Source organism: Oncorhynchus nerka, linkage group LG8, assembly GCF_034236695.1.
Source record: "Oncorhynchus nerka isolate Pitt River linkage group LG8, Oner_Uvic_2.0, whole genome shotgun sequence".
Classification (NCBI taxonomy): Eukaryota; Metazoa; Chordata; class Actinopteri; order Salmoniformes; family Salmonidae; genus Oncorhynchus; species Oncorhynchus nerka.
This window is the reverse complement of record NC_088403.1, coordinates 42,971,467-43,104,494: the sequence shown is the minus strand read 5'-3', so window position 1 is coordinate 43,104,494 and position 133,028 is coordinate 42,971,467. Positions and strand designations below refer to the sequence as shown.

The 133,028-nt window shown below is 43.0% G+C and overlaps 3 protein-coding genes and 1 long non-coding RNA gene across 4 annotated transcripts; 2 read left to right on the top strand and 2 right to left on the bottom strand.

Annotated features, from left to right (window-relative positions):
- The first annotated feature begins 31,157 nt into the window (after window positions 1-31,157).
- LOC115133837 (galactose-3-O-sulfotransferase 2-like) lies at window positions 31,158-53,459 on the top strand. The gene is made up of 6 exons (XM_029667312.2): window positions 31,158-31,258; window positions 39,653-39,803; window positions 39,921-40,067; window positions 43,383-43,503; window positions 43,801-44,003; window positions 45,775-53,459. The coding sequence occupies exons 1-6, from the start codon at window positions 31,179-31,181 to the stop codon at window positions 46,492-46,494; spliced, it is 1,422 nt and encodes a 473-aa protein (XP_029523172.2). The 5' UTR covers window positions 31,158-31,178; the 3' UTR covers window positions 46,495-53,459.
- Window positions 52,756-55,871, bottom strand: LOC135572927 (uncharacterized). The gene is made up of 2 exons (XR_010464553.1): window positions 54,722-55,871; window positions 52,756-54,170 (listed from the first exon to the last, which is right to left on the bottom strand). It is a non-coding gene; the product is annotated as an uncharacterized LOC135572927 (long non-coding RNA).
- A 10-nt stretch (window positions 55,872-55,881) lies between these two features.
- LOC115133326 (trafficking protein particle complex subunit 14-like) lies at window positions 55,882-84,231 on the top strand. The gene is made up of 11 exons (XM_029666444.2): window positions 55,882-56,373; window positions 57,596-57,691; window positions 58,051-58,180; window positions 58,463-58,549; window positions 64,279-64,399; window positions 64,829-64,976; window positions 65,263-65,324; window positions 75,748-75,920; window positions 77,898-78,034; window positions 78,157-78,356; window positions 81,061-84,231. The coding sequence occupies exons 1-11, from the start codon at window positions 55,882-55,884 to the stop codon at window positions 81,215-81,217; spliced, it is 1,803 nt and encodes a 600-aa protein (XP_029522304.1). The 3' UTR covers window positions 81,218-84,231.
- Window positions 84,232-84,652: 421 nt separating this feature from the next.
- zanl (zonadhesin, like) lies at window positions 84,653-121,927 on the bottom strand. The gene is made up of 52 exons (XM_029666443.2): window positions 121,751-121,927; window positions 119,297-119,322; window positions 118,206-118,352; window positions 117,360-117,625; window positions 116,901-116,985; window positions 115,755-115,910; window positions 115,327-115,497; window positions 114,956-115,053; window positions 114,545-114,623; window positions 113,644-114,402; window positions 113,140-113,330; window positions 112,401-112,530; window positions 111,577-111,821; window positions 109,669-109,817; window positions 109,294-109,422; window positions 109,014-109,152; window positions 108,694-108,835; window positions 108,094-108,293; window positions 107,761-107,899; window positions 107,451-107,567; window positions 106,949-107,073; window positions 106,662-106,807; window positions 105,894-106,037; window positions 105,550-105,657; window positions 104,642-104,811; window positions 102,772-102,974; window positions 102,287-102,428; window positions 101,623-101,870; window positions 101,292-101,469; window positions 100,912-101,020; window positions 100,543-100,637; window positions 99,903-100,079; window positions 98,642-98,844; window positions 98,220-98,364; window positions 97,443-97,540; window positions 97,182-97,325; window positions 96,476-96,640; window positions 93,634-93,761; window positions 92,933-93,204; window positions 92,307-92,515; window positions 91,836-91,980; window positions 91,386-91,633; window positions 91,068-91,197; window positions 90,656-90,857; window positions 90,022-90,183; window positions 89,686-89,816; window positions 88,372-88,574; window positions 88,099-88,234; window positions 87,815-87,961; window positions 87,149-87,242; window positions 86,893-86,933; window positions 84,653-85,144 (listed from the first exon to the last, which is right to left on the bottom strand). Exons 1-52 carry the CDS (start codon window positions 121,852-121,854, stop codon window positions 85,047-85,049), a joined length of 8,418 nt encoding a protein of 2,805 aa, XP_029522303.2. The 5' UTR covers window positions 121,855-121,927; the 3' UTR covers window positions 84,653-85,046.
- Window positions 121,928-133,028: the final 11,101 nt, after the last annotated feature.

The window sequence follows — 133,028 nt, the reverse complement described above, 5'->3', positions numbered from 1 at the left end:
TGAGTGTAAGGTTTTGCTAATTGTGGGAAAAGTACATTTTTTTGTGTAAGCAATCGTAAAAAACTGTAAGCACTCTATATTCATAATTGTGTAATGAAGGTTCAGTACATACCAACATATAGGTTGCCTATGGGCCTATCTGAAATCTTACAACCTGTCAAACAACAGCTCTCATGACTATCATAAAGACAATCAATCACAAATAGTTTACTAGTTCACTGGTGGGGACCAGGGTAAAGAAAGAAACACTTGAGGCATTCAGATCAGCCTTACAGATCTGAGTGATCATTATCTCTACCACATGGCACATTTTCCTCCTCCACAGATGCTTAATTGTGAGGGAGGGAAGGAGGAAAGGAGAAGGGTGGAAGGTCTGGGATGCAAACCAAATGGAACCCTATTCCCTATATATTGCACTATTTTTGACCAGAGCTCAATGGGGCCTGGTCAAAAGTAGTGCACTATAAAGGGAATAGGGTGCCATTTGGGATACAGGACCTGGGCAGCTGGTGTGTTGGGGCTTAGAGCCTAGGGGCCATTCTCTGCCAAGGACCAGCTACAGTTAAACGATTAGTGGCTTTAAAGCTAAATATATCTTCAGCCTCAGGACCTAAGGTCTTCCTTCCCTAAGCCAGATCTGGGTTCGAATAGTATTAGAAAGATAAAATAACTTTATCTGTGATTGAACTTGAAGGCACAAATGAAACCAATGGAATAGTCAACAAAAATCCTGAAGTGCAAACTCCAACCCTGGCAGAGTTGCCATTCCAGGAAAGATTTCAAATACTGTTTGAACACCTAAGCTTCCACTAGTGCACCCAATGGAGGATGGCTAAGACAGTAACTGTAGTGACCATAACTAGGCAGTCACTGTGAGTGACACCTCCGGCTGACACGATTGTGTGAACTAGATCATAATTTTGAGTTGAAGACACACGCATAGACACACACGCAAGAATGTCAACTCTGCCGAGTCATGTTTAAGTCTATCACTCGCTCTGTCTCTACGAGAAGTTCAGGGTCAATGTTAAGGGACCGCAATCAGATTGGTTGGTCATGTGCTTTGGGCTCTTGATGCGTTGTTATCCTACAATTTAATTTAGCTCCATTTAGCTACGTCTATTCTATTCTATTCTATTCTATTGTTATCTCCGTTATGAACAAGGGCCTTTCTTATCCACACTATAGGCCTAAGGAATCATAAGGAAAAACGTCTCCAAATGAACCCTCTAGTACTATAATGCCTCCAAATGAACCCTATAGTACTATACTGTCTACAAATGAATCCTACCTACACTACCCTGTCTGACTGCCATGCCAATGGGTCACTTGAGGAAATAGGTTAATGCTTTGTATGCTTAGTTTTCAGAAAATTCCCACATTTTCTGGAAATTGGAGGATTGGAGGATTTTTGGAATGTCTTCTTATTCCCTCCTGATTCCGGGAACCTCCTGATTCCAGGAATTGTCCAACCAGGATTTCTGTCAAATCTGGGAATAGGCCTTACCCAAGAAAAAAACTATGAACTTGATTCTGATAGCTCGATTACTTTACTTAAATAGTCTCGCTCTTAGCAAAAACCTGCATACTAAGATGCTTTCCTTCTAGTAACTGAGACCGTAACGTTATGACTATAACTACTGTTCCCTGAAGGAGGGAAACGAGGTACAACATACTAGGGTGTCGCACTCTCGCAAATGAAATGCCCCATGTTCCTGTAGGAACATAAGCACTGACAAGGAACCAGCCCTTTATCTTGGCACCAGAGCTCAAACGCTTGCCACTTTACACGCCTACAGCCCCCCCGCCCTTGCAGACTGAATAGTAGCAATAACGTTCGGAGTGTTGTAACTTTTAATGGGTTACAGAGTTAATGTTTACAGTTAATTAATTGAGCTGTGTCTAAAGATATTTTCTTTACAGTTAATTACAAATGTGATGGAGATTGAGAGAACAACATACATATTTATGTTGTATTGGTTGGTATTGGATTACACTATTGACTGCAAGTACCAGAATGCCTTGCAACAGGTAGTAGAAAAAAAAGGTGACAAGTGATTATCCTGACTTTCGCTAGCAACTTTGTTTTATTGTTTTGTAGAATCTAAAGTTGTTAAATGTAACGTGAACATGTATTATTACTAAAATAAGCTTTCATTTCACAACCCGACATCCCGAGTCTTTACTTTGAAGATAGTTATTCTATACGGAGGTAACCCTCTAGCCATCAGATTGGCCCTCTCAGGGGCCAGGCCCGCGCGTCAGCCGGCTCGTCATGCTCCCATGCCCTCATGCGGCTCGTCGGGCTCCCACGACCTCATGCGGCTCATCGGGCTCCCACGACCTCATGCGGCTCGTCGGGCTCCCACGCCCTCATGCGGCTCGTCAGGCTCCCACGCCTCAGCCGGCTCGTTGGGCTCCCACGCCTCCGGCGTTTTGTCGAAGATGGCTTGTTGTCAGGCTAAAAAAGCCTCACATTTGCCCCAATGACCACCAATTCTTCAACCCAGGTCAGCCTGTTGTGTGCTTTGGTGTGTGTGTGTATTCCCAAACAAGGTCCAGTTACACTCTGAGGGAGCTGATGTTGGTGGGATCTGAAGGATGATGGAGGCAACAGGGGAAAGAGCCTCAGATCCACAAAGTCTCTTCCATCAGGTGGCTGATGAGATATGTTGGCACGATTGCCATATTGCATCTCCATTCCAAAGCCCTCGCTTGGAAGTGTACTTTGCCAGACTGCCAAGAACCTTGCCCTCATCCAGGCCTAGGTGGCGAGACACGGTAGTGATGCCAGCATTCCTGGGGTCCAACATGTATGCTGGGCTTCAGGCAGAAGTCTTCACGCTTTTTGATGAGGAACTGCAGTTTCCTCTGCTTGGAGCAACAGTGAAATGGGCAGGGCAGTAAGGATTTCTTCTCTTTCATCTGCAAGCAGAGTCTGAACATCAGACAGGATGGCATTGTCTCCCTCAATCTGTGCAATGGCTACTGCTATAGGTTTCAGGAGTTTCAGGCTGCTTATCACTCTCTCCCAAAATACATCATCCAGGAGGATCCTCTTGATGGGGCGGTCCAAATCGGCAGACTGTGATATGGCCATTTCTTGGAGAGACTCCTTCCCCTCCAGCAGACTGTCAAACATGATGACAACACCACCCTGACGGGTGTTGCTGGGCAGCTTCAATGTAGTGCTCTTATTCTTCTCACTCTGCTTGGTGAGGTAGATTGCTGCTATAACTTGATGACCCATCACATTCCTAACTATTTCCTTGGTTATCTTGTAGTGTATCCATTGTTTTCAGTGCCATGATGTCCTTGAGGAGCAGATTTAATGCATGAGCAGCACAGTCAATGGGTGTGATGTGAGGGTAGGACTCCTCCACTTTAGACGAAGCAGCCTTCATGTTTGCAGCTTTGTCTGTCACCAGTGCAAATCCCTTCTGTGGTCCAAGGTCATTGATGACTGCCTTCAGCTCATCTGCAATGAAGAGACGGTGTGTCTGTTGTCCCTTGTGTCTGTGCTCTTGTAGAATACTGGTTGAGGGGTGGAGATGATGTAGTTAATTATTCCTTGCCCATGAATATTCGACCACCCATCAGAGATGATTGCAATACAGTCTGCTTTCTCTATGATTTGCTTGACCTTCACTTGAACTCTGTTGAACTCTGCATCCAGAAAATTAGTAGATTAAGCTGAAGGGGTGTATGCTGGGCAAAGAACATTCAGAAATCTCTTCCAATACACATTGCCTGTGAGCATCAGAGGTGAACAAGTTGCATACACAGCTCGAGAAAGACATTCATCTGCATTTCTCTGACTACATTCCTTCATTGAGTCAAAAAAACTCCTGATTCCAGGAGGACCATGAGCTGTTGCAATCGATAAGGTGTCTGATTCATCATTTTCACCTCGAATAGAAGTAGGAAGGACTTTTGTCAGAGGTTGCTTGTTGTGAGCGCTGAGGGGACTTGGCCAGATGATTCTGCATCTTTGTTGCATTCTTCACATTTGATTTGGCACAGTATTTGCAAATGTATACCACTTTTCCTTCTACATTAGCTGCAGTGAAAAGTCTCCACACATCAGTTAGTGCCCGTGGCATTTTCCTGTAAAGATTAGAAGATCATAAGTTAAAAAAATAAAAAAATACAATTCCATGTACAGATAAATAGTTAATCAGTTCGATTAAACAACTCCTTTGTATGACAAATGTTTTAAAATGAAACATGTATGGAAACAGGTGAATTAACACTCCTCAGTTAGCAGGCTCAAGCAAGCTAAAACCCACATGGTAGCAGAAATTGTTAACAAGTATGAAATGATTTAAACACACTTTGCTGTAGGCTACTATTTACTAGTTAACAAAAAATAATGTATGTCATATAAAATATCTTCACCCCACCCAGTATTGTAATTAAAAATAATCAGAAAGCATGTCGTTCTTGGCTCAGACAGTGTAGTAGTGTTAGCTCAATAGCATCTCATTAGTGTGCAAGATCTTGAGAATCAGCTGTACATGTGATGGAAGAGTGCACTGCATACGTGATGGAAGAATGTACTGTGCATGCAGAGGGTTGCAATACCATTGAATTGGGGATAGTTTAACTGAAATATACCACAAGACCTAGAATTGCCTGATGTGTATCCCACAAAAAAGGTCCACTCTTATAAGCTAACTCTTTTGATGAATTTAAGCAAAATTCCCCAAATTGACCAAAATTAACTTACCATGGAAACTTTCCGGAAAAATTCCAGAAATTTACCTGAAAGTTTCTGACCCCTTGCAACCCTAGTTACACCAGACATGGGGTGTGGATCTGAAAACCAGTCAGGTCCACTCTTATAAGCTAACTTTTTTGATGAATTTAAGCAAAATTCCCAAAATTGACCAAAATTAACCAGGGTTACAAAGGGTCGGAAACTTTCAGGTAAATTTCTGGAATTTTTCCGGAAAGTTTCCATGGGAAGTTAATGTTGGTAAATTTTGGGAATTTTGCTTAAATTCATCAAAAAAGTTAGCTTATAAGAGTGGACCTGACTGGTTTTCGGATCCACACCCCTACTTTTTTAAGGTATGTGTGATGAACAGATGCATATCTGTATTCCCAGTCATGTGAAATCTATAGATTAGGGCCTAATGAATTCATTTCAGTTGACTGATATCCTTATATGAATTGTAACTCAGTCAACATTAACAGGACAGAGAAATCAGACACATGGCGTGAGAAAAACCAAAACTTGTTTCTCACAAGCGAAGCAGGTTGTGAACTCTGCAAACAATGTTTCCACTCCGAATGAGAATGGTAAATTACTGTAATTAATAAATGAATAAACAGAAATTAAAGTAACCAAATGACAGGGATTAATGGTAAATGTCCTGTTTTACAAACGGTAGGCTACCACATGGATATTCATAAAAGTGCAAGGCCGACACTGTATAGCCTAGGCTACCATTCTACTTTGCGGGTATAGGAGGGCGGCTATTTCTTTTGTCTTGCCTAGGGCAGGACCGGGCCTGGTCAGCTTTAAATAGTCTATGAATTATGAAAAGATTCCATATAAAATTATACATGCCAGCTTGGAGAAGATTGGCACATTGTCCATTGATACAACATTAGTGCATTATAGGCCTCAGAGCCAAAACAACCTTGTCGACTGCTGTTGAATAATTAAAGACATATCCAACCTTTTTTAAAAGAAGACCAATTTATTGATTTACTAGCAAGCAATGAAAACCTGCATTGTATAAAAGAAAGTCCACACATCAAAGATATGTTTTACTGAAGTGCCATAGCCTATAGCGCTCTACACTCCCTGACATCTAGCGGATTCATAGTTGTGGGAAGTAGGGGTGCTGCGAGTGCTCTAGCACCCCCTGAAAATTCGTGGGAAAAAAATACTACTTCCCGCGGCTATGAGCGGATTAGCTGCTATAGCAACAAAGGACAGTTGGAAAGTAGAAAGTAGTTTAAAATACAGACAAAGTTAGCAAAACAATCGCTTATAATCATTAGGTCAAGTTTATCTATATGAAAATAAAGTTAATTAAAACATTTTTTTAAATCCTAGAATTAATGTAGGCGTATTTAAACGGTTTTGACGGTTATTTCAATTTCATGACGGTCTTCATCCATAACCGTCAGTTACACGGTTATTCAATTACCGTCACAGCCCTACCTTCCGTGAGACTGTATAGCCTGGGTGAACCCCGGGCCGTTATGGACACAGGGGGGCTCCGGCAATGGCTGACGTCGCACCCCATTTGGTTGTAACCAAACGTAGGGGCACTGACGTCACAGCAATGCTTTTGTGGCGGGTGGCGCACCGGTCGCTCAGACCCGCACCAAGTCCCCTCGCTCTGGGGGTTACCCGAGCCAAGTGCTCGGAGGCTGCTTCCTCATCGGAAGTGCCCGCAGGATGCTTTCTCCCTTCAACTCTAGGAATTAGTCGGCTGGCCCTCGCTACATATTCGTCGCCAAACCCACTGGCTCCAGGTCATCTACAAGTCCATGCTAGGTAAAGCTCCGCCTTATCTCAGTTCACTGGTCACGATGGCAACACCCATCCGTAGCACGCGCTCCAGCAGGTGTATCTCACTGATCATCCCTAAAGCCAACACCTCATTTGGCCGCCTTTCGTTCCAGTACTCTGCTGCCTGTGACTGGAACGAACTGCAAAAATCGCTGAAGTTGGAGACTTTTATCTCCCTCACCAACTTCAAACATCAGCTATCCGAGCAGCTAACCGATCGCTGCAGCTGTACATAGTCTATTGGTAAATAGCCCACCCATTTTCACCTACCTCATTCCCATACTGTTTTTATACTGTTTTTTTATTTATTTACTTTTCTGCTCTTTTGCACACCAATATCTCTACCTGTACATGACCATCTGATCTTTTATCACTCCAGTGTTAATCTGCAAAATTGTATTATTCGCCTACCTCCTCATGCCTTTTGCACACATTGTATATAGACCCCCCATTTTTTTTTCTCTACTGTGTTATTGACTTGTTAATTGTTTACTCCATGTGTAACTCTGTGTTGTCTGTTCACACTGCTATGCTTTATCTTGGCCAGGTCGCAGTTGCAAATGAGAACTTGTTCTCAACTAGCCTACCTGGTTAAATAAAGGTGAAAAAAAAACAAAAAAAAAAAAACATTGGAAATAGGAATGGGATTGCCATAATGCCAGGGGAAAGCTAGTAAGCTTAATTTGATGGACGTTGTGCATGCTAGCCAACATTAGCCATGATGAGGATTCTAGTCTAATCTAGGCTAGCTAGCCTCTTGAAAGTAGTACGGTCCGATTAGATCAAGAGAAAAATTGTGGTGTAGATATAGCCGTCGGACGAACAGTAGATGAGGCCCCCCCATTTTTCCCCTACATTTTAAAACGCACTTCCTGCAATTATACACAGTTTAACATGAATTATGACTCTCTGGGGGGGTATTTTGAAAACAATGCTGTTTGATAGCTCATCTCATGCTATTCTTTACATTTTTACATGAGGATAATTTTTTTCACAGTTTTAAAGCAAATTTTCTGCTACTCTACACATTTTGCCATGAGGATGACAGAAAATGTTGCAGTTTTTAAGTAGCTGTCCAGTGAAAATCTCATATTCTATTAACTCTATGACTCATCCTATAAAAACATGTTAAAACCCTCAAACTTGTATCTCAAATGCTTCCCTTTTCCTCATAGAGGATGGCCAATCAGCGGTCTACTCGCATGAATATTTTTAATGACCCGGTATACGCCCACACCGTTCTGTTGTTGGGGAACACCCACACCATTCCAACACAGACAAGCTACTTTTTAACATATTTAATGAAACATTTTTGGATGAAAATATTCAAAGAAATCTATTTCATAGAAATCTGGAAACACTGCACAGTTTCTTCAAAGGTCGACATTGGGAAAAAAATGCTAAATGAATGGCTTTAAACTGTATAACTGATCAATGCACCATCATAGGTCATTTAATGCTTAACCCCAAAAATGGATGAATAAGATATTTGTTACTGATCTCTACAGCTTCCATCCAAAAACTAATCCTGTGAAATGACGTCAACACATACTGGAGGAGTTACTGGTTAGCTACAAGTGGCTAGCTTAGCTAACAAACTAGCCAAGGCGGTCCAGGCGCATGACCAGAATGACACCTCAATGAACCACCAAAGGCACACCACATTTCTGTTTGAAAATGGAGAAAGAGGAGGAGTTGGACCGTTTTTGTTCCAAAAGTTGACCGTTAAAGCACATTTCCTGCAATTTTGCCATTGTGGTCATATGCTATCTGGGGGGCCCCCAAGCGACGTAACGCTAGCTACGTATACTAAACAAGAGAGCTACCCAAGCAATTCCACCGTTAGGAAGCCGGAATAGCTAGCAATTGCTAGCTCGACTCTGAGAGTTAGCCAACCTGGCTAGCATGCTATGCAGCGCTTGGTAGCTAGCATGGTCTTAAAAGTCTACGTAGGACTGGATCACTGAGGTGGGACCCGGACCCTTCTGGGAAGAGGCAAGCACAGGCGTTGGGGGGATACCCACAGAACCTGGTCGGGCTCTCTCTTTGAGTAGCCTCCCGTAACCAGCAACAGAGAGCACAGGAGCCGGGAGACATTCAACCCAACCAAGGTCCAAACGCATCTCTGCGTCCCACAACTCAAACTCGCTGAGGTACGGGCAACCGGGAGAGGAAGTTATTATCGGAAACACCAAGCTCCCTAGATAATGCTACCCTATAATCAATAGAACCTGCGCCACGGACTAGTAGGGGAACAGTGCCCACAGTCCCCTAGCCTCGCACATTAACCGATATGAGCGAGGGCAGCCTGATCATGCACCGAGCCGAGACATACTGGACAAGATATGTTAGCATCTTTTAATTCATTGGGACATGGTCGCGAACCCCAACCAGACTTGTTAGCCTTTGTCATTTCGGGCGAGTTAGACAATCTTACTTCTTGCTATAGCCAGGACAATTAATCCGAAGAATAACTAATTGTTTGTGATTAAGAAAGGTATGAGAACCATACAAACATCAGCACACAACGTCCAAGGGGTGAGCACACTCTACCACTAAGGGACAGCTTAGTTGGTTCAAAATCCAAAAGGCACTGAGCTAACTTTGTTGCAGGTGCATGCATGTTATGTTGTAAATGTGAACGTGAGTTAATGCCACCACTTCAGATTACTCTGATGTTTTTTCTTGCACTATACCCAATGATTTATGAAAAATTACTTGATAGGTCGACGTCCTCATTGTGGTTTTATAGACGTGTTTAATACGTTTTATGTACACACTTTATTAGTATACTTATGAATTGCACATGGTTATATTTGGTAACACTTGCCTATTTTCCCTCGACTCCAATCCCTTTCGTAGCATTGGACGGATGTGGGTGGGAGCAATGTCTACGTACGGGTGCATATTATAAACACTCACAAAAGCTCTTGTCGAAGTTCTTGAGGCCGATACATGAAGCTTAATAAAGAGCAGTGATACTATCAAGAGCAGTGTGCGGGTTTCTTCTTTTTTCACAGTTTAGTTGGTGCAACGTAAGACAGTCTCGTGTTCCAATTGTTTGTTTTAGTAGAGTGAATCCTTCTTGTTCATGTGTGCAGCAGTGAGTGCATACTTGCATGTGGCTGTGTACACATTGCTGACAGCACCCGTATACAATTACTGAACAGCAGCAGCAGGAAATAAGAGCCGTGGTCAGTTCCCCCAATGATTGAAATGAATCCTATTGAAGATAACCTTTTGGATAGCCTTGCTGTCCATCTCATTCGCACTGAAATGCATCCTCAACTCCGCAATACTCTCAGTACAACAAGGGCCCGTTCATCATGGTGCAAACGCTGCAGAATATCCAGATAGAAATGTATTGTATAGAACAGGGGCCATATCCACAAAGCCTCAGTGTAGAAAATTGCCCAGCTAGCACATAACGTTCTAAGAACCATATGTTTCTTAGTGCTTGGTGAGATTGTGGTTGTCCTATGGTTATTCTTCATGCAACCTTCCCACTACTTTCTGGGAATGGAGCAGGATAGTTGCTTGGCTTTGGAACATTCTCAGCACATTTAAGGAACTTGACAGAAACTATATTTTCTTGGTATTTCATTAGTTCAACAGAATGTTACCAAAAGTTCAAAAATGGTTACATTTCATTAACATTTTGGTAATGTTCTAGGAACATTCTCTAGGTGGTTTGACATTGGGAATATTCTCAAATAGTTATGTTGGAAGGTGAACCTTCACCCCATTCTGAGGTCCTGAGAGCTCTGGAGCAGGTTTTCATCAAGGATCTCTCTGTATTTTGCTCCGTTCATCTTTGCCTCGATCCTGAAGAGTATCCCAGTCCCTGGCGCTGGAAAACGTCCCCACAGCATGATGCTGCCACCACCATGCTTAACCTTAGGGATGGTGCCAGGTTTCCTCCAGACGTGACGCTTGTCATTCAGGCCAATGAGTTCAATCTGGGTTTCATCAGACCAGAGAATCTTGTTTCCCATGGTCTGAGAGTCTTTTGGTGCCTTTGGGCAAGCTCTAAGCGGGCTATCATTTGCCTTTTACTGAGGAGTGGACACACCTACTAATTCAAGGGTTTTTCTTTATTTTTACGATGTTCTACATTGTAAGACATCAAAACTATGAAGTAACACATATGGAATCATAACCGAAAAAGTGTTAAACAAATCAAAATATATTTCAATTTTGAGATTCTTCAAAGTAGCCACCCTTTGCTTTGATAACAGCTTTGCACACTCATGGCATTCTCTCAACCAGTTTCACTTGGAATGCTTTTCCAACAGTCTTGAAGGAGTTCCCACATATGCTGAGCACCTGTTGGCTGCTTTTCCTTCACTCTGCGGTCCATCTCAATTGGGTTGAGGTTGGGTGATTGTGGAGGCCAGGTCATCTGATGCATCACTCTCCTTCTTGGTCAAATATACTTTACACAGCCTGGAGGTGTGTTGGGTCATTGTCCTGTTGAAAAACAAATGATAGTTCCACTCAGCACAAACCAGATGGGATGGCGTATCGCTGCAGAATGCTGTGGTAGCCATGCTGGTTAAGTGTGCCTTGAATTCTAAATAAATCACAGACAGTGTCACCAGCAAAGCACCCCCACACCATCACACCTCCTCCTCCATGCTTCACAGTAGGAACAACACATGCAGAGATCATCCATTCACCTACTCTGCGTCTCACAGACACGGTAGTTGGAACAAAAAATCACAAATTTGGACACATCAGACCAAAGGACAGATTTCCACCGGTCTAATATCCATTGCTCGTGTTTATTGTCAGAAGCAAATCTCTTCTTCTTATTGGTGTCCTTCAACCATGAAGGCCTGATTCACGCAGTCTCCTTTGAACAGTTGATGTTGAGATGTGTCTGTTACTTGAACTCTGTGAAGCATTTATTTGGGCTGCAATTTCTGAGGTTGGTAACTCTAATGAACTTATCCTCTGCTACAGAGGTAACGCTGGGTCTTCCTTTCATCTCTCATGAGAGCCAGTTTCATCATAGCGCTTGATGGTTTTTCTGACTGCACTTGAAGAAACTCAAAGTTCTTGACATTGTCCTGATTGATTGACCTTCATGTCTTAAAGTAATGATGGACTGTAATTTCTCTTTGCTTATTTGAGCAGTTTTTTTTACTCCATAATACAGACTTGGTATTTTACCATATAGGGCTATCTTCTGTATACCATGTCACAATACATCTGATTGGCTCAAATGCATTAAGAAGGAAAGAAATTCCACAAATGAACGTTTAACAAGGCACACCTGTTAATTGAAATGCTTTCCAGGTTATTACCTCATGAAACTGGTTGCGAGAATGCCAAGCGTGTGCGGAGCTATTATCAAGTAAAAGGGTGGCTACTTTGAAGAATCTCAAATATAAATTATATTTTGATTTGTAATTTTTTGGGGGGGTTAGTACATGGTTCCATATGTGTTATTTCATATTTTTGATGCCTCCAATAGTATTCTACAATGTGGAAAATAGTAAAAAATAAAGAAAAACCCTGGAATGAGTAGGTGTGTCCAAACTTTTGACTGGTACTGTATGTAAATAAGGTATGTCTGTTTTTTAATTTTTTATATATTGGTAAACATTTCTAAAAACCTGTTTTCACTTCATCATTATGGGGTATTGTGTGTAGATTGCTCAGGAAATGTTTTTGTATAATTCATTTTAAAATAAGGCTGTAACGTAACAAAATGTGGAAAAAGTCAAGGGGTCTGAATACTCACTGTATATGAGTCTCACTGTCTTGTCTGTCATGTATGCCTACAATTATAGGGAATGCTATCTTCTGGTCTGGTCATTATATTTCTATCTGCAACATTCTGAATGTTTCACCCCAGGCCCTGGCTTGGAAGGTTCAAGGGTGCAACATTACAGGCTGTTCAGATAGAAATGTGTTTGAGTCTGCTGCTCTATGTGTTACATTTCTATATGCAATCTCTATTTTTTTCTAAGTGCAGTCAGACGTTTCACTCCAGGTCCTATATGGCCAGCCACCGAGCCACAGAGAGAAGACACCCTTCACTTGAAGTGATAACTGTCTGCTCTATTCATTATATTTCTATCTTTATTCTTCTGCAACGTTCTGAACATTTCAATTCCCCAATTACACCCCAGGCTCTGCTGAGACCTCTGTCGGAGAAAGTCTTCAAGTGTTAGAAGTCAGAACTGTTGGCTCTATTCATTATATTTCTCTGTGCAGTGTTCTGAATGTTTCCCCCCAGGCCCTGCACAGCCTGCACAGCTTGCCATGGCACGGAGACACACTTCACTAGAAGTGATAACGGCCTGCTGTAGCCTTCCCCTCCATTATCACATTCCATTGCTTCCCGTTGAACTCTGCAGCGGCGAATTAGCGCCAAATCCACTCTTTACTGCTACTGCTTGAACTGGAGGTTGTATCCTAAATATGCACCCTATTCCCTATGTAGTGGACTACCTTTGACCAGGGCCATAGGGCACATGTAGAAGTAGTGAACTTGTAAAAAGTAGTTAGACAAAGTTCTCTTGGAAGTTCAGCATTCGAAGTGAGTGACAGAGACCTTTTGACTTCAAATTAAATCTAATTTTATTGGTCACATACAGTTGAAGTCGGAAGTTTACATCTTAGCCAAATACATTTAAACTCAGTTTTTCACAATTCCTGACATTTAATCAGATGAAACATTCCCTGTCTTAGGTCAGTTAGGATCACCACCTTATTTTAAGAATGTGAAATGTCAGAATAATGGTAGAGAGAATGATTTATTTCAGCTTTTATTTCTTTCATAAAATTCCCAGTGGGTCAGAAGTTTATATATACTCAATTAGTATTTGGTAGCATTGCCTTTAAATTGTTTAACTTGGCTGAAATGTTTCGGGTAGCCTTCCACAAGCTTCCCACAATAAGTTGGTTGAATTTTGGCCCATTCCTCCTGACAGAGCTGGTGTAACTGAGTCAGGTTTGTAAGGTTTGTAGGCCTCCTTGCTCGCACACGCTTTAACAGTTCTGATCACACATTTTCTATTGGACTGAGGTAAGGGCTTTGTGAAGGCCACTCCAATACACCCCCCCCCCCCCCCCCCCCCCCCCCGTGCTTCATGGTTGGGATGGTGTTCTTCGGGTTGCAAGCCTTCCCCTTTCCCTCCAAACATAATGATGGTCATTATGGCCAAACAGTTATATTTTTGTTTCATCAGACCAGAGGACATTTCTCCAAAAAGTACAATCTTTGTGTTACGGTTTTCTTCCGTCGAAGGAGAGTCGGACCAAAATGCAGCGTGGTATTTTTGATACATGTTTAATGACGACGAAAAAACGAACAATACAAAAACAACAAACGTAACGTGAAAACCTATACAGCCTATCTGATGCAAACAAACAGAGACAGGAACAATCACCCACGAAACACTCAAAGAATATGGCTGCCTAAATATGGTTCCCAATCAGAGACAACGATAATCACCTGCCTCTGATTGAGAACCAATTCAGACAGCCATAGACTATGCTAGACAACCCTACTAAGCCACAATCCTAATGCCTACTAAAACCCCAATACAAAAACACACCACAAAATAAACCCATGTCACACCCTGCCCTAACCAAAATAATAAAGAAAACACAGAATACTAAGACCAGGGCGTGACACTTTGTATCCATGTGCAGTTGCAAACCGTAGTCTGGCTTTTTTTATGCCGGTTTTGGAGCAGTGGCTTCTTCCTTGCTGAGTAGCCTTTCAGGTTATGTCGATATAGGACTCGTTTTACTGTGGATATAGATACTTTTGTACCTGTTTCCTCCAGCATTTTCACAAGGTCCTTTGCTGTTGTTATGGGATTGATTGGCACTTTTCACACCAAAGTACATTAATCTCTAGGAGACAGAGTGCGTCTCCTTCCTGAGAGGTATGACGGCTGCGTGGTCCCATGGTGTTTATACTTGCATACTGTTGTTTGTATAGATGGACGTGGTACCTTCAAGCATTTGGAAATTGCTCCCAAGGATGAACCAGACTTGTGGAGGTCTACAATTGTTTTTCTGAGGTCTTGGCTGGTTTCTTTTGATTTTCCCATGATGTCAAGCAAAGAGGAACTGTGTTTGAAGTTAGGCCTTGAAATACATTCACAGGTACACCTCCAATTGACTCAAATGATGTCAGTTAGCCTATCAGAAGCTTCTAAAGCCATGATATCATTTTCTGGAATTTTCCAAGCTGTTTAAAGGCACAGTCAACTTAGTGTATGTAAACTTCTGACCCACTGGAATTGTGGTACCGTGAATTATAAGTTAAATAATCTGTCTGTAAACAATTGTTGGAAAAATGACTTGTGTCATGCACAAAGTAGATGTCCTGACCGACTTGCCAAACCTATAGTTTGTTAACAAGAAATTTGTGGAGTGGTTGAAAAAGGAGTTTTAATGGCTCCAACCTAAGTGTATGTTAACTTCTGACTTCAACTGTACAGTCGTGGACAAAAGTTTTGAGAATGACACAAATATTACTTTTCACAGTCTGCTGCCTCAGTTTGTATGATTGCAATTTGCATATAATCCAGAATGTTACTAAGTGTGATCAGATGAATTGCAATTAATTGCAAAGTCCCTCTTTTCCATGCAAATGAACTGAATCCCCCAAAAACATTTCCACTGTATTTCAGCCCTGCCACAAAAGGATCAGCTGACATCATGTCAGTGATTCTCTCGTTAACACAGGTGTGAGTGTTGACGAGGACAAGGCTGGAGATCACTCTGTCATACTGATTGAGTTCGAATAATAGATTGGATGCTTTGAAAGAAGGGTGGTGCTTGTAATCATTGTTCTTCCTCTGTCAATCATGGTTACCTGCAAGGAAACACGTGCCATCATCATTGCTTTGCACAAAAAGGGCTTCGCAGGCAAGGATATTGCTTCCGGTAAGATTGCACCTAAATCTACCATTTATCGGATCATCAAGAACTTCAAGGAGAGCGGTTCAATTGTTGTGAAGAAGGCTTCAGGGCGCTGAAGAAAGTCCAGCAAGCTTCAGGACCGTCTCCTAAAGTTGATTCAGCTGCGGGACCGGGGCACCACCAGTACAGAGCTTGCTCAGGAATGGCAGCAGGCAGGTGTGAGTGCATCTGTATGCACAGTGAGGCGAAGACTTTTGGAGGATGGCCTGGTGTCGAAGAAGGGCAGTAGAAGCCACTTCTCTCCAGGAAAAACATCAGGGACAGACTGCTTTTCTGCAAAAGGTACAGGGATTGGACCTCATGATGCCATCTATTTTGTGAACCAGCCCCTCCTGCAGCAAAGCACCTCCACAACATGATGCTGCCCCCCCTCGTTCTTCATGGTTGGGATGGTGTTCTTCGGACTGGGGTAAAGTCATTTTCTCTGATGAATTCCCTTTTCGATTGTTTGGGGCATCAGGAAATAAGCTTGTCCGGAGAAGACAAGGTGAGCGCTACCATCAGTCCTGTGTCATGCCAACAGTAAAGCATCCCGAAACCATTAACGTGTGCGGTTGCTTCTCAGCCAAGGGAGTGGGCTCATTCACAATTTTGCCTAAGAACACAGCCATGAATAAAGAATGGTACCAACACATCCTCCGAGAGCAACTTCTCCCAACCATCCAGGAACAGTTTGGTGACGAACAATGCCTATTTTCAGGATAACGTGGAACCTTGCCATAAGGCAAAAGTGATAAGTGGCTCGGGGAACAAAACATCGATATTTTGGGTCCATGGCCAGGAAACTCCCTAGACCTTAATCCCATTGAGAACTTGTGGTCAATCCTCAAGAGTCGGGTGGACAAACAAAACCCCACAAATTTTGACAAACTCCAAGCATTGATTATGCAAGAATGGACTGCCATCAGTCAGGATGTGGCCCAGAAATTAATTGACAGCATGCCAGGGCGGATTGCAGAGGTCTTGAAAAAGAAGGGTCAACACTGCAAATATGAACTCTTTGCATCAACTTTATGTAATTGTCAACAAAATCCTTTGACACTTATGAAATGCTTGTAATTATACTTCAGTATTCCATAGTAACATCTGACAAAAAATATCTAAAGACACTGAAGCAGCAAACTTTGTGGAAATTAATATTTGTGTCATTCTCAAAACTTTTGGCCACGACTGTACATACATGGTAAGCAGATGTTATTACGAGTGTAGCAAAATGCTTATGCTCGTAGATCCGACGGTGCAGCAGTATCTAACAGGTAATACCTAACAATTCACAACAAAACCTAATACACACAATCCTGTAAAGGAATGGGATGAGAGTACATAAGTATAAAATATATGGATGAGCAGTGACAGAGCGGCTAAGATGCAATAGACAGTACGGAATAGATAGTGAAGTATACAGTATACAGTATATACATATGAGATGAGTAATGCGAGATATGCAAACATTCTTAAAGTGACATCATTAAAGTCACTAGTGTTCCATTTATTAAAGTGACCAATGATATCAAGCCTGTAGGTAGGCAGCCGCCTCTCTGTGCTGTTTAACAATATGTTGGCCTTGAGATAGAAGGTGTTTTTCAATCTCTCTTTCCCGGGTCTGATGCACCTTGTACTGACCTCGCCTTCTGGGTGGAAGCGGGGTGAACAGGTAGTGGCTATTGTCCTTGATGATCTTTTTTGCCTTCCTGTGACATCGGGTGTTGTCGGTGTCCTGGAGGGCAGGTAGTTTGCCCCCCCCCCGGTGAAGCGTTGTGCAGACCGCACTACCCTCTGTCTGGAGAGCTCTGCGGTTGTGGGCGGTGCAGTTTCCGTACCAGGCGGTGATACAGCCCGACAGGATGCTCTCAATTGTACACCTGTAAAAGTTAGTGATAGTTTTCGGTGACAAGCCACATTTTTTCAGCCTCCTGGGGTTGAAGAGGTGCTGTTGCGCCTTCTTCACCACACTGTCTGTGTGCGTGGACCAATTTCAGTTTGTGGGTGATATGTACACAGAGGAACTTTCCACCTTCTCCACTGCTGTCCCGTCGATGTGGATAGGGGGGTGCTCCCTTTGCTGTTTCCTGAAGTCCACAATCATCTCTTTTGTTTTGCTGACATTGAGTGAGGTTATTTTCCTGACACCACACTCCGAGGGCCCTCAGGGGAAAAAATACCAGTTTATCTTATATAAGGCTGAAAGGACTAAATGTAATGGTCATTCTGCATTTGAGTACTGTAATTATAATACTGTACATTAGGTCCAATTTATTCTTTACCTTTACACATGATATTTCTTGGTCTTAGACTGAATGGATTGAAGGACTGAATGGAGCCTAATGCTCTTTGTGTTTTCAGTAATAGATAGCTACAATACAAATGCATATTATGTGCATGTGAACCCTTTGAGTAAGACTAAAGGGATCTGGACGTTGCCTAATGTTCATCATACATTTATACTGAACAAAAGTTAATGTAAGTGTTAGTCTCATGATTCACGAATTGAAGTAAAAGATCCCAGAAATGTTCCAAACAAACAACAGTTTATTTCGCTCAGATTTTGTGCACATATTCGTTTTTATCCCTGTTAGCAAGCATATCTCCTTTGCCAAGAAAATCCATTCACCTGACAGGTGTGGCAAATCAAGAAGCTGATTAATTAAACAGCATGATCATTACACAGGCACAGATGTCTCAAGTTTTGAGGGAGCATGCACTTGGCCTGCTGACGACAGGAATGTCCACCAGAGCCGTTGTCAGATAATTGAATGTACATTTCTCCATAAGCCGCCTCCAACGTCGTTTTAGAGAATTTGGCAGTAGTCCAACCGTCCTCACAACCGCAGCCACCCAAGACAGCTGATGAAGTAGAGGAGTATTTCTGTCGGTAATAAAGCCCTTTTGTTTGGAAAAAGTCATTCTGATTGGCTGGGTCTGGCTCCCCAGTGGGTGGGCCTGGCTCCCAAGTGGGTGGTGCTATGACGTCCCAGGCCCACCCATGGCTGTGTCCCTGCCATGTGAATTCCATAGATTAGGGCCTAATTTATTTATTTCAATTGACTGATTTTCTTATGTGAACTGTAACTCAGTAAAATCGTTTAAATTGTTGTATGTTACATTTATATTTTTGTTCAGGGTATTAATAGATACTAGAGGTCGACCGATTAATCGGAAATGGCCGATTAATTAGGGCCGATTTCAGGTTTTCATAACAATCGGAAATCTGTATTTTTGGACACCGATTTTGCCGATTTTTTAAATGTAAAGGGAACACTAAAATAACACATCCTAGAACTGAATTAATGAAATATTCTTATTAACCTCTTAAGTCGACCCTCTACTTTTTTGAACATTCTGTTAAAAATCGCGCAACATTTCAGCGCCCTGCTACTCATGCCAGGAATATAGTATATGCATTTGCTTAGTCTGTGTGGATAGAAAACACTCAGACGTTTATAAAACTGGTTAAATCACTGCTGTGGCTTTACCAGAACGGCATTTACATCGAAAAGCACAGGAAAAACTGATCACTGAAAATGGGAAAATATATCCATGCGCTACTTGAACCCATTGATAAAGGTGAACCACAATTAATTGACTGAGGTTGCAGTACCTACAGCTTCCACACGGTGTCTAGAGTCTTGTCATTTCCCTTCGAGTTTTTTCTTGGTCAAACACATGCAGGGCACCGTATCTCCTCTGGTCTAGGACCGGATATTTTCGTTGAGTTTCTAGCCGGACATTTTTCCAGACGGACAGCTAATGATCTTTACATCGCCTCCTGATGAATTTTATCGCTTATTAACGTTTACTAATACCTAAAGTTGCATTACAAACGTATTTCGAAGTGTTTTGTGAAAGTTTATCGTCGACTTTTTGAATTTAAAAAAATGACGTTACGTTTTGAAACAATGTTTTTTTCGTTTATCACACAGTCTACATATAACGATATCTAGGGTTTATATGGACCGATTTAATCGAAATAAAGACCCAAATAGTGTTTATGGGACATCTAGGAGTGCCAACAAAGAAAATGGTGAAAGGTAATGAATGTTTTCTATTTTATTGTGCGGTTTGTGTAACGCCGAAATGCTAATTATTTTGTTTACGTCCCCTGTGGGTCTTTTGGGGTGTTACATGCTATCAGATAATAGCTTCTCATGCTTTCGCCGAAAAGCATTTTAAAAATCTGACTTGTTGCCTGGATTCACAACGAGTGTAGCTTTAATTCGATACCCTGCATGTGTATTTTAATGAACTTTTGAGTTTTAACTAATACTATTAGCATTTAGCGTAGCGCATTTGCATTTCCAGAGCTCTAGTTGGGACGCAAGCGTCCCGAGTAGAAGCAAGAGGTTAAATACTTTTTTCTTTACATAGTTGAATGTGCTGACAACAAAATCACACAAAAATTATCAATGGAAATCAAATTTATCAACCCATGGAGGTCTGGATTTGGAGTCACACTCAAAATTAAAGTGGAAAACCACACTACAGGCTGATCCAACTTTGATGTAATGTCCTTAAAACAAGTAAAAATGAGGCTCAGTAGTGTGTGTGGCCTCCATGTGCCTGTATGACCTCCCTACAACGCCTGGGCATGCTCCTGATGAGGTGGCGGATGGTCTCCTGAGAGATCTCCTCCCAGACCTGGACTAAAGCATCCGCCAACTCCTGGACAGTCTGTGGTGGATGGAGAGAGAGATAATGTCCCAGATGTGCTCAATTGGATTCAGGTCTGGGGAACGGGCAAGCCAGTCCATAGCATCAATGCCTTCCTCTTGCAGGAACTGCTGACACACTCCAGCCACATGAGGTCTAGCATTGTCTTGCATTAGGAAGAACCCAGGGCCAACCGCACCAGCATATGGTCTCACAAGGGGTCTGAGGATCTCATCTCGGTACCTAATGGCAGTCAGGCTACCTCTGGCGAGCACATGGAGGGCTGTGCGGCCCGCCAAAGAAATGCCACCCCACACCATGACTGACCCACCGCCAAACCGGTCATGCTGGAGGATGTTGCAGGCAGCAGAACGTTCTCCACGGCGTCTCCAGACTCTGTCACGTCTGTCACATGTGCTCAGTGTGAACCTGCTTTCATCTGTGAAGAGCACAGGGCGCCAGTGACGAATTTGCCAATCTTGGTGTTCTCTGGCAAATGCCAAACGTCCTGCACGGTGTTGGGCTGTCTCCTGGTAGCGCCTCCATGCTCTGGACACTACGCTGACAGACACAGTAAACCTTCTTGCCTCAGCTCGCATTGATGTGCCATCCTGGATGAGCTGCACTACCTGAGCCACTTGTGTGGGTTGTAGACTCCGTCTCATGCTACCACTAGAGTGAAAGCACCGCCAGCATTCAAAAGTGACCAAAACATCAGCCAGGAAGCATAGGAACTGAGAAGTGGTCTGTGGTCACCACCTGCAGAACTACTCCTTTATTGGGGGGGTCTTGCTAATTGCCTATAATTTCCACCTGTTGTCTATTCCATTTGCACAACAGCATGTGAAATGTATTGTCAATCAGTGTTGCTTCCTAAGTGGACAGTTTGATTTCACAGAAGTGGATTGACTTGGAGTTACATTGTGTTGTTTAAGTGTTCCCTTTACTTTTTTGAGCAGTGTATATATATATATATATATATATATATATATTTTTTTTACACCTTTATTTAATCTTTATTTAACTAGGCAAGTCAGTTAAGAACACATTTTTATTTTCAATGACGGCCTAGGAACGGTGGGTTAACTGCCTCGTTCAGGGGCAGAACGACAGATTTTCACCTTGTCAGCTCGGGGGATCCAATCTTGCAAATTTACAGTTAACTCGTCCTTGTGCACTCCACAAGAAGACTGCCTGTTACGCGAATGCAGTAAGCCAAGGTAAGTTGCTAGCTAGCATTAAACTTATCTTATAAAAACAATCAATCAATCATAATCACTAGTTAACTACGCATGGTTGATGATATTACTAGATATGATCTATTGTGTCCTGCGTTGCATATAATCTGACTGAGCATACAAGCATACAAGTATCTAAGTATCTGACTGAGCGGTGGTAGGCAGAAGCAGGCGCGTAAACATTCATTCAAACAGCACTTTCGTGCATTTTGCCAGTAGCTATTCGTTGTGCGTCAAGCATTGCACTGTTTATGACTTCAAGCCTATCAACTCCCGAGATGGGACTGGATGTAACCGAAGTGAAATGGTTAGCTAGTTAGCGCCCGCTAATAGCGTTTCAAACATAACTCGCTCTGAGCCTTGGAGTGGTTGTTTCCCTTGCTCTGCATGGGTAACGCTGCTTCGAGTGGGGCTGTTGTCGATGTGTTCCTGGTTCGAGCCCAGTTAGGGGCGAGGAGAGGGACGGAAGCTATACTGTTACACTGGCAATACTAAAGTGCCTATAAGAACATCCAATGGTCAAAGGTTAATGAAATACAAATGGTATAGAGGGAAATAGTCCTATAATTCCTATAATAACTACAACCTAAAACTTCTTACCTGGGAATATTGAAGACTCATGTTAAAAGGAACCTCCAGCTTTCATATGTTCTCATGTTCTGAGCAAGGAACTTAAACGTTAGCTTTCTTACATGGCACATATTGCACTTTTACTTTCTTCTCCAACACTTTGTTTTTGCCTTATTTAAACCAAATTGAACATGTTTCATTATTTATTTGAGGCTAAATAGATTTTTTAAATGTATTATATTAAGTTAAAATAAGTGTTCATTCAGTATTGTTGTAATTGTTATTATTACAAATAAATTTAAAAAAAATCGGTATCGGCTTTTTTGGGGGGGGGTCCTCCAATAATCGGTATCGGTTTCGGCGCTGAAAAATCATAATCGGTCGACCTCTAATAGATACTGTACTGTACATAAGGTCCTTAACATTATTATGTGATGTAGTATTTATTATATGTCGATATTAAAGGGATAGTTCACCCAAATTACAAAATTGCACATAGCAGCCAGGTTATCAAACCCAAAGCATTGATTGCTGATACTGTCTCTCCTTGTCCTATGACTACTTATAGAGTAAGGAAACCAATATGTAATTTTGGTGAACGATCCCTTTAAATTTGTCAAAAATAATCTAGTTTTCTTTTTTTTATTGGTTGCCACAGATTAATCTCTACACTGCAGTGATGATACATTTTTAGATTATCCTTTGATTTATTTATATTTTTTATTTATATTTTATTTTAATATAGGTGATCTCATCCCATTGAGATTAAAAAAGGAACATTTATTTTTTCGAAGGGACACCTGTCCAAACAAGATTTGCCCATGCCCAGCAATCAAACACTACAGTTTGGGGTATTATAATGAATCCTTTATTTTATGGTGGTTCCATTGAGATTTAAAAATCTATAACAAGGGATATCACCCGAAAACATTGCCCCAGCAATCCGACATTACAGTATTTGGGTATTATTACACTAGTATTATTATCACTGGTATTCTGATTCAGTATTAGCTGGTGGTAGTGTTGATCCTATTGCCTCTAGGTAAGTTCAGCTGGGTTCAGTCACACGCTCTGCCTGGTCTCTGCTCTGGAGGATCCTTCATGATCATTTAAGATAAAACAATGACACTTAAGGTTTATTTAAGAACCCATACTTTTCCATCAGTTTGTTTTTGAACCTTTGTAGACTTGCTTTGAAGAACCCTTTTCAAAAGAGCGGTGCGTTTTGGAACCAGCAGTGTGCTCGTGAGTAAAGGGCGCTTGTGCGTATAATTCGAATTGAGACGGTTGGTCAGAAGATGCACTGGAAGCGGGAAGCGGGTGGATGGTTGTAGACCCCCGACAGGTGAGAGACAACTGCAAAGGATCGATGTGAAAGGTGAGTAAATGTTAGCTATTCGATAGCAAAGATAAGTGATATCAAAAAACAAAAAAACAGTACATCATGTAATGTAGTCTTCGTTTTTCATCAGCTAGCCTGTAATGTTAGCTGCTAATTGTTGGTACATTTTAGCTAACGTTAGCTTGCTAGTTAAAGTTACTGTAACATTAGCTAACTTTAGCTAGCTAGATTCAATATTACAAAATGTTAATCCTCATTTAAACCCATAATACATTCTCACCACTCCTTCCATCCTCCTCCCTTAAGACTTTCACACACACACACACAGAGAGAGAGAGAGAGAGGGAGAGGTTATAGGTTATAGGTTATATTGAAGGTGAAATGTGCAGAAATTGTTCCGCCATTCCCTGATTAAAAAAATTCTAATAGTTTGCCTAATTTCAGTTTGTGTCAAAACAAGCATTCATTGTGTAAAGAATGATTGTACCATCTAAACCTATATTTTCTATAACCCAAAATATTGTATGTTCAGCAGTTTGAAGCTGATGTACTAAACTGAAAGAAAAAAACATGTATATGTTACATTTGATATCAACTACTCATGTTGATTGTGTTTAATTGATCTCTTTCAGGGTGGTGTGTCGGGATGGACTGCTCTGATGGAGAAACTCAACCTCCACAAACGGCTGTAAGACAGACACACACACAGATGACCCAATCTAGGTTATGTTAGACTCTCAACCCAGCATACTTGGTTGTAAACTTGACAAAACGATTTCAACCCATAAAAGATTATCTTACCATCTCTTTCCATCCTCCAGTTAAGTTGTAGATAGTTTGGGATCTGGGAGCTGTGATAGAGAAATGTATCAACCTCCACAAACCGGTAAGGCACACACACACACACACACACACACACACACACAGAGAGAGATGACCCATGCTATGGTTATGTTAAACTTGACAAAAAAGAAGAATAAATCAATCAGATTAGTGAGATGCATTTGATATCAAATACTCATGTTGTTTATGTTGTGATTGTGTCTAATGTATTTGCAGTGTGATTATTGTGTGTTCTGTTCCTCCTGTCTCTGTCCTCCATACTCTCTCTCTCTATACTCTTGTCATAGTCACTGCAGCTGATAAGCATAGCACGTACTTAACTTTACTGGATGATAACCAACGCCATTATTCAATGTAATTTGCATTACAAACCAAATTGCTCATTTAAACTTTGTCTTGTATGTTTCTATTTTGCTGTAGGTACCCCACACTACCCGGCAATACATGTGTGCACAGCTCTCATTCAAAAGTACTCCTTGTTGAGAGACCAGACAGGGAAGGGATATGTAAGAATTCTTGAATTTTCCTACTCACATTGATTCACACACTAATAACCTTTTTACACCATTGTGCCTACCCAGACCATAATGTGCTGGCTTAGATGTTTACTTCTCACATTGGTTATTCCATCACATTCGCAGCAGCATAAAAAGACCATCTATTGTTATGTAATTAACTACTATGTCTGCTCCTCTGACCTCACTTCCAATAATCCGTCATGACATTTCTCATGTACCCTTTACAGTAGGCAGCCATTCTAATTCCATTCATTCGAATCCAGCCTTTTTATTTATACACCCTTAAATTGAAGGTCTCAAGGCCACTGCAGCCATTTTGCTCCTCCCCTACCTCCTCAAAGAAGATCCAAGTGGGCTGTACGTCACAGACAGTGTATGTGTTTCTCAGCGGACAAATAGATAAATGAAAAGTTAGTAATAATACTGTGTAAGGGGTGCTCAGTTGTTAACATACTGTTTGAAATATGACTTGAGAAACCATATTTTAAAATGTGTATTTTTTATTTATTTTTTTACTTACAGTGTGTAAATTTCCCCATTACCTAGAATGATTAGAGCCAAGTCCAACTGTTCCTGGATGGAGAGGAGCTACATGCCAGAGGACATCTCCATGGGATTGAGATTGGCAATGGGAGTCCATTTTGTTTTTAACATTGAGCATGCAGCATCAGTGAAAAACACTATGCTGAGCATTCAGAAACGTGTTCTGGGAATTTATGAGGGGGGTAAATTACCAACAAATGTTGAATGGCAATTTTTTTTTCCAGTGTCTGTGTTATTTTGCCCAACTTCATCTTTTATTTTTATTGGCCAGTCTGAGATATGGCTTTTTCTTTGCAACTCTGCACAGAAGGCCAGCATCCCGGAGTCGGCCTCTTCATTGTTGACGTTGAGACTGGAGTTTTGCAGGTACTATTTAATGAAGCTGCCAGTTGAGGACATGTGGGGCATCTGTTTCTCAAACGAGATACTCTAATGTACTTGTCCTCTTGCTCAGTTGTGCACCAGGGCCTCCCACTCTTTCGATTCTGTTTAGAGCCAGTTTGCGCTGTCCTGTGAAGGGAGTAGTACACAGCATTGTACGAGATCTTCAGTTTCTTGGCAATTTCTCGCATGAAAAGGCCTTAATTTCTCAGAACAAGAATAGACTGATGGGTTTCGGAAGAAAGGTCTTTGTTTCTGGCCATTTTGAGCCTGTAATCGAACCCACAAATGCTGATGCTCCAGGCCAGTTTTATTGCTTCTTTAATCAGAAGAACAGTTTTCAGCTGTGCTAACATAATTGCAAAAGGGTTTTCTGATGATCAATTAGCCTTTTAAAATGATAAACTTGGATTAGCTAACACAACGTGCCATTGGAACACAGGAGTGATGGTTGCTGATAATGGGCCTCTACGCCAATGTAGATATTCCATTACAAATCAGCCATTTCCAGCTACAATAGTCATTTACAACATTAACAATATCTACACTGTATTTCTGATCTATTTGAAGTTATTTTAATGGACAAAAAATTAGCTTTTCTTTCAAAAACAAGGAAATATCTAAGTGACCCCAAACTTTTGAACGGTAGTGTATATACTGTATGTATGTTTTTATGTTTAGATTCATAATATAATTTTAAAGTATGCATTAAGGGATCTGTAATAGAATACATGTGGCCATTACGAATGTAGACATTAATAAAGGCATTTCTAATAATGTGTGACACATGGTGCCAGGTTTCCTCCAGACGTGACGCTTGGCATTCAGGCCAAAGAGTTCAATATTGGTTTCATCAGACTAGAGAATCTTGTTTCTCATGGTTTGAGAGTCTTTAGGTGCCTTTTGGCAAACTCAAAGCGGGTTGTCATGTGCCTTTTACTGAGGAGTGGCTTCTGTCTGGCCACTCTAACATAAAGGCCAGATTGGTGGAGTGCTGCAGAGATGGTTGTCCTATCTCCACAGATCAACTCTAGAGCTCAGGTTCTTGGTCACCTCCCTGACCAAGGCCCTTCTTCCCCGATTTCTCAGTTTGGCCAGGCAGCCAGTTCTAGGAAGAGTCTTGGTGGTTCCAAACATCTTCCATTTTAGAATGATGGAGGCCACTGTGTTCTTGGGGACATTCAATTCTACAGAAATTGTTTGGTACCCTTCCCCAGATCTGTGCCACGACACAATCCTGTTTTGTTGCTCTATGGATAATTCCTTCAACCTCATGGCTTGGTTTTTGCTTTGACCATGCACTGTCAACTATGGGACCTTATATAGACAGGTGTGTGCCTTTCCAAATCACGTCCAATCAATTGAATTTACCACAGGTGGACTCCAATCGAGTTGTAGAAACATCTCAAGTGTGATCAATGGAAACAGGATGGACCTGAGCTCAATTTCGAGTCTCATAGCAAAGGGTCTGAATACTTAAGTAAATAAGGTATTTCTGTTTTTTATTTGTAATAAATTTGCGAAAATGTCAAAAAAACTGTTTTTGCTTTTTCATTATGAGGTATTGTGTGTAGATTGCTGAAGATTTCATAAAAAAAAAAAAACAATTTTAGAATAAGGCTGTCAAGTAACAAAATGTGGATAAAGTCAAGGGGGCTGAATACTTTCCGAAGGTGCTCTACAAAGCGATTAAGAGCGTTGGGCCAGTAACCAAAGGGTCGCTGGTTTGAATCCCCGAGCCGGCAAGGTGGAAAAATCTGCCATTCTATGCTTGAGCAAGGCAGTTAACCCCCAACATCGGCTTCCCCGGCGCCGAATAAGGCAGCTCCCCGCACCTCTCTGATTCAGAGGGGTTGAGTTAAACGTGGAAGACACATTTCGGTTGAATGCATTCAGTTGTGCAACTGACATGGTATCCCCTTTCCCTTCTCTTTAATTCAGCTCCACCCTGGTGTTTCTGTAGTGCACTTGGAATATAGTTTTCAAAAACACTGGATTGATGCAAATAATCATGATTCAGAAAGTATTCACACCCCTTGACTTTTTCCAAATTTTTGTTATGTTACAGCCTGAATTTAAGATGGATTACATTTAGATTGTTGGCCACCCCATAATATGAAAGTAGAATGATGTTTTTCTGAACATTTTTACAAATTAATTGAAAAAGAAAAGCTGAAATATCTTGAGTCAATAAGTTTTCAACCCCAAAATAATTTCAGGAGTAAAAATGTGCTTAACAAGTCACATAATAAGTTGCATGGATTCACTCTGTGCAATTATAGTGTTTTACATAATTTTTAATGACTACCTCATCTCTGTACCCAACATCTACAATTATTTGTAAGATCCCTCAGTCGAGCACTGAATTCCAAACACAGATTCAACCACAAAGACCAGAGAGGTTTTCCAATGCCTCGCAAAGAAGGGAACCTATTGGTAGATGGGTAAAAAAAATAAAAAGCAGACATTGAATATCCCTTTGAGCATGGTTAAGATATTAATTACATTTTGGGTGGTGTATCAATACACCATGTCACTAAAACAATACAGGCGTTCTTCCTAACTCAGTTGCCGGAGAGGAAGGACACCGCTCAGGGATTTCACCATGAGGCCAAAACAGTTACAGAGTTGAATGGCTGTGATAGGAGAAAACTGAGGATGAATCAACAACATTGTAGTTACTCCACAATAATAACATAATTGACAAAGTGAAAAGAAGGAAGCATGTACAGAATAAACATTTTCCAAAACATGCACCCTGTTTAGCAACAAGGTAATAAAGTAATACTGCCAAAAATGTGGCAAAGCAATTCACTTTTTGTCCTGAATGCAAAGTGTTATGTTTAGAGATGAATTTACCCTGGACAAAAACCTATAACACCAGGCCAAATCTACACCTGAGTTGCTTTACCAAGAAAACAGTGAATGTTCCTGAGTGGCTGAGTTACAGTTTGGACTTAAATCTACTTGAATATCTATGTCAAGACCTGAAAATGGTTGTCTAGCAATGATGAACGACCAATTTCGAAAAGAATAAATCCAGGTGTGGAATGCTCTTAGAGCCTTACCCAGAAAGACTCACAGCCATACTTGCAGCCAAAGGTTACATATGTAAATGAGATATTTCTGTATTTCATGTTCATAAATTCCTGGTTTGCATACCCATTCTTGCCTTAACATTTATCATAACTTGGAACATTTCCTACTCCCCTACCCCATGCTGTTTGAGAGCTCAGCCCGTGCTCTGTATGTGTGCAGGCCGCATGTAATAAATACACATAATGAACGAACAGCTTCGGGTATCCATCCGTTTAAAAAACAAACATATATATATATATAAAGCATAGATTAAAAAAAAATAGCATTATTACAACAAAAATTTTTTTAACTGGCCCTAGCTGCCCATTGACGGGATGGTCATCCGGGTTTCCAAAACATCCCCTGTATGTCGGACCCTGACAGAGGGGCATTCCCTTGCTGTTGTTGCTTCTTCAGAATGTTTGGGACAATTGCACATTACTGTTTTGAATAAATCATGATGATAAAAAAACGTGACCATTTACATTTCTTTCACTGGAACCCTGGCAACCAATTAAAAATGTGTGTTGCACTGTCACGTCAAACGGTCGCAAATGTGACTTTTTTGGTCGCAGCATTCGTGTTTGTGTGTGCTGTGTCTGTGTATGTTTGTGTGTGACTCCCCCGCCTCTCATACCCCCCCCCTGCACATAAACATTTACGCTCACAAAGCCAACCCCTTTCTCTCCGTCCAAACCTGTTTTATCCCAGAGCCCTGAAGGAGCCGCTAGCCAGGAGGGGAAAGGCGCAATAATAAAAGGGAATGCAGCTTGACGAAACAGCACTGTGAGGGCGTCACGTAGCAACCTACGGTAGCCTAAAATCGTAAAGCAAAACCTCCGGGATTTTATACAGAAGACAATAATACTCGTTAATCTATAGCGATGGCTTGATTTGATCGGTGTGTTTTCGGTAAAGGCACGGCCAGGGCTCGTGCCTTCGAGATGCACGGTGGCTCCTGCTGCCGCCAATCGCTGCAACACGCCACGGAAACCGCAACCGGCCCGGTTCTATCATGGCTTTCAAACGGAGAGCGAGGTAAGAACACCGATTTTGTGTTCAGTCGAGACCGGGACGGGGCTTGCATTGCAATCCGAGCCAGCAGCGGAATCGGACAAGGGAGGTTGATAGATACAAGGCTCTGAATTTCTCATTGAAACCGAAGCTGAGATTGATGCAGACAGACAGCGGTGGTTGTTTTATTACGGTCGGTCTACTGAAAGGAGAATCCCACCAAACTAAGGCCCCCACGTTCGTGCGATAATGTCTCTTCCTTAGGCTATACCCTTCATTGAGCATTCAGTTTATATAATTTTATCGATGTATTTTATCGATCACAATGTAACTTATGTTAAGCATTTGCTTGGCTTGCTTGCTTACTAGCAGGTCGACTCTTCATCACCATGCTCACTTGAGTGACAAACTGAAATGCGTGATTTCGCTCTGTCTGTTACGATTCTGTGGTGTAGCTAGAAAGATTAATTTTCAATCAGCAGTGTGCTGTTCTTGTCTGTGGTTATTGCTTTCAGCTTCGCCTCTGCTCAGCCCGAAAAACCTTTGTGCTTGATTGAACATCTGGGAACATTGAAGTATATTTCCACCCACTATCTTCCTCTTTATCATCATTTTATTATAACAATAAATCAATGCATTATAGCACACAGCAGAAGAGGTTATTACTGTGACACAAACATTACAGTGGGACAGTAGGCTAGAACCGTAGCAAGCTATCTAGCAGTACAATGCCTGTTAGTGTTGTGGCTGAAAGAGTCATTGACAGGTTTGCACAGCACAGGGATATCGTTACAGTACCGCTAAACCAATTCCTCCTATGATGACATATGATACTGCATTGAACCAGATACCCCTATTTAGAAGTACTCTATAGGCCTACTTCCACTATTTTCAGGAACTGTACCCCTGCCAAGTAGAGGAAAGTAAACAAACACATCAATGAAGAGCGAGTAAATTGTGTGCACACACACATGAATTCATGAAATTCCTCTACCCTCTATAGACTTGTTGTTTAGGTCAATTATTCCTTGTTCTGTTTACATACTGTGTTCGCTGACGTCATACTCGGAGAATGTTTCTCGCTGATACTGGTGCTTCTCACTGGTCATCACAACACTCAAGTCATAATTATCTTTCTGCCTCCCTCTATTTCCCTTCCTCCCTCTCTCCTTATTTCTCTGTCCCACTTCCACTCCCCTCTATCTCTCCTCCCTTGCTCTTTATACCCTCTCCCCTTCTCCTTCCTCTCCCGCCCCACTCTAGGAGGATGCGGCTGGGGCCTACGTGTCTCTGAACCTAACCCTTATATTAGTTTGGTGTGTTATATCATATTTGCTTGGTGACCCATGCAATTCTCTCTCTCTGTCTCTTTCTGTCTCTCTCTCTCTCACACACACACACAAAAGAGTATGCGGCTGGGGCACATGTGGCTCTGGACCATTAAATAAATAACAATAATATTTATAATTCTCTCCCTCTCCACAGGAGGATGCGGGCTGGGGCGCTATCGGGTGGGGCCCATGTGGCTCTGGAAGGCCCTGCTGGTGTTCGTGGCCATCGCCTTCGCAGGACAGTTACTGGGGGTCATCTTCAACAAAAGGTCAGAGGTCCTCCACCCTAGCATGGTCCCAGATCAGTTCCTGCTGTCTTTGCAAACTCCTGTTTGACAATGAGTGTTGGAGTTGGCAAGAAAGCGCAAACAGTTGCGGGATCAGGCTATAGCTACTCTGCAGCTCTTTGTAAAAACAACGTCTTTTTCTATTCTATTGTTCTTCAATAGAGAATAGAATCAACTTACCTATCCCAGTCCATGACAAGTGTTTAACCAGTATAGGAACAACCAATACAGCAATATGTTGTGTTCAGTCAACTTTCACCTGCACCTTTAGCAATTTGCTATTTGCACCATTCTCTTTTCATATTGCTTTCATCAGCAAAACAATGAAGAAGAAAAATACATTGTAGTAGCACCTACATTATAGAGACTTATCTTGTCCTGTATGTTACGTCTTGGTTCATTAATAACCTCTAAAAGTCTAAGCTGTTGGGGGGGGTTCTACTAAGCTAACATATGGAATTGTTTTAAGATGATCATACCAATCGATCATTTAGCTATATGATTTTTAATTTTTAGGACCCCTTTAACTATAAAACATATATATTTAAAAAATATTTAATGAAATATTGAATTTGTCCTTAACTACTATATCCCTTGGAAACGCATTGAATGACACATTCATAAATGGCAAAAAAGACAATCAAAAAATAAATAATAAGGTATAAGGTTTTGAAGTGTCTGGTCAATATCCAGGACATTCAAGAAATATTTAAGTAATCTTTTTCCCACATACAGTGCCTTGCGAAAGTATTCGGCCCCCTTGAACTTTGCGACCTTTTGCCACATTTCAGGCTTCAAACATAAAGATATAAAACTTAATTTGTTTGTGAAGAATCAACAACAAGTGGGACACAATCATGAAGTGGAACGACATTTATTGGATATTTCAAACTTTTTTAACAAATCAAAAACTGAAAAATTGGGCGTGCAAAATTATTCAGCCCCTTTACTTTCAGTGCAGCAAACTCTCTCCAGAAGTTCAGTGAGGATCTCTGAATGATCCAATGTTGACCTAAATGACTAATGATGATAAATACAATCCACCTGTGTGTAATCAAGTCTCTGTATAAATGCACCTGCACTGTGATAGTCTCAGAGGTCCGTTAAAAGCGCAGAGAGCATCATGAAGAACAAGGAACACACCAGGCAGGTCCGAGATACTGTTGTGAAGAAGTTTAAAGCCGGATTTGGATACAAAAAGATTTCCCAAGCTTTAAACATCCCAAGGAGCACTGTGCAAGTGATAATATTGAAATGGAAGGAGTATCAGACCACTGCAAATCTACCAAGACCTGGCCGTCCCTCTAAACTTTCAGCTCATACAAGGAGAAGACTGATCAGAGATGCAGCCAAGAGGCCCATGATCACTCTGGATGAACTGCAGAGATCTACAGCTGAGGTGGGAGACTCTGTCCATAGGAAAACAATCAGTCGTATATTGCACAAATCTGGCCTTTATGGAAGAGTGGCAAGAAGAAAGCCATTTCTTAAAGATATCCATAAAAAGTGTCGTTTAAAGTTTGCCACAAGCCACCTGGGAGACACACCAAACATGTGGAAGAAGGTGCTCTGGTCAGATGAAACCAAAATTGAACTTTTTGGCAACAATGCAAAATGTTATGTTTGGCGTAAAAGCAACACAGCTCATCACCCTGAACACACCATCCCCACTGTCAAACATGGTGGTGGCAGCATCATGGTTTGGGCCTGCTTTTCTTCAGCAGGGACAGGGAAGATGGTTAAAATTGATGGGAAGATGGATGGAGCCAAATACAGGACCGTTCTGGAAGAAAACCTGATGGAGTCTGCAAAAGACCTGAGACTGGGACGGAGATTTGTCTTCCAACAAGACAATGATCCAAAACATAAAGCAAAATCTACAATGGAATGGTTCAAAAATAAACATATCCAGGTGTTAGAATGGCCAAGTCAAAGTCCAGACCTGAATCCAATCGAGAATCTGTGAAAAGAACTGAAAACTGCTGTTCACAAATGCTCTCCATCCAACCTCACTGAGCTCGAGCTGTTTTGCAAGGAGGAATGGGAAAAAATTTCAGTCTCTCGATGTGCAAAACTGATAGAGACATACCCCAAGCGACTTACAGCTGTAATCGCAGCAAAAGGTGGCGCTACAAAGTATTAACTTAAGGGGGCTGAATAATTTTGCACGCCCAATTTTTCCGTTTTTGATTTGTTAAAAAAGTTTGAAATATCCAATAAATGTCGTTCCACTTCATGATTGTGTCCCACTTGTTGTTGATTCTTCACAAAAAAATACAGTTTTATATCTTTATGTTTGAAGCCTGAAATGTGGCAAAAGGTCGCAAAGTTCAAGGGGGCCGAATACTTTCGCAAGGCACTGTATTTACCCCTTATTTTGGTTGGCACAAAACTACCCCCATACTTCGATTAATTTGTATGGGTTACTTTCAGGCAAGTCCCATGACACTTTTTAATATTTATTTTATTTTATTGAACCTTTATTTAACCAGGCAAGTCAGTTAAGAACACATTCTTATTTACAATGACGACCTACCAAAACACAAAAGGCCTCCTGCGGGGACGGGGGCCTGGGATTAAAAATGTAAAATAAAATAAAACGATGAGAAACACCACAACACTACATAAAGAGAGACCTAAGACAACAACATAGCATGGCAATAACGCATGACAACACAACATGACAACAACATGGTAGCAACACAACATGGCAGCAGCATAACATGGTAGCAGCCCAAAACATGGTACAACCCTTATTGGGCACAGACAACAGCGCAAAGGGCAAGAGGTAGAGACAACAATACATCACGCGAAGCAGTCACAACTGTCAGCAAGAGTGTCCATGATCGAGTCTCTGAATGAAGAGATGGAGATAAAACTGTCCAGTTTGAGTGTTTGTTGCAGCTCGTTCCAGTCGCTAGCTGCAGCGTACTGAAAAGAGGAGCAACTCAGGGATGTGTGTGTTTGGGGACCTTTAACAGAATGTGACTGTCAGAACGGGTGTTGTATGTGGAGGATGAGGGCTGCAGTATGTGTCTCAGGTAGGGGGGAGTGAGGCCCAAGAGGGTTTTATAAATAAGCATCAACCAGTGGGTCTTGCGACAGAAAAACAGAGATGACCAGATTACAGAGGAGTATAGAGTGCAGTGATGGGTCCTATAAGGAGCATTGGTGGCAAATCTGATGGCTGAATGTTAAAGAGCATCTAGCCGCTCGAGAACACCCTTACCTACCGATCTATAAATTACGTCTCCAAAATCTAGAATGGGTATGATGGTCATCTGAATCAGGGTTAGTTTGGCAGCTGGGGTGAAAGAGGAGCGATTACGATAGAGGAAACCAAGTCTAGATTTAACCTTAGCCTGCAGCTTTGATATGTGCTGAGAGAAGGACAGTGCCATACTCCCAAGTACTTGTATGCAGTGACTACCTCAAGCTCTAAACCCCCGGAGGTAGTAATCATACATGTGGGGAGAGGGGCATTCTTCTTACCAAACCACATGACCTTTGTTTTGGTGGTGTTCAGAACAAGGTTAAAGGCAGAGAAAGCTTGTTGGACACTAAGAAAGCTTTGTTGTAGAGCGTTTAACATAAAATACGGAGAAGGGCTAGCTGAGTATAAGACTGTATCATCTGCATATAAATGGATAAGTGAGCTTCCTACTTACTGGCTGAGCTATGTTGTTGATGTAAATTGAGAAGAGAGTGGGGCCTAGGATTGAGCCTTGGGGTACTCCCTAGGTGACAGGCAGTGGCTGAGACAGCAGATGTTCTGACCTTATACACTGCACTCTTTGCGAGAGGTAGTTTACAAACCAGACCAAAGACCCCTCAGAGACACCAATACTCCTTAGCCGGCCCACAAGAATGGAATGGTCTACCGTATCAAAAGCTTTGGTCAAGTCAATAAAAATAGCTGCACAACATTGCTTAGAATCAAGGGCAATGGTGACATGATTGAGGACCTTTAAGGTTGCAGTGACACATACATAACCTGAGCGCAAACCAGATTGCATACCAGAAGAATACTACAGACATCAAGAAAGCCAGTCAGTTGGTTATTGACAAGTTTTTCCAACACTTTTGATAACCAGGGCAAAATACAAATTGGCCTATAACAGTTACGATCAGCTTTATCTCCCCCTTTAAATAAAAAACGCACCGTGGCTGCCTTCCAAGCAATCGGAACCTCCCCAGAGAGTAGAGACAGGTTAAAAAGGTCAGAGATAGGCTTGGCGATGGTAGGGGCAGAAACACTAAAGAAGAAAGGGTCTAATCCATCTGACCCAGATGTTTTTTTGGGGGGTCAAGTTTAACAAGCTCCTTTAGCACCTCAGACTCAGTGACCGCCTGCAGGGAGAAACTTTGTAGTGGTGTAGGGGATGAAGAGGGAGGAGCATCAGGGTAGTTGCATTAGAAGGGGTGGGAGATGAGGAAATGTTGGACGGGCAAGGAGGCATGGCTGAGTCAAATAGGAATCCTGACTTATTGAAGTGGTGATTAAAGAGCTCAGCCATGTGCTCCTTGTCAGTAACAACCACATCATCAACATTAAGGGACATGGGCAGATGTGAGGAGGAGGGTTTATTCTCCAGGTCTTTAACCGTTTTACAGAACTTCTTGGGGTTAGACCCACAGAGAGAGACCTGCTCCTTAAATTAACTAACTTTGGCCTCCTGGATAGCCTGAGTGCACTTATTTCTCATTTGACTGAACACGAGCCAGTCAGCCTGAGTATGCGTGTGCCGAACCTTTCGCCAAATGGAATTCTTGAGGTGCAGTAACATGTTACTTCTAATTCTCTTTATGGTGGCATGTTTGTTAACAATACCACTGAAAATATGAAAAAATAAGGTCCAAGCGTCTTCGACAGAGGGGATCAAGCTGATTCTATTCCAATTTACAGAGACCAGGTCATGAAGGAAGGGTTGCTCATTAAAATGTCTTAGCAAGCATCTATGACATCCGGACAGGTCCTTTCACTGAGCAGCCATTACGAAGACAGGCTGTAAAACAGTCATCACTAACGTCATTACAGAAAACACGTCAAGGAGAGTAGCCTTTTCTGGTTGTTTGGAGTGATACCTTGTGGGGTTGGTAGTAATCTGAGAAGGATTTAAGGAGTCCCATTGCTTTAGGACTTGGTCAGGTGGTTTAAGTATGTCCCAGTTTAGGTCACCTAGCAGGAAACATTCAGACGTAGTGTAAGGGGCCAGGAGAGAGCTTAGGGCAGGTAGGTTACAGGCCGGTGCTGATGGAGGACGATAACCACCAGCAACAGTCAACAAAGAGCTATTTGAAAGTTTAATGCTTGAAACCAGCAAATCAAATTGTTTGGGGACAGACTTGGTGGAGACAACCGAGCACTGAAGGTGTTCCTTGGTAAAGATTGCCACTCCACCAACTTCGGCAGATCTGTCTTGCTGAAAAAGGTTAGAACTAGAAAGGTTAACATTAGTGTTCAAAACACTCTTCCTTAATCACAATTGATCCATTTTAGGTAGTGTTAACGTGCAGAAAACCCAGGCTTTTACGAGAGCAGAAATCAGTGAAGCAGATATCAGAGCACACGTCAGAATTGGGGCTAGCAACAGTAGATGGGCCAGGGTATATATGCACATTTCCAGATATCATCAGCAGTAATACAATCAAGGCACGGCAGAGGACAGGGATAGCTTTGCAGTGTTGATTTATGACATTTGAATGTGCATTAGATGGCAACAAGATCATATTGTACAGCCATCTCATCAGGTAATATGAATATAAAGCCGGCGAGAGGTGGTAAGAATAGGATGGGAGGCCAAGAGTCCGCGTAACCAATAGAGAGCCAGAGTCCCAAGTGTGGGAACAAACAGTCTGTCCCACGGTTGGGTAAACAAGCAAGTGCATAGTCATCAGCATGTAGGAGTCATGAGGCAAATAGCATAAAGCACAAGAAAAAAATATAACGACATGGGGCTAGCCATTGTAAGTTCAGAGTCACTCGCCCCAACAGTGCGTGTGTGCTGGAGTTGAGCGAAAGCTCGGGAGAGAGCGGGGAAGTGTGGCGGGGGTACCTATACCAGACAGGCCAGGGCAGACAGTGAACAGATCACCAGGTGGAATCCAAGCAGCAGTGTCCCATCCACATGGGATAAGCTATGTAGAAAATGCCAGCGGATGGTATCTGAACAGTGGGAGGGGGCTTCAAAGGCCTCTGGATTTGGGTGGGTAGGCTGTGAGACTCTCCTGCCATTGTTGGGCTCAAAGGCTTAGACACCTCTCACTTCACACCTCAGTGCCATTTGTAGTTGTATCTGTTCTGTCCTAGCAAGCTTGGTAGCCTTAACTTAGCATTATGGGGGTTGTAGAGCAAAACGGAGAACCCCATCATGTTCGTGAGAGTCTCATCTTTACATAAAGTTTGTAGGTCAAACCGTTTTGGACACTACAAGCGTTTTCGTGAGAAGACAGATTTCTTTGGATGTCTCATGGTCTGACAAAAACTGCTGTAGCTCGGCCACCTTCCATCATAGATGTGAAGGCTGAAATAGGCAAATGCGGTGGATTATCACGCAGCCCCATGCTCATTTTTTTAATGTAACTGTATTTAGAAAAAAGCATGCTAAGTGACCTGGTCCGTGTTGTCTTCTAGAGTGACCCGGTCCGTGTTGTCTTCTAGAGTGACCTGGTCCGTGTTGTCTTCTAGAGTGACCCGGTCCGCGTTGTCTTCTAGAGTGACCTGGTCCGTGTTGTCTTCTAGAGTGACCCGGTCCGTGTTGTCTTCTAGAGTGACCCGGTCCGTGTTGTCTTCTAGAGTGACCCGGTCCGTGTTGTCTTCTAGAGTGACCCGGTCCGTGTTGTCTTCTAGAGTGACCCGGTCCGTGTTGTCTTCTAGAGTGACCTGGTCCGTGTTGTCTTCTAGAGTGACCCGGTCCGTGTTGTCTTCTAGAGTGACCTGGTCCGTGTTGTCTTCTAGAGTGACCCGGTCCGTGTTGTCTTCTAGAGTGACCCGGTCCGTGTTGTCTTCTAGAGTGACCCGGTCCGTGTTGTCTTCTAGAGTGACCCAACTGTTTGGATAGAAGTGTATCCAGTAAATAACTACAGTATTTATATGGGTCTATAAACTAGGGTACCAGTGAGGATTTCCTACACTGGACAACTTGTTACAGCTGTTGATAAGTCATTGATAATGATCTGCCAATTTATTTCATGTCATTACATTAAGATGGAAGGGGGATCATAGCTATATTCCATAAAATGTACGAGTTGATTTATATCATATATAATATATCATATATACCTACTAACTATTTGATACCACGAAATTGGGGAGACAAGGGGGGGGTAAAAAAGGGGGTAAAGATGGGGACAAAGATCATACTTTTTGGAGAAATGTCCTCTGGTCTGATGAAACAAAAATACAACTGTTTAGACATAATGACCATCGTTTTGTTTGGAGGAAAAAGGGGGAGGCTAGCAAGCCGAAGAACACCATCCCAACCGTGAAGCACGGGGGTGGCATTATCATGTTGCGGGGGTGCTTTGCTTGCAGGAGGGACTGGTGCACTTCACAAAATAGATGGCATCATGAGGGGGGAAAATTATGTGGAAAAATTGAACAACATCTCAAGACATCAGTCAGGAAGTTAAAGCTTGGTCGCAAATGGGTCTTCCAAATGGACAATGACCCCAAGCATACTTCCAAAGTTGTGGCAAAATGGCTTAAGGACAACAAAGTCAAAGTATTGGAGTGGCCATCACAAAGCCCTGACCTCAATCCTATTGAAAATTTGTGGGCATAACTGAACAAGCTTGTGCGAGCAAGGAGACCTACAAACCTGACTCAGTTACACCAGCTCTGTCAAGGGGAATGGGCCATAATTCACCCAACTTGTTGTTGGAAGCTTGTGGAAGGCTACCCGAAACATTTGACCCAAGTTAAACAATTCAAAGGCAATGCTACCAAATACTAATTGAGCGTATTCTTAAAATAAAGTGGTGATTCTAACTGACCTAAAGTGGTGATTCTAAGACAGGGAATTTTTACTTGGATTAAATGTCAGGAATTGTGAAAAACGGAGTTTAAATGTATTTGACTAAGGTGTATGTAAACTTCTGACTTCAACTGTAAATTATACAATTGTATAGCATTGAGGTCCTTGAAAATTACAATTAAGTTCTTGAAACAGTCCTTGAATTTGACTTATCAATGTCTGTATGAACCCTGCTTAAAGAATGTATAGTCATATGCCTATGTTGTTGGATAGGCGGAGTTATGGGCCAATTTGCATACATTTACATTTATTCCTCTCAGTGCACATGTGGAACTGCATAAAAATATTTTTGTTTGAAACCATTTTGAAATTATCATCTTTTCCCCCTCCCCTCATGTAGCCTCCAGCAGGACAGGTCGCGGTCGCTGTTCTCATCCGACGGCCAGGGCCCGCCTCTGGGCTCCTGTCGGCCCCACAGCCACGTCATGTTCCTGAAGACCCACAAGACAGCCAGCAGCACTGTTCTCAACATGCTTTACCGATACGGAGAGGTAGACTACTTCATCTTCCGTTTGGCTTTCTTCCAGCAAACTTATTTTGATGTTATATTGTACGATTTTGTTTGGCTCTTTGAAAGCAGCTTCAAATCCATAGTCTTGTTCTTCTAGGAGAGAGATCTGTTCTTCGCCTTGCCTCTGGGGTACCAGTTTGGCTACCCCCTCCCCTTCAACGCACACAGGGTCAAAGGTTATAGAGGGCCCCACGTGGCCGAGTTCAGCATTATGGGAAACCACATGCGCTTCAACAAACCAGAGGTACGTGCTTTAGATTATTAATTGTGTATTTCTTTATTTTCTTCCCATGTGTATTTATTGAGGTTTTTGAACAGCAAAAAAAACAAACAAACCCATTAACAGGGCAAGACACAAGGTCAGTTGTATTGTAATTTTTCCTATATTCATGTGCATGTGAGGACATTTTTTAATTCTATATTTACACGTTGGCCTATTATTTATTGAGGAAATAAACAAAATCAGGACAGAAGGGAGAAAAAAAACGAATACAAACAGAATATTATTTTTAAAAAATTGTGCGTTAGTTTAACACAGATTATTATTTTCATGGAGATGATGATAATATTTTGTAAGTTTGGCAGGTTCCCTTGTGATTTGTTAACTGCTTCTGTTGTTGGCAAAGAAAAGGACAGTGACAGTTGTATGTGTACGTTTCAACAGGATGGAGCAATTTAGCTACCAAAAGTATGTGGACACCTGCTCGTCGTACATCTCATTTGAAAATCATGGGCATTAATATATAGTTGGTCCCCCCTTTGCTGCTATAACAGCCTCCACTCTTTTGGGAAGGCTTTCCACTAGATGTTGGAAAGGACATTTTGCCACAAGAGCATTAGTGCATTTGTGAGGTCGGGTACTGATGTTGGGCGATTAGGCCTGGCTCGCAGTTGGCATTCCAATTCATCCCTAAGGTGTTCAATGGGGTTGAGGTCAGGGCTCTGTGCAGGCGAGTCAAGTTCTTCCACACCGATCTCGACAAACAATTTCTATATGGACCTCGCTTTGTGCACTGGGGCATTTTCATGCTGAAACAGAAAGGGCCTTCCCTAAACTGTTGCCACAAAGTTGGAAGCATAGAAATATCTAGAATGTCATTGTATGTTGTAGCATTAAGATTTCCCTTCATTGGAACTATGGGGCCTAGACCGAACCATGAAAAACAGCCTCAGACCATTTTTACCCCTCCAACAAACTTTACGTTCTCCTGGTATCTGCCAAACCCAGATTCGTCTGTCGGATTGCCAGATGGTGAAACTCGGTAGTGAGTGTTGCAACCGAGGACAGATGAGTTTGACGGCGGACCCCTTCTGTGAGCTTGTGTGGCCTACCACTTTGTGGCTGAGTCGTTGTTGCTCCTAGACGTTTCCACTTCACAATAACAGCACTTACAGTTGACCGGAGCAGCTCTAGCAGGGCAGAACTGGCAGGGCAAAATTTGACGAACTGACTTGTTGGAAAGGTGGCATCCTATGACGGCACCGCGTTTAAAGTCACTGAACTCATCAGTAAGGCCATTCTACTGCCAATGTTTGTCCTTGGAGATTGCATGACTGTGTGCTCGATTTTATACACCTGTCAGCAACGGGTGTGCCTGAAATAGTTGAATCCACTAATTTGAAGGGGTGTACTTTTGTATATATAGTGTATCTTAGAATCATCACTGTGTGTGTGTGTGTGTGTGTGATACTTGTTAGAAAACATCAAAGACTGGGTTTCAACTTCACAAACATTAGACTCATTGCACACACACACACACACACACACACACACACACACACACACACACACACACACACACTCCTACTAGTCCTTCTAAAATATTTTGTTTATTTTCTTTAGGGGCTAGATCTGCTTTAATATTGCAGATACATTGTGGCTTCTATCACTGTAATTGGCTGCATCATTTCCAATCCCCCATATACACTACCGTTCAAAGGTTTGGGGTCACTTGGAAATGTCCCTGTTTTTGAAAGAAATGCAATTAGAAATACAGTGTAGACATGGTTAATGTGGTAAATTACTATTGTAGCTGGACACGGCAGATTTTTTATAGCATATCTACATAGGCGTACAGAGGCCCACCATCACTCCTGTGTTCCAATGGCACGTTGTGTTAGCTAATCCAAGTTTATAATTTTAAAAGGCAAATTCATCATTAGAAAACATTTTGCAATTATGTTAGCACAGCTGAAATCTGTTGTTCTGATTAAAGAAGCAATAAAACTGGCCTTCTTTAGACTAGTTGAGTATCTGGGAGCATCAACATTTGTGCGTTCGATTGCAGGCTCAAAATGGCCAAAAATAAAGAACTTTCTTCTGGAACTCGTCAGTCTATTCTTCTTCTGAGAAGTCATGGCTATTCCATGCGAGAAATTGCCAAGAAACTGAAGATTTCGTGCAATGCTGTGTACTACTCCCTTCACAGAACAGTGCAAACTGGCTCTAACCAGAATAGAAAGAGGAGTGGGAGGTCCTGGTGCACAACTGAGCAAGAGGACAAGTACATTAGAGTGTTTAGTTTGAGAAACAGACGCCTCACAAGTCCTCAACTGGCAGTGACCAAAAATAAAGATGCATATATATGGACAGTACCGAAACAAATTATCTAATGATTCTGTTTCTTTGCAGCATAATTTGCAGAGCTGGGATGGTTGTATCCCCCATATATATAACATTCTATTGGTTGTAAAAATGTTGTATAGTAATTTAAATTGAAAATGTTGTATCAGTTCATAAACCATGTGCCATGGAAGCGGTACATCGACAATCTCTTCACAACAATTTTGCAATGTGTATGGCACAGCTGTCATTTTTTGGGGTCCTTAAATGACACTGGTATACTGTTTTTATCACAATTTCCTTTAAACAATTTTAGTCTTTAATGCAGGGCTGACAGACAAGTTCCTTACTTTTCCCCCCTTCCACTTGCCTTTTCCACTTTTGCGGTAATGCTGCAATTAGTTGGTTGTAATTTTGGGTAGAGCAGACATTTCCATATATTTTTGTTAGCTGCATGTGTGACATAACTCCACCAGTCCTATTTTTGATATAATTCACAAAGATTATACTTTTGTTTGTTTTTTATTCCCCAAATAATGTTTATTTTATAATTTAGTATATTTGAGTTTCACCATATTGTTGTAATATGTGTTCTGTCTTTCCTGGTGGATTAAACTGAAATTGCAACCAATTTTCTATGGCTTGTTTTAAAAATAGCGATATTTTGGAGATTATTTCATTTTCAAATAACCGCAGGTGAGAGGTTGTAATAAAGGCCTAAAACATTAGCTAAAGTGCCACCCTGACCCTGATGAAGTAAAGGCATTATACTGCAATGAAGAGAAGAGTGTGCGTCACCTAACTTCATATTTTTATATCCATTCTTTAGTTCATTATTACATTTTTTACATCCAATCAAACAGCTTTCAATGTTTTTAATTATACAGTGTACTGGGTCATTTCAAGTCATTCAAACAGTTTGACTATGGCCTCCATCACTCGTTTTCTTTCCCCATGACCTTTGGCCCTCTGACCTCTTCTTCTGTGGTCCTCCAGGTAGAGAAGGTGATGCCAGTGGACACCTTTTACTTCTCTATCATGCGTGACCCCGTAGCGCTGGCCGAGTCGTCCTATGCCTATTACAAAGCTGTCGCCCCCGCCTTCAAGAAGGCCAAAGGTACATCATGTAGCCATTCTATTCCACTGCTTAATGCTCATGTATGTCTGCTATTCTGTTACTTTTTGGGCACAGGTTAAGCCTAGTCCGGTACTCAAAAGCACTTTCATTGGAGATTCTCCATTGAGCATGCATTTTTAATTCAGGAGTAGGCTTAATCTGTGTCTGGGGAATCAGTTTTTTATCTACATTGAGGTTGTATGCTGCAAAATGAATTGCCTCATTGAGGTCAAAGTTTTCTTAATCTAATTTTAATGTAATCTCTAATCTAATTTGAACCTTAATCTAATCTGACAGGCCTGGGAGACTTCGCCGACAACCCCAGGAAGTACTACGACCCCCGTCTCCGTAACAACCACTACGCCCGCAACCTGCTCTGGTTCGACTTTGGCCTGGACCACAACGCCAACTTCTCGACCATACTGGCCCGAAGAGGCGAGGCGGCCGTCCGACGCGCCTTCAAACTCATCCTGGTCTCTGAGCACTTTGACCAATCCATGGTACATATAATTATAATATATAGTAATATATGCCATTTTGCAGACGCTTTTAGCTTTTATCCATAGGTGGCCCTTATCCCAGATCAGCACTCTTTTTAATTATTTTATTTAACCTTGATTTAACTAGGCAAGTCAGTTAAGAACAAATTCTTATTTACAATGATGGTCTACCAAAATGCAAAAGGCCTCCTGCAGGAACTGGGGCTGGGATTAAAAAAATATAATATAGGACAAATCACACATCACTACAAGAGAGACACCATAACACTACATAAAGAGAGACCTAAAGACAACAACATAGCATGTTTTGCTGCCATGCTAACACAGCATGGTAGCAATACCACATGGCAGCAGCACAACATGGTAGCAGCACAAAACATGGTACAAACATTATTGGGCACAGACAACAGAACAAAGGGCAAGAAGGTAGAGACAACAATACATGATGCGAAGCAGCCACAACTGTCTCTAAGAGTGTGCATGATTGACTCTTTGAATGACGAGATAAAACTGTCCAGTTTGAGTGGTTTTTGCAGCTCGTTCCAGGTGCATTGGTGGCAAATCTGATGGCCTAATGGTAAAGAACATCTAGCCGCTCGAGAGCACCCTTACCTGCCGACCTATAAATTATGTCTCTGTAATCTAACATGGGTAGGATGGTCATCTGAAACAGGGTTAGTTTGGCAGCTGGGGTGAAAGAGGAGCGATTACGATAGAGGAAACCAAGTCTAGATTTAACCTTAGCCTGCAGTTTTGATATGTGCTGAGTAAAGGACAGTGTACCATCTAGCCATACTCCCAAGTACTTGTATGAGGTGACTACCTCAATCTCTAAACCCCCAGAGGTAGTAATCACACCTGTGGGGAGAGGGGCATTCTTCTTACCAAACCACATGACCTTTGTTTTGGCGGTGTTCAGAACAAGGTTAAAGGCAGAGAAATTCTTGTTGGACACTAAGAAAGCTTTGTTGTAAGAGCGTTTAACATAAGATACGGAGAAGGGCTAGCTGAGTATAAGACTGTATCATCTGCATATAAATGGTTACGTGAGCTTCCTACTGGCTGAGCTATGTTGTTGATGTAAATTGAGAAGAGCGTGGGGCCTAGGATCGAGCCTTGGGTTATTCCCTTGGTGAAAGGCAGTGGCTGAGACAGCAGATGTTCTGACTTTATACGCTGCACTCTTTGAGAGAGGTAGTTAGCAAACCAGTACAAAGACCCCTCAAAAGACACCAATACTCCTTAGCCGGCCTTAGCCGACAAGAATGGAATGGCCTACCGTAATCAAAAGCTTTGGCCAAGTCAATAAAAATAGCAGCACAACATTGCTTAGAATCAAGGGCAATGGTGACATAATTTAGGACCTTTAAGGTTGCAGTGACACATCTATAACCCTAGCTCTTGCTCTGAGACCCTTTATAAATACAGGCTCTGGGTTCAGTTTTTCCTTTTAGATACAGCAGATAATATTACATTCACAGGACAAGGTGGACCTGTTCCTAGATCAGCACTCTTTTTCCTACGCTTTATGAATACAGGTCCTGGGGCCATATGTATCAAGAGTTTCAGCCTAGGATTGTTGATCTAGGATACATTTTGCCTGAATGAATAAGATTATCTGATTCAAAATCAGCACACTTACTCTGAGAAGCTTTATGAATGTGCTGACCTAGGATATGTTTTGCCTTTTCGATACAGTAAATAAGATTTAATGGACAAGGTGTACCTGATCCCAGATCAGCACTCTCTTACCTACGCTTTATGAATACAGGTCCTGCTGCGCCACGCCCTCTGCTGGCCGCTGGACGCCATCGTCTCCTTCAGTCTCAACGCCCGCCAGCAGAAGCCCAGCGGAGGCAGCTCCTGGGTGGGTAAAGTGGCTGCTGCGCAGCCCCCCGCCCTGGCTCTAACAGACGACCAACGTCTAAAGCTCCGCGAGTGGAACGCCCTGGACTGGCACCTCTACCAGGCCTTCAACCGCTCCTTCTGGAACGAGGTGGATCGCTTCGGGAGAATTAGGATGGACCAGGAGGTCGCTCTTCTCCGTACCCGCCGGGATGTGCTGGCCCGGGCCTGCCTGAGGGACGGCGGGAGACCTGTGGAGGCCAGCCGCATCCGCGACAAGACCATCAGGCCCTTCCAGAGCGGCTTGGTGAAGATCCTGGGATATGAGCTCCAGCCTGGGCTGGACAACGCTACTCATCAGTCCTGTCTGAGGATGATCAGGCCAGAGATCCAGTATAAGGACCTGCTGGATGCCAGGCAGTTCCCCAGGGCTGCTCCCCAGGCTGCCCAAGCCCAGGCCCCGGCTATCCCTGCTGGGGGAGCCTACTTGAGGAAAGACCCTTCTTCCCAACTCAGGACAGGAGAGCTGGGGGTGGGGGAAGGACGAGGGGGGACGGGGGAGGACAGGAGTCGGTTATCTCATAGTAATAATAATAATAATAACCAGACATTGCTACGAGGAGGAGGGAAAGGGAAGATAAAATAGTTTTCCGTCCAGAATTCACTGCCTTGAGAGAATGGATAAGACAGAACGCTGACTGAGCCTGTGTACTCTTACTCATGCACTCGTTGAGTATTCTATTACTAAAGTACTCAAGAGACTTGTTGGAAATAAATACCCATTCTCCCTCCAACCCACCTCTACTGTACATTCTCTTCTGGCTGAACTTTGGACTGGTTATGACTCTATTTCGTGTTCATACGGCATTTATGATTGCTGTGGATGTGTTTTAATGGGACTTGAAATGGAATTGCATTGCATTCAGTGGGCCAGATGTCGTTCAAAAATTCTGCTTCTCTGATCGAGAAAGAAAGTTCGATTTGGTGGTCCAACTGCTACGTTCAACATACAGTGAGGGAAAAAAGTATTTGATCCCCTGCTGATTTTGTACGTTTGCCCACTGACAAAGAAATGACCCGTCTATAATTTTAATGGTAGGTTTATTTGAACAGTGAAAGACAGAATAACAACAACAAAATCCAGAAAAACGCATGTCAAAAATGTTATAAATTGATTTGCATTTTAATGAGGGAAATAAGTATTTGACCCATCTGCAAAACATGACTTAGTACTTGGTGGCAAAACCCTTGTTGGCAATCACAGAGGTCAGACGTTTCTTGTAGTTGGCCCCCAGGTTTGCACACATCTCAGGAGGGATTTTGTCCCACTCCTCTTTGCATCTTCTCCAAGTCATTAAGGTTTCGAGGCTGACGTTTGGCAACTCGAACCTTCATCTCCCTCCACAGATTTTCTATGGAATTAAGGCCTGGAGACTGGCTAGGCCACTCCAGGACCTTAATGTGCTTCTTCTTGAGCCACTCCTTTGTTGCCTTGGCCGTGTGTTTTGGGTCATCGTCATGTTGGAATATCCATCCACGACCCATTTTCAATGCTCTGGCTGAGGGAAGGAGGTTCTCACCCAAGATTTGACGGTACATGGCTCCGTCCATCGTCCCTTTGATGCGGTGAAGTTGTCCTGTCCCTTTAGCAGAAAAACACCCCCAAAGCATAATTTTTCCACCTCCATGTTTGACGGTGGGGATGGTGTTCTTGGGGTCATAGGCAGCATTCCTTCTCCTCCAAACACGGTGAGTTGAGTTGATGCCAAAGAGCTCCATTTTGGTCTCATCTGACCACAACACTTTCACCCAGTTGTCCTCTGAATCATTCAGACGGGCATGTATATGTGCTTTCTTGAGCAGGGGGACCTTGTGGGCGCTGCAGGATTTCAGTCCTTCACGGCGTAGTGTGTTACCAATTGTTTTCTTGGTGACTATGGTCCCAGCTGCCTTGAGATCATTGACAAGATCCTCCCGTGTAGTTCTGGGCTGATTCCTCACCGTTCTCATGATCATTGCAACTCCACGAGGTGAGATCTTGCATGGAGCCCCAGGCCGAGGGAGATTGACAGTTATTTTGTGTTTCTTCCATTTGCGAATAATCGCACCAACTGTTGTCACCTTCTCACCAAGCTGCTTGGCGATGGTCTTGTAGCCCATTCCAGCCTTGTGTAGGTCTACAATCGTGTCCCTGACATCCTTGGAGAGCTCTTTGGTCTTTGCCATGGAGAGTTTGGGATCTGATTGATTGATTGATTCTGTGGACAGGTGTCTTTTATACAGGTAACAAACTGAGATTAGGAGCACTCCTTGTGTGCTCCTAATCTCAGCTTGTTACCTGTATAAAAGACACCTGGGAGCCAGAAATCTTTCTAATTGAGAGGGGGTCAAATACTTATTTCCTTCATTAAAATGCAAATCAATTTATAACATTTTTGACATGTGTTTTTCTGGATTTTTTTGTTGTTATTCTGTCTCTCACTGTTCAAATAAACCTACCATTGAAATTATAGACGGATCATTTCTTTGTCAGTGGGCAAACGTACAAAATCAGCAGGGGATCAAATACTTTCCCCCTCACTGTCGTCTCCTGCACGATCAAAAACTCAGCCTGTCAGTTTTAGTTTTTTGAAAAATAACTAGGCTATTACCTTTCTTGAACGCTAACACAGACAGCATATATGATATGACAGCAGCCAGGCAGCCAGCCATAGCCACATACTGGGAGAGGAATGATTCCCACCTGATGTGAGTTGCATGTTCTGACTGGAATCCATCGCTTTGAACACAGTGTGTCCGGAGTAAAAAATGTAGTCCATTATGGCTGGAATGCAACGAAAGCATCAATATCAAACACATGATACTGTTCTATTCATTCCATTCCAGCTATTACAATGAGCCTGTCCTCCAATTTAAAGCGACACCAGCCTCCACTGATACGAAGCCAGCATTGGAGAGCAGTGAGTCTCAGAATAGGCTTAACTGTGATGTCTCCAAGGTGGGACTTAGGAGCGAAAACTCTTAAGTTAACACATGGTACTTTGATAAGGACCGAAGTGTACAGCAGTAATGTACTGTATCTGAACTGAAGCACTGTGGTTGAATGGATAGCTAGCATGTCTGACTTTGAACCTTTTTAGTGTGGCTTTCAATAGATATAGTAATATTGGATACACAGTATTTCCCTGACTCAATGCGGGTGTTAAATGCGAGCTACACAGCAAATGGGCCAGTGTTCCCGAGTGTTGATTTTTCAGTGTAACATTTCTAGTGTTGATTCCGGTGTTAAATTAAAACTATTTGGTGTAATTGAACCCCAGTGTTGGTGTTAATAACCGGTATTAAACTAAAACAACGTCCATTATTATCATATTTCTGATATCTTTGTCTTCCCAACCCGGCAGTCATTCTCAATGCAGGTTGCAGGTCAATAAGAATTTAAAATGTTGCATATACCCAGTCTGTCTGGATTCCAATAGGAATTACTCATCACTTTGCAAGCCGTCATCTTAATGTGACTTGCAGGCCTGAAAACCACGAGTTTCAGGCCACTGTATTGGGCTAAAACAAGGCCCTCAAAATAAAGCCTTATTAAAAACTTGTTGTATTGTGTTAAATAATACAATTTTAATCTTCACATTTTCGCTATGGATCTCACTAAATGGATGAATGCAACAACCATGTCTCTGTCACAAACAATTACAGTTATAGGCAAGGTACTCTGGGAAATATGGAAATAAGGCTGTACACTAAGCAGTGTGCTAATTTAACACTGAAAAGTGTGGACCCGCATAGACACTGGACCAGTGGCCTCACATTAATTAGTGGATTTGAGGGTTATGCTATCATTCAAATGAAAGCCAACCTCAATGTGAGGTGGTGATTCACTGAAATTGTCCAGTCCAAATAGTGCTGTTTACTTTTCCTTATTGGCCAATGGCCATCTACCGAAATAAACGTTATCAATAAAGTTGATAAATGGCTGTGAAAAGTTGCCATCTATCGACATATATGTAGTATACCCATGTTCATTGAGGTTTGTCTGTTAGAAAAGCACAGACAGTACATGTCTCTGCGGTTGTTGTCCCACTTCCATTGATTTCAAAACAATATCGATGTGAGCGATTAATTTGCGCTTGATATTGAGTACAGTAAAACAAGCTAATCAATTCCAATCTTGAGAACAAGATTTTGGACATCAAAAACCAGTTTGGCCATGAGTCAAAAAGCCATGACAACAGGAAGCAGCAACAGTATAATTTTAAATGTATGTTTTAGGAATATAAATGGTACTTTTAACATTATTTTTCAGGATTATACATTGTCAGGTAAAAGCAATTAAATGAGCCCAAAAACATGCTATGATTTATTGATTTTGATGATATTAGTGGAATTGTGAATACATATACTAAATACATATACTGTACATCATGTGTGTACATACATTGGCGTGCAAAAATATGGCCTTTTTCCTATTTTGTTGCCTTACAACCTGTAATGAAAATAGATTTTGGGGGGGTTGTATCATTTCATTTACACAACATGCCGACCACTTTGAAGATGCAAAATATTTTTTATTGTGAAACAAACAAGAAATAAGACAAACAAATGAATATTTGAGCGTGCATAACTATTCACCCACCCCAAAGTCAATACTTTGTAGAGACACCTTTTGCAGCAATTACTGATGCAAGTCTCTTGGGGTATGTCTCCTTAAGCTCTGCACATCTAGCCACTGGGATTTTTGCCCATTCTTCAAGGCAAAACTGCTCCAGCTCCTTCAAGTTAGATGGGTTCCGCTGGTTTACAGCAATCTTTAAGTCACTTCACAGATTCTCAATTGGATTGAGGTCAGGGCTTTGACTAGGCCATTCCAAGACATTTAAATGTTTCCCCTTAAACCACTTGAGTGTTGCCTCAGCAGTATGTTTAGGGTCATTGTCCTGCTGGTAGGTGAACCTCCGTCCCAGTCTCAAATCTCTGGAAGACTGAAACAAGTATCCCTCAAGAATTTCCCTTTATTTAGCGCCATCCATTATTCCTTTAATTCTAACCAGTTTCCCAGTCCCTGCCGATGAAAAACATCCCCACAGCATGATGCTGTGATGATGCTACCACCACCATGCTTCACTGTGGGGATGCTGTTATCGGGATGATGAGAGGTGTTGAGTTTGCACCAGACATAGTGTTTTCCTTGATGGTCAAAAAGCTCAATTTTAGTCTCATCTGACCAGAGTACTTTCTTCCATATGTTTGGGGAGTCTCCCACATGCCTTTTGGCGAACACCAAACGTGTTTACTTATTTTTTTCTTTAAGCAATAGCTTTTTTTCTGGACACTCTTTTCTGTAAAGCCCAGCTCCGTGGAGTGTATGCCTTAAAGGTGTCCAATGGACAGATACTCCAATCTCCACTGTGGACCTTTGCAGCTCATTCAGAGTTATCTTTGGTCTCTTTGTTGCCTGTCTGATTAATGCCCTCCTTGCCTGGTCTGTGAGTTTTGGAGGGTGGCCCTCTCTTGACAGGTTTGTTATGGTGCCATATTCTTTCAATTTTTTAAATAATTGATTTAATGGTGCTCAGTGGGATCTTCAAAGTTTCTGATATTTTTTAATAACCAAACCCTGATCTGTACTTCTCCACAACTTTGTCCCTGACCTGTTTGGAGAGCTCCTTGGTCTTCATGGTGCCGCTTGGTTGGTGGTGCCCCTTGCTTAGTGGTGTTGCAGACTCTGGGGCCATTCAGAACAGGTGTATATATACTATTTTGTGTATGTCCATTACATGAAATCCAAATAAAAATCTATTTAAATTACAGGTTGTAATGCAACAAAATAGGAAAAACACCAAGGAGGATGAATACTTTTGCAAGGCACTGTACATATACAGTACATTTAACACACAGATACTTGCGCTCGCACACACGCACACACTGTACTCCGTCATGCTTGACAGCTTAAGTGTGAGTCATGGAAGCTCATTGAAAGGCACTCTCACAGGTCCCAGTGGTCCAGCCAGCCAGGCAGCGCAAGTGGTGTCAGGTGACCATGGAGCGCATATAAAGTTACGTCATATGCTGGTGTGGAAATGAATGGTAGCCCGGGCCATATGTATCAAGCGTCTCAAAGTGTTTTATCATTTAGATCATACTTAATCAGATCATTGTGGACAGGGAGGACCTGATCCTAGATCAGCATTCCTACTCTGAGACTAGATAAATACGGGCCCAGATCTGTCTCTGCTATCTAGCCAGTCCTATGTTCGTAACTCACAAACATAGGAGTTGGCTGTACAGCACAAATTGATCTGGGACCAGGCAATAGCAATGCCTCTAAGTACCAGGATGTCAATATTGATTAAATATAATAATCAATAATCAGTATAAAACGTGTACACAAAGGTACAAATGTCTTTGGCAGAACAAGCTGTGATTTTTGTAGAGAATCTGTGACTGTCTGGAAATTTCTAAGTAATCTTTTAAACAATATCGGTGGTGTCTATGGCTAACAACATGTATGATCAAAATAGGCCCATGTTCAGTAGAAAACTGAAGAAATTGTCTTGAAATGGAGGAGGCACTACCAGAACTTGTCCAATGAAAACACAAATTTCCGTTTCAAAATGTTTTCTGTTTTCATGCCCAGGGAATAACTGAAATATGTTTTAAAATGTATTTTAACTGTTTGATTCAAAACGTGCATAGAATGTGGAAGTTAAAACAACTGCTATCTCTTTCACTGTCTATCTATCTGCATTTTCTATGTTTTACATCCTTATGAACTACAGTTATGGCGTGTGTATTAACCTAGAGCCCATTTCGCTGCCTCCATGTTTGTTTATTTTTTGTAGTTTTTGAATGTCTTGATCAAGAGTCACAGAGATGGAGGTTTTAACAGAAAAAGAAGATGTTGATTGTTCAAGAACATGTAATCATTTTTAACATGTTACAAAATCCATTACAAACTCAATTAAATGTACCATCCAGGAACAACAACCATTTCACAAACAAACAAACACTAATAAAACAGCTATTTCTTGCCTTAGAAAACAGTACATTTCGGAAAAAGGGCTTTAAAACGATAGCTTGCTGTATTTATCGTTACTTAAAAAAAATATTGTTGTATATATTGTATTTATTTTAAGGTACATAGTGTTAAAAAAATTGACTGGAATTCACTGTTTGTTCATTTTTTGTTTTCAAAACAGAGAGCCAACGGAAACATACACACATTGATACACCATTTAATTATGTTGATTATCCCAATTATTATTATAATATTAACAATATTACACATTAATACAAAAACACAAAACATTTATGGTACTTGACCCAAGTTACTACAAGTTTATGAAATATTTATGCATTAAAAGAATGGCAGGAATGCAACTACACACACACACAGTGGTGGAAAAAGTACTCAATTGTCATAGTTGAATAAAAGTAAAGATACCTTAATCGAAAATAAAAGTGAAAGTCACCCAATAAAATACTACTTAACTAAAAGTCTAAAAGTATTTGGTTTTTAAATATAAATACAAAAGTAAATGTAATTGCTAAAATATACAGTACCAGTCAAACGTTTGCACACACCTACTCATTCAAGGGTTTATCTTTGTTTTTACTATTTTCTACATTGTAGAATAATAGTGAAGACATCAACTATGAAATAACACATATGGAATCATGTAGTAACCAAAAAAGCAAAAAATGTTTTATATTTGAGGTTCTTCAAAGTAGCCACCCTTTTCCTTGATGACAGCTTTGCACACTCTTGGCATTCTCTCAACCAGCTTCACCTGGTAAAAGTGTCACACCCTGCTCTGTTTCACCTGTCTTTTGGCTTGGCTCCACCCCCCTCCAGGTGTCGCACATCTTCCCCTATTATCCCCTGTGCATTTATACCTATGTTCTCTGTTTGTCTGTTGCCAGTTTGTCTTGTCCCGTCAAGCCTACCAGCGTGTTTTTCAGAACAGCAGGCAGGCTTACGCCTGTTTCCTTGAGCCTGTTTTCTAGTTTTCCTGGTTTTTGATCTGAGCCTGCCTGCAGTTCTGTACCTTTTGCCTCTGCCCTGGATTACTGACCTCTGCCTGCCCCCGACCCGGAGCCTGCCGCTCTGTACCTTATGAATTCTGCCCTGGACTACCAACCCCTATCAACCACATTTCCTGTTTTTTAATGGATATCCAGGGGTACACTCCAACACTCAAACATAATTTACAAACTAAGAATTTGTGTTTAGCGAGTCCCCCAGATCAGAGGCAGTAGAGATGACCAGGGATGTTCTCTTGATAAGTGTGTGAATACGACCATTTTCTTGTCCTGCTAAACATTCAAAATGTAATGATTACTTTTGGGTGTCAGGGAAAATGTATGGAATGTAAGTGAAGTAAAAGTATAGAAAGGTTTACAAAAAAGTTGTACTTTAAAATATTTTTACTTAAGTACTTTACACCACTGCACACAAACACACACACAATGCACATTACAAGCAGTGCACAAATTTATATACTGACAATATTGTAAGAAAGTTTAATTTTGTTGCTCAAAACATGTTACAAATAGAAGTGATGGGATTGCTACTTTTAAGTAGCTTTGGAGGCAGCTCTGCCTGCCAGACTGATGTTTAACCAACTCTGGATTGAGTAGGTTAAACATCATCCTTGGAGGCTGAGCTGCCTCACAGGCTAGTCTGAAGGCATATTTCTCGCTTGTGCGGATTGCTATAGTACTGTGATAATAATAAATACTTTTCTGTTGACCTCTCCACTATTGACTTGGTGGGACTATTGACTTAATTCTGTTTGAGAATGAATGGTACTGTACACTACTGAAATAAAGGGTTCTTGTCTCATGTCGAGTTGAAGCATACTCACCTGGAATCATGGAATCTTCTTTTCTCTTTTTTCATTTTTTTTTCACTGCCATTCAAAAAAACATTAAATGGGCATCATTCTTGAAAGTGGAATAAGGTCTTGAAACATTGAAATGTAAACTTAAATACATTGTCCCTCCACCATTGAGTATTATTGATTGAATTGATATCATTATGATTTAATACATTTGTATGGGTAAACCAAGGAAATATTTCCTAGGGTAAACCGAGGGAATACAAAAGTACTTCTCTAAGCCTACATTTTTTTTTTTTTAAAACATAACATTTAAACTGGATTGATAGGAATTGTATTCTCATTTAAATTGGGACTATTCTACCATACTTGAGAGCATACATTTTGCAGACATCGAAGGTAATATTTCAGCAAAACATATTTATTGTATCACTATCTTTTTTCTTACTTGAAGTTGTTTATACTTGGTTTGAAACCTTGGTATTTGTCTGTGTGCATTCATTCATAGTTTGTTTTTTAATTGTATGAAATAAAAGCAAATATTTCCTGACCAAAGCTTTTGTCTGTGATCCTAGTGTGGCTTTGAGTGGCATATCTATTTAAGATTGAAATAGAAATTTCAAATCTCTCTAGCCTTTGTTGCAAATTGATCACATTATTAAGTTTTACAATGGGATTAATGGGATTTTCAACTCACAAGATCAAGTGTTATTTCCTTCATTGTCAAACAAGCTCACAGTTTTTAATAATACATGAACTATTTAGCTACGTTGACGTAGGGTGAAAAACAATTTCAAATGTATTGGGGGATTATTTGGGTCTACCTAAATGGTGAGAGAAAGGCTTGCTATGTGGGCCTCTGTTAATTAATTCCAATTATCAGCAGTTGAATACTCCTGCCTAGTTTAAAAATGCAGCTCTTTTTCTCTGTGGTCGACTAGTTGTACTGGAGTGCACTGCACTGCTATGCTGCAGAGTGAAAGCGTCAGTCGCAGGTTCACCGACTGATGATGGACACAAGTGAATTGGATTTTAAATGTTTATTATTATAGAGATATTTGTAAAAATAGGCCAACTATCGATGCTGGTCATACACTAAGAATATTAACCCCCGAGTGGGTTTTGAATAGTATTAGCTTGCGTGATTGTATAGCAAGCTATCAACAGGATACATAATCTAGCTAGCCATGGTTCTAATGATGGAATCGCAATGCGAGTATTTTATGTATTTCCCTGCGGTTCCCATCACGGACCTGTCGGACCCGTCAAAATACCGAACTCTCCCCCGGCGCAGTCACCTCTACCTCGGCGAAACGGTACAGTTCTTGCTAGTCCTGCGGTCCAGAGATGGAGCGTCGGGCTCGAGCGGGACAAAGGGAAGCGAGTCAGGTGACAGCGGTACCCGGGCTTGGAAGGAGCTGGTACGGTCCCTCTCCGCTGTAGCAAGTGTCTGCCCCGGAGAGAGCCGACATCGCTCCCAACTTCACCCCCACGAGTTCCAGAGAAGCTACAGCGATGACTGTGTAGACGAGGATCCAGACGACGTTGACTTTGAAGCGGGAACAGTCCACACAGCCAGAAGGGAGTCAAGGAACCGAGGTTTCAGAGAATGCAAGCCGCTTCTCATACACAATAATACGGGGCGTGATGGACGGCAGTATCGGCGCGCACCGGTTCAGGTAATATGAAATTATGAATGACAGTAGTCATAATTGGAGGGAACAATGGCACAATGATTGGACTATACTCATAACAACTAGCTAATACCGTATTGAGTGTTATAATAGGCTACGTGTACACCTGCTGTGTAAAATAGGAAGTGCTGACATTTCCTGAGCATATAAGAAAGTGCAACGCTCGTGCAGCAGAAGTACAAATGTAAACCACAAGTCAACCAGACCTTTTTTTAAACATCCTGCAAGCACTGACCTATGACAGTTGGAACAAGCCAAAATACTGTTTGACAGTAGAACTGGGTTCAAATACTTTTTGGAATAATTTCAAATAACCTACTTGGTACTTGATTGAGCATGCCTGTTGCAATGGAACCAATAGAACAGTTCCAAAAATGTAAAGCCAGCCCACCTGGCACTCCAGGCAGACTAAACCAAACGCTCAAAACACTCAAAAGTATACGAAAGATTTCAAGTTGTATTTGAACCCAGGTCTGTCTGACAGACAGCTTGTTATTGTGGCAAGGAGCGCAGGTTGGTTCTAGCTACAGTCACTGTGATGACATACAAATAGACGCCTCAAACTTTCTTGAGTCTTAACCAACCAACACTTCTTTCGATTTGTCCAACCTTGACATTAAGAGAGAGGGAGAGAGAGCTTGTGTAAGGAGTATTTGCTCACACTTGCCTGTTATCAAGCCTCGCAGGACAAACAGCAATAACCTACTATTATTTTCAGACTACATTGGCAGAGAATTCAGACATACATGCCAACTCAACCTCATAGCCAAACAAATCAACTTAACCTTGAGGTGATGGCAATCGAGGGTAACAACCACCCACTATGATAGTCAATATTAAGCATGGGACAAATAGAGCAAATGAATGAGTACGTTTTTGCACACATTACTATTTGTCATATCCTCTGTGAAAGACAGATCCCTCTTTTTCTATTACATTTGACCATAATAATAGTGTACTAGCAGGTGGAGTGACTCATATCTGTATCGATAATCTATAGTGCAAATATAGAATACAAACTTTATTTGTCCCTACATCCTCCTCCTCCATTGTTTACATAATCTTTATTTCTTTCTCTTTCTCTCACTCTAACACTCTCTCACACACACTCCCCCTCCCTCTCTCACTCCCTCCCCCTCCCTCTCTCTCCCTCTTGCTTTCTAATAGTTTGTAATAGAGTATTTCTCTCCCTTCCTCTCTCTCCTAGTCACCGATGGACGAGCCAGTGGTATTGAACGAGGAGGTCATATTCCCTCTGACCGTCTCATTGGACAAACTCCCCGTCAACACACTCAAGGTCAAGGTGAGAAGTCATGCAGTGTGTGTGTCTGTGTGTGAGTGAGTGAGACAGAGAGAGAGAGAGACAGACAGAAAACAGGACAGACAGTGTCATTGTCTTTTTCTCTACTCGTCTCTCTATCCGTGTTCCCATCATATCTCCATTTCCTCCCCACTCTGTGTTGTCTCAGATTGTAGTGACTATACCCTATGCATGTTCATAACCTTGTCATAGCTTCTCTATGCATGTTTATAACCTTGTCATAACCTCTCTATTCCTGTCTATGTCAGATTGTAGTGACTCTATTCATGTTCATAACCTTGTTATAACCTCTATGCATGTTCATAACCTTGTTGTAACCTCTAGTTTCCTGTCTATGTCAGATCATAGTGACCGTGTGGAAGCAGGAGGAGGAAAAGGCAGAGATCAGGGAACATGGTTACCTCACCATCCTACAGCTGAGGAGCCCCACACACACCTTCAGACAAGACCTTAATACCTTCAAAGCCCAGGGTCAGAGTCCTACACTGCCTCTCCAGTGGCTCCGTCTGGGATGTGACTGAGAAGGATAATGATTATCTTAGATTGTAAAACATTATCTCAATTCACTGTAAGGCCTACCAAATGTGTATAGGACTACACACTTAAAATACATTTTCAATATAAAGTAAAACAACGCAATTCACGATGATGAACAACTGCAATGTACATTCAGTGTAAAGTGTATTCAAAGTGACCCTCTCTATTTTTCTCCCTCTTTTTCTCCACCCGTCCACATCCCCATCACCCGTCCAGTCAGCACCACGTTGAGTGTTCTTCCTCCACCAACTGTGAAATGTCAACAGATGACTGTCTCCGGGAAGCACCTGACCATCCTCAAAGGTGGGGGAAGACTACAAAAGGGTTCTTGGCTGTCCCCATAGGAGATCCCTTTTTGGTTCCAGGTAGAACCGTTTTTAGAGACGGTTCTAAATGGAACCCAAAAGGGTTCTACCTGGAACCAAAAAGGGTTCTTCAAAGCGTTATTTTACGAGAAGAGCCGAAGAACCTTTTTAGGTACTAGGTAGCACTTTGTTTTATACGAGTGTAATACCTTTACACACTGCTACAGTGGGGCAAAAAAGTATTTATTCAGCCACCAATTGTGCAAGTTCTCCCACTTAAAAAGATGAGAGAGGCCTGTAATTTTCATCATAGGTACACTTCAACTATGACAGACAAAATTAGGGAAGAAAATCCAGAAAATCACATTGTAGGATTTTTAATGAATTTATTTGCAAATTATGGTGAAAAATAAGTATTTGGTCAATAACAAAAGTTTATCTCAATACTTTGTTATATACCCTTTGTTGGCAATGACAGAGGTCAAACGTTTTCTGTAAGTCTTCAGAAGATTTTCACACACTGTTGCTGGTATTTTGGCCCATTCCTCCATGCAGATCTCCTCTAGAGCAGTGATGTTTTGGGGCTGTTGCTGGGCAACACGGACTTTCAACTCCCTCCAAAGATTTTCTATGGGGTTGATATCTGGAGACTGGCTAGGCCACTCCAGGACCTTGAAATGCTTCTTACGAAGCCACTCCTTCGTTGCCCGGGCGGTGTGTTTGGGATCATTGTCATGATGAAAGACCCAGCCACGTTTCATCTTCAATGCCCTTGCTGATGGAAGGAGGTTTTCACTCAAAATCTCACGATACATGGCCCCATTCATTCTTTCCTTTACACGGATCAGTCGTCCTGGTCCCTTTGCAGAAAAACAGCCCCAAAGCATGATGTTTCCACCCCCATGCTTCACAGTCGGTATGGTGTTCTTTGGATGCAACTCAGCATTCTTTGTCCTCCAAACACGACGAGTTGAGTTTTTACCAAAAAGTTATATTTTGGTTTCATCTGACCATATGGCATTCTCCCAATCTTCTTCTGGATCATCCAAATGCTCTCTAGCAAACTTCAGACGGGCCTGGACATGTACTGGCTTAAGCAGGGGGACACGTCTGGCACTGCAGGATTTGAGTCCCTGGCGGCGTAGTGTGTTACTGATGGTAGGCTTTGTTACTTTGGTCCCAGCTCTCTGCAGGTCATTCACTAGGTCCCCCCGTGTGGTTCTGGGATTTTTGCTCACCGTTCTTGTGATCATTTTGACCCCACGGGGTGAGATCTTGCGTGGAGATCGAGGGAGATTATCAGTGGTCTTGTATGTCTTCCATTTCCTAATAATTGCTCCCACAGTTGATTTCTTCAAACCAAGCTGCTTACCTATTGCAGATTCAGTCTTCCCAGCCTGGTGCAGGTCTACAATTTTGTTTCTGGTGTCCTTTGACAGCTCTTTGGTCTTGGCCATAGTGGAGTTTGGAGTGTGACTGTTTGTGGACAGGTGTCTTTTATACTGATAACAAGTTCAAACAGGTGCCATTAATACAGGTAACGAGTGGAGGACAGAGTAGCCTCTTAAAGAAGAAGTTACAGGTCTGTGAGAGCCAGAAATCTTGCTTGTTTGTAGGTGACCAAATACTTATTTTCCACCATAATTTGCAAATAAATTCATGAAAAATCCTACAATGTGATTTTCTGGATGTTTTTTTTTCATTTTGTCTGTCATAGTTGAAGTGTACCTATGATGAAAATTACAGGCCTCTCTCATCTTTTTAAGTGGGAGAACTTGCACAATTGGTGGCTGACTAAATACTTTTTTGACCCACTGTATATTGTGGTGGGGGAATACTAACATTGTTGCACCTGACCGTTCTCAAAGGTAGGGAGCAGAGGGGGGCTAACTTTGTTAAACTTGGGCCATAGTGTGGTTTATTTATTTATACTCCACTTTGCATCATGCCAAATAACTCCCCTTAACTGTGTGTTGTTCACTATAATCCAAGGTTTCACATGCATTATTGTTTGAGTATAACCTATTCTATACTTAACCACAAATGCTTATGACCAGGAGTTGTTTCTGACCACCTGAAAAGAGAAACCTTTAGGCCCTCGCTGTAGCCTGTAACTGTGAGGGTAGGGGCTAAGAATATATGAGTCCGATAACTACTCTGAAGCAGAGCCAAGAGCTCCTGACTCCTGGTGAACAAAGTTAAGATTGAAACAAGGCTTAGCTGGTTTAAGGAAGTGCTTTCGCCTTTGAAGAAAGGGGTTTAGCCACAGAGAGCCACCAAACTGTATCGTAGTCCTCAGCCCAGGGCTAAGATTAATAACAACCCTCTCATGTGTAAAATCCTGTTAAGTCACTGTATTTAATTAATAAACCACCAGGGTAATCACTGACTCTCTGGTGGTACCGAGTCTGACCCAGTAATAGTGCAGGTTCATAGTTAGGTTGGGCCCATTCAAAAGCAAAGTCCCCAGCTAGCGATCATGATCCCATGTTAACAAAGCGTCTTTTAGATATTAAATCCATAAATGGGAGGGCCTGATCCTTGATAAACACTCATAGTCAGAGACGCTTTGTGAAATACAGGCCCTGGACAATAGCAGAGCTCCACCCAATGTTCAAAGGGCAAAGGGAGAGAAAAGTATTACAAATAGACAAGACCTTCTTTAATAGATCTTTAGGAAACGTGTCCCAAGTAATTAACTACACCGACAACAGTGTTATCCCTGTGTTATCACAGTGTTATCGCAGTGTTACACAATAGCTCAATAGTTTATGTAGGAGGTAGCTCTTACGTGTACATGCTGTACAGGATATTGGCTCACATATGTGGATTTATATTTACAGTATGTATAGTAGAGTACCCTTTGAAATTACCCTGAAGTTTACAGTATTGTGTATTGTCTTTATGGGATGTGGATTACATTAGTGAGGTTTGTGTATTAAGCTTGGGCAATATACCGTTCATGCCATATACCGGGTTATTTTGAAATACCGACGGAATGATTTCTAAACACTATGCCACTGCTTATAACTATTAAGTTAAAACTGCAATATGTAACTTTTTGGACAACCTGGCCAAATTCACATAGGAATGGGAGTTCTAGATATGTCATTCTCATTGAAAGCAAGTCTAAGAAGCTGTAAATCTGTTCTATGTTCGTTATTCCAATGCTTCCCGTTCTTAAGTTTAACTATTAGAATTTAAGCAACCAGGAAATGGCTTAGAGATTTCTGCATATTGCACCTTTAACTTCTTGCGTCGAGCCATCCCGGATCCGGTATCGTGACTACAGCCTCAAGCTCATTACCATAACGCAACGTTAACTATTCATGAAAATCGCAAATGAAATGAAATTAATCTATTTGCTCTCAAGCTTAGCCTTTTTTTAACAACACTGTCATCTCAGATTTTCAAAATATGCTTCTCAACCATTGCAAAACAAGCATTTGTGTAACACTATTGATAGCTAGTGTAGCATTTAGCGTAACATTTAGCGTTAGCATTCAGCAGGCAACATTTTCACAAAAACCAGAAAAGCATTCAAATAAAATAATTTACCTTTGAAGAACTTCGGATGTTTTCAATGAGGAGACTCTCAGATAGCAAATGTTCAGTTTTTCCTGAAAGATTATTTGTTTAGGACAAATCGCTCCGTTTTCTGCGTCACGTTTAGCTACAAAAAAAAACTGTATCCAGGATTGTGTAAATCTATCCGCAAGCTCATTAGCATAACACAACGTTAACTATTCATGAAAATCGCAAATGAAATGAAATGAATCTATTTGCTCTCAAGCTTAGCCTTTTGTTAACAACACTGTCATCTCAGATTTTCAAAATATGCTTTTGAACCATAGCTAAACAAGCATTTGTGTAACAGTATTGATAGCCTAGCATAGGATTATGCCTGTCTTTCAGCATGCAACATTTTCACAAAAACCAGAAAAGGATTCAAATAAAATCATTTACCTTTGAAGAACTTCAGATGTTTTCAATGAGGAGACTCTCAGTTAGATAGCAAATGTTCCGTTTTTACAAAAAATATTATTTGTGTCGACTAATCGCTCCGTTTTGTTCATCACGTTTGGGTAAAAAAAAATATATATATATATTAAGTCATTAAAACGCGAACTTTTTTCCAAATTAACTCCATAATATCGACAGAAACATGGCAACATCTAACCGATGTTTAGAATCAATCCTCAAGGTGTTTTTCACATATCTATCGACGATAAAATCCTTCGTGGCAGTTGACTTTCTCTTCTGAAGAAATGGAACGCGCATGGACCTACAGATTACGCAATAATTTCGACACAGGACACCGGGCGGGACACCAGGTAAATGTAGTCTCTTATGGTCAATCTTCCAATGATATGCCTACAAACACGTCACAATGCTGCAGACACCTTGGAGAAACGACACAAAGGGCAGGCTCATTCCTGGCGCATTGACAGCCATATAAGGAGACATTGGAACACAGCGCCTTCAGAATCTGGGGCATTTCCAGTATGAAACTTCATCTTGGTTTCGCCTGTAGCATTAGTTCTGGGGCACTCACAGATAATATCTTTGCAGTTTTGGAAACATCAGAGTTTTGTCTTTCCAAGGCTGTCAATTCCATGCATAGTCGAGCATCTTTTCGTGACAAAATATTGCGCTTAAAACGGGCATGTCTTTTTATCCAATAATGACATAGCGCCCCCATAGGTTGAAGAGGTTAAGTATAACTATAAATTATATCCAGCTCAGGTATCCAGCTATGCATTTGGTTTGCTAACTTGCTAGCTAAGTGGCTAGATGTCAAGATCAAGCTTCTTGGTTATAGCAGAGACATTCAATCCCCTCCTAGATCAAGATCCCTGTTGCCTAAATAGTTTTGTGTGTTAAAAATGTATAATTATAGCGCCCCCTGTGTTCACTTCCGGTAATACAGTATACCCTAGTATGGTACAGAAACGATATGATGTATGAAAATCTGGATACCGCCGAACCCTATTATGTATATAGCTATATACCATGTATGTACTTTACATAAATAGTACCCATATCAAATAAAATCCAATCAAATGTTATTTGTCACATGTACCGAATACAACAGGTGTTGCACAACCTTACTGTGAAATGCTTACTTATAAGTCCTTAACCAACAGTGCAGTTCAAGAAACAGAATTGAGAAAATATTTACTAAATAAAATAAAGTAAAAATAAAAAGTAACAGTAGAATTACATAACAATAACAAGGCTATACACAGGGGGCCCGGTACTGAGTAAATGTGCGGGGGTACAGGTTAGTCGAGGTAATTTGTACATGTAGGTCGGGTAAAGTGACTATGCATAAATGATAAGATGATAAACAGCGAGTAGCAGCAGTGTAAAAACAAAGAGGGGTCAATGTAAATAGTCCAGGTGGTCATTTGATGAATTGTTCAGCAGTCTTATAACTTGGGTGTAGAAGCTGTTACGGAGCCTTTTGGACCTAGACTTGGCGCTCCGGTACCGCTTGCTGTGCGGTAGCAAAGAGAACAGTCTATGACTTGGGTGACTGGAGTCTTTGGCAATTTTTTGGGCCTTCCTCTGAAGTGGAATTGACTATTGTTTTTGACAATCTAAACTTCTTCCTCTCTTATGCTTTCCTGTCTCCTTTTCTCTCTATCTCTCCTTCCCCCCATTTCCCCCTTCCCCCTCTATCCCTTTTCTAACTCTCTTCCCTCTCTCACTCTCTCCCCCCAGTATTAAACTCCAGTTCTCAGGAGGAGGTCTGTGTGAGGGACGTGAGAATCATTCCTAACTTCAACGTGTCCTACCTCCCCATGATGCCTGATGGCTCTGTGCTTCTGGTGGACAATGTCTGGTAAGTACAGATCTAGGATCTAGGATTTTGGGACTCCCCCCATTCCTTAACTTAACCATTAGGGGTGAGACAGAAACTGACTGTAGATCAGTGCCTGATGGCTCTGTCCTCCTGGTGGACAATGTCTGGTACACTCCCTTAACCACAGATCAAGAATCAGATTACAGTACTACTAATACCAACTTTTGCAGTTAAGGGTAGAAAAGAATCAGTGTCTGCCGGACAAGGTCTGGAACGCTCACACAAGTGCTTTTCAGGGACGCTGTTTATAAGTGTTGAAACATATTGTATATTTTGTTCTAAAATGTTGCGTAAAGATGTAATGAGTGCCTGAATGTCCCATACTGTTGTTTATTTTTTATGAACCTTGATAGAAAGTACATCACTTTTGTAACCATGGCGATGACATCCATTACTTCCTGTCTGCAGCCACCAATCGGCAGAGGTTGGAATGGCGTCGTTCCACAGGATGAACAGTAGCTCCTCTCACCTTCCCAGCATGCTCTCTGCCCTGGAGGAGCAGAACTTCCTGTTTCAGCTGCAGCTCAGGGACCAGCCGGAGGAAGAGAGCAACGAGGTGAGAGGAGAGGAGAGAGGGAGGAATGGGGAGAGAGAAGGGGGCTATAGAGAGAGGAGAGAGGGGGGAACAAGGACAATGTGTAATATCAAATAAATGGTCCTAGTTTGTGATGTAAAGGGCAGTGAGATACATTTCAGGTAATATGATATCATACTTAGTGTTGGATCATTTAATCTGTTTTAGATTAAACATATGCAGGAAAAATCTGCCATGAATGTCCTTGTGTGCGAGCACAGCATGAAATCATTTGAGGAATGTGAATGTTTTTTGCTCTCTGCTTAAGGGTCTGGAGGTTCCTTTGGTAGCTGTGCTGCAGTGGTCCACCCCTAAACTTCCCTTTACCAGGTAGGTCTACATCTACTAAAATATAGAACTGGCTCATAATCACTATAACTACCCCAGACACTCACTATACCTACTCCATTATAACTACTAGCCTTCCCCAGGTACAGTATATATCCACCGATTATTAGTTGGAACCAGAGCCATATATTTAAGAGAGTTGGGCCAACTTTTAGAATTCTGAATATTGCTCTAATTCTAGACAGTCAGCTACATAGCTTTGCTTAAATATCGCCCGTGTAATGTTAATGTAGCTAGCATGGCTGCCACAGGATGTCGTAGTGTCATGTAAATGCATCATAATGCCCATTCTAGTGACATGCCATTCCCCATGTAATGTTAATGGGGTGCGAACATGGCTGCCATAGAATGTGGTAGTGTCACGTACAGTTGAAGTCGGAAGTTTACATACACTTAGGATGGAGTCATTAAAACTTGTTTTACAACCACTCCACAAATATCTTGTTAACAAATGATAGTTTTGGCAAGTCGGTTAGGACATCTACTTTGTGCATGACACAAGTAATTTTTCCAACAATTGTTTACAAACAGATTATTTCACTTATAATTCACTGTATGACAATTCCAGTAGGTCAGAAGTTTACAAACACTAAGTTGACTGCCTTTAAACAGCTTGGAAAATTCCAGAAAATGATATCATGGCTTTAGAAGCTTCTAATAGGCTAATTGACATCATTTGAGTCAATTGGAGGTGTACCTGTGGATGTATTTCAAGGCCTACCTTCAAACTCAGTGCCTCTTTGCTTGACATCATGGGAAATCAAAAGACCTCAGGAAAAAAATGGTGGACCTCCACAAGTCTGGTTCATCCTTGGGAGAAATTTACAAATGCCTGAAGGTACCACATTCATCTGTACAAACAATAGGCAAGTATAAACACCATGGGACCACAAACAATAGGCAAGTATAAACACCATGGGACCATGCAGCCGTCATACCGCTCAGGAAGGAGACGCATTCTGTCTCCTAGAAATGAACATACTTTGGTGCAAAAAGTGCAAACCAATCCCTTAACAACGGCAAAGCACCTTGTGAAGATGCTGGAGGAAATAGGTACAAAAGTATCTATATCCACAGTAAAACGAGTCCTAACGAGACATAACCTGAAAGGCCGCTCAGCAAGGAAGAAGCCACTGCTCCAAAACCGCCATAAAAAAGCCAGACTATGGTTTGCAACTGCACATGGGGACAAAGATCGTACTTTTTGGAGAAATGTCCTCTGGTCCGATGAAACAAAAATAGAACTGTTTGGCCATAATGACCATTGTTGTTTGGAGGATAAAGGGGGAGGCTTGCAAGCCGAAGAACACCATCCCAACCGTGATGCACGGGGGTGGCAGCATCATGTTGTGGGGTTGCTTTGCTGCAGGAGGGACTGGTGCACTTCACAAAATAGATGGCATCATGAGGTAGGACAATTATGTGGATATATTGAAGCAACATCTCAAGACAACAGTCAGGAAGTTAAAGCTTGGTCGCAAATGGGTCTTCCAAATGGACAATGATCTCAAGCATACTTCCAAAGTTGTGGCAAAATTGCCTAAGGACAACAAAGTCAAGGTATTGGAGTGGCCATCACAAAGCCCTGACCTCAGTCCTATAGAAAATGTGTGGGCAGAACTGAAAACGTGTATGCGAGCAAGGAGGCCTACAAACCTGACTCAGTTACACCAGCTCTGTCAGGAGGAATAGGCCAAAATTCACCCAACTTATTGTGGGAAGCTTGTGGAAGGCTACGCGAAACAGTTGACCCAAGTTAAACAATTTAAAGGCAATGCTACCAAATACTAATTGAGTGTATGTAAACTTCTGACCCACTGGGAATGTGATGAAAGAAATAAAAGCTGAAATAAATCACTCTCTCTACTATTATTTGGACATTTCACATTCTTAAAATAAAGTGGTGATCCTAACTGACCTAAGACAGGGAATTTTTACTAGGATTAAATGTCAGGAATTGTGAAAAACTGAGTTTAAATGTATTTGGCTAAGGTCAATGTCAACTTCCGACTTCAACTGTAAATGCATCATAAAGCAGAAACCTCAATACCTAGCGAAGTTGGCTAACATTATCCCTTTTCATCATTGTTTTGAAGAGTGTTTAATCACGATTGCTGCTGACAGACGTGATAGGCAACACACTAGCTTAACACAGTTTCTCTGGACCCCCCGCAAGCTGTTTGGCCCCCGAACCCGACTGTTTTCTATACTGAGTATTGCCAACCCAGACAGTATTTCCAGAGACATTGTGCATTATTCGTCCATTGTGCTGCACACAATTTAAACTTAGTCTTGAATGATACATGCCAAGATACACCAGAGCTGAGATAAGGGACTGTTGATATTGCAACCACACAACTCAAACATCAGTTCACCAGTATGAAGACGAAATCGCAAGCTCTCAAGAACTGTTGTCCGCTAAAGATGATAATCTGTTTGCATCTGCCAATTAATTGGCTGTCCAGTATCCAGACGACCTGTCCCCAGAGCTTCCTATCCAGTTAATCTCTTTCCGTACCGTGTTGATGCTGGTAATTAAGGAGAATGAGAGGCGCAATTAAAGATGTTGCAGAACTGCTGCATTTGAAGCACCACTCCCTTCTGCCCAGTTTCCCTGATGTTGCTATGGCAATCAAGCTGTTTTTACCATCCCTGCAACTTGCTTCTGCGGAGTGATATTTTTTGAAACAAAAACTCATAAAGAACTACCTAAGAAGCATTAGGCTCTCGGTCTGATATGCTCTTTTGAACACCTGAGTAGGCTCCACTCATTGCACTGGCACAGTCGTAGCCTCGTAGCCACGGCATTTGTTTACAGATATCACCTCATTCTTTCAATCAGTTAAATCTGTTATTTTTCAAGGTCTGAGGCACTTTTTCAGTCACATTCCTGAAGCCCAAAAACAAACATGTAGCTTCTTAGTACATATGTCAATTTGAAAGATTTATGAATGACTTTTTGGAGGGTTATTGTCAAATTGATTTATTAAAAAAAAAAAATAGACATCGATGACAGGTGCATGGCCCCTCAGAGTTTCTTGATCCACTCCACCTTGTGGGGACTGCCGGTACGCAGGTGAGGCAACATTGATTAATGGACCACAAATTGGCTAGCTAGCTAATAACAGATAACGTCAATATGGCTAGGTAACGAGCTAACATTAAGGGGATAAACTAGATGGCTATATTCAAATATATTTTGATTTGCTTGCAATCTACGGTGTTGATGACAGTAGTCCGACTGACAAATTTACCAGGACGAGGACTTGCCGATGTCAAGTTTTTTCCAAAAGCCAAATCTCTGATGAAGCAAGCTAAATGGCACATGTTGCTAGCTACATGCCAAATGTCAGAAAATACATGAGCAATTGATGTTTACTAATCATGAAAAGCGTGCAGTTACTTGCTGTATAACTCTGATGATGTGTAGTTCTGACTGGGCTCTTCAAGACCTGATGATATTAAAACGAAATAGTTACACCATTTATTTAGTAATTTATTTAGTAAAACGGCACAAGGTTGTCAATGGTTTTAGCGGAGCTGGGGGCCTCCTTAACCCCCAGCAGCCAAATTGAACACTGCACTGTATTGCAGTGTTGCCAACTCCTCAGTAAGGAAAGTAGCTATTGGCTGTCCTAAAAGTCGCTAGAAGTCGCTAGATGACGTCATTGCCTAATTTGCATAATTGGCCATGTGCATGTAATTGTGATGGATGCTGTAGGAGAGAGAATAATGTTGTGGGGGGAGACAAAAAGTGAGTAAAAAACACACTAACTTTCTTCTGTCGATTCTTGTTTTTGTTAATGTCACAATTCCAACCCTCCTCCTTTGGACCGGCAAAAGTGACCCAAAAGAGACACTCTGGCAGAGTTACTTAGTTTTTAAAAATTTTATTTTTATTTTTAAACAATTGTTTTTTAGTTTCGTTTTCTTAGTTTGGTTTGGTTTTTAACCTTATGGTCCACTTAGGAGCCTACAACAAGTCATAGTAAAACATGAACATTTTTAACCATAACATTTTTTACATTTTTTTTTTGTATACAATCTACATTAACAATCTAAATCGTCCAAAAAGAGACAATAGAAAAAACTGTCAATGGCAATGTGAGAAAATTATGGTAACTAGTCTGGCCCTAATTCCGGTAAAAAAAAAAATGTTTTCCAGACCCCCCTCCACACACACACAGGCTGTGCTGGCTCACAGAAAGAGTGGGCCATCGTCATTTTGGTCTAGGCTCTCTATGGCAGGTTCAGCAACTGAGGGAGCTGACTTAAATGAGTAAGCAGCTGATGTGCCAAAAAGCTGCAAAACATTATCAGGCAGCTGGTGCTCATAGCAAGCCTCGCCAGACAGCTTCAGTCCATATCGAATGTACAGGATGGAGTTAAGGGTCTGCACGGACATCCGATTTCTAAGTTAGCTTTTTACCACACTCATCTGGCTGAATAATCTCTCGACCTCAGCATTTGAGTGTGGCAAGGACAACACAGACACAGCAGCCATGGCAAGTTCTTGAAAATGGGTTGATATCAGCTGCATCCCTGAACTTCCAAATCTCACTTCAGAAGCCCAGTGTGTTTTTTGTCTCCTTCCATTTACTAAGATGGATGGAACGCCATTTCTGGACAATCTCATTTATCTCTGCAGGGGAGTAGCCAAGGAGCTTGGCTATTTTTTCTATTTCTCCAAGGCTCTTATTGTGCTTTTGAGTTTCCTCCACATTGAAAACTGACATGTACTGCAATGCTTTGATGTTGTCCGGCAGTCTCACCCTCAACTCATTAGTGAGGGAGATGGTGAAAGCTACACACCGCTTTCGGACATTGTTTTCATCCTCAGGCGCAAGGTGGAGCACAGCTGCCTTTGACTCAAAAAGGTAACCAAGGTACGGCTTGGGACTGATGAATCCATGTATTGGCCCTTTGAGTACATCAACATTTGCCAGTGGATTCAGCACCCTGCTGCTCACAGACATGATCAGGCTAAGCAAGCTGTCAAGTAGCTTAAGAGGATCTACTTGCTCTCCCTCAAAAGCCTTGATGGCCAACTGTACCTCACCCAGCACTGACTTTTAAAAAATTCAGATACAATATGTTTTGAGGATCACTGTACATGGAGTATAAAACCTCAGCCATGTAGCAGTGTTCACTGGACTTGGTGACTGCGAAATGCAGCCTAAGCTCCTCCCACTGGTCCAAAATGCGTGAAACCGCAGGTTCAATGGAGAGCCAACGTGTGACACACACCTTGGTTATCTGTAAAGGTTTCTCCCCACAGTTGATGGTCTCATATATGGCCTTGTAGGCCTCCCTGCGCTTTGGAGACACTGAAAACCAGTTATAAACCAGTTATCCAGTTATAATTAGGGCCGATTTCAAGTTTTCATAACAATCGGAAATCTGTATTTTTGGATGCCGATTTTGCCAATTCTTTATTATTATAATTTTTTTACAACTTTATTTAACGAGGCAAGTCAGTTAAGAACCCATTCTTATTTTCAATGATGGCCTAGGAACGGTGGGTTAACTGCCTTGTTCAGGGGCAGAACAACAGATTTTTGTCAGCTCAGGGATTCAATCTTGCAACCTTACGGTTAACTAGTCCAACGCTCTAACCACCTGCCTCACGAGGAGCCTGCCTGTTACGCGAATGCAGTAAGAAGCCAAGGTAAGTTGCTAGCTAGCATTAAACTTATCTTATAAAAAACAATCAATCAATCATAATCACTAGTTATAACTACACATGGTTGATGATATTACTAGTTTATCTAGCGTGTCCTGCGTTGCATATAATCGATGCGGTGCGCATTCGCGAAAAAGGACCTAACCATAAACATCAATGCTTTTCTTAAAATCAATACACAGAAGTATATATATTTTATACCTGCATATTTAGCTAAAAGAAAGGTTAGCAGGCAATATTAACCAGGTGAAATTGTGTCACTTTTCTTGCGTTCATTGCACACAGAGTCAGGGTATATGCAACAGTTTGGGCCGCCTGGCTCATTGCGAACTAATTTGCCAGAAATTTACGTAATTATGACATAACATTGAAGGTTGTGCAATGTAACAGCAATATTTAGACTTAAGGATGCCGTCCGTTAGATAAAATACGGAACGGGTCCGTATTTCACTTAAAGAATAAACGTTTTGTTTTCGAAATGATAGTTTCCGGATTCGACCATATTAATGACCTACGGCTCGTATTTATGTGTGTTATTATGTTATAATTATCTCTATGATTTGATAGAGCAGTCTGACTGAGCGATTGTAGGCACCAGCAGGCTCATAAGCATTCATTCAAACAGCACTTTTGTGCGTTTTGCCAGCAGCTCTTTGCAATTCTTCACGCATTGCGCTGTTTATGACTTCAAGTCTATCAACTCCCAAGATTAGGCTGGTGTAACCGATGTGAAATGGCTAGCTAGTTAGCTGGGTGCGCGCTAATAGCATTTCAAACGTCACTCGCTCTGAGACTTGGAGCACTTGTTCCCTTTGCTCTGCATGGGTAACGCTGCTTCGAGGGTGGCTGTTGTCGATGTGTTCTTGGTTCGAGCCCAGGTAGCGGCGAGGAGAGGGATGGAAGCTATACTGTTACACTGGCAATACTAAAGTGCCTATAAGAACATCCAATAGTCAAAGGTATATGAAATACAAATTGTGTAAAGAGAAATAGTCCTATAATTCCTATAATAACTACAACCGAAAAAAACTTCTTACCTGGGAATATTGAAGACTCATGTTAAAACCTCTAGTGACTCCCCATCCCACATGAGGGAGCGTAATCATCGACTGACACTAATTAGCATAACGCAACGGACATCAGTATTCCTAGAAAATATTCCTATTCATGAAAATCACAAGTGAAATATATTGAGATACAGTTTAGCCTTTTGTTAATCACCCTGTCATCTCAGATTTTCAAAATATGCTTTACAGCCAAAGCTTGACAAGCATTTGTGTAAGTTTATCGATAGCCTAGCATAGCATTTTGTCCAGCTAGCAGCAGGTAACTTGGTCACGGAAATCAGAAAAGCAATCAAATTAAATCGTTTACCTTTCATGAGCTTCGGATTTTTTCACTCACGAGACTCCCAGTTAGATAGCCAATGTTCCTTTTTTCCAAAAATATTATTTTTGTAGGCGAAATAGCTCCGTTTGTTCTTCATGTTTGGCTGAGAAATCTCCCGGAAATTGCAGTCATGAAAACGCCTAAAAATATTCCAAATTAGCTCCATAATATCGACAGAAACATGGCAAACGTTTATAATCAATCCTCAAGGTGTTTTTCAAATATCTATTCGATAATATATCCACCGGGACAATTCGTTTTTCAGTAGGACCGATTGGAATAATGGCTACCTCTGTATTTTACGTGAGAATCACTCTGGGAGCATCAGGTGATCACTTGCGCAATGTAGCCGCTTACGGGTATTCTTCAACATAAATGCGTAAAACTACGTCACAATGCTGTAGACACCTTGGGGAATACAGAGAAAAAGTAATCTGGTTGATAGCCCATTCACTGCTCAATAGGGACGCATTGGAACGCAGCGCTTTCAAAACATGAGGCACTTCCGGATTGGATTTTTCTCAGGCTTTCGCCTGCAACATCAGTTCTGTTATACTCACAGACAATATTTTTACAGTTTAGGAAACTTTAGAGTGTTTTCTATCCTACGCTGTCAATTATATGCATATTCTAGCACCTTGTCCTGACAAAATATCCCGTTTACTACGAGAATGTTATTTTTCCAAAAATGAAAATACTGCCCCCTAGTCACAAAAGGTTATTAAAGGAACCACCAGCTTTCATATGTTCTCATGTTCTGAGCAAGGTGTCACGACTTCTGCCGAAGTCGTTGCCTCTCCTTGTTCGGGCGGTGCTCGGCGTTCGACGTCACCGGTCTTCTAGCCATCATTGATTATTTTTTCATTTTCCATTGGTTTTGTCTTGTCTTCCCACACACCTGTTTTCAATCCCATTCATTACCTGTTGTGTATTTAACCCTCATGTCTTTGTCAGAGATTGATTTGTTGTCTGTGTAGTGTACTTGTTTGTATAGGTGCGCGTCGGGTCTTCGTACCCATGTTTTGTTTGTTTGTTCATTTATTGTTATGGAGCATACTCGTGGAACTTTATTAAAAGATTCCATATTTAAACTCCATTTGACTCTCCTGCGCCTGACTTCCCTGCCACCTATTACACCTATGCGTGACACAAGGAACTTAAACGTTAGCTTTCTTACATGGCACATATTGCACTTTTACTTTCTTCTCCACACTTTGTTTTTGCCTTATTTAAACTAAATTGAACATGTTTGATTATTTATTTGAGGCTAAATTGATTTTATTGATGTATTATATTAAGTTAAAATAAGTGTTCATTCAGTATTGTTGTAATTGTCATTATTACAAATACATTTTTAAAAACGGCCGATTAATCAGTATCGGCGTTGAAAAATCATAATCGATCGACCTCTACTCCACACTATGGGGGATGGTGTCATTGGAAGCATGACTTACAGCAAGCTGCAGAGAGTGGAACACACAGCAAATAAGAACCAGATATTTGAGGCCATACTCCTCCTTCAGCACTTTATGGACCCCATTGTTAATCCCCTTCATAACAGAGGGATTGTCAGTCCCTATCCCCAGGAGTTTCTCTTTTTTAAGACAACACTTCTCGAGGAAAGCCACAACAGCACAGGCTATAGATTTGGCATCTCCTCCCTCCAACTCAACAAGCCCCAGAATTGTTGATACAATTGTCTGCTTGGTGTCACCCACATCTGTGACCAACTTTTTCAGAAAGTTTGGTGCGAGAACACCATTAATCATTTCTGTGCACTTAGTCCTGTGCATTTTGAAGTGGGTAGCAGCAGTGGAGTCTGAAAAAGCAGCTCTACATGCTTCTCCAATGTGATCACATGCCATCATGGAACAGTGTTCAGTGATAGCTAATGCCATGATGGCCTCAGCCTTTTTTGCAGAGTAAATTTTTTTAACCATAAATGGCAGCTTGTTTTGGGTGGAACTGTTATAAGGCTTTGCCTTTTGAGTATTTTTTTGAGTTATGTGTTTTTTTACATCACTAAGTTTGGTGTATAAATCAGCCTTACAATACAGGCAGTATGCCCATGTATCATCTCCAATAAATGGCTTCAACCAGGGTTTGATTCCCACTCCTTTCTGTATTTTTGAGTGTACAGTTTAGACTGAGACATGATGAGGTAGCCAGCTAGATGTTTAGCTTATGTCACAGAGAGGCACACACACAGTGGACAAGGTGAGTAAGTGACTGAGACTGTGTGAGTCAAATGCAGTGATTTATTTTTGTGCAGTGATTTATTTTAGACAAAGAACATTTTACATTTACATCCCGCCCTGAATGTAAGCCAGGGCGGGATCAGCCAGCGGCAGCTTCCCGCATGCACGATTCATTTGCAGTCTGGACGCAGAGGGGTAAACATCTCCTGCTCTGACTGCAGCTGGAAGGGACTGCTGCGCGAGGACTGGGACGGGGGTGGGGCCCAGGGTGGGGCCCACGGCAGCACCCGCTGCTCGTTGAGAAGAGTAAGAATGATATGATAGTCAGAGTCTCCAAAAGTCTCCAATAACACCAAAAAAAGTCGCTAGATTTGTCGCTAGTCGATTTTTTTGAAAATGTGTTGCTAGAGGGGTTCTGAATACCCGCTAAATATAACAAAAAATTTGCTAAATTGACAACACTGCTGTATTGTAACATTTTATTGATAACGACCTATTAAATTACTGGAGGGGCTATGTCATAAATCCTAAAAGTTCCAGAATGGGGTGAAAATGGCAGCCATGTTGGTCAGTGAGAAATCCAAAAACTACTCTAATTGAAATTAATTTCAGTAGGGACATAGTCCTGATTTTACTTTTGCAGGAAAATTAAGGCATATGATATATAAGAAATTGTGAGTGCTATTATATGATACAACATCAGTACTTGCATTTACAACTTGTCTATGTACTTCAACTGATTTCAGCCAGTATATGGCTGTGGATTGACTGCATTTTTAAATGGAATGTTGGCATATTGGCAGTTAATCTGAAAAATGTATGGAATCATTCCTCTAAAACTGACTGGCTAGGTAGCTAACAAACATACAGTGCAGATACATTCTTAAAATTCAATATTGTACACAGTATCTTATCACAGCACTGGCTTGTCATGGTTGACCAACTCCCTCACCAAAATGGCTGACCTTTATCCCATCATAAGAAAGTTAATAGTATTCTAATTCCTAATTCTATGGGGTCAACTCTTTAAATACATGGATCTAGTTGGAACTATCCCAATAACTACTTTACATTGACTAAATGTCCAAATATACCTACCCCATTATTACTCTACTACTTAACTTCCCTTCTCCAGGTACATCTCCACCCACTACCAGCTGCCCAGCGTGAGAATGGACCAACCCCGTCTGGTTATGACAGCTTCCTGTCCCAGTGCTGTGCAGCCTCAGGAGCACTTCCGGGTAAAATACACCTTACTAAACAACCTGCAAGACTTCCTGGCTGTAAGACTGGTCTGGACGCCCGAAGGTGAGGGGATGGGAGAGGAGAAGAGATGGAATGATTATGGAGGGAGATGGGAGTGAGATGAGGTGAGAGGGAGGGAGATGTAGAAAACGGAGAAGATTAATACTTTTTACACAAAAAAGAGTGTGATCGAGCAAGAGAAAGAGTGGAAGAGAGAGATAGAAAAATAATGATAGAGGGTAATGACAAAGGGTCAGTTAGAAAGAAACGGTTGCAGACTCTGGGGCCTTTTAGAACAGGTGTATATATACTGAGATCATGTGACAGATCATGTGACATTTAGATTGCACTTTTCCATTTTTTTTTTTTTAATTAAAAAAAAAAAGTATTTTTTTTCATTTCACTTCACCAATTTGGACTATTTTGTGTCCATTACATGAATTCCCCACCAAAATTATTTAAATTACAGGTTGTGATGAAACAAAATAGGAAAAACTCCAAGGGGGATGAATACTTTTGCAAGGCACTGTATGATTGTAATACAAATGCCTTAGAGAGAGATAGAGAGAGCAGAGAGCAAGAGGGACAGAGAGAGATTGATTAGATTTTTATCAGGATCTCTTTTAGTCCTCATTTGGACTGATCTTCCAAGAGTCCTTAAACATTAAAACACAATTCATAATACAATCACATTTTCACATATAGCACACTGTTACAAACAACAGACATATTACACGGACATATTGACAAGATAAATACAGTCTGAAAAGATAGATTGATTCCTTCATCTACCATAGTCCTGCACAACCTTCCAATGTATTATATTTAAATGGTTCTTAAATATTGTTTAAATGTATATATTGAAAGGTTTCTGGTTTGCTCAGGTAAATTATTCAATATCTTTATTACTCTGAATCTAAATGTTATTTTGCCTATTTCTCTTTTCTTTCTGGATAACATGTAGATGGTGGATAATCTAGTCCTAGTATTTAATGAATGCCTGTCTCTTTTACCAGCTGAATACTGTTGTAAATGGAGTTTGGCCATTTTAAATGGTGTACATTTTGAAATAAAATAAGCAATGTTTTTTTCAATTATCTTGTTGATGAATTACTACCAAGAGCATTGTGCATGACTACAACAGAATAATCATATATCTACCTTAAAACAGTCCTTGCTGCTTTGTGCTGTGCAATCAGCATCCTCTTAATTTCACTTGCTGATGCACGTCCCCAGACCACATAACAGTAGTTCACCTGACTCCCAATTAATGCTTGGCTTGTTTGCTTAAGAATCTTTCCCAGTAAATATTTTGCTCTCCTTCTGATCATGTATGCATTTCTTCTTTTTTTTTGCATAGATGAGTTATTGGAGACAACCATGATAAGCAGTTGTCTAGCTGCACCCCTAGTAGTTTGGTTTCTGCCACTTCGTCAATTTGTACTTCCCCTGTACTTAATTGCATACCATGTTGTGTGGGCCTTTTCCTGGTGGAACAGACCAACATAACCCTGGTTTTCTTGGCGTTCAAAATAAGTTTGTTCCGGCAAACCCACTCCCTGATATTTCCCAGATCTACTTGTTGAGCTTGCTGTACCTGTTGAACCGATTATCTTGCTCTATACATTGTAGTATCATCTGCAAATATAGTAGCTTGAGTTTCAGATAAGGCATAAGGAAGGTCATTGGTATATATTAAGTAAAGAAGTGGACCAAGGCAACTACCCTGCGGTATTCCACAGTTTAAAGCATGAGGGGAAGAAAACGACCCATTGATATAGGTGGACTGTTTCCTGTCAGTTAGATATAACTGTACCCAATTGAATGCTGCCTCCTGAAACCGATATTGCAATAATTTTGTCAAAATTATTTAATGTTCCACTAAATCAAAAAATAACTAACTAACTATATACCAGAGGAACATAATCACTTTAGGCTATATTATAATGCTCTCTCCTTGGGTAAACTAAACACCAGCCTCTCCCACTCTCCCTTTCCATCAATGTCACCCCCTTCCTCCCCTCTAACCCCACCCCCCAGGTCGTGGTCGTCAGGAGGACCCCTCTGTCAGTTCTGTGGTATGTCATTCCCCCCTTAACAACCTGGGCCAGTGTCGGAAAGGATCCACCCTCTCCTTTACTGTCGGCTTCCAGATACTCAAGGCAGGACTCTTCGAGGTACCAGAGAGAGTGTGCGCGTGTGTGTGTGTGTGTGTGTGTGTGTGTGTGCCTCTTTTGTTTCTCAGATTTTGCATACCAAACATTACTCACTCCACATGCCCCCCTCTCCTCCTCTCCAGTTAAGCCAGCACATGAAGCTGAAGCTTCAGTTCACAGCGTCCTGTTCCAACCCCCCTGCTGAGGCCAGGCCCATGTCTCTGTCCCTGTCCAGGAAGAACTCTCCCTCCAGCCCTGCTGTTAGAGACCTGCTGGACAGACAGAGTCTGGGAAGATCACAGTCCTTCTCTCACCAACAACCATCACGGTCGCATCTTATGAGGTAGGAGATACACGCATGTAACGCACAGACACATACACTACATGGCCAAAGGAATGTGGACACCCCTTCAAATGAGTGGATTTGGCTATTTCAGCCACACCTGTTGCTGACAGGTGTATACAATCGAGCACACAGCCAGTCTTCATAGACAAACATTGGCAGTAGAACAGCCCGTACTGAAGAGCTCAGTGACTTTCAACGTGGCACCGTCATAGGATGCCACCTTTCCAGCAAGTCAGTTCGTCAAATTTCCGCCCTGCTAGAGCTGCCCTGGTCATCTTTAAGTGCTAGGAGCAACAACGGCTCAACCGCGAAGTGGTAGGCCACACAAGCTCACAGAACGGGACCGCCGAGTGCTGAAGCGTGTAGCGCATAAAGGTTGTCTGTTCTCGGTTGCAACACTGACTACCAAGTTTCATACTGCCTCTGGAAACAATGTCAGCACAAGAACTGTTCGTCAGGAGCTTTCATTAAATGGGTTTCCATGGCCTAGCAGCCGCGCACAAGCCTAAGTTCACCATGTGCAATGCCAAGCATCGGCTGGAGTGGTGTTAAGCTCGCCGCCATTGGACTCTGAAGCAGTGGAAGCACGTTCTCTGGAGTGATGAATCACGCTTCACCGTCTGATGGACGAATCTGGGTTTGGTGGATGCTAGAAGAACACTAGCTGCCCCAATGCATAGTGCCAACAGTGACGTTTGGTGGAGGAGGAATAATGGTCTGGGGCTGTTTTTCATGGTTCGGGCTAGGCCCTTTAGTTCCAGTAAAGGGAAATCTTTACACTACAGTATACAGTGACATGCTAGACGATTCTGTGCTTCAAACTTTGTGGCAACAGTTTGGGGAAGGCCCTTTCTGTTTCTACATGACAATGCCCACATGCACAATTGAGGTCCATACAGAAATGGTTTGTCGAAATCTGTGTGGAAGAACTTGGCTGGCCTGCACAGAGCCCTGACCTCAACCCCATCAAACACCTTTGAGATGTATTGGAACTTAGACTGCGAGTCAGACCTAGTCACTCAATATCAGTACCCGACCTCACTTATGCTCTTGTGGCTGAATGGAAGCAAGTCCCCACAACAATGTTCCAATATCTAGTGGAAAGCCTTCCCAGAAGAGTGGAGGCTGTTATAGCAGTAAAGGGGGGGCCAACTTTTAGAATGAGATGTTTGATGAGCAGGTGTCCACATACGTTTGCAGTGTATATACAGTGCCTTCTGAAGGTATTCACACACCTTGACTTTTCCAAATTTTGTTGTGTTATAAAGTGGGATTCAAATGGATTAATTGTCATTTTTTGTCAACAATCTACCAAACATACTCTGTAATGTCAAAGAGGAAGATAATGTCCTGCTGAAAGGTTCATTCATTTCCCAGTGTCTGGTGGAAAGCAGACTGAACCAAGTTTTCCTTTAGGATTTTGCCTGTGCTTAGCTCCATTCCGTTTCTTTTTTTTTATCCTGAAAAACTCTCCAGTCCTTAGCATTTACAGCCACACCTATAACATGATGCAGTCACCACCATGCTTGAAATTTGGAGAGTGGTACCCAGTAATTTGTTGTATTGGATTTGCCCTAAACATAACACTTTGTATTCAGGAAAAAAAGTTAATTGCTTGGCCACATTTTTTGCAGTATTACTTTAGTGCCTTGTTTGCAAGCATGTTTTGGAATATTTTTATTCTCTTCAGGCTTCCTTATTTTCACTCTGTCAATTAGGCTAGTATTGTGGATTAACTACAATATTGATCAATCCTAAGTTTTCTCCTATCACAGCTATTAAACTCTGTAACTGCTTCAAAGTCACTATTGGCCTCATTTCCTTCCTCTCCGGCAACTGAGTTAGGAAGGACAGCTGTATCTTTGTAGTGACTGGTTGTATTGATACACCATCCAAAGTGCAATTAATAACTTCACCATGCTCAGCGGAATATTCAATGTCTGCTTTTAAAATGTTTACCCATCTATCAATAGGTTCCCTTCTTTGCACAGCATTGGAAAACCTCCCTCGTCTATGTGGCTGAATCTGTGTTTGAAATTCAGTTCTCGACCAAGGGACTTTACAGATAATTGCATGTGTGGGGTACAGAGATGCGGTAGTAATTCAAAAATCTGGTTAAACACTGTTATTGCACAAAGAGGGATTCTATGCAACTTATTATGTGACTTGTTAAGCACATTTTTATTCCTAAACTTATTTGGGCTTGCCATAACAAAGGGGTTGAATACTTATTGGCTCAAGACATTTCAGCTTTTCATTTTTAATGAATTTGACTCGTATCTCAATTGAATCCATTTTAAATTCAGGCTGTAACCCAACAAAATGTGTAAAAAGACAAAGGGCTGTGAATATTTTCTAAAGGCACACATACGCATACACACACATACACACACACACACATACGCATACACACACATACACACATACGCATGCACACACATACACACACACACATACGCATACACACACATCAGCATACATGCAGTGCATAAACTCATACACACACATAAGCATATATGTACACACTCATACACACGTACACGCAGACGCACACACTCACACACACACTCCCTGTAATCCCTCAATTCTGGCAGTGACTCCTTGACCTCTTTCTGACTCTCTGACCTCTCTCCTAATCCCCATTGTGTGTGTGTGCGTATGTCTCTTTGCATTTGCGTCTGTGTGTGTGTGTGTGTTCTAGGACGGGCAGTGTGATGGAGCGCAGGGCCATCACCCCTCCAGTGGGATCCCCAGTGGGTCGACCCCTCTACCTCCCCCCCGATCGGCCGGTCCTCTCACTGGACAAGATCGCCAAGAGAGAGTGTAAGGTACTGGTGCTGGAACCTGGAAGAGACTGAGAGACAAGGCGAGAGACAGGGAGAGGTGGAGGAAGAGAGGGGAGTGCTGGTGCTTGAGCCAGGTAGAAACAATGAGACTGTGAAGATGGGAGGGAGTGAAGGAAGGGAGGAAGAAGGGAGACATAGATAGAAAAAGGGAGAGAGAGAGAGTCATCTCTCATGCTGAACATTTCCTACATCCTACAAGGCACGCATGAACAATGATTTACCAGACAGACAGATAGACTATCTGACACACACTGAATGATTGACTGTACGTGAGCCACATAATTTGAAGACACTGGAGAAGTTACTTTCAACAACATCATTTCACATTTTTATCTCAACAACATTTGATGTTTTTATATCACTGTAATGTCAGCATTCCATTTCATTCCTTGTTTTATTCCTTGTGTAATGCTGTAATTTAATGTGTAAATAATTGTTAAGGTTTTAAACAGGGTGAAGACATATCCAGACTATTTGTAGAAGCATTTTGAGAACTTTTTCCCTGTAGATTACTGTGTTTACCGTACAGGGTTATGGTAATAGCCAATACCTTGTTAATACATATTGTTATACACTGGTATACATTTTACACAGTATATGTAATGTAATACTTGGATGTTAGAATCATTTTTTTAGTGAAAAACTGGATTATGTTAGTGAGAAACTGGATTTTAAAGAGTCAAAAACTGGATTTTAAGAGTCAAAAACTGGATTTTGTTACTGAAAAACTGGATTTTATTAGTGAAAGACTGAATTTTGTTACTGAAAAACTGGATTTTGTTAGTTTACACACTGTTAGATACACTTATCTAATGTGATGGATGTCAAACTTGTGATTAAAAAAAGCAGCAGGAGACCACAGGGAAAGGCTTGAGTTCTGTTGCATTGTGGAATAACTCTAGCCTGGTCTCAGATCAGTTTGTGCTGTCTTCACAACTCCTATGGTCATTGTCACGATAGGAATTGGCAAGACAGCACAGACAGATCTGGGACCAGGCTAGATCTGTTTCACCCGTGGATAGTGTCATCGAGTTCACTCTTATTAGAATGTGTTGTATTTTAGTGGCTTGGAGCCACACAGTCTCGACACTGTATTTAGTAGTTAAATAAGTAGTCTACTAGAGATGTTTTTAGTTTATGCTAAATATATTTATTGTCCGATTTGTATAATTTAGATTTTATTTTATCAGCATTTACTTCTGCTTAAAAGTCTTAAAAGTGCTTATACTCCTTAGTACACTCCAGAGTACACATATTGTACATAGAAGGACACACTCCGTAACACAAACTTCATAGTCCACACTCCATGATAGGAAACAAATAATTTCCCTTTCCCTTGTTATACTGCTGTTCGCCCTATTCCCTATAAAGTGCACTACTTATGGACCCTGGTCAAAAGTAGTGGACTAGATAGGGAATAGGGTGCCATTTGGGACACAGTCTTACACTGTTGTTCACAGCTGTTAAAACGTTGATTACAGTGGTTGATCCTGTTGATTGTTGCTGTTATGCCATTCATTCACACTTTACCTTATTATTAGGGATTTAGTCCTGGGTAACAATCCAGAATAGTGGATTATTTAGAAATCGTAACGTCCGTTACTGTAGCTACGTTTACATTTGTGTTGAGAACATTGAACAATGGTGTGTGTGTGTGCAGGTGTGCGTGCATAAGTGTGTGTGTGTGTGTATGTTTGTGGCGCTTTAAGCATTTGTTGTATGTTTTTTGTATGTTTGTCTAAAATATTATTTTATTTCCTGGTTCAATTTGCCAATGGAAATGACCAATGGGTCTTTATCCCTGATGTAAATTACAATGTGAGGTTGGGGACATTTCAAACGATCAGATTTTACTTTTTTTACTGTGTGTCAAAAGCCCTGTTTATACCTGGTTCTAGCATGCATCCTTTGTCCTGATCGCTTCCACATTTTTGATTGTGCCCACATTTTTAGACAGGTGTTGACAATCAAAAGACACATTGTGATGTGATTTTGATCAGATCATTCTGCCCACCTCCGGAGGTAGTCAGGTACGCATTGTGTCTTTGTATCTTACAAGTGTAGACGGATCTGGACAGAGAAACCATTTTAGTACATTATTCCACCCATTAAAATCCTTGACAGGTGGCACCATTGACTGATTACATCAATATGTGTCTTACAATACATAAATAAATCTTATTTTGAAAGAGTAGTGAAATAATTAGCATAAAGGAAGGGATCAGGAAATCTGGTCACAATGCAGACACATTGGATGGATAACAGACACGTTTTAATACCATATGTAGACACATTTTTGGAAATGTGGGCACATACAGAATGTAGACAAGATCAGGACAAAGGACCCATGTTAACACCAGGTATAAACCGGGCGTATTATGCCTTATTTTCCCTGGACACAAAGTACTTGCTTGTGTATTCTATGTTTAATTTAGACGTTTTTATCTCTATATCTTTACATGAAGACAAGAAATAGATGTACCCAAGACTGTGTGTGCAGAGGATGTGTGTTATTTAGTTTCTTGTTTCATTTTGTTTAGATGTTTTATTTCCTTAAGCCTGGAATTTAACTGAAAAACAAAACCATTCCAACTCAATTTTCATTGTTCCCGAACACTTGATGAACACAAGTTTGGTCACAAACATTTCCATTCCTTTCCTCTTGTGATTTTAAAACAATGTATTATATTACTACTTGGACCAAAGTAGCTCACAATATGATTGTTTATGTATATTAGTGACTTGTTTTTAACAGTCATTGTTGTTAAGCACTTGAATTGATTTGACTTGTATTGTTCTTGGTTCTTTGGACACACAAACAACAAATGCAGTTGATTGTGTCACAGATGTACTGTGGCACGTTGTTTGCTAGCAGTCTCACTAGGCCTTAGTTTAGGTCTTGCTTGTTTTTAGATGCATTGAATGCAAACGTCTGTCAGGGAAAAGTGTTGGGTTAAAAAAAAAATGTTTTGGGTCACTCCTCGTTTGTTGCACTCTTGAAGTGTGAATAAATACAGTTGGAGCGATTGGGAAGTTTGTGTGCATTACTGTACATTACTGCAGGACAGGTAAGACAGGTAAAACAGACACAGGTGTGTTACTGTAGGACAGGTAAAACAGACACAGGTGTGTTACTGTATGACAGGTGGGACATACACACGTGTACACAGGTGCATTACTGTACATTACTGTAGGACAGGTAAGACAGGTAAAACAGACACAGGTGTGTTACTGTAGGACAGGTGGGACATACACACGTGTGTTACTGTAGGACAGGTAAGACAGACACAGGTGCATTACTGTAGGACAGGTAAGACAGACACAGGTGCATTACTGTAGGACAGGTAAGACAGACACAGGTGTGTTACTGTAGGACAGGTAAGACAGACACAGGTGTGTTACTGTAGGACAGGTAAGGCAGACACAAGACTGACATGACAAGTAATGTTAAGCTTGCAGCAACAATTTAATACACTTCAATAAATTACATCTCAGGCACTTCAGGCATTTTATAATTTCACTTTTCCCTGGATCACATCTCGTAATTCATACATTCTCAAATTACAACAAAAGCATTAATAAGTTAATAAAAGCAGATAATATAATGACAATAATATTAACAAATTCCAAAAAGAATAATGTGGCAAATATGTAACATTGACGTTACGGACTGTTCTGAATTGGTGTGCATTGTTTGTGAGTGATTGAGTGTGTGTGTCTGTCTCTGTGTGTGTGTGTGTGTGTCTGTCTCTGTGTTTGTGTGCGTGTGTGTGTGATATCCGTACATTCATCTGCCAGTAAATATGAAACTCTTATGTTCTTTACTCTTCTTTCTCTCCATCTACATGGGAGTCATGATGTCGCTTGTGTTCTTCTGCTGGTTGTCCAGGTTTTCGTACATGACTTCGCTGTCCTTAAGGTGCATGTGGTATTGGATGCCTAGTAGAAATTAAATTCATAGAATTATAAGCGAGGGAGGGAAAGAGGAAGAGAGAGAAAGTGAAGAAGGACAAAGAGGGAAAGAGAGAGAGAGAGAGGTGTAATGTTTATTATTATCATGAATTTGTTGTTTTATGGCAGGTACTATTAGGTCGGTCCAGGAGTTTCTCCTGGTCAGGTCACCAAGGTCATCAAGGGTTTAGTTGGGAAGGATAGGAGGGCAGAACTACTTGTCATGCAATCCAGTGGAAGAACGAAAGCACTTATTTTTCACAGTATGAGCATTGATTTCACAATTTCCCTCCTGATCATGGCTTCATAGAATTACAAAAACTTAAGTTTATGCATAAGGTTGAAGGTTATGTTTAAGTTTATGTTTAGAAACAAGGGTTAGGTTAAGGTTAGTGTTATATTGTGGCGAAATCTGCTCGGAGCCTTCACCGTGCGCTGCCACTTTAAGAGCGCATGAGCAGTAAGGAAGGGGGAAATAAAGAGAGCTCGTTCAGCTCTTTGGGGAGGAACTCTTGGGTGGCGCGACAGTTTGATTGTGTGTGCTGTGCTGCAGAAGTTTTGTTTGTTTTCAGCGTTTGTAGTTTATAACGTATTTAACTCAATCATCGGTGTGATCGATTTAGATCGTGGTTGTTTTTGTTTGGGACCGCGTCCGTTATGGATCGCATGGATTAGTAGCAACATTGTTGCGAAGCTTTAACAAACAAACCAACAAACCATCGGACAGTCAGACACCGGCAGGCCTGAAGACCACAGCTAAGATTTATCTTTTTCTCTCTCTTTCTCTTCCCTCTCATTCCAGTGCTTTACCCTGCAACAGACTCTCTATTTTTTAAATGCACTTCCCATTGAAGTTCATTAGAGCTGGACTATTATTTCCCTGCTAGAAGTATTTGGATGGACATTTTAGTAGGTTGCTTGCAAGTTGTATATTATGTGAACTGTATTGAGGTGGGGTGTACTAATGACATGTGGCCGAGAAGACTGTGGACATTTTTAAGGCCTTTGTTGTGTCGATGAACACCCCCCACATTCATACCCTCTGCACTCACAAACTAGAAAATAATACAGATTATTGTAAATCCTATGTTGATGACTGGGTTCGTTCTTGTATGAAGTTGCTGTTGAATTGCTCTGCCATTATTAGTATTAGTATTATTGTATGAGGTATTCTTGTTTGGGTTACCCCTGTGCTGTGATGTGGGTTTTATATGGTGTGTATTCTCTTTTCTCTCCACTGGCTATCTGGTAAACAGGCTACACTCTAGGCAGTCTCTTCTGCTGATGTGTGTGGGTCTGGTAGTGGTACTCTCTCTATTCTACTCTTTTCCTTTCGGCATGGTTAATACCTGCCTGGCGCCCGAACAAAATCTTTCTTTACCCCTCTCTAATAAATACCGCTACAATATCAGTGAGGTTAAGGTAAGGGTTGAGGTTATGGCACGGCAAGGTCCACTTGCCTCTGTAATAAATCAGCTGAATAGGTTGGTGACGGGTGACAGGTGTTTTTCTTGTGCTTTTCTCTTTAGCTGGCTGCCAATAGTCTGCTTCAAAATAATTGACTCATTTAAAATGGGAACTTTGTTCTACTGGTTCAAATTCAGTGTTTACTATATCCTTCCCATCTACATCCTTCGCCTGGTTTTATTGGGATAATATTAGCTAAGTAGGTAAAAAATAATGTAAGTGAAGGTAAAAGTTGACATGTTTTAAGTGAGATTGAGATAGGCACTTACTTGAATCTGTGTTGTCAGAATCACACTCGGTTGTTTTGTTCCTGTAAACACCAAATGGTTTAGAGAGTTAGCATCCATTTACATAGGAATACAAATACTGCACTGACAGGTGACAATGGCTTTTTTCTGTCCTGTACACTGAATAATAAAGCAAACTGCCATGGTCAACTTGATCTTTGATTATTTCATGTTGTCAAGAGTAGATTTTGCACTACGATAATAGGCTGTGTTTTAGTGGTTGTTGTACAGTCCTTACGTTCGACAGCATTTGTAGCATAACACACAGATCAGCGCTATGATGATGACTCCCAGAGGCACTAGGACTGCGATGAGAATGATCGTGTTCTTATCTGTGGGACGAAGGAGGAGACAGTTACAACACTGGTATGCCTGTATGCTATTTTTAACAACTGCTAGGTCCCAATAAGGATTACCGGGTACAGTACAGTATAGTATAATACAGTACAGTATAGTACAGTCCCATACAGTATAGTATAATACAGTACAGTATAGTACAGTCCCATACAGTATAATACAGTACAGTATAGTACTGTCCCATACAGTATAGTACAGTACAGAATAGTATAATACATTACAGTATAGTACAGTCCCATACAGTATAGTATAATACAGTATAGTACAGTCCCATACAGTATAATACAGTACAGTATAGTACAGTCCCATTCAGTATAATATAGTACAGTCCCATACAGTATAATACAATACAGTACAGTCCCATACAGTACAGTATAGTACAGTCCCATTCAGTATAATATAGTACAGTCCCATACAGTATAATACAATACAGTACAGTCCCATACAGTACAGTATAATACAGTACAGTATAGTACAGTACAGTGAAATACAGTACAGAATAGTATAGTACAGTACGGTATAGTATCAGCTCCAGTTAATCACGTACCCAGGCCTCCGCTGGTCTCGGTCTTCTCGATCTCACACAGGTTGCCCTCGAAGCCCTCTTTACACTGGCAGGTGAATGAGTCAACTGTAGTGTTAGTGTCAGAGCAGGTACCGCCATTTAGACAGGGGTAACTCAGACACGGACTCACTGAGAAGAGAGGGCGAGAGGGTACGTTTATTATCAAAGACATGGCAGTCCATTTTGCACACTGAAGTTGTTCTTATTGCAACTACTAGGGACACAAATGCATGTTTCAGTAGCCACACACAAAGACACACACTCACCTTTGTAGCAGTCACGCGCGTAGTCGAAAATGGTACAGACTTGTGTGTCGGCACAGCCCTTGGGTTGGCACACGGCGCCCGAGGCCGTACATTCACACGACAGGGCACAGTCCTCTGTCACAAACTTCTCCTTGAGCTGGGTAGGAAGGGAATGGAGGGATGGGGAGAGAGAGAGACATTCAAATGGGGTAGAGAGAGAGACATGTACGAGGAAAGAGACAGAGTTATACACACCACACCGTGCAATGTTCTGCAACAGCTGTATTAACTCACCGGGTAGTATCTATCCAGGTAGTTGCAGCCACACTCGCTATAGGGCACACAGCTGCCTGTGCTCATGGCGAAACCGGGGGCACACTGGCACCCTTCAACACAGGCAGTGAAGTCACAATCGGAGGGCGCGGCCAGGTCAGCGCAGGAGGCGGGGCAAGGGGACATACACTCAGAGTAGGTACTGTTGTCCACACAGCTCAGGACTAGGTGGGAGGAGAGGAAGGAGAGAGGGAGAGAGGAGGGGGAGAGTGAGGGAGGAAGTGAAGAGAGGAGGGGGAGAGTGAGGGAGGAAGTGAAGAGAGAGGGAGAGAGGAGGGGGAGAGTGAGGGAGGAAGTGAAGAGAGAGGGAGAGAGGAGGGGAGAGTGAGGGAGGAAGTGAAGAGAGAGGGAGAGAGGAGGGGGAGAGTGAGGGAGGAAGTGAAGAGAGAGGGAGAGAGGAGGGGGAGAGTGAGGGAGGAAGTGAAGAGAGAGGGAGAGAGGAGGGGGAGAGTGAGGGAGTAAGTGAAGAGAGAGGGAGGGGGGGAGGGAGAAAGTGAGGACACAGGATTAGCAACAAACACATAAGGGGTGTTGAGAGGAGGGCAGTTGAAAATAAGTATTACTGCCAAAATGATTTGGCAGAATCAGTTTAGCAGTTTGCTAGGGATTACAAGTGAAGAAAAAAAACGTCATTTATTAAGAACACAGCAGTGAGGGAATGTATTTTGGTTGTGTTTCGGATAGATTGTGTGTGTGTACTTGTGTGTATATAATAATTTGTGTGTGTAATACCAGAGTGTGTGTGCATTAGTGCATGTGTGTTTGCGTATGCATTTGTGTGTCTGTGAGTGTGCGTGTGCATTTATGTGTGTTTAATAAGATCTCTGTAGTGTAGTGTGTGCGTGCGTACATTTGTGCTTGTGTGTGTGCTTGTTTGTGTCCGCGAGTGTTTGTGTGTGTGCACACATTTGAGAGTGTGTCTGTGTGCGTATGCATGCGTTCATTTATGTTTAATAACATCTCTGTAGTAATGTGTGTATGTGAGACAAGGTGTGTGTGTGTGTGTGTGTGTGTGTGTGTGTGTGTGTGTAATCACATTTATATATGACATATATTAGTGTGTGTAATAATAATAATCTGTTGGGTGCTTATATTTCACAGTTGCACAAGTGTGTATTAATACGCATTTGTGAATTGGAAATGTGTCTTTTGCATATCCCAGCTCTCCTTCTGTGTGTGTGTGTGTGTGTGTGTGTGTGTGTGTGTGTGTGTGTGTGTGTGTGTGTGTGTGTGTGTGTGTGTGCACGTGCGTGCGCGCGCGCTCGCGTGTCTTACCACAGCCCAGCTGTTGTCTCCAGTTGCCCAGTTTGACACCGGCCTCCTGGCATGCCTGGGCGTACACCTCAAAGCTGTCACAACGTAGAGATGCGGTTTCCTGATCCGCACACAGGTCAAACACACAGTCCCTAAAACGCACACACACGACAGTGAGTGGAGGGAATAGTGCAGACCTACACACAGATCCGAACACAGTTGTATGAACATATAAAGCAGAATATAAATTCAAGTTATATGTTGAGAGAAAAATATCAAACATACCCACCTGTAGCACACATAAACACTCTTTCGCTCTCTCACACACACACACACACACACACAGTCTCTACTCACTCCTGGAAGCTGTTGGGCAGTAGTTGGGTGTGGCAGCCAGCGAAAGGTCCTGTAGGGTCGGACAAGGCTCCGCACTGTTTGTTACCATTCAACTCAGCCAGCTGAGCGTCAGTACAACCTGCTGTCTCAAAGCCAGACTCTGGGTCTGTCTCTACATCACGCCTAGGGAGAGGGTGAGAAGAGGTTGAAGAGGAGGGTGAAGAAGAGGGCGAAGAAGAGAGGGAAGAAGAGAGGGAAGAAGAGGGCGAAGAAGAGGGGGAAGAAGAGGTTGAAGAAGAGGGGGAAGAAGAGGTTGAAGAGGAGGGTGAGAAGAGGTTGAAGAGGAGGGTGAAGAAGAGAGTGAAGAAGAGGGGGAAGAAGAGGTTGAAGAAGAGGGCGAAGAAGAAGGGGAAGAAGAGGGTGAAGAGGAGGGTGAAGAAGAGAGCGAAGAAGAAGGGGAAGAAGAGGTTGAAGAAGAGGGTGAGCGAAGGAGAAAAAAAACGAAGGAAGGAGAGTCATAATTAGTTATGTACACTTGATCATCTCAACAAACCTATTTTTCAGTCGGTTGTGTTTATAAATAGATTATGAATGAACCAACAAATAAATTAATGAATTAAATGTTTTTATATACAAGCGAGTGATTCCTTCCCACCTGTGCAGGTGCACCATCTTGGGGAGGTCTGCTGTCACTAGCTCCGCCCCCTGCCTGTCAGTCACTCTCCAGCTTTCGCCGAACTCGTCAAGTTTCCGCGTCACAGTTCCGTCTGGTTTCATGTACTCGTTCTTGGAGGATCCGTCGTAGTTCCCACACAGACCTCTCACCCTGTTCTTGTATGTACTGGGTAGGATCACCTCTGTTAGGGAGGGAGAAGGAGTATTGCACGAGTACAAGCAGTGCTCTTCTTAATAAGATATTTCATCATTTTATTAATTAAATGATTAAGTAAATTAAATGAACTTTCTAGACCACACTGTTCTTCTCCTAGCCCGTCTGATAAATCTTTGTAGCTGCTCTATGGACGTGACGTCATCCCTCCCTCCCTCCCTCCCTCCCTCCCTCTCACCTCCGTGGATTTTGCCGTCGAAGCGGACCGTCATGCCAAAGTCGGTGACCAGCTGGACGTTCTTGGAGTTCATCGTGATGGTCAGGCCGTCTCTAGGACTGAGAGGAGGAGCCACACGCTCACCGTTCACCTACACGGGTAGTGAGAGGACGTAAGAAGTTATAACTGTTCATGGAGATGACACAAGAGGTCCTAACTGTTCATGGTGATGTCATAGTTGACCTGGAAGGTAACAGAGAGGAGAGTCTCATGGTTTTAGAGCTAGATTACCGTCGCCAAGGCAACAGGCATGGTTGGATTATATTATATTGAACTCACCAGGACAACTTTCTTCTGCAGGAAGCGGATGCTGACTCCATAGACATCGACATACACCTCATCCAGGTAGGAGATCTTCTTGCTGCCACTGCGACGGACGTTCTTCCCTCTGACCTGGAGGGAGGCCAGTGAGCTGAGGAGGGAGTAGCCCTCGGTCAGGGTGTAGGTGTAGGGGCCCTGGAAGTGGTGGGTGAACCCATCAAATGTACGGTAGTGGGGGTCGCCGTGGATATTGCACTTGTCGAATTCTGGAGAGGGGTAAGGGGGGGTGGCAGAGAATGGGAGATGAAGTAAGGTGGGGAGAGAGAGAGAGAAAGAGAGAGACAGAAAAGTTTGTATTGAGGAAGTATAGATGACAAATAGTAACTTTCTCCTAAAATATATTTTATGTAGAAATGGCAGTGGGGGCAGAGTTTCAGGGACTATTTTGAGAGTAGAGTTGGGACTTACTCTCAGGTTTGCAGTAGAGGTCTCCGTTTTTGTCCAGAGTGCAGACAGAATCATCCTTACATTGAAAATCAGAACAGGTGATGGAGCCGCCCAGGTTACAGGTACACTTGCCATCACAGTGGTCAGTCACCCACAAGTCTCCCATCTGCAACACACACACACACACACACACACACAGAACACACGTTAGGATTACGGGTGACTGTTTATACAGTATTTCTAAAGAAACCTTGTATGAATGGTATTATAGAGAATGTGTTGAATCTGTGTCTGGCTGGTGGAGTTTGGATTCTTGTCTAACCAAACTTGCTTCACAGTTGAATATCATGCCGGCTGTGATACAAATATGTTTGCCATCTGACAATCCCCTTAAGTTGAAAGGAACCTTTCGGTGTTTAGTTGGGGTGTATGACTGGTAAAGTAGTGCGTGTAAGCGGGCAATGATTGGTCAACGAAACAGTAAGCACTCACGTCATGGTACTCTCCATTGGAGTCCACACATCCACACTTGGCCAGAGGGACACACTTCCCGTCGCTGAGTACGAACCCCGCGTCACACTGGCACCCCTCGACACAGGTGGTGGAGGGAAGGTGGCAGAACATGGGGAACAGGTCGGAGCAGGTGGGCGGGCAGGGGGGCGTGCAGTCAGAGTAGTGGCTATTGGGGGAGCACGGCAGGGCTGGAGGGGGAAAGAGAGATGGTGGAGTTAGACGATAATCAAAGATCCTATTTTTCTATACAGTACAGTAACAGGTACAGTAACATTGGCTCTATGGATGCGTTTCATCTGGTAATTGCGGCATCATTGGTCGACAGTACAGGCCTACACATGTAGTACTTTTACAAATTAAATTCCAAAGTCCACTCATTTCCTTCCATTTTCAGTCATTTATATAGCATCCTATGCCCAACCTCCCACCCATACTCTCTCCTTCCATCTCACCCCACCCTCTCCATCTCCCTCCCCCATTTCACCCCACCCTCTCCATCTCCCTCCCCTACCCCCATCTCACCCCACCCTCTCCATCTCCCTCCCCCCATCTCACCCCACCCTCTCCATCTCCCTCCCCCTCCCCCCATCTCCCCCATCACTTACGACAGAATGTGTTGTTTCTCCAGTCGACGGTAACCCCAGCTGACTGACAGGCCTGTGCGTAGGCTTCCACGTTATCACACAGCGTGGCCTGCATGCCGTCGTATTCACACATGTCGTACACACAGTTCCCCAGGAAGGCCTCCGGGGGCAGGAAAGAGTGGCAGGGCTTGAACTTGTCGCCGAGGATGATAGAAGAACACAGGGTCTCGTACTGTTTCTCTTCCTCTGCCGTGCAGTTAGGGTGGATGTTGGGACGCTCATCTGGCGAGCAGCTGGAGGGATGGAGGGAGAGATGGAGGGAGGGATGGGTTAGATAGAGGGATGGAGAAGAGGGAGAGAGAGTACCCAAAAATGTTACCTCCTGCCAGACCATAATGATTAATGATCAATCACCAATAAGTGTCGGTAGAATGTTTCATTACACATATTTTTTGCAAGCCTTGTACAGACAGTGTGGTTTACTCCTGGTCTATTTGTACCTGGTCTATTTGTACCTGGTCTATTTGTACCTGGTCTATTTGAACATTGGCTATATATTATTAAAGATCCAGGTATCTAAAATATAAACGACATAGACAGGTGTCAGTGTTTCAGAGACACTCAGGTGTACAGTAACACATGATCTGACCAAGAAAAAGCTTTAGTGGTAGCCTTCTGGCCTAAAGAACAAGGTCAAAGGTGAGGGGTTAGAGGTTACTGACCCTGGGTCTGAGTCTCCCTCGGACTTCCAGCTGTTGCCCAGTTCTATCACGTCCTTGGCCGGGTTTCCATCTGGCTTCAGGTTGTCGTCTTTGGCGTTCATATTGTAGTTACCACACATGCCACACACCTGGACAGACGGAAGGAAAGAGTTGTGAGTTGAAACTGAGGAATAAAAAAAGATCAATAAAATAAATGTGAATAGAATTTGAACAGTTGGGCCTCCCGAGTGGCTGCAGCGGTCTAAGGCACTGCATTGCAGTTCTAGAGGCGTCACTACAGACCCGGGTTCGATTCCGGGATCTATCACAACCGGTCGGGCTCTATGACATTATATAGCACTAAGATGGCACTCAATGAGCTATGTACGGCCATAAGCAAACAGGAAAATGCATCTAGAGGCGGCCTCCTAATTGCCAGGGACTTTAATGCAGGGAAACTAAAATCCATTTTACCTCATTTCTACCAGCATGTGCAATCAGAGGGGGAAAAAACTGTAGACCACCTTCACTCCACACACAGAGACCCGTACAAAGCTCTCCCTCGCCCTACATTTGACAAATCTGACCATAATCCTATCCTCCTGTTTCCTGCTTCCAAGCAAAAACTAAAGCAGGAAGCATGAGCGCCTCGGTCAGTAAAGAAGTGAAATATGTTCTGGGATTCTTCCGATGGCATTGAGGAGTGCACCACACCACACTGGCTCCATCAATAAGTACATTGATGACGTCGTCCCCACAGGGACCGTACGTACATACCCCAACCAGAAGCCATGGATCACAGGCAACATCCGCACTGAGCTAAAGGGTAGAGCTGCCGCTTTCAAAGAGCGGGACTGAAACCCGGACGGACGCTTATTAGAAATCCTGCTATCCCGTCCGACGAACCATCAAACGGGCAAAGGTCAATACAGGACTAAGATTGAATCGTACTACACCAGCTCGGATGTGGCAGGGCTTGCAAACTATTACAGACTACAAAGGGAAGCACAGTCATGAGCTGCCCAGTGACACGAGCCTACCAGACAAGCTAAATAACTTCTGTGCTCGCTTCGAGGCTAGCAACACTGAAGCATGCATGAGAGCATCAGCTGTTCCGGACGACTGTGTGATCATGCTCTCTGTAGCCGATGTGAGTAAGACCTTTAAACAGGACAACATTCACAAGGCCTCAGGGCCAGACGGATTACCAGGACATGTACTCCGAGCATGCGCTGCCCAACTGGCAAGTGTCTTCACTGACATTTTCAACCTGTTCCTGACCGAGTCTGTAATACGAACATGCTTCAAGCATACCACCATAGTCCCTGTGCCCAAGAAGACTAAGGAAACCTGCCTAAATGACTACCGACCTGTAGCACTCATGTATGTAGCCATGAAGTGCTTTGAAAGGCTGGTCATGGCTCACATCAACACCATCATGCCAGAAACCCTAGACCCACTCCAATTTGAATACTGCCCCAACAGATCCACAGATGATGCAATCTCGATTGCACTCCACACTGCCCTTTCCCACCTGGACAAAAGGAACATCTACGTGAGAATGCTATTCATTGACTACAGCTCAGCGTTCAACACCATAGTGCCCTCAATGTTAATCACTAAGATAAGGACCCTGGGCCTAAATACCTTCATCTGCACCTGGATCCTGGACTTCCTAAAGGGCCGCCCCCAGGTGGTAAGGGTGACAACAACACATCTGCCACACTGATCCTCAACACGGGTGCCCCTAAGGGGGTGTGCTCAGTCCCCTCCTGTACTCCCTGTTCACCCATGACTGCATGGCCAGGAAAGACTCCAACACCATCATTAAGTTTGCCGACGACACAACAGTGGGAGGCCTGATCACTGACAACGATGAGACAGCCTATAGGGAGGAGGTCAGACACCTGGCAGTGTGGTGCCAGGACAACAACCTCTCCCTCAACGTGATCAAAACAAAGGAAATGACTGTGGACTACAGGAAAAGGAGGACCAAGCACGCCCCCATTGTGAGCTGTAGTGGAGCAGGTTAAGACCTTCCAGTTCCTTGATGTCCACATCACCAACAAACTATCATGGTCCAAAAACACCAAGACAGTCGTGAAGAGGGCACGACAAAGCCTATTCCCCCTCAGGAGACTGAAAAGATTTGGCATGGGTCCTCAGATCTTCAAAAAGTTCTACAGCTGCACCATCAAGAGCATCCTTACTGGTTGCATCACTGCCTGGTATAGCAACTGCTCGGCCTCCGACCGCAAGGCACTACAGATTTGACTTAACACTTATTTTTCTTGAAACTGCATTGTTGGTTAAGGGTTTGTAAGTAAGCATTTCACTGTAAAGTCTACACCTGCTGTATTCGGCACATGTGACAAATAACATTTGATTTGATCGGGAGTCCCATTGGGTGGCTTTACTTTGCTCATCGCGCTCTACCGACTGCTTGTAGCGTGCCTGACCTCGGTCGTCAGGTGAACGGTGTTTCCTCCGACACATTGGTGCGACTGGCTTCCGGGTTAAGTGGGCGGGTGTTAAGAAGCGCGGTTTGGCGGGTCATGTTTCGGAGGACGCATGACTTTGACCATCGCCTCCCGAGCCCGTTGGGAAGTTGCCGCAATGAGACAGGATTGAAATTGGGGAGAGAAAACGGGTCAAATAAAATCAAATAAAATTGAACAGTGTGGATAATTCCAAGAATGAAAAGGGCAGAGAAAATCATTAGAAGTCCCTTTAAAATGTAGGTCGGAGAATTTTAGTATGGCCAAGACATGTACTGTGTGAAAGGCTTAATTTTACCATCATTATAAGTTGTATAATACGCATTATAGTACAGCAGCATTACTATAGTTGGGCTCAGTCGTACCTTGTTGAAGTACTCTCCAGGGACGGTGATCTCCAGGTGGTGGACTCCATCAAACTTGACCATCAGGCCAAAATCAGTGTCCAGTAGACTGTAGACACCACTACTCAAGACCCTGGCCCCGGCCACACCGATGGACAGAGGAGTACGTACCCTGCGCCCATCCAACTGGAGAGGAGAGAGAGAAATAGAGAGGGGGGGTAAAGTAGAGGTGATTAGTGGAAATCAATAACGAATAAGGCATATGGGTTGTTGTTCCTCAAACTTCACTATCACAGCTTCCATGGGCGGTTCCACAAAGTGGCTTGCCGGTGTTGAAGCCCCCTCAAGAATAGGCCTAACACCCAAATTAACCCCCCAAAAAAAAAGATAATGTATTAGTACACCATAGATCCCTAGGCAATGACCGAGCTACCCTGCCAGCTTCATTAAGAAGATGATATACCATAACTGTGTCTCTACTATCTGACTAATACGGTGAGAAAAGAAAGGAAACTGTGCTCAAAAGCCAAAGCGTCAAACTTCTACTTTTCGCTACTCTTGACGAACGTGATTCTAAGCATGCTTACCAATGGATCCCTCTCCCTGTTTTGTGTTTTCTGTCTATGTTTGCTGCGATGAGACTGAGGCATAAGCCTGTAAACCATACAGACATTTCTACTCTCACCAAAAGCAGACAACCGAGGTTTGACCTTGAACTCCATCTCACCAGAACTCTGTTGCTCTTTTGAAGCGTGATGTTGGCGTTGGGAAGATAGATCGTGACGGAGCGCACGTACGACGCCTCCGGTTGGCCACGCTCCTCGTTTTTCGCCACGATGGTGAACGGAGTTACCTTGGTGGAGTTACACACCTGAGGGAGAGAGGGATAACAAGGGGGGGGCGGGGTCAGAGGGAAGGTGAGGTGTTACAGGGATCGGGAGAGACAGAGGGGAAGAGGAAGAGAGGTTGAGAGACGACGGTTACATACCTCCACCAGTGTATAGGTACAGGTGCCCATGAAGGTGTGCATGACACCATCAAAGGTGTAGTAGTGAGGATCTCCAGCCACATGACACACACCCAAACCTGGGGAGAGACACAGAGACATTCATATCTGGGTTAGTGATGTCTTCTTGGGAGTTCTTCATATACAGGAAGTGGCACATTCACTTCAAATCACAAGTGAAAATACTTAGAGCTGGTTTTCCAGCCACAGATTAAGCCTAGTCCTGGACTAGGTCTTAGAAGCATGTTTTTGTTTTTTTCTCCCCAATTTCGTGGTATCCAATTATTAGTAGTTACTGTCTTGTCTCATCGTTACAACTCCCATATGGGCTCGGGAGAGACAAATGTCAAGAGTCATGTGTCCTCCGAAACACAACCCAACCAAGCTGCACTGCTTCTTAACACAGCACGCTTCCAACCTGGAAGCCAGCCACACCAATGTGTCGGAGGAAACACCACACACACCTAGTCAGCGTGCACTGCACCCGGCCCGCCCCATGGACCTCCCGGTCGCGGCCAGCTGCGACAGAGCCTGGGCTCGAACCCAGAGTCTCAGTGTCTTAGACCACTGCGGCACCCGGGAGGCCAGAAGCATGTTCAATGGAGATTCTCTAAATGCTTTTTAGTTCAGGACTAATAATTCATTATAATTAGGAATTTGTATCTGGGAAACCAAAATATTTCTGTCCCAGTAACAGTAGCAAAATAAACAACACAACAAAGACTAAGAAAAAGCCCTGAAAGGTGGTGTGGCATTTACCTGTTGAAACACATGCCAGCTCTCCCTCCAACACCTTACACTCCTGGGCGGGACTACACTGCCACCGCTCACAGACAATGTTGTTGCCAGGGTTACACTTACAACGCTCCGAACAGTCCAGCTCAGTGAACCAACTGTCTCCCACCTAGGGCACACACACACACACACACACACACACACACACACACACACACACACACACACACACACAGAGAGATATGGACATAAGACACAGTCCCACAGACATATAACAATCAACCATCTTAGTTAGTCAATAAACCACTTCATTATTTTAGTCAATCAACCACATGAGCTAAATGAGCTAGCCTCTGTTTACATCCTTCCTATAAGTCTCAGGTCATTGTATTGACTACTATGTAAACTTCACTAGTCTAGTCATAACTTGGTTCCTTCATTCTTACAGGCCTGTAGTTGTTATCTTTGTCGGTGCAGCCACACTGGCTGGGTGGAACACACTTGTCACCGCTGAGTAGCAGGCCGGGGTCACACACGCACCCCTCTACACAGGGCTGGGCACAGGTGGCGTTGAAGGTAGTGTTCTGACAGCTGGAAGGACAGGCGTTACCACATGGCTCGTAGTGGCTGCCTGGGAGACACTTCAGAGCTGGGGGGAGAGGGGAAGAGAGAGAGAGAGAGGGGGAAAACATGGGTTACTGATGGGCAATGAGAATCATCTGTGTTGCTGCTGCCCAAGAAAGGGGAAGAACAGAGGGAACATGGGATTTGAATTGGTAGTGAGACTAATCCTTGTGGCACACCACTTTCACAATCTTGGTGTTACCCAATAGAGATAGGACTCAGTACACGTAAAGGACTCAAAGGTGTGTTACAGCACATGGAGCACAGGTGTGTTACAGAACATGGAGCATATGTGTGTTACACCACATGGAGCACAGGTGTGTTACAGCACATGGAGCATAGGTGTGTTACACCACATGGAGCACAGGTGTGTTACACCACATGGAGCACAGGTGTGTTACACCACATGGAGCACAGGTGTGTTACACCACATGGAGCACGGTTCTGTTATAGCACATGGAGCACAGGTGTGTTACAGCACATGGAGCACAGGTGTGTTACACCACATGGAACATAGGTGTGTTACAGCACATGGAACATAGGTGTGTTACAGCACATGGAGCACAGGTGTGTTAGCACAGGTGTGTTACACCACATGGAGCACAGGTTTGTTACACCACATGGAGCACGGTTCTGTTATAGCACATGGAGCACAGGTGTGTTACAGCACATGGAGCACAGGTGTGTTACACCACATGGAACATAGGTGTGTTACAGCACATGGAACATAGGTGTGTTACAGCACATGGAGCACAGGTGTGTTACACCACATGGAGCACAGGTGTGTTACACCACATGGAGCACAGGTGTGTAACAGCACATGGAGCACGGTTCTGTTATAGCACATGGAGCACGGTTCTGTTATAGCACATGGAGCACTGGTCTGTTACACCACATGGAGCACAGGTGTGTTACAGCACAGGTCTGTTACAGCACATGGAGCACAGGTCTGTTACAGCACATGGAGCACAGGCGTGTTAGTTAGACTACACACAGTCGGGAAGGTGTGTGTGAATGCGTTTGCGTGCATACCTGTGTTTCAATGTGCGTGCGTGTCTGTGCGCATGTCGGTATGTGACTTACGACAGAAGGTGTTATTCCTCCACGCGATGGGTACTCCAGCCCAGGCACACAGGTCAGCGTAGCTCTCTATAGCCTGACACAGAGCCACCGTCTCCCCTCCCGTAGCACACTGGTCGTACACACAGTTCTCCTGGTAGATGTTGGGGGGAACCACCGCGTGGCACGGCTTGAAGATACCTGAGAGAGAATGGATGGAGAAATTAATGGTGTTGAATAGCTGGGACAGTGAAGAATTATCAATAAATAGTTTGAACATTGTACAAATTATATGTAGTAACACAATAGACAAAAATGCTGTAAGACAACCGAGAGAATTGGACAAATGACCGATGAGTAATGGTCGTAGTAAGTTACCTGACCATTCACGCACAACTCTCTCACTTATCTCTAGAATCAATGATGTTTCGTTTAAATACAATTTCTTGTTCTATAGAAATGAGTAATGGCTTTAGTAAATGGAGACTGGAAGATACAGTACAAGTGGTATGTAATAACATGAATATAACACGTTTTGTGAAAGAGTGTACGTGAATTGAGCATGTCTATGATTTTCTGTCCGGTGTTAATGTCCGACAGCTGTAATTTGTGTTTCCATGCGTCTGTGTGTGTTTCTCTGTGTGTGTGTGTATGTGAGTCTCACCGCTGGGGTCAGAGATCATGCCACAGCTGGTGGGTTTCTCAGCTTCTGCCTCAACCTTGGGATCGCACCCCTCCTCTCCTCCCCCGTGGGTACAGCTGAAAGAATAGAGAGGGACGGAGGGATTGATGAAAGGAAGAAAGGAAGGGACGAATGTCAAAGACGTCCCTGTCGAGGATGGAAACGAAATCTCCTCGATGGAGTCAGACCTATAGGTCATAATTCATACAAAAACAATGGAATCTAGGCTAAATGTAACATAGTCTGGTATCTTAGTTCAGACTACAGTTCTTCCTGACAGTGCTGGATAAATAAAAACATTGAAACTGAAACATGAATGTGTGTCGTGTGTTTCAGGTGTGTGTGACTCACTCGGGGCGGTCGTCGGGCACCTGCCAGCTCTCTCCCAGTTCGTTTGTGTTGCCGGCTGGCTTACCGTCTGGCTTGATGTTGTCATCACCGGGTTGGCCGTTGAAGTTTCCTACAATAGAGGATAGATGGAACCAGTTATTACTGCCCACATCAACAGCTACTTTGCATACAAACTGTTAGCTGGGTTGGGGTAAAATTATATTTTAAAGCAGTCAAGTCAAGATATAAAATGATATTCAAAGAGGTGTTCAGACAAGACTACATATATCTACTACCCGCTACAAAGGGGATATGATAAAAGTGGGTGAAATAACTTACGAGGGCTTTTTTTTTACATGCCTGGTTTCTTTTAATCACATGATTGATTGATTATCTCTTACCACAGAGTCCACAGAGCAGACCGTTGTAGGAGGAGGGCAGAGTGACGTCAGCGTGGTGGTTGCCATCGAACCTCACCCTCAGGCCAAAGGTCGTCTCCAAGACAACAAACTTCCCGCTCAGGTAGACCTTCACCCCACTGGTCAGAGTCACAGGAGGGGTCACCAGGGTTCCGTTGACCTGGAAGAGATGAGAGGAGGGTGTAACCATTTTAAATTGTAGTTAACTTAGCAGATTGTACAGTACGTGGTTATCTACTGATATCTTGCCACTTTGCCAGCATAACTGAATAAACCAGGTCGTGCTGTAGCTTTACCCCCCCATGTCCCTCACCTGTATTTTGCGCCCTTTCCCCAGTACGACGGTGACCCCGTACACCTTAACCACGACGGCTTTGACGTACGACACCTTCTTGTTGCTGCCTCGGTGCTCGTTCTGGGCGTCAACGGTGAAGTGCGGCATCCCGGAGGTTTCGTTGCAGGGCTTGGTGAGGGTGTAGGAGCAGGAACCCATGAAGTTGTGCACCCTCTTATCGAAAGAGGTGTAGTGAGGGTCACCCTGGACCGTGCAGATTCCCGTTTCTGTGAGTAGAGGAGGGTAGAGTTTAGATTTGAGTTGATCATGTTTTGTTTTCATAGAAGTTTAAACTGATGTTTTGAGGGAACACTGATAGCCCCATTTACAATATTTCTTATAAGAACGTACACATTTCAAAAGCTACAACTGCACGAGGCTGAGACCCCGCAATTGTATAGTGCTTGTCGCCCAAAGACGCTTTTCAATCTTACCCCCCAAAATAAAGGCCAAGTAAAATAAATGACACACAAAAAAAAACCATTGGCATCCGTACTCTCCCTCCTGTTTGTGCGTGCGTGTGTGTGTGTGTGTGTGTGTGTGTGTGTGTGTGTGTGTGTGTGTGTGTGTGCGTGCGTGCGTGCGTGCGTGCGTGCGTGCGTGCGTGCGTGCGTGCGTGTGTGTGTGTGTGTGCGTGTCGTACCCAGTGGGTAACATCCTAACTCTCCGTCCTGCAGGCCACAGCTCTCTGTCAGGGTACAGGTGGTGTTGTGACACTGTATCACCCCTCCGCCCAGACACACACACTTCTCCTTACAGCCCTCCAGGTACCAGTCATCACCCACCTGAAAAACACACACCATGTTCAGACTACAGTACCTGACTGCCATGAATAGCCCAGGGAAATGTTCATTTAATTTATTAACCTTTATATTTTACCAGGGAAGTCAACAGGTATCTTTTACAAAAAAAGTCTAACATGAAAAATACAAGATACAGCACATATAAACGTTGTGTACAGTTCAGTATCAAGTTTTGGGTATTTCTGAATGTGCATATTTTATTTTATATTCGGATGATTTAGCAATGTATTGTATTCATACTGTATCCTAATGTACCCTTTACCAAACCCCGATGCTTTACAGAACACACCGAAATGGTCAAAGTGAAAGAGAGAATCGTACTCACAGGGTGGTAGTCTCCGGAGGAGTCGACACAGCCACAGTCTTTAACAGGGACACACTTGTCGTCACTGAGGATGAAGCCGGGGTTACACTCGCAACCCTCCACACACAGCTCTGAACAGCCAGGGGCGCCGCTGACACCCAGGCAGGTCTCGGGACAAGAGCTCACACACATGGAGTAGGAGCTGTTAGGGGGACAGGGCAGGGCTACGGAGGGAGGGAGGGCAAAAAGAAAGGGGAAGGCAGAAACAGGGTTACAACATATTGTAACAAATCTGGGTTAAAGGGGCAGTCGGCGGTTGAAACAATAACAAAGCATGCTTCACATCAAATCAAACTTTATTTGTCACATGCGCCGAATACAACAAGGCGTAGACCTTACTGTGAAATGCTCACTTACAAGCCCTTAACCAAACATGCCACTCAAGAAAGAGTTATGAAAATATTTACCAAATCAACTAAAGTAAAAGATAATAAAAAGTAACACAATAAAATAACAATAACAAGGCTATATACAGGGGGTACCGGTACCGAGTCAATGTGCGGGGTACAGGTTAGTCGAGCGAATTTATAGGTAGGGGTAAAGTGACTTTGCATAGTTAATAAACAGCGAGTAGCTGCAGTGTAAAAACAAATGGGGGAAGGCCATAATGTAAATAGTCCGGGTGGTCATTTTATTAATTGATCAGCAGTCTTATGGCTTGGGGGTAGAAGGTGTTAAGGAGCCTTTTGGTCCTAGATTTGGCGCTACGGTACCGCTTGCCGTGTGGTAGCAGAGAGAACAGTCTATGACTTGGGTGACTGGAGTCTTTGACAATTCTTTGGGCCTTCCTCTGACACCGCCTAGTATATAGGTCTGGATGGCAGGAAGCTTGGCCCCAGTGATGTACTGGGCCGAACGCACTACCCACTGTAGTGCCTTACGGTCAGATGCCGAGTAGTTGCCATACCAGGCGGTGATGCAACCGGTCAGGAGGCTCTCGATGGTGCAACGTTTTGAGGATCTGGGACCCATGCCAAATCCTTTCAGTCTCCTGAGGGGGAAAAGGTGTTGACGTGCCAACTTCACGACTGTCTGATATGTCTGGACCATGATAGTTTGTTGGTGATGTGGACACCAAGGAACTTGAAACCCTCGACCCGCTCCAGTACAGCCCCGTCGATGTTAATGGGGGTCTGTTCAGACCGCTTTTTCCTGTAGTCCACGATCTGCTCCTTTGTCTTGCTCACATTGAGGGAGGAGTTGTTGTCCTGGCACCACACGGCCAGGTCTCTGACCACCTCCGTATAGGCTGTCTCATGCTTCCCCCCCTTGCTTCTATAAAAAGCTGAGCGATGGGGCTGGAGGATTGTAACTACTCTCAAGAGCTATGGATCGAAGGACTGACCATCCATGATATTAAAACCATATTTTGGGGCTATAAAGTGTTTGTTCACATTTATTTGTTTACAAACATTGGAGTAAAACAAGCGTATATTTTTGGTTTCTGATGGAGTACGACAGTTGAATTAAGCTCTTAAGGCATTGATAAATTATATTCTTCAAGAATCAATGCTACATATCTCTCATTTATAAGTCCACAAATGAATGTAGCAACTGCAGATTGCCCCTTTAAGCTTGCTGCAACATTAAAAGGAATAACTTTACTGTTGACGGACAACAATATTTTCTCCGTAACTGTGTTAATGTGTGACTTTGAAGTGGCAGCCTGAGATATGGACTTTTGCTTCTTCTTTCAACTTTTGCTCAAGCTGGCACATAATTGTGACCTGCCAACTGTTTTCAAACCAAATTTTTGTCCAATCTTCGAGGGCCTGACAGAGTGTGTCTATATATATATATATATATATATATATTTATATATGAGACTCACGGCAGAAGTCTGGCTTCCTCCAGGGGTGAACCGTGGCCCCTGCACCCAGGCAGGCGTCAGTGTAGGCCTGGAGCTGGTCACACAGCATCTGCTGTTGGCCCACGAAGCGACACATGTCAAACACACAGCTCTGGAAGAACGGAGTGGGGTCCACCAACGCAATGCACTCTCTGATGGGGGAGAGGAGGAGGGTGAGAGAGAGAGAGAGGGGGGGGAATTTAATGTGTGAGGAAGAGGGGGGTTAAGAATTAGAGAAAGAAAGAAAGAAAGAAAGAGAAAGAAAGAAAGAAAGAAAGAAAGAGAGAAAGAAAGAAAGAAAGAAAGAAAGAAAGAAAGAAAGAAAGAAAGAAAGAAAGAAAGAAAGAAAGAAAGAAAGAAAGAAAGAAAGAAAGAAAGAAAGAAAGAAAGAAAGAAAGAAAGAAATGGGAGGGGGAAAGGAAGAAAGAGAGAGAGAGAAGTAAAGACAAACACACAAATCCATAAACCACTTTGTTTGTTTTGAACACATGGAGGGAGTTAAGTGTTATGACCTGAATCATGTCAGGGCATGTGAACTATAGTAGGCTTGTATGTATAAGACAATCTTAGATATTCTTAGCAGTGTGGAATGTAAAGGAGTAAGATTGCCAGCCCAACATGTGTTCACCATGCTATCTGGATTAAAGTCATGGATTATTGTAAACAGATATTACAATAGACTAGAGATCCATGTTTGTAAGCACCAGGGGTCATAGCATGTGCGTTTGGAGGTATCCATGTACTTATGGATTAGTGTATGTTTTCACGTGTGTGCATGGTGTGTTAAACTATGTCTTTATGTCTAAATGATACATATGGTATGGATCACGCACAGCAGGGATATGTAGTTGGTCCTGCATGTCAAGTATCCATGTGACTCTGTTGCTCACCTGAAAGGTCCTTTGGTATCGGTTAATATCCCACAGTTCTCTGGTTTGGACACTTCTGCCTCCAGTGATGGATCACAGACAGGGTCTGGGTTGGTGTCGGGTTTGCATCTATGGAAACACACACAATTAGTAAACACTTTAAAATAGGAAATGTAATACCAATACAGTGCACAATACAGTTATTACTCCTAATAAGTGCCTATAGGATAAAGTGCACACTCAGTTCCTAAACTACTTCCTAAAGCGTGTACCTACATTCTACTACATACATTACTGGGCAGAAATATTCCTGACTTCATTAGTCAGTATTCCCAAGAGAAAATTCCCACATAATTCCCACTCACGTGGCATCCTCATCGTCCTCAGTCTTCCAGCTGTTTCCAAAGTCCTTGGAGCTGGTGACCTGGGATCCATCTGGCTTGGTGAAGTCGTTGTTAGGGTTACCATCATAGTCGCCGCACAGACCACACATCCGTTCAGAGTAGGAGCTGACGGTTAGACCAAGACACACGACATTTCACAAACATGTCGCTACACTCGCAATAATCTGCTAGCCATGTGCAAGTGACCAATAAAATGCGATTTGATTTGAACACATTAGATTAGTTCAAAGGTCAAGATACAAAGATATACAACCAGTGGATTAATAGAGAGATCCTACTAAAAATATCAAAATACAGGACACAATAGATTTGACACCGATATAGACTACCAGATTATTACCAAAAGATCACAACAGATACCAAGATACCAAACCTCTGGATTACCACAAAGATATCAAGACACAAAACAATGGATTACTCGAGATCCTACAACAGAACTCATGGAGAGAGAATTACAAAAAAAAGGTTTTAGTTGATTTTAGTTGATACAGTGGATTGATACTGAGTTGAAACTCCTCTAAAGGTTGAAAGATGTGGAATGTTTGGAACAGAAATGGTTCTAAATGATGAATAAATGTTGATCAATTATCTGCATGAATATTGATAAAGTACAACAAAGGCATTGCCTTTACGTACGTAGACACCTAATTTAAGAATAGGGTGTAATTTGAGCCTTAAGAGGGGAAAGGAAGTTGCTAGAGATCTACTTCCTGTGTCCGTAGTACACACCTGGGCACTGAGATCTGGGCGTAGTGGTTTCCGTCCCAGCGCACCTTGAGGCCGAACGGTGTCTGCAGGGTGATGTACTGGCCCGCTAGCGATAGAGAGATTAGTGGAGAGGGGTAGTGAGGGAGGGACACGCGCTTTCCGCTCACCTGTGGAGGCAGAAAGAGAGATTAATTCTAGGAAAGTCTCCGCTGGGCCTAGGCCTCGTTACTTCAAAAGCACTGTGACACCGTCTGATGTAAAACGGGCGTTTATAAATTTGACTGATTGATTGATGGATCAACAAGTACCAGAGCCCTCCTGCTCTTCATCAGTGTGACGGTCATTCCGTCGACAGTCACGTAGAGCTTCTTCAGGTACGACACTCCAGCCAGACCACGCTCCTCGTTTTTACCCTCCACGGAGAACTGTGGACCTGAGAACACAGCAGAACATAGTTAGAACCCAGAGTTCGAAACCCTGGAACCTAGAACCCAGAGTTAGAACTACAGAATCTGGAACCCAGCGTTAGAACTACGTAATCTAGAACTGATATGACAGAGCTAGAACTACAAACCTAGAACCCAGAGTTAGAATTATAGAATCTAGAACCCAGTGTTAGAACTACATAATCTAGAACTGTTAAGACAGAGGTAGAACTACAGAACCTAGAACCCAGTGTTAGAACTACATAATCTAGAACTGATATGACAAAGCTAGAACTACAGAACCTAGAACCCATTGTTAGAACTACATAATCTAGAACTGATAAGACAGAGGTAGAACTACAGAACATCATCCTCATGTAATTACCAGTGTTGTTCTTGCAGGCCCTAGCCAGGGTGTAGGTGCAGGTTCCCATGAAGCTGTAGAACTTATCATCAAATGTGTTGTAGTGGGGGTCCCCAGAGATCACACAGTCCTGAGAACCTGGGGTAAATGGAGCCGAGGGAGATATCATGAGATATAAAAGCCTGCTTCCAGACCTCTTTGTGTTGTCTTGCCAACTCATATTGTCGTAGCCTGGTCACCTACCCTGACTTCCAAGACATTCAGACATCAAGACACCCTTTTGAGTGTGTGTTTGTGTGCGTGTTCAGACCGTTTATGTAAAGGGACTTACCTGTAGGGTAGCAGTCCAGCTCTCCTCCCTGTACCTTACACTCGTGCATGGGAGGGCAGTCAGAGGGCTTGCAGGTGACGAAGGAGGCGTCACAGAAACACTTCAGCTTACAGTTCTCCATGTACCACTCATCACCAGGCTGGAGGGACGAGAAAGGGGGGGGTTATGTTCTTCCCGAAGTGGGTTAGAATCTTAGCAAGTTTACTATGCTCTGGGAGTCCTGGGTTCGAGGCCTGCGAGGGCCGTTTGCACTTTCACCGTCCAGTATAATATGTTTGAAAAACCTCCAACTCAGACAATGGCATTGATAACATAACACACACACCCTCTTACCTCGTAGTACTCTCCGTTAGTGTGTTTGCAGCCGCAGGAGCTCTCTTTGACACACTTCCCGGCGCTGAGGATGTACCCAGGGTTGCACACACACCCCTCTGAACAGGGTCCGTCACACCCCGTGGGGGGCTTGGCGGCACAGGTGGGCTGGCATGGGGCGGCACATGGTATGTAGTGACTGTCGGGGGGGCATTTCAGAGCTGAGAGAAGGAGGGAGGAGACAGTAGGAGGCCGGTCTTTAAAACATGACTGTCTCTCGGGAACGACTTTGTTGATTTTAAAGAACAGAACTGTCAGAGTGTATTGTTTTGGTCGTTGATGTGTTAATAACAGTGTCTTCGGCGAGTGAACGAGTCATTATTATCATATTGATCATCTTAAAACAGGAATATCCTCCTCTTCCTCCTCGTTATCATCGTGTAGGGTTGTAGGGTCCATTCCATTTCAATTTCAGTTAATTCGGGAAGTTCACTCAACATTCTAATTCCAAATCTCTTCAAATGCTTTTCAATGAGGAACAATATGGAATTGAAATGTGCTTAACTTTCTAAATGGACTGGAATTGAAATGGAATTGACTCCAGCCGTGATCTCTACTCACGGCAGAAGGTGCTGTTCCTCCAAGGTCCAATGGTGACTCCTCGGTCCTGACACTCATTTACGTACGACTCAATGGCTTCACACAGGATGGGCTTGGCACCGTCCAGCTCACACAGGTCAAACAGACAGTCCTTGAAGAAACTCTGAGACACACACACATGGCAGACAAAGCTCGAGGACTTTAGTTAGAGTACTGCAGTCTTGCGTTGCCACACTGCCAGTTTCTTAGTTTCCCCACATAGCTAGATATCCCGGGAATTACATACTGTATCTTTATCTAGAGGGCAGATTCATAATGATACAAGTAAGGTAATTACTCACATTGGGGTTGACCTTGGGGTGACAGACAGCAAAAGGTCCGTTCTTGTCCAGTAGCATCCCGCAGTATCCTGAGCTCTCGTACCTGTCCTGCTCATCATCAGTACAGCCAGGTATGGTGATGTTGGGCTGCTTGTTACAACTGGAGGGCGAGACAGAGTGAATCAGCCGTGTGTGTGTGTGTGCGCATGCGTGTGTGCTTGTGTGCATGTGCACAGGTGCATGTCTTTCTGTGTGTGAGTGCCTGCCTGCGTCCGCATGTCTAACTGGTGGCGTGACTCACTTCGGATCGGTGAGCCAGCTGTGTCCAAAGTCATTGGGGTCGGGGGTCAGAGAACCATCAGGTTTCCTGAAGTCATCGTTTGGGTTTCCGTTGTAGTCTCCACACAGTCCACACAGCTTGTCCTTATAGCTGAATACAGAGGAGCAAAACAAGTTTATGAGCTAATTGCTTTCTCAAGCATTTTAATCACAGCAGAATTATATCATAAACACATGACAACGTGAGAGGCTTATATTTGTTTTCTTTTAAAATGTTACTTTTATAGTTATTTTTTAGGACATATCATATTGGGGTCCCCAAATCTGTAGGAGGGGAACCTATATGCCTAAACCCCATATTTGGTCTCTGCAGGTGTGTGAAGCAGTTTTGACTCACTCCTTGATGACTTTGATATCCATGAAGTGGTTTCCGTCGTATCGTACCGTCACACCAAAGTCCGTGGCTACGGTGTAGTGTTTACCAGACATCAGCACAGACACTCCTGTAGCTGGGGTCAGAGGGATGTTCACCTTGGTACCATTCAACTACACGGAGGAGGAAAACACAGAAATGGGTTAGTGATTGATTGGCATTCCTTTTTTTTCTTCTTTTTTTAGCTTCCTCTTTATGTGCTGTTCTGTGTCTATGGTTTTTATGTATTGAATGCTGCACAGGAATGGCCCTCCAGTCACTAAGATGTATTGAATGCTGCACAGGAATGGCCCTCCAGTCACTAAGATGTATTGAATGCTGCACAGGAATGGCCCTCCAGTCACTAAGATGTATTGAATGCTGCGCAGGAATGGCCCTCCAGTCACTAAGATGTATTGAATGCTGCGCAGGAATGGCCCTCCAGTCACTAAGATGTATTGAATGCTGCGCAGGAATGGCCCTCCAGTCACTAAGATGTATTGAATGCTGCACAGGAATGGCCCTCCAGTCACTAAGATGTATTGAATGCTGCACAGGAATGGCCCTCCAGTCACTAAGATGTATTGAATGCTGCGCAGGAATGGCCCTCCAGTCACTAAGATGTATTGAATGCTGCACAGGAATGGCCCTCCAGTCACTAAGATGTATTGAATGCTGCGCAGGAATGGCCCTCCAGTCACTAAGATGTATTGAATGCTGCACAGGAATGGCCCTCCAGTCACTAAGATGTATTGAATGCTGCGCAGGAATGGCCCTCCAGTCACTAAGATGTATTGAATGCTGCACAGGAATGGCCCTCCAGTCACTAAGATGTATTGAATGCTGCACAGGAATGGTCACTAAGATGTATTGAATGCTCCAGTCACACTAAGATGTATTGAATGCTGCGCAGGAATGGCCCTCCAGTCACTAAGATGTATTGAATGCTGCACAGGAATGGCCCTCCAGTCACTAAGATGTATTGAATGCTGCACAGGAATGGCCCTCCAGTCACTAAGATGTATTGAATGCTGCGCAGGAATGGCCCTCCAGTCACTAAGATGTATTGAATGCTGCACAGGAATGGCCCTCCAGTCACTAAGATGTATTGAATGCTGCACAGGAATGGCCCTCCAGTCACTAAGATGTATTGAATGCTGCACAGGAATGGCCCTCCAGTCACTAAGATGTATTGAATGCTGCACAGGAATGGCCCTCCAGTCACTAAGATGTATGAATGCTGAAGGAATGGCCCTCCAGTCACTAAGATGTAAATGCTGCCCCTCCAGTCACTAAGATGTATTGAATGCTGCACAGGAATGGCCCTCCAGTCACTAAGATGTATTGAATGCTGCACAGGAATGGCCCTCCAGTCACTAAGATGTATTGAATGCTGCGCAGGAATGGCCCTCCAGTCACTAAGATGTATTGAATGCTGCGCAGGAATGGCCCTCCAGTCACTAAGATGTATTGAATGCTGCACAGGAATGGCCCTCCAGTCACTAAGATGTATTGAATGCTGCACAGGAATGGCCCTCCAGTCACTAAGATGTATTGAATGCTGCACAGGAATGGCCCTCCAGTCACTAAGATGTATTGAATTGAAAGACAAACTTTTCTTTACTGTGTCTGTTACTTTATATTGAAGGCTAAAGGCAAGGGTGAAAAATGATATGTACTTTTCATACTGTGTCGTCACTTTATATTGGTGTTAATTCGTCTGCGCATATACAGGGCTTCGCATTTTATAAGTCATCTTTTCTATTGCTGTAATATGTGTAAAAAAAAAAGTTTCAAATGTCATCCATCCATCCCATCATACCCCTCACCTCCCACTCTCTTTCTCTGCCCCCCCCCCCCCCCTCCCCATCTCTCAATCCATCTTTCTCTCACCTGCACGGTGCCTCCCTTGAGCACGGAGATCTTCACCCCGCGCACGTACACGTGCACAGCCTTCAGGTAGGAGATGGTTGGTAGGTTATAGCGGTTCTCGTTGTCGGCGTGCACCTCGTAGTGAGGCACTGAGGTGTCATTACAAGGTTCGGACATCAGGTAGCTGCAGTTCCCCATGAAGTTGTACTTCTTCTTGTCGAAGGTAGTGTAGTGAGGGTCACCGGACGCTATACAGGTAGAAGTGCCTGGAGGGAACAATTCATAAATCGAGTAATCAATCAATCGATTAATCGGATAGCTGGGAATCAATAGCAGTCATTATAAATGTGTGTCTAATGTGTCTAGACTGTGTGGCGAATATTAAGCAGGTGGATAAGATTGGTAATATCATACTACTGATTGATAGAGGTGCCTGTGGGGGACTAGTGATATAAAGTTGTAAGCGGAATTAGTAATTGGCTGGTGGACAGTTCGGTTGTGTTTACACAGGCAGCCCAACATTTCTATGCAAACTTTCTAAATGTCGACCCCCCCAAAAAAAAAAAAAATCACTGGACAAATTAATGGAAACATAGCTAGTGTTCAAATGTCTTCCTTGATGCGTTGGGCTACAGTTGTCAGCCGGTGATGCCTGACATAACGGTAATAGGGTTTGTACTGAGCCATAAATGCACACAATATATGCTCTTTTGTTGCATAGCTAGGAATCAAACAAGGCACAATACCCAAGGGTTTCCCAACGATTCTTCCTCCTTATCACTATTATCGATTCTAAGAACATTTCAAGGTCTCTACAAGTTGTGGCAACTCAACTCAACGCGCACCTTTGGGATAGCATGCGCCGTTGCGGCACTCCTCCGCGGGAGAGCAGGCGTTGTCCACACAGTCCAGAGTGTAGTTGCCGGCGCAACGACACAGCTTGGAGCAGCCGTCACCAAAGACGATCTCTCCTGGCTAAAACAACAGGGACGGGGAGAGAGGTGGATTATTAACCTGTTGTTTTGACAATAAGCATGGTTTATTTGTGAATGGTTTCGTGTGTTTTCCTTGCGTCGTTGGTGCTTTTTAATGTATATTTGTGACGTGCTGACTTGAGCAACATCAATTTCCATGTCAGTGGACATTCTGCAAATAAAAGTATTGTGGTGTTTCAGATATCGCAAGGTATACTGTATCGTAAATAGTGTCGTATATCACAGGGTTTCCCAACTTGAACGTCATGGACCACATACTAACTATTACAGATTGTCTCATACTATCCGGGTGGCAGCGTAGCCTAGTGGTTAGAGCGTTGGACTAGTAACCAAAAGGTTGCAAGATCAAATCCCCAAGTTACAAATCTGTCATTCTGCCCCTAAACAAGGCAGTTAACCCACTGTTCCTAGGCCGTCATTGAAAAGAAGAATTTATTTTTAACTGACTTGCCTAGTAAAGGTTAAAAATAAATACCTCATCATTGTTGTTATCCCCATCCAGACAATAATATCATATTTATATACTTTGTGTTAAATCATATCAAACATTTTTAACCACAGACAAAAAAAATCCCAGATGGTCTCGTACCTCATAGTAGTCACCTCCCTCCAGACAACCACACGTTTCGATGGGGACGCAGCGACTGCCTCTGAACACGAAGCCTGGTTTACAGAAACACGCGCTGATACAGGAGCCAGTGCAGTTAGTAGAGGGTTCCTTACAGCTGGGGATGCAGGCTGGGCCACACTCTATGTACTCAGCATTGGGAGGGCACTTCACTATGGGGGGAGAAGAGGGAGGGGACGATTTGGGGGGGAGGGCAAAAGAGAGAGGGAGAGGAAAGGGGGATGGGGCAAAGGAGATAGGGAGAGGATGAGGAAAAGGAGGGTCAATGGAGAGGAGGAACAAGTGAGAGAGTGGGGAAGGGCAGAAGAGAGGGATGGGGAGAGGAAGAAGAGGGAGAGTGTTGTGGGATGGAAGGGAGACAAGTGGTTAACATTAGGACTGTATTAATTGTTTTGTGCGAATACAGAAAGTGGTGTTTGATTCTGATTGTGAGAATGAAATCATCTGATTGGCTGTTAATCTCACCTGGTGGTTTGGTGGTTGTAGGTTTTGGTGTTGATGGCCCAGGAGTAGTTGGTCCTGGAGTTGAAGGTTTTGGTGTTGATGGTCCAGGAGTTGAAGGTTTTGGTGTTGATGGCCCAGGTGTCGTTGGTCCTGGAGTTGAAGGTTTTGGTGTTGATGGTCCTGGAGTTGAAGGTTTTGGTGTTGATGGTCCAGGAGTTGAAGGTTTTGGTGTTGATGGTCCAGGAGTTGAAGGTTTTGGTGTTGATGGTCCAGGAGTTGAAGGTTTTGGTGTTGATGGTCCAGGAGTTGAAGGTTTTGGTGTTGATGGCCCAGGAATAGTTGGTCCTGGAGTTGAAGGTTTTGGTGTTGATGGCCCAGGAGTAGTTTGTCCTGGAGTTGAAGGTTTTGACGTAGTTGGCCCAGGAGTTGAGGGTTTTGGTGTTGATGGCCCAGGAGTTGAGGGTTTAGGTGTAGTTGGTCCAGGAGTTGAGGGTTTTGGTGTTGATGGCCCAGGAGTTGAGGGTTTAGGTGTAGTTGGTCCTGGAGTTGAAGGTTTTGGTGTAGTTGGCCCAGGGGTAGTTGGCCCAGGAGTTGAGGGTTTAGGTGTGGTTGGTCCAGGAGTTGAAGGTTTTGGTGTTGATGGCCCAGGTGTAGTTGGTCCTGGAGTTGAAGGTTTTGGTGTAGTTGGCCCAAGAGTAGTTGGTCCAGGAGTTGAGGGTTTAGGTGTAGTTGGTCCAGGAGTTGAGGGTTTTGGTGTAGTTGGGCTGGGAGTTGGTGGAGCTGAAATAACCAAGGAAAACACATGATATACAAAACGATAATTTCAGAATAACAAATAAACTCAAGGCTGGCAGTTTTCAAAGATCATAAGACATCAATAGATTTTATACTGTATTATCTCAGATCATAGATTATTCCTTACCTGTGCAGGCTGTGATGCATACTGCGTCTATAGCGATGTCTGTCTTAGGGGTCTCACCGAAAACACCAACAATCACAAACTGGTACACAAACACAAGAGACATATTTATCACAACCGTAACCATAGAGGCTGTGACCGAAACACTCGTCATCAAACGGACGTTCAAAGAAAAGGAAAAAAGTTAAGGTTCATTCAATTAGCTCTTTTACTCTTCACAAAATACAACCACATTTGTGCTTCTAGGAGGAAGGGTTGAAAACCAGATTCAAGATCAAAATGCCTTTGAAAGCAAAGTCTTTTTGGTCTCTTCCCCCCAGTTCTAAAGTTATTTTGGACCCCAGGAAGACTAGCGGTCTTCAAGCTGCCATTTTATGTGGATCCAAATAAAGAATAAAACCCTACTAGGTTTACCTGCATGTCACCTGAGCCAAGGTAGCGTATGTCTGCAGGCTTCCAGCTCTGGCCCTGGTTCCCTGTCAATGAGAAGATGGGGGCTCCAAGGTTTCCTCCTGGGGGGGTGAAGAGGTGGTCAGAGTTTATGGAGAAAGGTAGAGAGAGAGAGAGCTAGAGACTGAAACATGTAGTGGAGATCGACAGATGTGTCACCTAGTCAGCTCGGGGATTCAGTTTGGTTTCGGTTACTGGTCCAACAATCTTGACTGCTAGGCTACTTGCCACCTGACTTTGGTCTTCCAACATGGCGCCTGGTGTGGTTGCTAGGTGATTTGTGACAACTGCAAGCCTTCTATTATCTTGCCCTCAGTAGGCTTGTTGGGTCTTACCTGCGGTCACAGCGTGCACTTGGAGCTTCATTGCGGTGGCAGTTCCCCACATGTAGTAATGGAAGGTAAGGTCCAGACAGCCAGAGGAGCCGCTGGAGGTGATGGGACTCCACAGCTCTGCTTTCTCTCCAGGGACAGAATATACTGAGTCCATAAGCAGATAGCTGCCGACTATGGAGAAAGAAGACCAGGACAGACATTAGACACAGAAATCTAATAGTGATGACATGATTTGACAAGCATTTTCACACTGTCATATCGACCCAAACAGTACTGGGCTGGCTCGTATATTTTCTTTTCGTATGGTCTTTTCCAGTATCATTCCAGCAACTATGGTGGATGTGTAACCAGGCCAGTCCAGTAGCCTACAGCTCGTCTCTGCTCTCCTCGGCTAAGTAGTGTGAAAATGATACAATACTGATACTCACAGCCTGGTTTGGAGAAATCATCGTCAGGACCAGTCCCAGGGGTCTCAGTCCCTCCACTGAATTGTTCCCAGCCGAAGAGTTCAGGATTTGTAGGTGATTTGGCATCCCACCCACACAGCTCATCAAAGGTGTCGAAGTCGCAACCAGTAAGACAGGCTGTGGAAATACATGGGACTGATCAAAACAGACGTCTGGGGGTATAAAGGGGTATAAATGGGGGTATAAAGGTGAAGAGAGAGAGAGAGAGAGAGAGAGGGGTATAAAGGGGGTATAAATGGGGGTATAAAGGTGAAGAGAGAGAGAGAGAGAGAGAGAGAGAGAGAGAGAGGGGTATAAAGGGGGTATAAATGGGGGTATAAAGGTGAAGAGAGAGAGAGAGAGAGAGAGAGAGAGGGGTATAAAGGGGGTATAAATGGGGGTATAAAGGTGAAGAGAGAGAGAGAGAGAGAGAGAGAGAGGGGGTATAAAGGGGTATAAATGGGGGTATAAAGGTGAAGAGAGAGAGAGAGAGAGAGAGGGGTATAAAGGGGGTATAAATGGGGGTATAAAGGTGAAGAGAGAGAGAGAGAGAGAGAGAGAGAGAGGGGTATAAAGGGGGTATAAATGGGGGTATAAAGGTGAAGAGAGAGAGAGAGAGAGAGAGGGGTATAAAGGGGTATAAAGGTGAAGAGAGAGAGCGAGAGGGGTATAAAGGGGGTCTAAAGGGGTATAAAGGTGAAGAGAGAGAGAGAGAGAGAGAGAGAGGGGGGTATAAAGGGGGTATAAAGGTGAAGAGAGAGAGAGAGAGAGAGAGAGAGAGAGAGGGGTATAAAGGGGGTATAAAGGGGTATAAAGGTGAAGAGAGAGAGAGAGAGAGAGAGAAGGGTATAAAGGGGGTATAAAGGGGGTATAAAGGTGAAGAGAGAGAGAGAGAGAGAGAGAGGGGTATAAAGGGGGTATAAAGGTGAAGAGAGAGAGAGAGAGAGAGAGAGAGGTATAAAGGGGGTATAAAGGGGGTATAAAGGTGAAGAGAGAGAGAGAGAGGTATAAAGGGGGTATAAAGGTGAAGAGAGAGAGAGAGAGAGAGGGGTATAAAGGGGGTATAAAGGGGGTATAAAGGTGAAGAGAGAGAGAAAGAACGGAGATACATAGTAAAGAGGTATGTACCGGGACAAGCTCCCTCACTAATGACAATATTATCCAGCGCTGAGTCACACGAATCGCTGAGCCCTCGCTGTGCCTCAAACACGATCTGTAAACCGAGAGTTAATATGTTAATGTAGAGTTAATATGGAGAATTGTGACCTGACTAATCTGAACACACACACACCAGTGTTTTAGCAACAACTTTAGGTGAAACTTGTTGAAAGCGGACACATATAAACATTAGTGTCTCGGCAACTACTTTCCCTAAACCTTATTTTTTTTTAAAGGGCTGTTGTTGCAGTTTTTGAACTATGCTCTTGGTCCATAAGATCAATCAAGCCCAGATAAAGTATTTAAAATGATTTAAAATAGTATTTGAACCCAGGTCTGAACCAGCGACACACACACACACACACACACACACACACACACACACACACACACACACACACACACACACACACACACACACTCTCTCACATTTAGGCTCTGCCCTGCTGGTTTGGCCACAGTAATGGAAGCTCCAAGCCAGGAGGGGCTCTGGATCCCTGTCTTCTCCCAGACGTTGTCCTCTGAGCTGGGCCGCTTGGCCAGCACGCGCAGGTGGTTCTGGTTGTCTGAGCCGTACATGTAATAGCGGAACTGGACACAGATCTGGGCTGAGGGCGAGGTGAGAGCTGGGCTGAGGAGACGAGCCTTCTGCCCATTGGCCACGTTGTCACACTCATGGTAGATGTAGAAACCATCTAAAAGAGAAAGAACCCAGATACATAGTAAAGAGGTACGTCCCGGGACAAGCTCCCTCACTAATAACGATATTATCCAGAGAGAGGGAAAAGAGAGAACGAGAGAGACAGAGAAAGAGAGAGAGAGGAAAACAGAGAAACAGAAAGAGAGAGAGAAACAGAAACTGAGAAAGAAACGGTGATGGAGAATAGGGGGTTGGAGACGAAGGAGAAGCGTTGAACTACACTGTGGCAGGGTCTGAAAAGGTACCCTATTCCTTATTTAGTCTACTATTTTGGACCAGAGCCAAGGGGTGCCATTTTGGACAAAGCCTTCTGTGTCTTCTCAGGACACACACACGTCTCGATAGTGACAACAAAGACAACCGAAACTGACTGGCATCCAGGCTACCATGACTCGTAGCATGACTCGTGGAACATGGCATTCTCTTGTATCTTGGTTGGGCAATATGAGATATAACTACAGGTAGGTAAATCTCAAAGGAGCTCCTTTTTTCCCCATTATGTGGATAGAAGAGGGAACCAATCATTGAATGGTCTAATGTTTCAGGTGGGCGTTTTAAGGTCAAACACTACTCACTGCCGTCAGGGTAGTCCCCAGGGGGTCCTGTTCCAGGTGTAGGGGTGGCGCCTTTATGTCTTGTCCAATCACTGTTGTCCGCGCCGTCCTGCTGGAACTGACAGAACGGCGTACTTTCCTGGTTAAAGTCACAGGAGGTCAGGATGGCTGTGACAGAGAGAGATGGGAGGAGAGATGACGAGAGAGGGGGCGGGAAAGAGGGAGAGTTAGCGAGGCTCTGAAAGTTCTTCTCTCTATAGCAAACAAATCTCTCTGACATCACCGAACATTTTAAATAACAGCAAATACTTGATCTCAACTGGCATCACTGAATGCCAGTTACTGTGAAGAATTTGTGCCAGTTTATATTACCAATAAGGCAAATATCATGGATCAGTTGGTTGATCAAAGCAAATCGTCATGGCTAAATAGCATTATACCATATTGGCCGTCGCGCGTTGTCCTCACTGCTACAAAGTCAAGGTGGCATTGCGCAACAAGTTGGCAACAGAACACTGACTACCGTATCAACAGTAATGCATTTGGAATCTGCGTTATGAAAACATTATGGAACACTCAGGCCCTAAACGCATCACTATATGGCACCCTCCTGCGCTGTCTTATAGGAAGGGTATCTGTGTGTGTGCTTGTGTGCGCACACATGTTTAGTGATGTGATAAGCAGGTTGCAATGTATAGGGGAGGGGATGTATAGGTATACGAAGATAAGAGTAAAAGGAGGAAAGTCCATCACGTTCCCAACGACACCAAATGGCACCCTTTCCCCTATGTCGTGCACTACTTTTGACAAGAGTCCATGGTCCACTTTTATAGGGAATAGGGTGCCATTTGGGACTGGATCACGTGGCTGGATAGTACTGACTGAGCCTCTTGTCTTGAATTCTATCATCTACACTAGAATAGACCCACAGCGGCGGGGTGTACATCTTTGTTCTAGCCCGACACTAAATCACTGGACTCAACTAATCATTTAATAATCAAGCTCTTGATCGGTTGAATCAGGTGGGTCCCTGCTACTACTGTCACCTCATTAGTTAGGCAGAATGTGAGCAAGATTCAAACAAATTTGTACTTTTTATATGACAAACTTACCAGCATCTCTCACTGTTCTTTCATAGCTGTGTAAAAGAAACACAAATCTAAATTAAAACAGGAAATGAAAATGAATAGGTGAATAGCAGTGTTGGGGAAGGTACTCTGAAAATGTAGTTGACCAAGCTACCAATTAATTCACACTGGAATTACATGTATCCTAGTGATTCAGGAGTAACATTAAAACAGAACAATATGCTGTGCCCACATTAGACAACAATCCTGAAAACACAAACTCAAAGTGCTGAACTAACTAAATGAAATCAATGAGAGAATAGTCACTAAAATAGCAGTGCAGATGGCGTTCTGAGTTACAGTTCATATAAGGAAAATCAGTCAATTGAAATAAATTGACTTGGTCCTAATCTATGGATTTCACATGACTGGGCACACTACAGACAGAAGTTGGCGGATCGGCTGTAGCGACTTCAGATGCTTGTGGGGGTCAGAGAGCAAACGCCATCTTGTACACGAGAGTCTCATCTTTCCATAGAGGGGTCAGAATAGTCTGTAGGCCAAACTGTTCGGATGCTAAAAAGACCGATCTTCGGGATGTCTCATAGTCTGACAAACACCGCTCTAGCGCTGCCAACTTTCACTGCAGATGCGAGAGTGCGACATCGGCGGATGCATCAATGGAAAAAACATATTTCTAGCTTAAACTGACTGATTTTGATAGGGATTTTTGTACTATGGTAATTAGATTCGCAGGGCCGCGGAAATCGACTCGAACCCCCATACCATTTCATTACTTTACTTATAATGGTTTGGACCATCACATGACAAAACCTTCAGGGAACCATGACACAACATTCCAAGGATGCCCTAAAAACATCCTAGGGGACATCCCCAGGACAAACCGGGAACTAGACAAAACCTCCACGGGACCATGACACAGCGTCCAAAGAACTTCCTAAAAACATCCTAGTGGAAGTCCCCTGGACGGGGAACTAGACTAAACCTCCACGGGCAAACGTCATCCTAAGGGGGCTATAAAAATGTCCCCTAAACAACATTCCATTGGGACCATCACGCAACATCCTGAGGACTAGTAAAATGAAAGTCCTGAGAACGTCCTAAACCGGTTATAACATGGTCCTCAGTGACGTCCTGGGAACGTACAGGGAACTAGACAAAGGTCCCCCCGTGAACATTCACTTGGGACCATCACGTGACGTTCTTAGAAAAAAAAAAAGTTGTGTGTAGTTCCAGTAGTTAGCTGCACCACTAGATGGCAAAAAAGTAATTCACTGCTGAAAACACTACCAAGATTTGAATTTAGTTCAATTATCACCAAGCTACCACAAAATGCAATTCAATTACTAGCTAAACTAAAGGTAGTTCACTACTCCCCAACACTGGTGAATAGTGAGTTTCAGATGACATTTTTTACATTTACATTTTAGTCATTTAACAGACACTTTTATCCAGAGCGACTTACAGTCAGCGCATTAGTGCAATCTAATCCACAGTCAGATGAATCATGAATAGAAAACATACAGAACATGATCTATCCTTGTTCGATGTCAAGAATAAGAAATCATCGTATAAAATACACCCGCAGAGGTTATCTTCTATACTGTACACGTCGAGTACAATTATTTAAAAGCATCAATGCATTAACGCATCAGAAAACAAGTGGCTGTTTTAAAATCATTCAGAATAACTTGAGAGGAAACTAGCCATTCACAGATACCTCGTGAGACACTAGCGACCAATTATTCAACCGTCCAAAGTCGCCGCTGTTTAAACCGGTTCCACCAGAACAGACAATACAATACATGGGGCGGCAGGCTAGCCTAGTGGTTAGAGCGTTGGACTAGTAACCGAAAGGTTGCAAGTTCAAACCCCTGAGCGGACAAGGTTGTTCTGCCCCTGAACAGGCAGTTAAACCACTGTTCCTAGGCCGTCATTGAAAATAAGAATTTGTTCTTAACTGACTTGTCGAGTACAGTCATAGCCGTGTATTTAGAGAGCTGGGCCAACTTCTGGCATGTTGTTCTAAATCTAGACATTCAGTTACAGAGCGTCATTGAAATACACTGAGCGCACAACACATTAAGACACCCTTCCTAATGTCCAGTTACTGTTTTGTACACTGTGTATTTCCTATGTAATGTTAATGGGACCCTAACTTGGCTGTCATAGAATGTCATGTAAATGTATCATAAAACCTCAACAGCCAAACTCTCTAAATACTTGGCTCTGGGTATACACTATATGTCCCTCAACGATGTCTTCACAATAAGCATCAAGTTCTACAAATCATCCAACTAAATTAAAATCCTTCAAAAACGTTGCTGGTAAAAATACTTATCAGTCAAAAATTGATAAGGTATAATAATGACAAAATCAATTTAACATTGAACCACTTCATTCAAATGATGCAATTAGGACATCCACCAAAATAGCACTTGTTTATGGATCAATATGAAAATCTCTGTTTTTACTCACCCTTCTTCTGTGCTAGCCACTGTGCGGTACCCACATATCAACAGCAGTACACCAATGATCTTTAATTGACCCATGGCTAACATCAGAGTTAGCAGGCTGACCATTCAGTTAGCAGGCTGACCATTCAGTTAGCAGGCTGACCATTCAGTTAGCAGGGAGTGAGGCCGATCTGACGGATCAGGGGACTTTTATACATCTACAGGTGGAATGGAGTAGTTCAAAAAAAAGAGGGGAGGAGGGAGGTAAAGAAGGGAGTGTATTGGAAATTCTATGACTCTGTAACCTGTATACAGGTGGGAGGAAAGTAAAGAGAGAGGGAGTTAAAGAGAGGTCGGAGGGTAAGGGAGTGGGGTGTATTAGAAATCACGAGCCTGTCTCATGCTGTTTATTATCTTGCTTTGCACATTACAAAACCACTGTCCCAATGAGTGAATTAGTTACAATGAGTGATATGGCATGGGTGTGTTCGACTTGTGTGCTTCATCTGAAGACAGTTTACAGTTAGAATGGGCAGGGATGCTCCTGAGTGGCGCAGTGGTCTAAAGGCACTGCTTCTCAGTGCTAGAGGCGTCACTACAGACCCTGGTTCGAGTCCAGGCTTGAAAAAGAAAAGGAGAGCTGCACACTCTAGGAGCTCAATTAAAACAATTACAAGCAAATAAATCTTGTCAACATCTTATCCATTGGCAGTAATATGTTTTCATGAGGACTGCCAGAGAGGCTAGAAAAGTCCTTCCACACTTGGACACGTTCCCAACGATTAGTCTTGGAAACGCTGTTCGGAGTTTGGACTGGGAATCACTGTTCCGTCACCGCAGAGCAGTCCCACCCTGAGCGTAGATAAGAGGTTTTATAGGAGGTCGTAAAGAGGTGCAAGCCCATGTTGTTGTCCGTCGCCCAATGAGTCTCACATTCACTCTCTCTCCATCTCTCTCTCTCTCTCTCTCTCTCTCTCCATCTCTCTCTCTCTCTCTCTCTCTCTCTCTCTCTCTCTCTCTCGCTGTGGGACCCCGCCATGCTGTGTCAGTCACCTATTAAGTCTCTCTTTTGTTTCTCCATATTTCATTCTCTTTTCTCCCCTCTTTCTCTCAATGCTGTCAGGCTACCAATCTGCTGTCCATCCTGTCTGAGCAGCTATCCCCTCAAAAAGGCTCAAGCTCTCCGTGTAAACTACCTGTATCAGTCTATCTTTCTCACAGCCTTATTTTCATCTGTCTGACTGACCCCTTCCCGTTAACCCCCCTCCGATGCTCCCTTGTTTCTCTCGGAACATATTTCACCATCTGACCTTTCACCGTCGCCCTCTCCATCCCTCTACTATGATGGTCAGTCAGGAACGGTAAGGAACGGGAGTGAGATTAAACAAACTCACACTAGAGTATGAACAGTCATTTGAAAACAATTGTGTACAAACGTGTAAACATCTCCTGCCCTATACTAGATAGTATACAATACAAGCGATACAAACATCTTAAAGTAACTCAACAACAGTGACATTGTTGTCACCCGAACTGAATTTCCGCCAAAGAAATTATAGTACATTTTTTGTGTGTTTGTGACTTGATGGGACTGAAATCAAAACCTTTAAAGTGGCAATCAGCAGTCGAAATAATACCAAAGCATCCTTCCCTCCCCTGTTTCGGTAAAAATATGAGGGATGGGGCTGGATATATGAAACCTCTCTAAAACTCATATACAGAGCTATGGATGCAAGGACTGACCATCCATGATATCAAAATGATAGTTTTAACGACGTTTAGAGGCTATAACGTGTTTGTTTTCCAATTACTTTGTTTACAAATATTGGAATAAAACAAGCTTATATTTTGGATTCTGATGTGGTAAGACAGTTGAACTAAGCTCATAACTTATATTATTTAAGAATCAATGTGTACATATCGTTAAAAGAATGGACATAGCAACTGCTGAATGCTCCTTTAAATAACCCTTGACCTGACTATCCCATAAGACTCAAACAGAAAGTCATTCATAACTGTACTCGTAAAAACACTGACATCTCAAATCAAATTAGTCACATGCGCCGAATACAACAGTTGTAGTAGACCTGACAGTGAAATGCTTACTTACGAGCCCCTAACCAAAATTGCAGGTTAAAAAATACGGATAAGAATAAGAAATAAATGTAACAAGTAATTAAAGAGCAGCAGTAAAATAACAATAGCGAGACTATATACAGGGGGGTACCGGTACAGAGTCAATGTGCAGGGGCACAGTTGAGGTAATATGTACATGTAAACTCAGCAAAAAAAGAAACGGCCCTTTCTCAGGACCCTGTCTTTTACAAGGTAATTCGTAAAAATCCAATTAACTTCACAGATCTTCATTGTAAAGGGTTTAAACACTGTTTCCCATGCTTGCTCAATGAACCATAAACAATTAATAAACATGCCCCTGTGGAACGGTCGTTAAGACACTAACAGCTTACAGACGGTAGGCAATTAAGGTCACAGTTATGAAAACTTAGGACACTAAAGAGGTATTTCTACTGACTCTGAAAAACACCAAAAGAAAGATGCCCAGGGTCCCTGCTCATCTGCGTGAACGTGCCTTAGTCATGCTGCAAGGAGGCTTGAGGACTGCAGATGTGGCCAGGGCAATAAATTGCAATGTCTGTACTGTGAGACGCCTAAGACAGTGCTACAGGGAGACAGGACGGACAACTGATCGTCCTTGCAGTGGCAGACCACGTGTAACAACACCTGCACAGGATTGGTACATCCGAACATCACACCTGCGGGACAGGTACAGGATGGCAACAACAACTGCCCGAGTTACACCAGGAATGCACAATCTCTCCATCAGTGCTCAGACTGTCCACAATAGGCTGAGAGAGGCTGGACTGAGAGCTTGTAGGCCTGTTGCAAGGCAGGTCCTCACCAGACATCACCGGCAACAATGTTGCCTATGGGCACAAACCCACCGTCGCTGGACCAGACAGGACTGGCAAAAAGTTGTGGTTTTGTCTCACCAGGGGTGATGGTCTGATTCGCATTTATCGTCGACGGAATGAGTGTTACACCGAGGCCTGTACTCTGGAGCGCGATCGATTTGGAGGTGGAGGGTCTGTCATGGTCTGGGGCGGTGTGTCACAGCATCATTGGACTGAGCTGGTTGTCATTGCAGGCAATCTCAACGCTGTGCGTTACAGGGAAGACATCCTCCTCCCTCATGTGGTACCCTTCCTGCAGGCTTATCCTGACATGACCCTCCAGCATGACAATGCCACCAGTCATAATGCTCGTTCTGTGTGTGATTTCCTGCAAGACAGGAATGTCAGTGTTCTGCCATGGCCAGCGAAGAGCCCGGATCTCAATCCAATTGAGCACGTCTGGGACCTGTTGGATCGGAGGGTGAGGGCTAGGGCCATTCCCCACAGAAATGTCCTGGAAATTGCAGGTGCCTTGGTGGAAGAGTGGGGTAACATCTCACAGCAAGAACTGGCAAATCTGGTGCAGTCCATGAGGAGGAGATGCACTGCAGTACTTAATGCAGCTCATAGCCACACCAGATAATGACTGTTACTTTTGATTTTGACCCCCCCTTTGTTCAGGGACACATCATTCCATTTGTGTTAGTCACATGTCTGTGGAACTTGTTCAGTTTATGTCTCAGTTGTTGAATCTTGTTATGTTCATACAAATATTTACACATGTTAAAATTTGCTGAAAATAAACGCAGATGACAGTGAGAGGACGATTCTTTTTTTGCTGAGTTGTTTGAAAAACCTCCAACTCAGACAATGGCATTGATAACTGGCACACACACACACTCTTACCTTGTAGTACTCTCTGTTAGTGTGTTTTCAGTTTCTTTTTTTTTTGGGTAGAGTTATTAAAGTGGCTATGTATAGATGATAACAACAGAGAGTATCTAAACTCATATCTAAGCTATTAAAAATGGTAGCATGGGGAATCTCCAGCCAATACTGTTAATCTATAATCCAATGAGCATCCACACCCATTCGAGGAGTTATACACGCATAAACAGAACTCTGAAAAGCAAGAATGGCTATAACACGCACTCACACAAAAGGTAGTTAAATTATGTAATAAAAAAGTAGCACTTATATATATACAGTGAGGGAAAAAAGTATTTGATCCCCTGCTGATTTTGTACGTTTGCCCACTGACCAAGAAATTATCAGTCTATCATTTTAATGGTAGGTTTATTTGAACAGTGAGAGACAGAACAACAACAAAAGAATCCAGAAAAACGCATGTCAAAAATGTTATAAATTGATTTGCATTTTATTGAGGGAAATAATTATTTGACCCCTCTGCAAAACATGACTTAGTACTTGGTGGCAAAACCCTTGTTGGCAATCACTGAGGTCAGACGTTTCTTGTAGTTGGCCACCAGGTTTGCTAACATCTCAGGAGGGATTCTATCCCACTCCTCTTTGCAGATCTTCTCCAAGTCATTAAGGTCTCGGGGCTGACGTTTGGCAACTCGAACCTTCATCTCCCTTCGCAGATTTTCTATGGGATTAAGGTCTGGAGACTGGCTAGGCCACTCCAGGACCTTAATGTGCTTCTTCTTGAGCCCCTCCTTTGTTGCCTTGGCCGTGTGTTTTGGGTCATTGTCATGCTGGAATACCCATCCACGACCCATTTTCAATGCCCTGGCTGAGGGAAGGAGGTTCTCACCCAAGATTTGACGGTACATGGTCCCGTCCATCGTCCATTTGATGCGGTGAAGTTGTCCTGTCCCCTGAGCAGAAAAACACCCCCAAAGCATAATGTTTCCACCTCCATGTTTGACGGTGGGGATGGTATTCTTGGGGTCATAGACAGCATTCCTCCTCCTCCAAACACGGCGAGTTGAGTTGATGCCAAAGAGCTCCATTTTGGTCTCATCTGACCACAACACCTTCACCCAGTTGTCCTCTGAATCATTCAGATGTCCATTGGCAAACTTCATATGGGCATGAATATGTGCTTTCTTGAGCAGGGGGACCTCGCGGGCGCTGAAGGATTTCAGTCCTTCACGGTGTAGTGTGTTATCAATTGTTTTCTTGGTGACTATGGTCCCAGCTGCCTTGAGATCATTGACAAGATCCTCCCGTGTAGTTCTGGGCTGATTCCTCACCGTTCTCATGATCATTGCAACTCCACGAGGTGAGATCTTGCATGGAGCCCCAGGATGAGGGAGATTGACAGTTATTTTGTGTTTCTTCAGTTTGCGAATAATCGTCTTGGTCTTGTAGCCCATTCCAGCCTTGTGTAGGTCTACAATCTTATCCCTGACATTCGTGGAGAGCTCTTTGGTCTTGGCCATGGTGGAGAGTTTGGAATCTGATTGATTGATTGCTTCTGTGTACAGGTGTCTTTTATACAGGTAACAAACTGAGATTAGGAGCATTCCTTTTAAGAGTGTGCTCCTAATCTCAGCTCGTTACCTGTATAAAAGACACCAGGGAGCCAGAAATCTTTCTGATTGAGAAGGGGTCAAATACTTATTTCTCTCATTAAAATGCAAATCAATTTATAACATTTTTGACATGAGTTTTTCTGGATTTTTTTATATATATGAGAGAGAGAGAGAGAGAGAGAGAGAGAGAGAGAGAGAGAGATTTTGTTTTCATAATCTTTTTTGAACTTTTGGCCAAACTGACAACTATAAAATACTGTATGTAATATATATATATATATATATATATATTTTTAAGTAGCATTATATTGGCTAAATACACAAATTGAGAGAGGCTTGAGTTGTTGCTCAGTTACATTGCCTCAGTTACATTGCCGTGGGATAGGGGTGCCATGCACCCGCAAAATCTGAGGGGGCACAAAGTACGTCAGGATGGCTGGGGGAGTGCTCCTATCTGGAAGTTAGAGAATTTCGAATTTTTCAAACAGCTTTTTCCTGAAATCTACATGTAGATCCATAATCATTATGCTTAATTCTATGGAGAAAATATCTGTTTATTTTTCTGCATATCTACCTTTTCTGCATAACTCCTGAGCTGTCTGTAGCCTACTGACTAGTGGTTCTGATTTTAAATACAATAAATATGCTTCTCTGCATTTCTGCTAAGATCTGGGTAAAAAAAAAAAAGAATGTAAGTCTTATTCAGTACATTTAGTAACGGCTTGCTTTTCTAAAATCTACCAATCTTGCCAGCAAGCATGCCAGCTAAGATAGTTAGACAAGCTAGCTACTCTAACTTGATTGATAGCCTGAAATGGTTTCTTGGTAGCCAGTTATGAGGTTGGGAGATGGGGAACCTATCTGGGCTAGCTAAAATCAACTTCATCAAATTGCTAGTAGCTAGTAGTATTACAGAGAAAAAACGAAAAATGTACTTAATTTTTATTTGGTTATTATTATTATTATTTTAAACAGGACAAATATTGAGGGGGCACGTGCTCCTGTGCCCCCTATGGGCATGAAGCCTCTGTCGTGGGAATAAGGATAACCTTTTTCATCCTTTTTTTCTTTTATGTATCAGTCAGGACAGAAAAGGTCAAATGTCACTCTTTATGGCCAGTTTTAAACACCTGTTATATCTGCATGTTTACGTTGGTACCCTGTCCTGACCAAATCTGTGTTCAAATACTATTAGAAATCTTTCAAATACTTTTACAATTTGCTTTAGTCTGCCTGGAGTGCCAAATGGGCTGGGTTTGCTGTTTTGGAACCATTCAATCGGTTCCATTAAGACAGGCAAACACAGACGGTGTACTTGAATTGATTTGAAATAGTATTTGAACCCAGGCCCTGGCCCTGAATGGTACAGTTATGTACCGGTATCTTAGCAACACAAGGTCATTGTTGGTGTGGTGCAATGATCTTTGTACACGTAGATACTCCAACTCCAGTCCTATATAATTGGAAACAGACTGGGTGTGGTTTGGTTGTTTAAAACATGTGGGACGGTAAAGGTGATGGCAGATAGTACAAAAGGTTTATTTATTAATAACTCGATGACCTGAAATGTGATAAGTACTGCGTACGCCCCTGTGACACCGATGCTGAATATCCCCGTGACAACAAATACAGATCTTTAAGTCACAAACCTGTGGTGCGATTGCAAAAGCAGTAGGACCCTCTGGAAGAATACCTGAAGTTAGGACGAAAGGCCCCTCTAGTGTTGATACAATATTGACACCGTTTCTCACTCTCACCTGTCCGAATGGGTCTGAATGGGTAAAGGGGTGAACATCTGCAGGGGTTCGAGTTGGTTTTGTGGAGGTGAGGAAGTAAAACGGTCATGATTCGTAAGATGTAGAGGGGCATTAGTACAAATCAGAATCGTGTTGTATTGTTAGGAAGGCCAGGGAAAGGCCGCAGTCAAGTCAGTCATGTAAATCTCCCACAAGTGTTGATATTGGCAAAATGCTTGTTAAGGTAGATGTGAATGATTGGGAAATCTATAGCTTTACAGCCACAGTGGTGAATCTATGTACTAGTACGATGGGGAATGTGTTTACTAGGCCTATACATGCTGAGGTGTAAGTGAAGTAGTTGGTCTGTGAAATAGACACAGTAGGCTAGTGAAGGGGAAAAAATGATTGCTGTTTGTTTAGGGAAATCGTGAAATCACATCTCTGTTCCATTCCCTCCTATTCTATATCATTAAATCAAATCAAATTGTATTTGTCACAACAGGTGAAATGCTTAATTACAAGCCCTTAACCAACAATGCAGTTCAATAAATAGAGTTCAGAAAATACTTACTGAGTAAAATACTGGTACTGGTACTGAGTCAATATGCAGGGTTACAAGTTAGCTGAGGTAGTTTGTACATGTAGGTGGGGTAAAGGGCCTATGCATAGATATTAAACAGCAAGTAACAGCAGTGTAAACAAAGGGGGGGGGTTAATGTAATTTGTCCGATTAATTGTTCAGCTGTCTTATCGCTTGGGGGTAGAAGCTGTTAAGGAGCCTTTTCATTCTAGACTTGGAGCTCCGGTACCGCTTGCCGTGCGGTAGCAGAGAGAGCAGTCTATAACTTGGGTGACTGGAGTCTTCAACCATTCTTTGGGTCTTCCACTGACAACGCCTATATATAAGTCCTCTGTAGCACCTTATGGTCAGATGCCGATCAGTTCAAATACCAGGAGGTGATGCAACCGGTCAGGATGCTCTCAATGGTGCAGCTGTATAACTTTTTGAGGATCTGGGGACCCATGCCAAATTCTTTTCAGTCTCCTGAGGAGGAAAAGGTGTTGTCGTGCCCTCTTCACGACTGTCTTGGTGTGTTAGGACCATGATAGTTTGTTGGTAATGTGGACACCAAGGAACTTGAAACTCTCAACCCGCTCCTCTATAGCCCCATCAATGTTAATGGCGGCCTGCTCGGCCCTCCTTTTCCTGTAGTCCACAATCAGCTCCTTTGTCTTGCTCACATTGAGGGAGGGGTTGTTGTCCTGGCACCACACTGCCAGGTCTCTGACCTCCATCCCTATAGGCTGTCTCATCGTTGTCGTGATCAGGCCTAACACTGTTGTGTTGTCAGCAAACTTAATGATGGTGCTGGAGTCGTGCTAGGCCACGCAGTCGTGGATGAACAGGGAGTACAGGAGGGGACTACGCACAAAACCCTGAGGGGCCCCCATGCTGAGGATCAGCGTAGCAGATGTGTTGTTGCCGACCCTTACCTCCTGGGGGTGGCCTGTCAGGAAGTCCAGGATCCAGTTGCAGAGGGAGGTGTTTAGTCCCAGGGTCCTTAACTTAGTGATGAGCTTTGCGGGCACTATGGTGTTGAACGCTGAGCTGTAGTCAATGAATAGCATTCTCACATAGGTGTTCCTTTTGTCCAGGTGGGAAAGAGCAAACTATGACAGTGTGGAGTGCGATTGAGATTGTGTCATCTGTGGATCTGTTGGGGCGGTATGCGAATTGGAGTGGGTCTAGGGTTTTCAGGATGATGGTGTTGACGTGAGCCATGCCTTTCAAAGCACTATCGACATGAGTGCTACAGGGTGGTAATTATTTAGGCAGGTTACCTTTGCTTCCTTGGGCACAGGGATTATGGTGGTCTGCTTGAAACATGTAGGTATTACAGACTCGGTCAGGGAAAAGTTGAAAATGTCAGTGAAGACACTTGCCAGTTGGTCCGTGCATGCTTTGAGTACACGTCCTGGTAATATGTCTGACCTTGCAGATTTGTGAATGTTGACCTGTTTAAAGGTCTTGCTCACATCGGCTACAGAGAGCGTGATCACACAGTCGTCCGGAACAGCTGGTGCTCTCATGCATGCTTCAGCGTTGTTTTCCTCAAAGTGAGCATTAAAGGCATTTAGCTCGTCTGGTAGGCTCATGTCACTTTGCAGCTCGCGGCGGGGTTTCCCTTTCTAGCCTGTCATAGTTTGCAAGCCACATCCGACGAGCATCAGAGCCGGTGTAGTAGGATTCAATCTTAATCCTGTATTGACGCTTTGCCTGTTTGATGGTTTGTCTGAGGGCATAGAAGGTTTCTTATAAGCGTCCAGATTAGTGTTCCGCTCCTTGAATGTGGCAGCTCTAGCATTTAGCTTGGTGCAGATGTTGCCTGTAATCCATGGCTTCTGGTTGGGAAATGTATGCACGGTCACCATGGGGATGACTTTGTTGATGCACTTATTGATGAAACCGGTGACTGAGGTAGTATACTCCTCAATGCCATTGGATGAATCCCGGAACATATTCCAGTCTGTGCTAGAAAAACAGTCCTGTAGAGTAGCATCCGTTTCATCTGACCACTTCTGTATTGAGCGAGTCACTGGTACCTCCTGCTTTGGTTTTAGCCTGTAAGCAGGAATCAGGAGGATAGAATTATGGTCAGATTTGAAAATTGGAGGGTGGACCCAGGCTGAACACTGTGCCTGGACTGGACCTAGATGCAGAGGAAGGCTCCTTGGAGCTGGACTGGGCATCGGTGCAGAGGAAGGCTCCCGCCATGGAACGGGACTGGACGCTGTGCCTGGACTGGGCACCAACGCAGAAGAATAATCTGGCCTTGGAGCTGAACTGGACGCCGTGCTCGGACTGGGCATCGGTGCTGAGGAAGGCTCCGGCCATGGAGCTGGAGGTTCTGGACCGTGGAGCATCTCAGGAGGTTCCGGACCGTGGATCGTCTCAGGAAGTTCCGGACCATGGACCGTCTCAGGAGGTACCGAACTGTGGACCGTCTCAGGAGGTTCCGGACTGTGAACCGTCGCGGGAAGCTCTGGACTGGAAATCTTCGCCAGAAGCTCTTGACTGGGACCGTCCCGGAAGCTCTGGACTGGGGACCGTCGCCGGAAGCTCTGGACTGGGGACCATCGCCAGAAGCTCTGGACTGGGGACCGTCACCGGAAGCTCTGGACTGAGAACGTCGCCAGACACTCTGGACTGAGGAGGCGCACTGGAGGCCTGATTCGTGGGGCCGGCACAGTTCGCACCGGATTGGTGACACGCACCTCAGGGTGAGTGCGGAGAGCAGGCACAGGACGTACCTGACTGGGAACACGCACTTCAGGGAGAGTGCGAGGAGCTGGCACAGGACGTACTGGGCTGTGAAGGCACACTGGAGACCTGGTGCGTATAGCCGGCATCAATTGTACCGGAACGTTAACACACTTCTCAGGACGAGTACGGGGAGCTGACTCAGGTGGCATAAAACTAATTACACGCTCCTTAGGGCAACTGTCGTGCATCTTCCACCAACTTAACAACTCTCTCCGCTCTTTCTCCTCCAATAATTCCATCCACTCTCTGACGGTCTCTGACTCTCTCCTTTCACTCTCCTCCAGTTTCTCCCTCTGCTCTGGTTCACTCCTCGGCTCCGCCGACCACCCTTTCTGCCTCCCCCCTTAAATACTTTCGGGCTGTGTTTTGGGCTTTTTATGTGGCCATGAACCCCGGCGTTGTCGCTGTCCTCCCTTCTCTCCTGTCGTATGTTTCCACGGCAGGCTTTCGTGTCTTGCCAAGGCTTCCTCCCAAGTCCAGGATATTCTCTCCTCGATCTCCTCCAAATACCAAGATACCATCTCCTCCCGGACACGCTGCTTGCTTCCGTTTTGGTGGGATATTATGTCACGATCGTTGGAAGCATACTCGGACAAACGTGCAGCGTGATCTGGGTTCCACATCTTTTATTAGAAATAAGTGAACCACACAACAAAACAATAAAGACTCAACGAAACGTGACACCAATGGAGTGCTAACATGCAACTACACATAAACAATATCCCACAAAACACACGTGGAAAAAAACGCTACTTAAATATGATTCCCAATTAGAGACAACGATTACCAGCTGCCTCTAATTGGGAATCATACAAAATCACCA

Excerpts from the sequence above, each read along its gene's own strand:
- zanl (XM_029666443.2), bottom strand. The coding sequence starts at position 121,854 with ATGGTCAGCCTGCTAACTCTGATGTTAGCCATGGGTCAATTAAAGATC. Across the intron at positions 108,836-109,013 it reads ACCCCAAGGTCAACCCCAAT|AGTTTCTTCAAGGACTGTCT; the intron begins GTGAGTAATTAC and ends TGTGTGTCTCAG. Across the intron at positions 87,962-88,098 it reads CGCGCGTGACTGCTACAAAG|TGAGTCCGTGTCTGAGTTAC; the intron begins GTGAGTGTGTGT and ends CTCTCTTCTCAG.
- LOC115133837 (XM_029667312.2), top strand. The coding sequence starts at position 31,179 with ATGTGGCTCTGGAAGGCCCTGCTGGTGTTCGTGGCCATCGCCTTCGCA. Across the intron at positions 39,804-39,920 it reads TGCTTTACCGATACGGAGAG|GAGAGAGATCTGTTCTTCGC; the intron begins GTAGACTACTTC and ends TTGTTCTTCTAG. Across the intron at positions 43,504-43,800 it reads CGCCTTCAAGAAGGCCAAAG|GCCTGGGAGACTTCGCCGAC; the intron begins GTACATCATGTA and ends CTAATCTGACAG.
- LOC115133326 (XM_029666444.2), top strand. The coding sequence starts at position 55,882 with ATGGTTCTAATGATGGAATCGCAATGCGAGTATTTTATGTATTTCCCT. Across the intron at positions 58,181-58,462 it reads TAATACCTTCAAAGCCCAGG|TCAGCACCACGTTGAGTGTT; the intron begins GTCAGAGTCCTA and ends TCACCCGTCCAG. Across the intron at positions 78,035-78,156 it reads TCAAGGCAGGACTCTTCGAG|TTAAGCCAGCACATGAAGCT; the intron begins GTACCAGAGAGA and ends CCTCCTCTCCAG.